The sequence below is a fragment of the Sphaerodactylus townsendi genome, linkage group LG03 (genome assembly GCF_021028975.2).
Source record: "Sphaerodactylus townsendi isolate TG3544 linkage group LG03, MPM_Stown_v2.3, whole genome shotgun sequence".
Lineage (NCBI taxonomy): Eukaryota > Metazoa > Chordata > Lepidosauria > Squamata > Sphaerodactylidae > Sphaerodactylus > Sphaerodactylus townsendi.
In genome coordinates, this window is record NC_059427.1 from 140,130,876 (window position 1) to 140,260,879 (window position 130,004).

A 130,004-nucleotide genomic window follows, 5' to 3' on the forward strand; every position below is an offset into this window, starting at 1 on the left:
TTGACTAGGCCTGCTGGAGCATTTTGCTCCTTCACAGAAAAAGTATAGGGTTCATCCACCCTCATGGCTGTATGTTGCGGGGCAGGATTGTTGATGTTACGTGAGCTGTCACCACCTCTGATCACACTCGGGAGTCCATGAAGCGGTTCCTGGAAAAGGATGGTTTTGGCCAATGCTAAAAGATAACTAATCTGATACGATCTTGAAATTATTTCAATACAGTGAATAGAATTGCCAGCATCCCCTAGAAACCTGATTACCAGTGCAAAACACAATCTAAAAAAAAAAAGCCGCAACTATTTTTTCACCTTTTTATTTAATAACAAAAATTGCTCAAAATGAGACCAGTCAGAGCTCTATAGGGGAAAAGGTGTATGGGGTGGAGAGAGAGAAACAGGCCTGGCTGTAGCATGGAAGGTACAAAACTATTAAAAAAAAACCTGTACAAATTCCTAAGTACATAAATAAAACGAGCAGGTAAAATTAGTTGTGAAGTCTGGTGAAGGTTCAAGAACTCTCACTGTATCTGTAGTCAATGGAAGCGCGGAAGGGAAGTGGCCTATTGGAGAGTTCTAGTTGTTTCAAAACAGGTTGGCGCTTGAGTCGGAAATGGAGCCGGAGGCAAGTTGTTGCTGCGTCCCCATTGCGTTGAACACTGAAAGGGCTGACAAAAGACCCGTGCACAAGACTCCATGGCAAGTGTGTCACTTGTTTTTTTAAAAGGTCAGATGACGTAAATTCCAACGTTGTTTAGAAAGGCTGCTATGGATTTTAAAGCATGTTAGGTGTAACCTGCTCTAGACAGAAACTAGCTTGAGATAGATGTTGCTTAGGTTGGGTGGGTATTGCTTTAAATGGCAGTCTGCTACAGGGCAAGGCATCATTGCAGCCTTCAAAATGACTCAGTGAAAGGGCTCATGGCTCCAGAGCAAAGGGGGCAGCCAAATGGTGATGGTGTCAAGTAGGCTGGACCACTCGTGTTGGTTTCAACCCACCTGTGGCCTCTCCTGCTAAGAATGGGGAAGACATGCAGGAAGAAAGAGTGTTGCCTTCAAGAGTGACCATTTTATGTATATTTTTTCCTGGCGTTTTAATATTCAAAATTCTGTCCTTTCACTATTTAATGGCCACTGAAATGCTAAGTCTTAACTGCATGGACCGTTTCACCTCCTCCATTAACAAAGTGACGCTGTTGGAAGACAAAATATCACCTCTGTCCCCTCTCCCAGATGACACAGCTCTCTGTGGGTGGCTTCCCTGGAACAACAAGAACCTGGCACTCAAAGCAGCAAAAGAAGAATGGAACCGGAGACTTGCATGCCCAGCTGAAATAGAACTGGGGTGTGATTAGATTGCCAGCAGGCCTATTCAAGACTGCCTGTGGCCCATATGGATGTTGCTGTATTACACACTGGTTGTTGAGCTGAAGAACAGGTGTTTGGCAGGAGCATCATTTCCCCTTGGATGTAAATGTCATTCCAAGGTGTCCTACTTTACAGTCGTCTGGGAGGGTGTGGCTTACAGGTTCCACTGATGGTTGATTTGGCTGCCTGTTTGCCTTTATCAGCCAGATCGAGGTGCTTGGGGAAGTTTGGACAGCACCATGATACTAAACATAATTTACAGACCTGTCTACTTGTAACCTATTCTTTTTTTTAAAAAAAAAAACAGATTATGACAACCTTGTTAGGCTGGTCTCTTCACCTTGAGGGCAAGAGACTTAAAATTTGGAATCATGACCTGGGCCACTTGGGGGCCACTGGCTCCCCTCCTGTTGGTGAGACTAGCCCTCCTGTGAATTCCAATAGTTGGCTAAAGTTAAAAGGGTGTGGAGTCTTAAAGCAATCATGGCTCCCTTTGCTGGGTCCTCGATGGTTCAAGCATTCCCAGGATGGGTCATGAAAAGCCACTGTCTTGCTTTGGCAAGTCTGTTTTTGGAAAGAGAAGGCCGAGGCGCAGTGGTCGGAAATGATAGTCAACGCCATCCCTAGACCTCTCTTCTAGATGGAAATCTTTCGTCCTATGTTCCAGTGTAAGCAATGCAGCCATAAAGGCTTTGAAGTGCAAGGGCTGAGCAAAAAAAGGAAGCAGTTTTATTATCCATTCTTGCTGTGGTTAGGGTTCCACATAGCGGCCATAAAACTATGCCTCCCCCCCCCCCCCACACACACACACCTTGGACAAACCATTTCCATTCCAATGAAATCAACTAACTTGACAATTCATTTTACAAAGAGAGGAGCACAAGGTGGTACATTAACAACCTTCCCAATAATTAGCAGCAACACAGGGATATTTTTTTTTGTCAAAACAAACATTCTCCTTCTTTCTCCCCGTTAAACAAAGCACAAGATCCCAGGAAAAAAAAAATTACTTCGGGTGGGGGTGGGAGGAGACGGTCCCTTGAAGAAGGTGCAGTTTGCCGGTTCGGGATATGCAAATGAACTGCAAGTACATGTGAGGTAGATGTGAAGCTATGGATGACGTAAAACTGGAAGTGGTGAGCGTAATGGTGAGGGGAAGTTCTGAACCGGGGTGTTTTTAAATAGCACCAACAAATTCCAAGGGGGACAGGTTTTGAAGCAAGCATGGGCGGCGGGGGGGGGGGGGGGGGGGAAGTTTCAGGTTAATATAGCTTGCTTTTTAAAAAAAGAAATACCCAGCACATCCAAGGGATGAGGGGATTTGAGGCTTTTCTGCTGTCTGCCCAGTCTTAGAGGCAATTGATTGCATCCTCCTCCAGCATGGGGGTGGGGATGGGGGATGGCTGGACAAAGCAAAGCATGATTCAGGAGATGCCAAGATGCGCGTGTTCTTTGCAGAGGGAGGCTAGGGCACAGAACAGGGGACCTCATGGGTATGAATTAGGACGAGGCTGGGGAGAAGCGGACGGGAAAAGGCCTTTTCTGGACTGGAAGTTTTAAAGTGCAGGGAGCAGTTCCCCCACTGGCAGAATGGGACAGGGGAAATCAAGGCACAAGATTAAAAATCTAGCAGCTCAAGAGATGCACTCCCACGCCCCAGTTCCTCGCAGTCAATCCCTGTGCTTCGGCATTCAGGCTTCCGGAGAATGGTTTCAAGCTTGCCGCCAGCTGCTCACCACTGGCATCCAGAGTGCAGTGAAGAGCTGCAAATCTGACCTCTCCGTCCTGCGTCAACCCAGCTAAAAAGCTCTGGGAAGCTGTTCTGGAACTAGGGCTCGGGTTAAGGGCCAAGAGTAATGATAAGGCCTAGTGCCTTCCTGCCAGCTCTTATGATGATGAACTGTTTAAAGCTAGTCCCTGCAGCCTCCCGAGAGTATCGATGAGGCTGGCGGGAACGTAGCGCTCGCTGAACGACTCTGCTTCCTTCCGGCCATGGGAGAATGGAATGAAAGTGGAATCATCTGATCAAACGCGTAGGGCCTTGGTGGATCCTGGGGAGAGGAAAGCTGGAAGTGCATTAGGGAAAAGGGGGGTGGGCACGAGAACAGGGCTAAGGACCACAAGGAAGCTTGCAGCGACGAAGTGTGTGGTCTACATCCATGCCCACTGCACACACTCTTGCTCATCTCCACAACATCACACACGCCGCAACGTCCACTCTCACACGCATTCTACTCCCCCGTCTGTCGTCACAACTGCATCTTCGCTTTCTGCCCCATTTCTGCTTCTGCCTTTTCCCCTTTCTCTTCCTGCCTCTGCCATTCTCCCACCTGTCCTTTTCCCCCTTCTGTCTTTTCCATCCTATTGATCCTTACTAGGCAACTGTAGGTAGTATCCTCGGTTTCTTTCCTGCTTAGAAAAATCATGATCCTTTTCTGTATCTTTGGCAAATGGAAAAGGGGGAGGGGGAAGCCACCTGGATGTAGAGGCCAGGGTTGAGACTGCCCAACTCCTTCCCCCTCACCCCAGTTACATCTCAATATCACCATTTGGACCTCCAAACACAAGCGCTTGATGGAACTACCAACTGGGCATGTGGGGGGGGGGACAGGTATTGTGTCTTCTGCAAATTGTGGTGGGGGTGCTTTTCCATGCATGTTCACGTACACAGGCTAGATGCTAAAACAGGTGACACAGTCTGCAGAGAAACAAATTGCAAAGAGACATTAAGCAGGAGCAGGATAACCCATAAGCTTGTTGCCTTGACCCAGGAAATGGGAGCGTTGGTCTGTTCCAGTGGAGTGTAATTCATGGGGTACCCTAAACAAGAATGGATGTGGGATTCAGCATCGGGGAGGTGTCAAGTGTGTCATCTGTCCTAGCTGAAATTTGTACACCCAAGGTGGTTCACTTACATGAAGACACAAGTGTTCAGCACACTTAGCATGTTCCGCAGCTTGTGTTTTCTATGTGAAATCCTGGGCAAATACCAGCGCCTTGTCTTTCAGGACAGCAAGTGAGAAAAAGATGCAGAAAGGAACACAAGTTTTCTCACGTTAATTTCAGACATGGAACTTGAAGCTCCACTTTAGGATAAATGGTATATTTAATAACTGCTGGATTCCAGCACTTGTTTCCTCACGGTAAGTAGGCAGATCAGGGAGGCAATTAAAAAAGAGACAGCAACTTCCTGACCCAAACACATAAAATGAGAAGAAAATCCAGTCACCAATCCAGAGTTTTTTTTAAATGTTCCTCTCTGACTGAGAAGGTGGTGCTAAAAATGTCAGCACTGATAATGTGTGTAGGAGGTAGATTTCACATTACCTGCCTCCGCCTCACCCTGCTAAGTAAGCTACCAGTCCCAGCTCTGCAGGCAGAAATAGTGTTGCAAAGGGTTATGACATGATCAAGAGACAAAAGCAAAATTGATTTATCAGCCAAAGACCTGAAGTTCTTTTGGCCCAATCACACTCCAGCTGTAAACCAATTAGTTGAACACAGCAACTGGAGGCTTCTGACAATTAATGCGTATCCAAGGGCACCAAATGATATATCTCACCAGTTCAGTGGGTCTGATGATGAGTACTGCAATGTAAATACAAAGCTGTGCCTATTCCATTGATTTAAATGGTTCAATCCATTTGTTTAAATTCCATTAGTTTAAGTGGTTCAATCTTATGCATGTTTATTTGGAAAGAAACCTCTCTGAACTTTATGGGACCCACCCCCATAGTTATAACCCACTCTTGCTGGATAGCTCCCTGGGCTTACAGGTTTGGGCTCTCTTTTCCAGTGCTACAAAGATTGATTCCAGGTGTTGCCTTGGCTGAATTACCCTAGAAAAACAGGAAAGGTTGACTCCATGCAGACATAATGTGTAACGGTGGTTAGTTTTCCTTAACCGGGATTAAGTAACATATGAGTGATCTGTGATGAAAGGCTGCTTGTAGAGCACAAAGTACAACCATGGTCTGAAACAAGTTTACACACCACAGTTTGCATTAACCATAATTAGGCACTGGACTAAGTGAGCCACAGTTAAAGTGATTCCCTGCCTCTCTTGTTTCCAAAATGACAAGCAGATCTTGTTGGCATTTGGTATATATGGTTTGCAGGGGTAACAAGCGTTGGAAATCTTAACCAAGATTAAGACAAGTCACATGGTTAGTGTTAAGCATGATTACGCATACGTTGTCTCTTGCCACAAAATGGGTCACATAAATAAGAGTCAGACTTTTAAAAAATCACTGGGCCAGATAAACATTTACCGTTCTTGAAGCATCAAATTTTGGGCACTGAGAGGTTGAATAAACACATTGGGAACCTGGGAACCAGTATTAAATATCTAGCATTTCCACTTCCATTAATTTAAGACCAGAAGCTTTTTCTAAAATGTGTGCAATTAAAATCATGAGTACTGACATAAACCAGACGACTTTCACCCTCAATTAACAATTCACATTTCCAGAAAACTGAGGTTTAAAAAGGGACTATGGTATATTAAATCTCTTTTGCAGCTGTATTCTAGCTCCATTTTCTGTCCTCCCTTCTCCCTGAATTTGGGTTCTATTAGCCATTTACATGCTACTAATTGCCTAGCATCCTAACAGGCTAGGTGATTTTGGACTCTGTGGCCATAAGGCGCAATCCCATTGAAAAGAAAAGGTTGGCAGAAACTGGCTCAGATGCTCTGGAGTAGCTCCCATTCATTTCAGTGGGGTGCAAGAAAACTACATGGCAAATTGTGCCTCCAGTTTCATGTTGCAAACAACTATATGGGAAGGCTCTGCCTCTGCAGAGCGGCTTCTCTGCATACGTGTCCACCTCTTTTAAAAGTAGCAATTTCCTGTTTGTGAAACACAGAGGAACTCTGGGAGTAGCTCTTGATGCAATGCAGGGAATTGTTGCCAGGTGACCCCCTCAAAAAACAACAACACCCACCCACCAGGAAGCATTTGCACTCCTCTCAAGTACTCTTTGGATTGTGGTCTGTATCTGGAAGATCCTTGGAGCTACCAGTCAACTCCTGTGCCAGCATGAATTTCATGCCTAAGGAACTATGCATCACAACTCCTTTTAAAAAAAAAGTTGCTGGCATTTTAGGGGTATAATACAATCATCAGAGGAAGAAATACAGCGTATGGGATGCGCAATGCTTCACTGAGTGAGAATTTCCCAGTTCCAACTGGAATGTAGCCATTCAGATAAATGACGACAAAGGAGTGTAGGTGGAGAGATCTGCTCTACTTCTGTCTGAGGAGCAATGGCCTCTTTGCTGAGCATTAAAATAGCCACAGAATCACCCAGGATCCGATTTTAAAGACCCGTCTGCCCATTTGCCACTCCCAAACGAACAGGTTTGGCACTACCAAAAAAGCTTCAACCCTTAGATTCACGATGGGTTCAAAACCACCTAAGCCCAAATGAAGGCACTCAAGTGTAGCTCAGGAACCTGTGGGGAAACAATCAAGCTGATACGATTCAAGAAGGAAGTGTAAAAGGTGGATCTTAGGCATGGATCCCAAAAGCTTATGCTAAAAGTTCTCCATCTTTGCTGGCCTCCGAGGAGTTAATGAAGGGGTCGTCTCTCAGGCACTACAGGGCTGGTCCCCCTTCTGCCACTGGCGACGACGGAGGGCGACTGCCACAGAGGGAGAACCAAGTCAAGGGAGCTCTGCGGGGGGGGGGGGGGGGGGATGGTTAACCTTAAGGTTCCAAAACCTCAAGCACTCTTCTTACGAGATAAGCCTGATCCTACTCGCAGTCAGGACAGTACTAGAAATCCTTTTTAAAAACAAAGAAAATGTCCTGAGAAATACACAAACCCAATTAAGCAGGGATCCCTCCTTTAGATACTATCCTATGACGTACACACACACGCGCGCATGCACACACTCACTCACTCACTCTTGCTCTCCCTGGCTCACATGACACCCGTATGGCCTCTGCAATTAGTCCTCCCTGATTGTCAGCTGCATAAGAGCTATTTTCTCAAAGGTGTTTGGGCAGGGAAAGGGGGAGGTACCAAGAAAGGGGGTGGGGGGAAGAGGAGAAGGCAAGGTTTGCCATGATCACAAAGCAACTTCTAAGAGTCAAGTGGAAGGGACAACTTCATGCCAGCCGGTTTGGGGAGATTTTATGATGGTAAAGAAGGTAAGAGACTTTTTAGCACCATTTAGGTTGGGGAAAGCAACTGGGGCGGGGTTGGGGAAAGGAGAAACAGGGAGGAAACATACAGAGGTGTCTAAAGCACTTGGTACCTTCAAGAGGCTCTCCAGAGAAACGCACTGTAGGAAGGGACAAATTATTGCACATGAGTCTCCTGCTATTGCGAATCTGAGGAGCCAGCAACCAAGGACTGCAGGGGAGCGGGGGGGAACGTGCATAGTAACTAGGATCTCTGTTTTGGGTGGGGGAAGCACAGCCATCCCCTGCAAGGTGCTAGATGCTCCCTGGTTTTTGTTTTGTTTTGTTTAAAGCAACCGGAACAGACCTCCCCCAGTCCCCACCAGTCAGAAGTTTCATCGCCGCCGCCCCCCCCCCCCCCCCCCCACAACTGGCTTGTCAAGAGAACGGGTGACAAGCATGCAGGAACCGAAGGGGGGCATACGGCAGCACAGTCCGGACCGCAGGCGGCAGAAGGCACTGTGTAGGTGTGTGTCCCAGGGGCGAAGCGCTGCAGCTGGCAACATGTCCATTCAATGTTCAGGAATCCAGAAGCGACGACACATCACTGGCAGCAGACTCCTCAGTTTATTGTTCCCCTGATCCAGGGCCGGGGGAGGGAAGATCCATGTGGAAGCAAAGAAGGGTCCGCGTAGAAGCTCAAATCAGAGTCCAAAGTATCCAGCAAGAACCGGTCCCATTGGACAGGGTGGAGGGCAGAAATCGAGGTCTGGAGCAAACTCTGTTTCTCTCTCTCTCTCTCTCTTGTTCAGCTGGGGCAGAGTTTATGCCAAAAATTTAAAAGGTTTCAGCTGACCAGATGCCACCAGCCGCAACCTTTTCCTCCATCCTGACAGGTTTCATTCAAAACCCCTCTTGCTGCCATTCAAAGTTCAACTTTTTTTTTGTAGATTTCCTTTTTTGTAGATTTTTTTTGTAGATTTCCTTTTTTGTTTTTTTGTAAATTTGTCTTTTTTAGAAAAAAAACTCACCCTCTTGAAATAATAAAATAAATCCTTTCAAAGCAAAATCCCTCCCCCCCTCCCATCCCATCAAAGAAGAAGAAAAAAAAGTCTGCATTGATTTTTATCCTACGGCTGCGAGGTGGGACTTTTCTCCGAGTGTTTTCTTATAAAACAACAAAAAAATATTCAAACACTTTTGCATATTTGTCCTTTTTTTTAAAAAAAACTTTTTAAATGACGAAAGGAAACAAAAACGAAACAGAAAAAGTTCAAAGGAGCAAACGTTTCCTCCAGGAGGCCAGGAGCAATCTTTCCAAAAGAGGGGAAATATATATATACATATATATATACATATATATTGTATACACACACACACACATATATATATAGGTATGCATATATATTTTTCTTCTCTGGGGACTTTGTAGCATCCAAAGCGCTTGACTTTGCTGTTAAGAAAATAAATGCGGAAACACACACGCACACACGCCCAAAAATGGTTTCCTCATATTAAAATAGTCCTCAGTCCGTCTGTACATTTAAAGGTGGGGTGTATTCTCTTCTCCATCCCCCACTCTCACCTCCTTTGGTTCCTTGGTGTCAGAAGTCTATTGTGGTTATTTTCTTGGTTTTTAGAGAAAAACAACAACCTTTTTCTTTGCAGGAAAAAACAAACAAAAAACAAAACAAAAAAATGGTTCGGTCTTCTAAACGCAGCACAAATTTTTTAAAAAGTTGTCTCTCGTGAAGTGATTGCTCAGGGCTGAGTCGCTCAATTGCGCTAGAAGGATGAAAAACGGAAGCAATTACCAGGGCAGGTGGTGGGGCCAGGTGGGGCCCAGAGGTTGTAAGAACGGGCACAAGCCGAAAAGGATCTCTCGCAGGTCGGAATCCTATCCCTCCTCCTTCTGCTGCACCCACTGAGACCATCCCTGCAGGTCTCCGGCCCCAGCCCTTCTTTAAAGGAACAGACAGGATGCCGTGTTACCCCACAAAGGAAAAGCAGACTGAAGCACAATCAAAACTCTTATCACATTTTTATTCCACTCTTCCTTCAAGGAGCTGGGGGGGGGGGGGGATACACATGGTTTTCTTCCCTATTTCATTCTCACAGGGACATATCTACTTAAGATGACACTCAGAGCAAGCAACTGCCCAGAATACCTCCCCAACTCCACGTCATATTCGGGTGTGTGTGTGTGCAAAGTTCAAGGCTGGCCTTGGTCCAGCTGCAGCTTTAAGCTACTTTAAACTACTTTAAACTTGGCCTGGCCGGGTCCAACTTTAAACTGCAGACTTCAGAAGTGGACTTTAGAGGATGAGCCAGTAATATAAAGCTGGACCTGGCCAAGGCACAGCCTGCAGTTCAAGGCTGGCCTGCAGGTGGCCGGGCCTAGCTTCAAACTGCGGACTCTGAAGCAGAGCCAGCAATTTAAAACTAGACCTGAACGAGCTCATCCTTGAACTGTGCGTCCCACCACTCCACATGGAGTTTGGGAATTGGGCCACAGTTGAACACTGGTCCCAGGCCCAGCCTTAAACTGTGTCCAACCCCATAAACTCCCTGTGGGAGTTTGACAGTTGGCAGTGGGGGAGAAGGGCCTCTGGGGGTGGAGGCTCTGGGCTGCCTGGCCGCCCTTCCCTCAAACAGTGCCTGGAGCATGAGCCCTGGATATACCTTGCATACTCACAACAATCCTGTGAGGTGGGTTAGTGTGTGAGTGGCTCAAGGTCATTTGTTGAGCATCGTGGCTTGGATGGGGACTGCAGCCTAGCTTGGCCCCAGTCCTAGCCCGGCCCTCTTTTTTTCTACTGCAGCATCCTGGCTCTCCTCTGGCTCCCCCTGCGTATCCACTGACTGCCTATCCCCACCCACTCTGGTGGCACCAAACTGTGTCATGGTTTGAAGGGATTGGGGGAAGCTGAATAATCCCCAAATATTTAGGGACAACTGACTGGGAAACAGGATCCACAGTTGACTGTTGTGGGTTTTCCAGGGTGTGTGGCTGTCATCTGGTAGTTTTTGCTCCTAACGTTTTTCCATGATCTATGGCTGGTATATTCAAAGGCATGTCATGGTGAGATGTGTTTCTCTCAAAACACTTTCTTTCTCTTGAAACATTTCTCTCTTGAAACACATCTTATCGTGACATGCCTCTGAAGATGCCAGCCATAGATTTGGCCAAAACTTAAGGAGCAAAAACTACCAGACCCTGGCCACATATCCTGGAAAATCCACAACAGTCTGTTGATTTTGGCCATGAAAACCTTCAACAATACATTGGATCACCAATGTTTTGGCCTCCTTCTAATGGGGCTGGGTACCTCACCTGGACAGCGAGGACTCCCACCTCTAAGAGTACAGCCAGAGGTGTATCGTGGGGAAATGGCACCCGGAGACCACTACTTCCCTGGGAGCTCCCCCTCGCGCCCCCCGTGCTTGGGGTATCAGGCATGGGCATGGCCCCGCCCCCGAGCGCCGCCCCCCCACCTCCATGCAGGTTGGCTTTCAAAAGCTGGCCTGCACAGAGGTCAGGGGGGCTTGGGAGACGAGGATAGCTGGTGCCACGGCCGCCCACTATTGAGTCCCACCCCCCTGCAGGCCGGCTCCTGGGGGTGGGGCTTGGTGGTGTGCGGTTGGGGAACACACCACATTTGGTCACATAGGGGGGCATCCGGCACCCCCACACACATGACCAAAAGGCGTGCGCCAGGGGACATGGGTGTCCCCATGTCCCTAGGACAATATGCCCCTGAGTACAGCACAATGTGATTCAAACCTAACTGCACCTGTGCTCGAAGCATTTCACTTACTAAAATATTTTATCCCATCCTTCCACCAAGAAGTGGAGGTTCACATGCATGGCGTCTATGTCTCTCTCATACCCCATTTTACCCTCACAGCAACCCTGTAAGGTAGGCTAGGCAGAGAAAGAGTGCCTGGCACAAGATCACCCAATGAGCAGAATGGGAATTTGACAACCTGACATTCTGACCACTATGTGTCTTTTGCATGCAAAGGAAATATTGGCAGTCTTAACCTCTAAAAACTAGATTTGCCAAACTCAGATCCGGTTGGGAGCCTGACTGATATTTCTTACAATGACAACTTCTGCAGGAAATGCTGGAGGAACAAGCAACGTGAAAACATGATACACAAATGTACATCTTTTAGATGCCTCCTGAGAGATACACCAGCATAATATCAATGGTTCCTGCATCTCAGATTCAGTTTCCCAAGCAGCTATCATGGTTCATATAGGAATATTCCCTTCCTCCATCTTCTGACAGAGGAAAAGTTCAAAATACATAATGATGTTAGATTTCTATTAAGTATTTCCCAGTATTGGCTGCTACTTTCTGCTTTCTGGTGGTCACACTCCACAGCCGCCACCACACTGCATTACTCCCCGACCCATACACACAGCCAGAGGTGTAGCTTCAAGGGGGGGGGGACGCACCGGGCATGCACCCCTGTGGGGGTGTGGCAAGGGCGTTCCGGGGGCATGGCTGGGGTGTTCCGGGACGGGACAGAGGACGCACTAGTGCACTGGGCGCTTTCCCCCCTTGCTACTCCTCTGCACACAGCCTTACCTGTCATTACTTGTTGTACTGATACGAGTAGGCAGCATGATCCGATGGGGACTCCACTGTCACATGGCTCTGCTGGCCACTGTTCTCCTGCAACAAAACATCCAGCAGGGGATCTGGGATTTCCTTCCCCAAAACTTTCAGTCTTGCTATGATGGGCAAGCTTGGGCTGCCAAAACCCTTCAGTTGAGTTTGAACCATGTTGCTGCTACGTGGGCCTTTCGAATACCTGCAAGGCATCTATTCCAGGGACAGGTGACCAGCAGCTCAGATGCTCACTCCAGCATCCAGGAATTCCCTAAGCCAGGGGCGTCCAACTCTGGTGCTTCAGACGTGCATGGACTACAATTCCCATCAGCCCCTGCCAGCATGGCCAATTGGCCATACTGGCAGGGGCTGATGGGAATTGTAGTCCATATCATCTGGAGTGCCATAGGTTTGCTACCATGGCCATATACTGTTTCCACAAGGGGATTTTCCCCAACATGGAATGCAGGAAAATCGTAATATTAAACAGGAACATTTACATGATATTACACTTATTCTGAGTGCAACTTGTGGGTTTCCTTGGGTTTCCCCCTTTAAACTGAATCAACAATAAGCCTACTTTGCATTGGTTCAAAGAAGGAAACTGTGGGGTGGCTGCAAGCGGACTGTACATCTGGACTCTGTACCTGTCACTTTCATGGCTTAGCTCTGCCTCCCCTTCAGCCCTTTAAAATACTTTCTCTACTAAGTCATATTGCAGGTCCCAGGACTTCAGCATCTGCACCTGGCTCAGGCATGACAGAGGAGCACCTGCCTACCTTCCCACCCATATTTGGCTTTAAGCACACAAACACACAAAAAAGCATACCCTGCTAAGGTCTCTGCATAAGCAGCAGGTTCATCTCAGCCAGTATACAACCCTGTGTAACGACGCATGGACGTGAGCGTGCTGGCGTATAGATCAATGCAATGCAAAGGAAAGGAAAGCAACTTCAAGAGGGCTGTCACCTTAAGCAGGAAGATGACGAAGCAGAGACATTTACCTCGACTGCAACGCTGGAGGAAGGCACAGGCGTGTACTGGGGGATGTAGGCTCCTTGCATAGCTGCTGCCGCTGGCATATACTAGAAGAGCAGAGCCGGAAGAAAAGTCAGAAGGATGGCAAGAAATATGGGGAGAAGCTCCTCGAAGGGCTAGTGCACAGGTGTCAAACTTGTGGCCCTCCAGATGTTATGGACTACAGTTCCCATCATCCCTTGCCAGCATGATGGGAACTGTAGTCCACAACATCTGGAGGGCCGCGAGTTTTACACCTGTGGGCTAGTGAGTGGAGAAGGAAGGTCCTTACCGCGCCAGCACTGCTGAGAGACAGATGGCCCAGCTGCTGGGCTAGGGGCCCCATCATGGAGGTGGGCTGGATGGAAATCGCATGGTCCATGGTTGGGGTTAGCACTGTTCCCTGCTTAGCAACAATAAAGTGGTGGCAGGAAGGGAGGGATGGAGAGAGAGAGAGAGAGAGAGAGAGAGAGAGAGAGAGAGAGATGTTAAAAAGAAAGCGGGGAGAAGGGATGCGACTATAAAATTCATTGGGATTAGGGCAATTCGTGGCAAAAAAAACCCCTAGGGATTAAATCAGCCCTTCCCCGAAATAGCAGGCTTTAGAGGGAGTGTTCAGAACAGAGGTGGGATCCAACCAGTTCTCACCACTTCTCTAGAAGTGGTTACTAATTTTTTCTGAGTGCCGAGAAGGGGTTGGAGGTGCATGTGTGCGGCAGTGCCACTGTTTGAATCCCACCACCATCGGAACCTGCTATTAAAATTTTTGGATCCCATCCCACCCCTGGTTCAGAACCATGTATTATTGAAGGCTTTCACAGCTGGAATCAACTGGCTTTTGGTCTGTGTGGCCATGGTCTGGTAGTTTTTGCTACCCATGTTACACCTGGATCTATGGCTGGTATCTTCAGGCAGAGCCGGAAGATATGTATTTCCCCAAGACATGTCACGGTGAGATTTTTTCTCTCTGTGGCACAGGCAATGACATGTCTCTGACAATGCCAGCCACAGGTCCAGTGTGGCTATTGGGAGCAAAATACTGGCTATGGCACTCCAGATGTTCATAGTTCTGAATTCCCATCGGGTTAGAATAGCATGGCCTATGGGAATTGTAGTCCTTAAACATCTGGAGCGCCATAGGTTGGCCACCCCTGTAACTAGACCAAGGCTACACAGCCTGAAAAACCACAACAGCCTGTTCAGAACAAGCCCCCCCTCCCCTTCCTTGCATGCCACCCCTCACACCCTCACATCCCCTCCCCTTCCCTTGCATGTCACCGCTCCCTCTCCCTCTGCTAGGGTGGGTGGGCCATGTCCAGATGCCAGGCCCCTCCCCCTCCCCTTCCTTGCATGCCACCCCTCACACCCTCACATCCCCTTCCCTTGCATGTCTTGGCTCCTCTCTCCTCTGCTGGGGTGGGAACGGACTGTATCCAGTCATAGGCCCTCCCCCCCTCCCCTTCCTTGCATGCCACCCCTCACACCCTCACATCCCCTCCCTTGCATGTCACCCCTCCCTCTCCCTCTGCTAGGGTGGGTGGGCCATGTCCAGATGCCAGGCCCCTCCCCCTCCCCTTCCTTGCATGCCACCCCTCACACCCTCACATCCCCTCCCCTTCCCTTGCATGTCACCCCTCCCTCTCCCTCTGCTAGGGTGGGTGGGCCATGTCCAGATGCTGGGCCCCTCCCCCTCCCCTTCCTTGCATGCCACCCCTCACTCACTCCCATCCCCTCCCTTACTCCCCTTCCCTTGCATGCCACCCCTCCCTCTCCCTCTGCTAGGGTGGGTGGGCCATGTCCAGATGCCAGGCCCCTCCCCCTCCCCTTCCTTGCATGCCACCCCTCACTCCCTGCCATCCCCTCCCTTACTCCCCTTCCCTTGGGCTTAGTCTGCAGTAAGGAAGAGGGAATGTAATGACTGGGATCAGGGTATCCAGAAAGTGCGCTAGGAATGTTTTCACAAGTAATGCTCAAGTCACTTTGTGATGTCACCTGCCCAAACTCAATCTATGAGCGCATTTGATTTTAAAACGTTGCTCTCTACTGCAGGGGTGTTGAACTCATTTATTACAAGGGCTGGATATGATATAAATGTGCCCAGGCTTGCCAGACCAGGTTGGAGAAAGGGGGAGGGGGTTGCTTCAACTGACTTGCGGACCTAATAAGCCCCTTCAAGGCGCTGGATCCAGTTCAAAGGCTGCATGTTTGACACCCCTACTCTGCTGATTTCTATTCTGCACTAATGCATGAAACATTCCAAACCTACAAGCCTTCCCCCCGCCCCCCGCCCCCGCCTGCAGCTTGAGAAAATGCCCTTAAGCAAGGTGGACGGAACTTGGGAGGAGCAGGTCTCTCACCGTGGGCTGCATGAGGTACGACTGATGGTGCATCCAAGATGGACTGTGAACCTGAAAACAGTACAGCAATAATAACGTTTAATATTTAGATAATGCAGTCCACACATCCTGATCCTTACAACAGCCCTGACAAATACATGATGCTGTCACAAACACACACACACACTCAGAGACGTATCTAGGAAAAATGTAGCCCGGTGCAAAATCTGATTTTTCCACCCCACCCCCACCCCCATATGGGCGACCGCCCTCCCCCACCATGACCAAACAACGCTTTTTTGCTCCAGGTCTTGAAGTCAGTGTATGGACTGGGGGGGGGGGAGGGAGGGAGAGAGGGAGGGAGGGAGAGAGAGAGAGAGAGAGAGAGAGAGAAAGAGAGAAAGAGAGAAAGAGAGAAAGAGAGAAAGAAAGAAAGAAAGAAAGAAAGAAAGAAAGAAAGAAAGAAAGAAAGAAAGAAAGAAAGAAAGAAAGAAAGAAAGAAAGAAAGAAAGAAAGAAAGAAAGAAAGAAAGAAAGAAAGAAAGAAAGAAAGAAAGAAAGAAAGAAAGAAAGAAAGAAAGAAAGAAAGAAAGAAAGAAAGAAAGAAAGAAAGAAAGAGGGGGCGATTTTCCATCCCTCACCTGACTAAATGACCACAGCCTGGGACATTTGACCCCATATGTCCCCCTGGGCGGTATGCCCCTGCACACATACCAATACAAGACAGGCCGAAGGCAAAAGACATCAGCTGGCCTGTTGGTTTGTGGGAAAGGTGAGTATCTAACCAGGGATTTACTGGCTTGCAGCTAACAACTGTGCTGAAGGCCAAATGAGACCCATTTGTTTAAGGGAAGGTTTTACGCGGCTTTTAACTTCTTTGATCGAACAGGACAAATGAGTGAAAGGAACCAAAAGCGCCCCTGTGCCTGCCTCTCATCTCCCCACAGTCTCTTCCTTGCAGAACTGGTACTGGAGCTCAGGTGAGAAGAAAAGCACACGAGGAGGCTGTGGAAAGGTTACCCAGTGATGCAGGAGGTTCAGCACACCCCACCTGCATGGAATCCTTTGATGCTAAAAATCAGATTCCCCAGCATCTGCTAGCCCGTACCAGGGTTCCATCATGTCTCAGATAGCCTTTAGTCACAGTTCTGCACCATCTCTTAGTACCCCTGACTCTACTTCAATTTTCAAAACAATGTAGCCAGATAATTTTACTAGGACAGTGGTGGTGAACCTTTGGCACTCCAGATGTTATGGATTACAATTCCCACCAGCCAATTGGCCATGCTGACAGGGGCTGACGGGAATTGTAGTCCATAACATCTGGAGTGCCAAAGGTTCGCCACCACGGTACTAGGACATTTGGTCCTTAATAAATACCCAGTTTGCTGGGGGTAAAGTGAAGACGACTGGGGAAGGCAGTGGCAAACCACCTGCCTAGTAAATGTGATATGACATCACCCCATGGGCCTGTAATGACCCAATGCTTGCGTTTTACCTTTACAGTCCAGGCAAACATCTATTGAGTCTTATATACGAAAGAAGAAGAAGATGATGATTTTGGATTTATATCCCACCTCTCTCTCCTGTAAGGAGACTCAAGGTGGCCTACAAGCTCCTTTCCCTTCCTCTCCCCACAACAGACACTTTGTGAAGTAGATAGGGCTGAGAGAGTTCCAAAGAACTGTGACTAGCCCAGGAGTGCGGAAACGCCATCTGGTTCACCAGATAAGCCTCTACCACTCAGGTGGAAAAGTGAGGAATCAAACCCGGTTCTCCAGATTAGAATCCACCTGCTCTTAACCACTGCACCACGCTGGCTCTCTATTTTTTTTAGAGTCATTGCTTAAGTTACAAAAAAGGAGAAGAGATTACACTACAAAAAACCATCCTGATTTAGGAACAATACCCAGCTAAAAGGAGGCGGATACACCTTTAATTTCTACTTCTTCCCAGCAGAGCTATCTCCCCGATTTCACCTCTCCTGACTACATATGGCATAATGTGCCTTCCCCACCATTGGAGTGTGTGCGGTGTGTGTGTGATAGATACCTGGTAGGAGGAAACAGGTGATGGAAGATAGGGGGAGAGTGCAGTCTGGGCAATCATCCTATTGGGAGCCAGGCTGTAGGGCGTTGTGTAGAACCTGCAATGGTAGATGGGGTGGGGGAAAGAGACAGAATTAATGCCAGCCACAGAGATTTGGATTTCCCATAATGTCTGCACGCAGAAATGATTCTTCTGGGTCTCTTTGATGATAAACAACAGGCTATCTACTAAAACAGATTAGTATGTGAAGGCACAGGTAAAAAAAGAGGACGTACCCATTTTGTAGTGCCGTTGTGGGGTCATAGGTCAAGGTCATCCCACCCTGCATGGAAACATCAAATCAAATAAGGCCTGGTTCATATACAGACTTCCATTCCCTGAATCACCAGCATTTCTTCCAGCTTTCCTAGCTAATGGAAAGGCTGGGCCCTCAAGCAGCTTGGCAGGAGAACTGGTGCAGCCAATCGAAGAGAAAGCCCCCAAAGTTCAAGGGCAGGCAACCTTCCTGGCTCAAACACCAAAGAAATCTGTGAAAATGTTGGTGTGCCTGCAGACAAAGGAGGAAAGTGTTTTAACCCTGACCTGCTGCAACTGGTGACCCACCAAACTAAAGTTCACCCACCAACCACGTATATAAGAGAGCCTGCTAGGCATGCGTGACAACCACCCTATTTTGCAAACCCAGACCAGCAGCAAAAGCAAGAGGTCCATACATCACCATACATGGATGATTAACTTATCCTGAATGCTGCTGCCCTCCTGCTCCTTAACATCCCTTCCCTTACCGTGTCACTTTCCCGTGGCCAAGCTCGTCCATTCTGCACATATTTGCCTTGATTCTGGCGCTTCTTCTGGCCACCATCGGCAAATTTGCAGAGCAATGGATCTGGGGGTGCTGCAGAGAGAGAGAGAGAGAGTAGAGTCAGCACTGAAACTTTCTGTTGTTCTAGATTCTAACATCTGATAGGGCAGATATAGAAAGAGAGAAATAGAAGTTGTTTTTCTCTCATTTCTTTGGGATCCCTTGCTCAATCTGGTACTGTGCTAAAAGTATGCTTGTAAACATTTTCTTTATAACAAATACTTTTAAACTTTGGATGCTGAGAGTGATTCTCTGTAGCGCACAGACTTCCACCATCTTGGACATGATACCTTAAAAAGGGGGCGTCAGGAGAGAAAGGCTAGCAGTTGACAAGCAGCTATTTCTCCAGGGGTACACTGGGCAATAAATCATCCCTGTGGTGCCCAGGAGTGGAACAGTGGAAGACACAGAGGCAAAGCTTCAGAGTTTAGAAGGGAAGTTGGGGGGGGGGGGGGGCTGACCATTGTAGGAATTGGCCACTGGGAGGGGCTAGAAACACCCCCCCCAGTGGCCAATTCCTACAATGGTCAGGTGGTGGCAGTGGTTACCCAAGAGAGAGACAGAAGCCCCCCCCCCCCCAAGAGGAGTTGGGAACACCTGGGAGACGGTAGGCATAGAATAGGGCCTGAAGGCAGAGCAGGCCCGTTCCATCTCAGTACCCACAGACAGTAATATTCAATGGTGGTTTTCATTTCAGTGCTGGAAGTTTGCGGCTTGGGCGCCGCTCTGTGATGAGCATTATCAGTGGTTATTGGGAAATGCTCAGATCCATATGCAAAGCAACAGATACAGGGAAGCTGCAGGGGGAGGGGAGGGGAGAGGAGCAGCACTGAGACCCTGCACCACAACTGGGTGAAACTAGATGACAGCATTGCACACAGCATTTCACAGTATTCCTGAAAAGCTAGCCAATGTATGCCATAGAATCATGGAGTTGAAAGAGACCCCAAGGGCCATCAAGTCCAACCCCCTGCAATGCAGGAACACATAATCAAAGCACTCCTGACAGATGGCTACCCAGCCTCTCTTTGAAAACCTCCAAAGAAGGAGACTCCACCACACTCCAAGGTAGTGCATTCCACTGTCGAACAGTCCTTACTGTCAGGAAGTTTTTCCTGATGTTTAGGTGGAATCTCTTTTCCTTCACCTTGAACCCATTACTCCTGGTCCTAGTCTCTGGAGCAGCAGAAAACAACCTTCCTCCCTTACCAACACGACATCCCTTCAAATAACTAAACATGGCTATCATGTCACCTCTTAACCTTCTCTTCACTAAACTATACATGCCCAATCCCCTAAGTCTCTCTTCGTAGGGCATGGAGTCCAGACTTTTTACTGTTTTGGTTGCCATCATCTGGACCCATTCCAGCTTGTCAATATCCTTCCTGAATTGCGGTGCCCAGAACTGTACGCAATATTCCAGGTGAGGTCATTTGTCTATGACCACGTATCCCCAAATGAGGTCCTCTGTCCAATATCCTCCAGCATCCTAGATGTTCATACATGAAGTGATACCAAATAGTAAAGCTTATCCTGGACTGGACTGATTCAAGCTGTACATATGTCTGTGTGGAGGATGGCATGTTAGAATGCTCCCCATAAAAGAAAGGAACATCTTTGCATATAAAAAGAGAACCATAGGGTGTCAGAGCTGAATAATAATGACTAAATGTTTTGGCGGTTGTGAGTTTTCCGGGCTTTGTAACCATGGTCTGATAGCTCTAGCTTCTAACATTTTGCCTGCTTCTATGATTGGCGTCTTCACAGGCATTTTATAGTAAGACAACTTTCTGAAGATGCCAACCATCGATGCAGGTGAATCATTGGGAGCAAAAAAACTACCAGAGCTCAGCCACACAACCTGGAAATTCTACCTACGTGAAAGCCTTCGACAAGACTCTTCACTCTTAAAATGGGGGCAGGTCTAGTATTTTTTACAACAAAGGGACCATGTGGGTGAGTGGAAATCAACCCACTCCTGCTTTCCTTCACTGAAGGCTCTTTTCTCCCAGTCTGACTCCAACACAGGAAATGAGGCTGGCTGAGGAAAAAAGTGCTTGAAGTGATGGAGCACATGGAGGTAAAGCAAGATGAGGGACTGGAAAAAAGAGGACAACTTCTTATTTCATATGTGAATGAGGCAGCCACATAAATAAAGAAACTGATACCTCCCTAGTCCTGTTTACTGTGGTCCTGGGTTGAAGCCTTCTCCATCATCTGCTCTTTCTCTTTACACAAAGGCCAACTGCTCAGAGGCCACTTATGGGACGGGGTGCTGGCAACTGAAGCAGCAAACTTCCTTGACCAACCTACAAGGAAGTTGCCGTGCACCTGCTGCTTCTGCTCTAGGTTTTCCCCACGGAAAGCAACAGCCCTTCACCACTTGTGGGAATCTCTGTTGGGGATGCTCAAATTGGTTCATATGATCATATTTGGTGGAAATGTAGAAAGATAAAGCAATTTTGGTCAGATATTTATGTTTTAATGAAAAAAAATTCTTAAGAGTTAATTTTAACTTTAGGAAAGAGTTATTCCTCTTGAACATAATGGAATTAGGCCCAAAGTTTAAATATAAAAAAAATTATTATTATATATGACTACAGCGGCGAGGGTTCTGACAGCCAAAAGATGGAAGAACGGGGATGCTCCGCCAATTGAGGAGTGGATGAATAAATTGCTGGAATTTGCCGCATTTAATCAATTTGTCTAATTTAATCAATAACAAATGTATTGAAGAGTGTATGGAAGATTGGTGACCATTGATAACTTATATGGAAAACAGATCAGAACGTACACAATTATTAGAATACTATAAATGTTAAAAATTGCTGCCTCCTCTTTATGAAGTTAGTTAAGGGACATTAAGGGAAAGAGTATTAAATTTTGGAATGTTTATGATTTAGGAATATTTGACTTTGTGAAAGCTTAGTTGGAAGTCCTGAAAAAAATTAAGGATTATATAATAATAATTTAATAAAAGTGTAAGGATATTATGTTGTATTAAGTCTACCTATGTTCAAGTGGCTTTTAATACTTTGTTAGAAATATTAACATTTTTGTCTTTTCTGTTTTTGTTTTGGCATGGATTGTTAGTTTTAATTGTCATTGTCTTAATAAAGATCTTTTTAAAATTAAAAAGAAAGGAAGAAAAGAGAGTGAACTTCAGGCAAGCGCCTAATGCCGTGGTGCGGCAGAGAGGAGTTACGCTCCGCTGTCCGTAATCGGCTAGAGAGTCTTTTTTTCAGGACCTTTCAGGAATATTCACATACACAACCTCCCATGTGCACTCTAAATGCCTAATTAGATGATATACTGTCTTCAGAACCACCCCACAGTCTGCCCCAGATCTTCTCCAGCAGAGATGGGCTAGGAATTCCTAGGAGAAAATTAGATTCTGATCAGAGGGACTTCTTATATGAGGACCACAGCACAGAGGAGAAGAGAGGCTTAAGCCTTCCACCCCGTGCCATTTTCCTGATCTGAAACAGCCCCGAGGAGCTGTTTACCATGTTGTGGAAACTCATGTGTACTGACAGGCTGTATGGAAGTTTCTCCTGTGGAGTAAACAGTGACTACCCAGGGCTGCTTCAGATTGGCAAAACAGTGTAGAGGGTAAAGTCCCCTCCCCTGCATGCTATTATCAAATCCAAACTGGCACCTACATCCCTGAATCTTTCAGCCAGGAACTCCTAGAACACATCTGTTTGACAGAATTCAGAGACAGATTCAGGAACAGATCCATTGTGTAGTTAAGTCCTAAGCCTAGATTTAAATGTGCAGCTGTCAGGGCAAAAGAAGTCACCTGTGGGACTTTGCACTCCCGCAGCAACTTGTTTAGCCATCCAAAGCAACCATGTGTGCTTAGGCAACATGCCAACACAATATCCACAAGGGCTACAGATCTCCAGTGCGCAAATTAAGCACAAATAGCTGCTTTGCACAGGTGGCAACCCAGTATAAAGGCACCGTAGCAACTGTTCAGTGTTGCATTTAAAACAGGGCCTGAAATGCTTCAATCCAGGAAAAGCTTTATTACTTGATTCTGATGCACGTAAACTTGCCCCTGAAGCCCACACTGTAGCTCACCAGTACTAGCAGAGATGACACAATCTAGTCCAGGGGTGTCCAACTCTGGCGCTTCAGGGGCTGATGGGAATTGTAGTTCATGAATATCTGAAGCACCAGAGTTGGACACCTCTGATCGAGTCTAACATGGATTTCTATTGTGGAGCTCCCTGTCGGACCACAGCCAGGCCGATACACACACTTCTTCACAGCTACAGAACTCCTCACCTGGAACCCCTGGAGGCGTCTTAATATATTTGCCATTGAAGTGGGTGATGATGGCTTCACATTTCTCTGTGGACTCCATCCTGAGTAGAAAAAATAACATGTAAAGGCAGGAGCAGGGGGGATGCTGAACCTTGCTTGTAAGCTACCCTAACTGACCATTACATTTGCCTTGTGTCCACACCAGGCTGTTGACGACAAACATACTGAGAGTTCCAGGCTCAGAGAGCCAGTGTAGTGTAGTGGTTAAGAGCAGTGGACTCTAATCTGGAGAACCTGGTTTGATTCCCTGCTCCTCCAAATGAGCAGCGGACTCTTATCTGGTGAACCAGGTTTGTTTTCACCCTCCTACATATGAAGCCTGCTAGGTGACCTTGAGCTAGTCACAGTTCTTTGAAACTCTCACCTACCAGGTATCTGTTGTGGGGAGGGGAAGGGAAGGAGATTGTGAGCCACTTTTAGACTCCTTAAGGGTAGAGGAAAAGCAGGATATAAAAGCCAACTCTTCATCTTCCTCAGAACTTAGTTCCAAGGACAGAATAGGCCTGAACTGAACAGGGACCACTGCATGCACTATTTTTCCAGCCTGAAGTCGCTTTGGGGACATTTTATTTGTCCTTCTGAGGAAACTTATACAAAACCAGTTATTATAAATAAGAAACAGGATGGACATAGAGGAGATGCGAAAAGAGTGTAAGTCTCCTGTGTTAGGCCCTTAGCCTCACCACCACATACACAAGTCACAACTGCCAAAACCTTTTACAACAGACAGTTCATGAGACCATGTTTCTGGAAATACAGTAGACTAGGCCGCGACCTTCTCCTGGCAAGGTTTCCGTGCCTGGAACAGCTGCACGAGAGGAAGAAATTCAACAGGGGAAACCTTTCCCTTGTATGGAGGTGCAGTGACAGAAAATGCTTTACCTGCTGAATTTCAGCTTGACATGTACACAAACCCTACGAAGAAAAAGGAGGAACTTAGGTGCAGCACAGCCAATACCCCTGAACTCCAAGTACCAGAGGATTTCTTCCAGCAGTTCTCAAGGGTTCATATATTAAAAGTGATCCTGTGAGCACATACATATGAAGAAGCTATACAGAAGATGTAGTAATGCACTGCTGACCCAGCAGCACCGTAGTAGAACGTTGGGACGCCAACGGACCTACGGCCTTCTGGTCGCACCCTCCTCATCCCCCTATGAGTCGCGGGTCATGAACTATCTGGCTCCAATCACGAGAGCAGGGACAATAGTCTTACCCAGGTGAGGATTAGGCTCAGGCAACTACGTCCTCTCCGCTGCGTAGCCAGGTGAGATCATGCATGCATGATGATCTCCCGACCTCCGTCTCCAGCTCTCCACGGAACTCCCCCGGTCCACCCTCCTACAGCTGATGATATCAATAAAGGTGCAGGGGAACCAGCGAGAGACTTCGCTAGGAACCTCCGTTCGCTGCTGGCGATCTCCACCAGATGTTATCTCGGCGTCTCGTCGTTCTTACGCTGACCGTGGAGTGCGACTACAAGCTGGTGCGACCGGGAATACTCGAACCTCCACCCTGCTCACAAATTAAGCCTGGGGAAGAGACATGATACCCGAAGTCGGCTGGATCGAGCATCCCGGGGACCACCGTTCCCGGTATCGCCAATCATCTGGTCGAAGCATCAGGCTGCAGCGTCCTAGGACACTCGTCCGACGGAACACCCGGTGAGTAGCAGGAGCTTGCAAAAGCAGGGCTTAGGCAAGCTGCGTTGGCAGACTGGCGTTAAGCTGAAATGCGGCGGGAGTCCCTGTAAAGAGAGAGGAGCTGCGCCGGTGGTTGAGGAGATTGAGCTCAGTGTCCGCAGGTACCCAGAGGACGTTGAATCTTAAGGACTGGGAAAACATGGGCGCCTCTTAGCACAGAGCCTGCATGCGCCCGATGTCGCTGCCTACTGGCGTGGGTGAAAATGTTTGTCACCATCAGCCTGCAGACCTATGGCTCCCTTGCTGTAAACGCCCTCCTTTCGATCTTTCACCTTCAATTTCAACGAATTTTCTCTATCCACTAAATTGAACGCCTGTCACTCCTTCTGCCCCTTGCTCCTTCACCCATTTCCAAACTCTCCCAGCGGCTCAGCCGCCCCTCTGCTGCTCCGCCTTCATTTCCAGAAGCCCTGCACCTCCATTCAGCTTGTGGCGGTTTCAAACAACGCGAGCCATTATGCGGTCCTGCAGAAGAAACCTGGCGGAAGGCGATACTGAAATTCTTGCATTGTGCCCGTCATTTCACAGATACCGAAGGAGGTGGGCGTCATTATTGCGGGTTAATGCGAGTACCGCCCTTTAAGCTATAACATCCTCACTGAGCTCCTATGGCGATGCGGTGAATCTGCGCCCTCGTGAAGGCATGCTGACAAATGTCAGGAATCACCTAATAGTTCCCGGACTGACTAGAAAACCGCGTTTATGCGACCCGCTGGTTGGTCGAGGAGGCGAGTTCGCCAACTGTCTGGCATCAGCAGAGGGAGCACGCCTCGGCCTACACAACCGCTCAACTACGGTTCGATGCTTTTGCCAACTAGCGATCAGATTGTCCTGCCTGAGGCCACTTATACGGTCGCCTCTGAGTCGCCTATAAGGCATTTGTCAAAGTCCCCAATGCGGCCAGCCAACCCAGAGTTTCTCCTCCATCCGGCAAAAACCCCAGGCCCTATGCGAGTTTTGTGAACGAGCTCAGGAAGCTCAGGGCGGGTAGTGGCGAAGGTGGCAGGCTCTCGTAAGCCTGCGAAGGCGCCTCCCGCAGTGCCTTGGGGAGCAATCAGACCTGAGCAAGACCTCCTGAACTGGCCGACGTAGCGGGCTTGCCAGGACGCCGGATCCTCCGCCCACCAAGCTAGCCTCGCCCGCAGCACTCTCCACCGGCGGAGGCAGCCTCCAGGATATTTCTGCTTTAACTCACGGCAGACCGGACACTTCCGAAGAGTGTAGAGCGGCCAGTGGGGGGCCCCTACAACCCGATGGAGAGGGTCCTCCCAGGAGGAAGGCCACCCACAAAACCGGTGCCACACGTTGCCGAAAGGCTTCCACTGGAAGCGACGCTGCCGTCAGAGAAACTCCCGCCAGGCGTCTCCCCAACCCAGGACCAGGAGGAGAATGCTAGAGCAGACCCAAGCACCGGGCCCTGCCAAGAACCACTGCCCCTCTGCGTGGCATCACCGGCTGCATGCACCCAGCCCATCTCCTTTAAGTTCCCCCACGGGTCATATGCGCTAACCCAGTATGGCCAGGCCCATCCCTGCGGGACTATTGGGCTGTGGTGCTGCCAAAAGGCCTCTGCCGCTGAACGGGACATTCATGTCGTCCCAGTGTCGACTCCACGCACCAGGACCCATCCATCTCCAAGTCTGGACAAACATCCCACGGGTTGCCTGCGGAGCCAGCTGCGCTCAGTTGATTCTCTTGCTTATCGCGCTGCCGCTGCGACCCAATAAGGCTACAAGCCCCAGCAGCCAACATAGGCGCAGCCTACACCACCACGTCGCAGCGGTGGAAGGCGCTATCCGGGAATCCCGCCCATACCTGGAGCTCGCCATAGAAGGATGTAGTTCAAGGGCCTGGTGGACACCCGGCGCTGATGTTACCGTCATCAGAGCAGCGAGTGGCCCGACCAGTGGCAGGCGGGGGGCTGCCCGCTATGGGGTGGGAGACAAACAGCGAGCGGAGCATCCGCCCGGCTCGGTCAACAGCCAGGGTACCGGCGGCAGCTCACAGTCCGCCCCATCGTTTTAGACATCCATGTCAATCTCTGGGAAGGTTATCATGAGTCAGGTTAAAGCGACTCTGGTCTTAGGATGGGTAAAGCGATCACCCAGATCATTGATCCCCAATCGTGCCTTCGGTACTTTCTAATTTCATTGAAAACTGTTTCCCTCTCCTCCTCTTCTCTTTCTGTTTTTTTTGACCCGGTAGAGGCGGGAGGGCCAATTGTGACTGGCCTCCCTGGATTAAAATCTGGGCCGATCCTGATACCGCCTTTTCATCAGGGTGGGCCCCGGATTCAGAAGGAGCTGCCGCCATTATGCCCCTAATGCCCAAACCCATTTTAGGTTATAGCTGCCAGCGCCTGGCAACTTTATCAGTGCACCCGTTGAAGGCGGGCGCTCGGCGAGCCGCCCTTGGGGGGCCGGTCACCGTGAGGCGGCAATTCCCAAGATAGTCGATCAAAAAATTTGCGCCATCGGCTTCCTCGTTCAGCCGCAGGAGTCGCGGTAAGTGCAGCTCCTTGCAAGAACCCCCCTTTTTTTCCAGCACGTGCGAGAATCTGCCTCTATCGCCTGATTGCTTCATTCCCGGATGCACCCATCCCAAAAGCGCTTCAAAGCCCCTTTGTCGCTGCTGATTAAGCATGCATACCCACAATCCCCCAGGACCAGCCTGTTCCCTCCCCTCCGGGCTCGGACCCACCGCCTCGTACGGCTCTGAGCCAATTCCACCAGGGTGTACCTCCTGCCCTCCTGTCAAACAGCAACTAAAGAAAGAGTAGAAGCATTTGGGAAGACCATTAAAAGCAACCTTCACAGGCTGCAAAACAAGCCAAGCCTTCTTATATTAAACCTAAACTCTTCCCCAACTCAAACAAACCGATCCCGATCTCCGCCATCGCTCTAGAACTGAGCCTGGCGGGACCATAACCTGGGAAGGGGGTGTGTTTCAGTCCCTCTTCCTACAGGTCCCTGTGGACTCGATTAACCATGACAGGCCAGCCGGAATTGAAGCCGGAGAAACCAACCCCATCCCGGAGATGGAACGTCTCTCTAAGGATCCATGCTTAGGTCTCAACAGGGGCAGCCATTAAGCCAGCAGAACCTGAATGACCTAGAGGGAGGCGTCAAGGCGACCTGTATTATAAGGACGCTGTAGAACCACCGAGACACCCGAGACACTCTAACGCTCTCTTAGCGATCATCACATAGCTTCGGCATTACACCATCCTTTGCCTGCTCTGCTGCCTCCTGCGATGGCGATCGGCCGCACTATTGAGCTTCGTTGGCGTCTGGGGCGGTTTGCTGCGCTGCCAGCGTCTCATCTTTCTGCTGGGCCCGGTACCTGAGATTAGGAGCCTGCTGGCTCTGCCTGTCACGTCTGCAAAGCGCGGGGCTTCCTGGCGGGTCTGGGCTAAGCCCTTCATGAATGCCTCATCCATCCAGATACTCTGCGGCTTGGGCTGGGGACCCGTCGTCCAGAGCCACTCCGGCTGGCTCTCTCCCCTTGTCACCAAGACTGTAAGCTAACCACCGAATCTAACACCTCGCCCGCATCACCCGGTGGATAAGCGAAGGAACAGGCCGGGCCCATTAGAGTGGAAACAGGCCAGTTGGAGACTGCACGCACGCGGAGGACATTTCCCCGATGTTGCGAGAACATCCCTGCTCCCCAGGGGGCTGGTTCTGGACCTCGCGAGGGAGAAGAACGTTTAATTACGTCCAGCGCCGACTCCCTGCGGAACTCTTTGTTGCCTCTCAATTAGTCAGCCTCACTGTCGTTCTACCCAGGCTCCCACCCGGGGAGCCCAGACGCCCGCCGCCCGCCAGCTCCGCCTTCGGCCCTCATAGCCGGACGGTGTTCGCCTTCTCGAAGCCGGAGTTAGGTCTCCTGCGCCCAGCTTCCTAGTGGGGAGTCCCGGACTAAGCTTCTTGCAATGCGCATAAGACTATTGGCGGCTGGCCTTATTGCGCTTCGCGAAGTCCATCAGCTCTGCCTCCACGCTCTGGATTACTTTTAGCCTCGAGGCAGCAGAGAGACTTTCGTCAGCGGGCCCTAGACAATCGTGCGCTGGCTGATTTGCTTGTTGTTATTACATCGCAAGGTTGTGAGAATGTACATAATATGTTGTTTTAATCTTTCTGATAATTCAATTGATTCCATATGAGAATGCAGTGAGCAGCAAGGAGTTCAGCCTCTAATCTGAAGTATGATGTTTTGCCCTTCCATTGGTGGTCAGCCCTCTGGAGCTTGGCTGCGGGGAGGGATGGTTGAGTGCTATTGTACGGCTCTGCATTGGTTTAATTGTGTGTGCCTCGTTAGCTTCGGATCTTGTTTACGTTCAATGTGTGTCTAATATTGCCTGTAGCGTGTGTGAAGCCCCTCGAAGATTTCCCTTACCCTTGAATAAGTTCTAATGTTACACAAGCAAGCTGGTCAGCTTGACCAGACGGTGAGGAGAAACAAAGCGTCCCTTTAAATGTAGCCCCTTAGCATTTCCGGTCCCCCTTTTTTCACAAAATGTAAAGGAGGAGATGTAGTAATGCACTGCTGACCCAACAGCACCGTGAAGTAGAAACGTTAGGGCGCCTTCAGCGGACCCTCACAGCCTTCTGAATTCGCTACCGCGCCCACTCCTCATCCCCTATGAGTCCACGGGTCATGAACTATCTGGCTCTCAATCACCGGTATAGGGACAATAGTCTTGCCCCCAGGTGAGGATTAGGCTCCAGGCAGCTTCGCTCCCTCTCCGCTTGCGTAGCCAGGTGAGATCATGCATCTTGATGATCTCCCGACCTCCGATCTCCAGCTCTTGAACTCCCCAGTCCTCCCTCCCTACGCCCCGATAGAATATCAATAAAGGTGCGGGAACCAACTGCAGCGAGACTTCGCTAGGAATTTCCGGACCTCCGGTCTCCCGCTGCTGGCGATCTCCACCAGATGTTATCTCCGCGTCTCGTCTCGTTCTTACGCTGACCACGTGGGTCGACTACAGAAATCAGTGGCCCACGTGACGTTTCCAGAGCCTAATCCATGAAGGGTTTTTCTTTTGCTGAGAAAACCCATGAAATGATGGCACTGATTCACACTGTGAGCCACGCTAAATCATACTGCTGGGGTGGACGATTGGCTGCAGGAATCCGCTGCTGAGTGTAACAGACTGGCTTGGAGCAGCAAACTCTGAAGGAGAAGCAAGGAGAACAGACACCATTCTCACCTGCAGATTCATCACTCCCAGTTTAGCAACCAAGAGCCAACCTTGTGTGACCTACGCAAAGCCTCAGGAATACGGCAACATATATAAACTGAAACATATCAATTATTCCCGCACCCAGCCAAACTGCTTCTGGATATGTGCCACAGAGATGGAGGACCAAGAATATTCCCCATCCATCGCTGCCTTCTCATATCCTGCCCAAGAATAAATTATTCCAGCGTGACAGATTGCACACGCCCCAGAATATCCACAAGTGTTCGGGGCATAACAGAGAATTTGTCTGACCAAGTTGCCACACACCCAAGAAGCCCTTGTGGCAAGAAATGTGCAGATGAAGGAATGTGACCCATCAAGGTGTGAAGTGCTGGTATCTGTATGGACAACTACCTTGGTGCAGTCCTGTGAGAGCGAAGGGAGTGTTACGGCCACAGGCAAACAATTCCACATCCATTACAAGAAGCATATGGACATACCGCATTAAGGCAAGTGTACCTGTACGGGCAACCACCTCCATACGACCTGGGCAAAAATCCATATCTCAGCAAGAATTAAAGCACAAAGAAGCAGGCCCAGGAATAAAGAAGTCCATCCCAAGATACGCACGTGCACGCAAACACACACTGACCTGGCAAAGCCAACTCCCCGGCTGGTGCCACTAGCATCACGTAGTATGCGTGTGGAGATGACCTGTCCAAATGGCTTCAGCATTGACTCCAATTCAGCCTCATCCATGCCCAGAGGCAAATTTGACAAGTACAGGTTGGTAGGATCCTGCTCCTGTTGCTATAGAAACAAGGAAGTCAGGCTATCGCTTAGCTAGATTCCTTTCCCATCCCCAAGAATGCATTCCTTCCGGACTGTCCTTTCTCTTTAATGTGGGAAACGCTGGCACAAAATCAATGTACAACTTTTGCTGAATAACATGTGGAGCTACTCTGGGACTTGACAGCTGGCAGTCAATCCAGAATAACAATACGAACGCAACATTGGGATACACTTGAAAGCCGGCTGCTGTCTTTGCTCTGCTTGTAGCCCAAAAAGCAAAACAGACACTCCAGAACTATGGGCTCATGGCAAGCGCTCACAGCAAATAGGATAAGCAGTGCCACGCCAACCCCAGATTCTGCGGTGTCAAAGTTGCCCGTTCAATGTTTCAGCAGCATTGCAGGATAAGCCCAACAGAAGCCAAAAACCTCTAAGCGCTGCAGGAAGGGAACCAAAACATACCTGCAAAATTGGTCTTGTGGAATGCCTTGCTTGAGTTGGATGTTACTGGGGGAGCATACTATGGTTACAATGCAGCGTTTTTAAGCTATAATATTAGCAGCTTGTCCATCTATTGGCGTACTATAGATGTCCCATCACCCCTTGCAGGACAAATTATGGGTACTGGGGTCTTACCTTGGCCATCTGGGCCTGCACCCCACTAGCCTTCAGTGCAGTCACGGCTTTCTGGGCTGCTGTGGGGCTGTCAAAATCCACAAAGCCATACCCTGTATAATTGAAAACACAACAAACTCTGAGGATCTTGTAATGTAGCTGTACATTACAGGATCTCTCAGTAATCCCCACAGTTCACTTTGACAGGTTCGAACCCTCTTCTGAGACCATCCTATGGAATAGAATTCCCCGCTCCTTTTCTCACCATCCTTCCAATGCCACTCCTTATGGCACAAAACCCCCCTAGCATACCACTCTAGTCAGCCTGAAATCTCTGGGGCCAATTTGAGGTAATATTAATGGGCTAGTTAGCAAACACTGGTAGCAGAGAAAGGGAGGGAGGGCCTGTCACATTCTCAGACCATTAGGGCTCTTCCCTCTTCCCTACTTTCCACCTCCATGCTGGGCTGAGCTAAGCGGATGCTCCTCCAACCCTCCCCCCTGAGCAATGTCTGGCATGACAGGAATGTAACTCCCCCTCACACACACACACACACACACACACACACACACACACGCACCACCAACACAGACAACCCATCCCCACAGGACCTCCCAGACTGAACCTGCCCTCCCTGGAAACTTGGCTCCAGTCTTCCATCCTGATCCTCTTCTCTCTTTCACCCCCATTTGGTTTTCAGAGTTAGAAGCCCCTAAGACTGACAGCAGAAGGCAAAATATATTTTCTGGAGTTTGGGACTGCCACCCCAAGAGTAAAGAATGAACGGAGTCATGCCAATCCTTAACTCTTCCCCTCATAAATCACAAGCAGAACTGAAGCACTCTGATGCTAGCCCCCTAAGTTTACGCAACATTGTCCTCATGCAGCCAAATACAAAATCCACGTTGCTGCACTCACCTTTGCATTTGTTGGTTGTTTTGTCCAGAATGGCCTTGGTGGAGACAATTTTGCCATACCTGTGAATGTGGGAAAGACACAAAAGGAAGGTTCAAGGACTCAACAAAGTTCCCATAGTAACAAACTTCTTGAAATATACCAAAATGCTTCTTGCTCCAGAAATATGTAAGCCAATATGCTTGGAGAGTTTTGGAAACACAATTCCTTAGCTAAGCTTCTGAAATATGAGGTGCTAGGTTTAAAACATGGTTGGAATTCTTTCTTTCTTTCCCAGAAATCAGAAGAAATTCCACTGTCTTCACCCATTAGCGGTTTTGTTTTGGTGCAGCTGCTGAAAGCCCACGTGCTCCACGCAGTAGAAAAAAGTTGCGTTCTTATTCCAGTTTCAGCCCCATTATGCACCAGGGGTCTGCTGTGTGGCAGGGACGAATGTCCGTCACAGCAAGATTTCTTGAACGGATGTATTTCCCCAAACCCTGCTTTCCAGTTCCATTCTCCCTGTTTCAAGTGACACCATTTTGCCAGAAGGCACAGCTTTGCCAGTGCTCATTTGCCAGTGTACACAGTTTTGCCCCGGACATCTTCCCTCCGCCCACCACCAGGCCCTCCAACTCCCTCACACTCTCATGCACACCTCTCCCTTTCCCCCTTTTCAGATGTGCTATTCCTTCAATTTTTTATTTATTATATTGATATATCAATATAAACAGAGAATCACTGCAAAATCGCTGTCTTTTATTACATTTGAAAAACTCCAAATAGCGAATCAGCCATTTCCCTTCCACACTTACTTCCACAGCCATTGCAGTTAACAATAGGCTGTGGGGAGGGGATGTCTGTAGGATAAATTAGGAATGGTGAGCTAACTATTTAATAACAAGCTTCTCTCTCCTGGTTCAGGGAATTGCTCTGCCTCTTTCTTTTGGGAGCATTATTTTTGGAAAGGGAGTACAATAGTGATATAACTGCAATCTCAGGAATATTAATATAACTGCAATTTAAAGGGATTTAACAAAGCCCTCTATCTTGCAATTACCAGGTGTGATGAGATCTGTGCCTTTAAGAGGGAGTTACTGGGCAGAGTTAACAAAACAAGGAAAAGTAGGCCCGTTGAGACTTCAGCAAGTATGCTGCAGAGAAGGCAGCGAATGCCTCCTCAAGTGTGAACAGAGAAACACGAGGAGACCACACTACAGCACCACTGCACAGGTAAGAGCCCTGAGGTAAGCATTCCATGCATAATGGCCCTCAGAGTGGAATCCTAATTATAGGCCATTTCCCACTTCACCTGACAAAAGAAATTTGATGCTAATTTACCTCACAATGAACAACCAAGATATCTGAAAGGGAGCCATATGTAAATATGGGTGCTATGACAGCATCCTAGTGCATGGCTACTAGGTCCCTCCGCTTCAAATATCAGCGGTGTTCACTTTGAGATATGTGTGGTTGACGTGGCAAAACTGTTGAGACGGCCCTCTGAGAACAGTTTCCAGGCTAAACCCTTGACTTCAACTGCCAGAGAACTGTCCCATCTAGCACAGTAGTGGGTCATCCAAGAGACATAAGATTAATGGGTAGGTCACAAGGTTGCCAAAAGTGAGTTTCAGTGATGACACAACACAAACCTGTCCAGCAAATGTACAATAGGCAGGAATAAGGCCTGAGAGGGAATCTCAGGCACGACACAACAGTCACAGCCTTACTGTTTGGTTTGCAATATACTTGTGGACTCTGTAGATCTGTGATCATACAGTGGAAGAGTCAAATACAGGATCCCGTGCAGAATTTTTAAAATCTGCTGTTCATGTATTAGTTTATTCTAACTCCTCCAATAAAAAAGAAGGAAAGGGATAAGTTCCTAGCCCTCAGGGTTGCGTAGATAAGTTTGAAAATAACCATGCAGTCCTCAGAGAAACCTTCAAAGCAAGATTTCCCACCACACAGGGGCTGGGTATCTGTGTTCTGTTTAAGTCCTTGCTCCCCTCTTGTGCAGCATAATAAAAAAGAGGCCAATTTATATAACCAGGATTTTAGATTTTTCTTGGTGCAGGAGTTCATTCCTCCTCCCCTCAAAAGCACAGAGCAGTCTGGCATATCACGTTCTAAAGTTTAGCCTGTTTCCCAAAATTTTAATGACCACAATAAAGAAAATGTATATATTTGAACGTACTTTAAATAGGTACCAACCACCCGGGCATTCTTAAAAGTAGTCCTGCCTCAGAAACTGCTGCATGGCCAATTTGTTGCATGCTTACGCAGAAGAAAATTACACTGAGGTTCACTGAGACTTATTCCCTAGTAAGTGTACACAGTATCATAACCTTCAATAGCTTCAGTGTATTATAAAAACCCCAGTACAAATGCATGAAAAAATGGTTTGCCCTTTAAAAACAGCCCACTCCCCCCCCTCGCCAAAAACTTCAGAGGTCATCCAGCTGCCCTCCAATCCCACCCCCAAAGCTTCCTGCTCCCACAAAGCAGGATTTCCTGCCCAGGGAAAGACAAGCCCAGGAAATCCGATCGGCGCCAGGAACAGCCAAGTTGTGGCGCCTCCCAGCCAGGACACAGGGGAGTCCAGCTGCAAGGTTTCAGAAAGAGGTCGATCCTATTGAATGCAACGGTTGTGGCAGGAGGGTCTCCAGCCTGAGGGAACAGTGAGGGAAAGGAGACTGCAGCTTTCCACATGTGGGAACCAAGAGATACGGTGCACACAAATAATGACTAAGAGTGACCAAATTAGGAACGTCACCCATAACCCCCAGCACACAGCCACTGCTGATATTCACTGTTAGACCCATTCCCTTCCCTTCCCTGCCTCCTCCCTCTGCTCTCACAGCCGTTTCCAAAACCCCTTTCCCTCCCTCATGCTCAGCCTGACAGATTTCTGGTTTGGAAGTAGGCGTGTTTGTTAAGTGTGGCTTTAGGGCTGGATCCAGCATTCCAGGCTGGGGTGAGCTGAGGTAAATGGAGAAACAGCCCCCTACCCAGCAGCCCCCCCCCCCCCCCCGGTCTCCTAGCTTCAAGCACCAGCCTGGCTCGGTCTCCTCTGGACCAGGACTGCTGAAGTGTAGAAGGGCACACCATGGCAGGAAACATAAAAAGACAGTCTTCCCTGTGTAAATATCTAGCTACAGCCAGTGTATATGTACACTGTATTTAACCACAGAATTCCCCCTCCTCCCTCAAATTTCCTTTAAGTACAGATATCTGCACATCACCTCACCAGGCTGCTCATGATATCAGAATGATGCCAATGGATAGTTGTTGCCAGTGACGGCTGGAATATTATAGTAATATGTAGGACATCCTTGTCAGTCACAAGAGCCCTTATGTGAGTCAGCAGAATATTGCAGTGTAGAAAGAGCACTGGAACGATGGGATCCCATAGCAAGAACTATGCAGTTTGCTGCAGTTATGAATGGATGATTGGAGGTTAGAAGAACACCCATCTCTTAGAGGTGCGTTAATGAGACATGAACTCTCATAAGGATCCAAGAAGTTATGTCGTGCCCATGGTAGTGGGTTCTAGCTCTCAGTTGCTTTTTCACTCAGATGTTCCCCTTAACAATATTGAAGATCAGAGGCCTGTAAAACTGGAGTGCAGTTTTGAAGTCAAACTAGTGTCGCCAGCTCCCAACCTTCATTAGAAAGATGTGAAAAGTTGGGAGGAGGATGCGATCAGTGATGTAGGTATAGCTTTTATATGGGGTGGGTTCAGGGAGCGGGGCTCAGGGGGCAGGGCTCAGGGGGCGGGGTGGGGCCATGCTTCTCCAAGCCCCTGCACCCCACTCTGGCTGGGCGCCCAGCCAGCAGCCATCCCGGCCTCAGGAGAGCTGCTTTTGTAAGCACTGAGGCCGGGAGTAGGGCTTGGAGAGGCGTGGTCCCCCTGAGCCCCGCCCCCTCACCCTCAGTGCTTATAAAAGCAGCTCTCCGAGGCCAGGATGGCTGCTGGCTAGGAGCCCACCCGAAGGGGGGGCAGGGGCAGAAGAGACTGCCATCCCTGGCTAGGGGCGGCGCCCAGCTGGTGGGGGGGGGGCAGAGCCCCGTCTCCAGACGAGGCGGAGCCCCACCCACAGGCGAAGGGGCGCTTCAGACATGTAATGAGGGGTTAAACCCGTAAACACTGCTTACCTACGTCCTTGGGTGCAATGCTGCCAACAACCCCAAGGTCTCAGGCCAGCCCCCTTTTCTTCTAATGAATGTGCTCATGTTTCAATTTAGGGGATGTTAGTGATTCAGCCCACCGGCTGCTCACTGACTGTGTGTGTTCAATAGGCCTCGGTTTGTATTCACCTAGTGGCAGATAATGGAGCACTAATTTTCTCCTTGCTCCTCACCCCCAAGTTCCTTCCATCTTTGGAAAGGTTATTCCTGCTTGAGACCTGCATGGATGAACAGCTATGTGGGTTGGAGGGCTGAAATGAGGGGGAAATGGACAAAATAGCCCCTTCCTCATTGCAGTCCCCCAAGCCCCACAGCTGTTCGTCCACTTAGCACCTGTGACCCCCAAGAAAAAAGATTTCCAGGTGTCTAAAGAAACTGGCATAGAGGAGTGGGATGTGAGAAAACCAACACCCTGCTTGTAGATCACTGAAAATAATTAGCATACTTTGGGAAGCTTGAACATTGTCACTGAGAATCCTTGCCTCAAAAGAAACGGTCAAAACGTGGGCTATCGCCACTCAGATGGAGTACAAGCAGCAGTGGCGTAGCGCCAAGGAGGTTGGGAGGCGTGACACACAAGGGCACGCTGGGGCAGGGGCGTTCTGGGCATTTTGGGGAGTGGTGGGGGCACGGGGCGCACGCTTGCCCCAGACGCAGTTTCCCCTCGCTCTGGCCCTAACAAGCAGGCAATACATTATCTCCTTGGTCCTTGAATCTTTTAGCTCTTACCACACTGTGATACTTTCCACATCTATACATCCTGGTAACTTACGGTTGGCACAGCTTGACAAGGTCCTGGTCAGTGGTACCCGGGTGCAGACCCCGGATGTACAGGTTTGTTTTGCTCAGCTGATCCCCGCCGCCACCTCCGCCACCCGGCCCGCTGCTGCTGCTGCTGCTGTTGTTGTTGCTGCCACTAGGACTCGGGGGTGCCATCTGCTGAGCCACTGAGACATAAGGCTGCTGGCGGAGAGAGAGAGAGAAAGAGAGAAGGCCCTATATGAGCTACTGTAACTTAGGAATGTGGGAGGGATGAATGCATTGGGGGAAGGAGTCAAAGGAACTTAGGGTTGGATAAGACTGCTGGTAAAATGAAACTTCTAAGCACATGGTGGTAGCAAAGTGAGATTTGCGGGACCCTGGGCCACACCCACCCAGCTTTTGTCCCCAGTTCTTCCACAGCATACGTGTTTGATCTGCTGTCACCAGCACTTCCACACAGACTGCAATAGGATTTTTGGAGCATCCATGCAACTTTGCCCTCCACCTGCATTCTCCATCTACATTTTTACCTCCTTTGCTCTATGCTTCAAGAACGTTTCTGGATACATCAGAGTCAAAGCAGGTTAGCTCACGTGTGGAGAGGAAGGTGCAGATTTCCAGACTTCCCCGCCGACATTCAGTGTTCATCTCCTCATCCTCACCATTTCTGCTTTGCTACCAGAGGGATTCCTCCACCCCCACAGCTTTAAAAAAAGTCACAAATAGCCTGCTATAGTTTTAAAAATAATCACGGGGCGAGGGGATGGATTAGCTGTTTCAAGAGGATGGGAAGAACAAACCAGGAAATCGCTCTGGGTGGCTACTCCAGTGTTGTTGCTGCTGCCTCTGTATTCCCCAAGTCCGAAGTGAGTCCGAAGTAGGGAATTACCCAAAATGCAGCTGCCATATGCACCTGCAGAATGCTTTTGTGGGGGATGTAGGGGGAATGCAAGATTCCTTCACTCTTTCTGGCACAAGCGTTCTGGGGCAACACGTCCTCTTTTAACGTACCTAATATACCATTGCTACTTATGAGAATGTATACTCATTCTTTTTCAACAACAGGCAAGGTCAGAAAAGTCTGATTCAAGTTATTTCAAACAATTTCAAGTTCTTTCTCCCCCTTAGAGTTAGTATTCCCTTATACCACCCTTCTGACCATATGTCCTGAGCCCATATAGGGAATGGCAGCCTGTAAGTTGAATGAATGAATGAATAAATAAGCAAACATAAATAAATGAATAAATTGTCTTCTGCCCCTGAATGAGGAGAAGTAAGGGGAAGTCCTCATCCAGGATGGTCAGACGTTTCACCTTCCAGATGGATCTTAACCCCTGAATCCAATAAAAGCTCCACAAGATGGCCACCATCAGAGATGGAATCCACAGGAAGGAAAACACCCTCATCGCCATTGGTTATGACACCTTTGATGTCATAATCATACCAGTCGTCAGACAAATCTGATTAGAACATACTCATCTCTGCATTTTTTTCAGAAAATTCTTTTCTCCTTCCAGTAAACATGTGATCACTGCTCACATGATGTGCAAGATCCAGCCACCATCCTCCCAAGAACTATTTATTTCTCCACACCTAAACAGCAGTGGGACAACGATTATCCTAGCTAAAATGTGTACTGTTGCTTGCTGTGTAGTATATTTGTGCCTCAGTATTACATGCCTATAGCAACACAGACGCCAGGAGACTCAAGTAAGCCATCCTCTCTTGCCTGCATAATTTTTTCCAAAAAGTCTGTGCTCTCCTACCATATCACTGCCATGCAGAGAATTCATATAGTCCCCCTTTTAAAAAAGCTGTCATGCTGTTAACACAAGAAAATTCAACAATCAGTCCTTCTTGCCAGGAAACCCTGGGAAGGGAAGTTCTAAGACCTTTGGATCTCTTTTTAAAAAATTCTTAGCCCTGAATAACGATTACCAGGATTCTTTGGCGAAAGTTATGATAATAGAAGGCAATTAAATAGACTGTTGTACCCATACAAGAAAACCAGTTCGTTTTGTTTAAATAATATGAAAAAGCCCTTGAAGACTTAAAGGGGGAAAGTGAACAAAGAAACGCCATATTCATATTTAAATGAACTCAGGGTGGTGGGTGGGGAGACCGGCCTCGTCATGTGCCTTTCACAGCTGCTTGGTCAGCAGAAATTAAGAGGTGACTTTACATCAGCGTTTCCCTCTCATCAGACAGCTCAGGGACAGGAACAGAGGCCAGTATAAACACTAGCAACCTTATTCATATCCCTCAATCCTTATCGCTCCGTGGTACCGTATTCATGTACAGGAAAAAGTCATATTTTCAGGTAAATAGTAAGCATTTTTATCTCTATCTTTCCAAGACTATTTGCTGCCTTGCCCACCCTCTTGTCAAGATTTCTGGAACATCTCAGAACACTGCCCCATTCCTCCGATGATTTCTGAGGTCTTGTGATTGCGAGGGGAAGGGGGAGGGAGTCTCAAACACAGGCCTGTTGAGCATTTCAAAGTTCTCTCTCTGCTCCAGGGCATGTGTGGGACTACTGGCAGCATATGCGTTTGGCTCTGCATGGGGACACTCCATTCCCAGCATTCATTTGTAAAGTACAGCTGAAGTCACTGAGTCTGCCCTGCTCAGTGGGACAATTCTGGGTGGGGTATTCCTATTGCAAAACTGCTTTGCTATTTGGCAGGCCTTGGCTCAAAGCTCAAGAGGCCTACGGCTGAATAGCGAGGGGCTTCAAAGGGCATACAGAGGACTGACAACAGAGGCATGCTTCTGGGGAAATCCAGAGGCAGTCCTGTTTATACTCTGCGCGCTCTGCTTTTCAAGCCTCTGTAATAACTGCCATCATGTCCTGCTTCCTCAGGCAGGAATCAACTAGTACAGATCAGAGCTTCCACATTGTTCACTTTTTCTACTTTTTAAAAATTCACTTTTTAAAAAACGCTGCTGTTGCCAGGGTACATTTGCACCCAACTTTTCAAGCAATGGCAGCTTACTGCAGGAATAAAGTAAGTAGTAAAATGTTTTGTTTCTGTATTTTCTTCACAAGCTTCCACTTAAATGGCTGGAAAAGTTCACTTAAAAAAAAAACCCCACTATTGTTATCACTAGGGTACAAATTGCCCCAAACTTGTCAAGCAATGGCAGCTTACTCCAGAAATAACGTAAGCAGTAAAATACTTCACTTCTGTCTTTTCAGGCTGTTTATTTATTTATAATTATAAATAATGTTTTCCTACTGATTCTAAATTGAGCACAGGCTCCATTTTAGACACCAGTGTATGATGTGTGTGTGTGGAGGAGGACACTGCAAACTGCCTTAAATCCATTTTCCCTATAATGTAATTCAATATATTTCTTACACAGACATATACCGTTGGTTGTTATTGCTATAACAAAGCATATTGATCTGCAACTAAACAGACCCTTATATAACCTACGATCACAAACTTTTGGACATATACAGTAGCCCTTTTTTTCTTTTTTCTTTTTTACAAAAGGTGGACAATTGTGAAATTTTGGAACTGTTTGTCCATATACAGAGATATTAACTATGATCACTTGCTCAATGACTAAATGCCTGACTCAGTTCCAAGACAGCAGCTGGTAGTTAAGGGATGGGACCATGATTTTTCCACAAGACAGAAAAAAAAGATACAATCAAGACTCAGGCATGAATCCATATTCTGTCACTGAAGCATGCCAGCTAACCTTGGGCTTGCTGAGTGACCATGGTTTACACCATTCTCCTAGCCTCCGTTTCATCTTCACAACAACTCTGTGAGATAAGTTAGGTTGAGAACATGTGACTGGCCCAGAGTCACCCTTTGAGGTTATGTTTTAAACATACAAGAGAATATTTCAGAAACTGCAAACCCTGCTTATGTATTAGGATACACTAGAGCAGCGGTTGCCAACTGCAAACCTTAACACGGTAGTTCTGAGTAATGAGAAATATCTTGAGCTACCTTCCCATCCCCATTCTATTCTGTCATAGAAACAGAAAATGAACTAGCAAGAGTACCAGAAATGAAGCTCTCAGATAAAGAATAGCCTATGAAATAAAAGCTTTTTAAAAAATAAAAGCAAAACTTAGAACAGATATTTTCGTGATCTTTCTCTGGGCCAAAGGAATACATCAACTACTCTGCCGCAGCTGGTGAGGTACCACTTGTCTAGATACTGTTCTCATCATTTCAGCTACAGCTCTTTGCCTATTCCCCTCCACCCTCAGTTCTGCTACTGTAGTGTACACAAGCACAATAGGGTTATGCCCTCTGCTTCTGGAAGAAGGCAAATGGCCTGAATAGACCTGACAGACAGCAGTAAAGTAATATGAAATGGGAAACTTCCGACTGCCCCCTACAGGTCCTGTGCTTTTGGGTAGTTCAACTATGCTAGTCTAAACTTGTGGTCTCACTCACACAGGCCTCTTCCGCATGCACAACTTACCACAGATTTCCCCAGTGGTCAAACCTTGTGTCTCAAAAATATTTTCTGTTAAATCATTTCATGCACCTTCTGTTTCCTCTGTTGTTTTGGGGAAGGGGGGGGTTATTCAGTCTCTTCAGTTGCATTTATTCCACATGCTACTGCTGAAAACCTTATTCCTGATAGAGGCAGGATGTCATCCATGATGCAGAAGAACAACCCTGCTCCTTTTTTTTCTTTTGCACAGGTGCTCTAGTGTTACTGCACAGTTACATTTTGAAGCAGCAATTCAAAATTGTCTCAGCCTTCATTTCTACTATTGGGATCTACCAACCCAAAATGGAATCCAAAACAATTCCTGGATCAGGCATCATTATGTGAAGGAACAGAAACACATAGTCTACCTTCCCACACAAAAAGCCATATTTTCCAGCCAAATTTGATTTGCAGTAATGGACTATCGTTACTGCATCAGTCTCTGATTGCATGCAGCAATTGCTCCTAGGACTCTTTTCAATCGCCCCAGCATCTAAGTATTCTATCACTGATGCAATCACCCCTCCACTTCAAAATCGCTTTCTGCCTGAATGTTACATCACTAGTTCAATATGAAATTGACAAAGCTGATCCAATTTCTATCTCTGATTGAATGCCAGTTTGATATGACATAGAGAAAAATTAAATCTTTTTGAAAACAGAGGAGGAAGCAGAGGAGAAAATGGCTGAAGGGGAGATTGGGCAACTACACAGAACATGGATAGGAGCCAGGTGCTTGGTGGAGTGGCCAGAGGGCTTTGAAAATTTTTCAACATGATTATAAGATCAAGGGAAGCAGGCTCAGAAACAGATCGGGGAAAAAAGCATCACGGTTAAAGTGCTCAGGAAAACAATGGAGGAAAAATAAAGGGAAAACAATTCCAGAACACACCAGAGGAAAAAACCCTGCAGAATTTTTTTTAAGCATTTGGTGGCAAGATACATTGTAAAAACTCACATGGAAAACACCACAGGCTCCCGGGGATTTTGAGGTCTTCCAGAATTATGTGAAACAGACTCGTGAAAAAGTAAAGCATGGCCTCAAATGTAATGCAGGAAAAATATGCCTCAGTTAATATTAAGTTGGGTCTATCCCTGCCACAGCTAAGTTTCCATTTTATTTTTTCTTGGGGGTACTATATTAAAAGGGAAAACCTCTGGGAACAGCTCTCGGGCCAGACTGGTCTACTTGAAATCCAACCACTGTCAACTGTCCCACTAAACATGTTCTATGTGAAGTGCCACATATATGTTCTACATGAAGTTCCCCATATACCTAGGCACATTTGGGAATGGCTTTTTTATTTATTTAACCTTGCTTTTCTGTATGAAAGTGTCACAACAAAGGTGAAAAGATTAAGTGCAAGGGAGGGGGTGAACAATCTTCTTGCTATAGTCAGCCCTACAAAAGAAAGGATGTGACCCCTCTCTTCTCAGGCACTTATACAAAGAGGAGACAATGGAAGAAGAACCAGTAGCTTATATGTGAGACAATCCAACATGGAGAACCTATCTGAAATAACGGAAGGACACCCACTCATTGAAAAGGAAGAAGAAGAGGAGGAGGAGGAGGAGGAGGAGGAGGAGGAGGAAGAAGGAGTAGTTTGGATTTAAACCCCACCTTTCTCTCCTATAAGGAGACTCAAGCTTACAAGCTCCTTTCCCTTCCTCTCCCCATAACAGACACCTTGTGAGGTAGATGGGGCTGAGAGAGTTCCGAAGAACTGTGACTAGCCCAAGGTCACCCAGCAGGAATGTAGGAGTGCGGAAACACATCTGGTTCACCAAATAAACCTCTGCCACTCAGATGGAGGAGTGGGGAATCAAACACAGTTCTCCAGGTTAGAATCCACCTGCTCTTAACCACTGTACCACACTGGCTGTGAGTCCTTTAAATTACACCTGTCTTATCTTTTGCACTTTTAAAACTGGTTAAAACTTGTTCATGTTCCCGCTTGGTTAGTTCCATGCTTTCCACCCTAACCTGGTAACAGCTTCACCTTCCTGGGAAAGAGTCTAATTTTATTACCACTTCCAACTGTCCTTCCCAGGATTCAAAACTCATTATTGGCAAAGACAGACAAATATATCTTGAGCAATGAGTCTGCTGTGTATCCAAACTCATTCCTTTTTGGAAAGATGTCCAAGCTAAATTGGGACCAACACTACACTGAAGCTGAAAAACCCATGAAGCAAATGGATCCAGAGAGATTTCTCTTAATAACACTCACATAATTTCATTTTCTGCACTTGAAATCCTGCCTTCTTCACTGCTGCAAAATACTATGGCTCTCCCTATATATAAATTAAGTCATAGCCTTTAGGCTTCCCAAGACGGAGAATTCACTGTGATTGTTCTTGATCTATGGCTTGCTGCTGGAAACTGTCTGATGAAGAGTTCTGCTCACTGAACCTCACTGTCCTTTAATCTCCAAAAACTGGCTCCTTGTTCCAACTGTTAGAATTTCGTTAGAAGCAAAAAGGATCCTATTCTTATCGAAGTGGGCATTCCTCGTCAGGAATGGTGGAAAATGATTGCTAAATCTCCAACGAGCCCAAGCAAGTCAGAAAACAGAGATGTTATTCAACAGGCCTGCCAGCACTTCCGAATCATTAACAGCGATCTACTCTTCCTGTGTATTATTTGCTCCCAATTGTGCCTACTAGAATCCTGGTCAATTTAAGTTTACACACTGCTGCTAGCTGCTGCACCTGAGAGCAACTTTGAATTTGGCTTGGTGGGTCACAAGCTGTGAAACCATGACCTGAACGTCCTGTCAGTCCAATCTCATGCTTTTAGGCTAGTTGTTTATATGACGGCACTAAAACTCTAGATTTCATGGAAAGGAGACTCCTTTAACACAGTGATTCTATACACTCTACATCAAGGGTGTCCAACTCCGGCACTTCAGATGTTCATGGACTACATGACAGCAGGGGCTGATGAGAATTGTAGTCCATGAATATCTGAAGCGCCAGAGTTGGACACCCCTGCTCTACATCAAGGGCCTTAGCAGGGTGTAACTTTGCTTATGCCCCTGTAAAAGGTTGAAGTTTGATATTCAATTCACTTAGGCCCTTTCCACACGGGTGATATACAGCGGCCCAGGGACGGCAAAAATGCCGTCCCTGGGCGGCTGTTTGCACAGGAGCAGCAGTGCCATCCTGGCCGCCTGAAAGCGGCGTGAAGCCACCGCTTTTAACCTTGTAAAACAAGCGAGGTTTTTGCAAAGGAGCGTCTTCCCAGCGGCGTGGTGCGAGCCGCACCGCTGGGAAGATGCTGCTTCCCCCGTTGCCTCCACTCACCGTCATGCCCAGCGTCGCCCTGGACATGACAGTGAGTGGAGGGGGTTGACCGAGAGCTGCCTCTCCGGCTGGGGGGGGGAGTGGGGGCCGCACGCACACTAGCATGCGGTCCCAGAGCCTCCATTGGCATAAATTAAGCCGGTGGAGGCTTGTTTCCGCCCGTGTGCGGAAAGGTTACAGTAGCGAATTTTCCAAGTTATAACAGCTTCTTATTCAAGTGGGGGGAGCTGTTGCCCTCACCCGTGACGCATGAGAACAATAAACTGCCCCTCCAGTTGTACCTCCAAAGCTACATGATTGGTTAAAAAAATACATGAAATTAACACAGCCGTTACTTTCCATTCTGAAGGGTAGATTTGGAACTTGTTAGATTTCAGAATTCACATCTGTCAGCTTTTGTGGGGGCAAGTTTGGAGATCAAGGCAATGCCTTTCAAAAATTCAATCTTAAGGCTCTCACAGTTTTAATGTTAGAGTTATAATTCCTACTTTAAAGACAAGTGTCACAGTGAAACTCCATCAGAAAGGTAGTAACTGTTGTGATAAGCTTCTATCCCCATCATTTAAGAGTGGATGTTCTTGTTCAATTAAATTGCTTTATACAGTTGCCATCTTGCAGGAATCAGGGCACCTAATCCAAATTTCCCAGTGGACAAGGAGACAATGCGCTTATGGCTTTCCCTATCTAGGTCCCCTATTCAATCTTGTCATTCACTCAACCCACATACATGCTGTGAGCTGTACAGCCGCTATAAGAGGGGGATAGACAACAGGACTAAGAAGAGAACAGGCAGAACGCATGACAGCCGCCCATCAAGAGACGGCAAGGCCTATACCTGGTACCTGGCTTGTCGGACAGCAACCCCTACCTTTGTGAGTCCCCCAGAATTATCCTCCAGTGCTGTTTGCCGGCTTGGACCCAACATCTGTTTAGAAGGCTTACGAGATATGCAGGAATGCAACCAAGTTATTTTCTAAACAACGAGATTGCTAGATGTTTTCTAACTAGAGGGAAATAAAGATGTTTCTGCAGAAAAGAGTCCACAGTAAGAACGTTTTTTAAAAAGGTACATAAAGTTGTGAATCAAATAGGTTGACTTTATAGAGTTAGGGCATCCTCACAAGCGCGGTGTCCAAAAAGTGACACTGTTTCCTGGGCCAATGAGGCACTCCTACTTTGTTACTGGTATCAGCCACTGTAGACATTTTATGGGCAACTTTATTGTTGTTGTGTGTTGTGCTGCAAGTTTGAAATCATAAAATCTTCACTTTTTAAAAAGGTAGGACAACAGAAGGGGAGGAAGGCTCATCTTCCTTGGGACAAAATACTGAACCAGAACAGTGGGGAAATGCAATATCTTTTCAGCAGAAGCACTTTCTCAGTTTCTTGCAACAACAGGAGTAACTAGCGCCATTCATCATGTGATTATGTATGGAGAGGGGGAGAGACTGAGGATGGGAGCTTGGAAAAGCCTTGAGAAGTGCATACAAATTTGCTTAATTCACATATTTCTGTCAGCCAGGGTTTCATTATGCAGTGTAATTTGGAGGCATTTTGGCAGGGCTCAGAGGAAGAGGAAGCATACGGGCAGCTTGGAGAAACGTGCTGGGGCTTTAAGAGGCACTGGAACTGAAAAAGGGGAGGCAGACAGTGCGGCAGAGGGTGTTAGCAAGAGGGCGAGGAAGTGATTCACAAGCTGCTGTTGCTGCTTTCAGCTCAGGCTTAGCCACAAAGACCTGAACCTCTGGAGGTTCAACCGGAGGCAACCCGCGGTCCTAATGCCTGCCTAGTTCCAGTGTGTTCCCCCACCACACGCCCCACTCCAAACATACACACAGCAGCTGGTATCAGCTGTTGATTTCTGATGAGTGTGATCTAGCAACCACAGGCACCCGCTGCCCAAACGGCAGAGACTTTGCAGAACTGCCAAAATACAGGGCAGCTAATGGAAATCTGCAAAACGTTGAGAACGAACAGTGAGACCGAAACTCCACTAGAAAGGCACGTTTAGCCAGAAGTTGATTCATTAGGATACAAGGACCGGTCTTCCGCTGAGTCACACCCACAGGCCACTAAGCCTGTACTGTCAGCCCTTCCTGAAGGCAGGTCTCACTCTCCAGGATTTTGGACAGAAGTCTTATTTAGCCTTATACAAAGAAATATTTTAAGCTAGCACACCACTAGCTGTTTCAATGTAGCCTGAAAGCTCATGCGGCATATTGTATTTGTAAAATCAGGCATAAAGAAACAGCGAGACGCCACTCAGCACCAGCAAAATATACCACACTGCAGCTAACTTATAACCTCGCCGTACAGCTCACTTAGCAGGCAGTACGTTGGTTCACAGCTTAACTAAAACAACCTAAGGATTTACAAAACTGTCCTGAACTGGATATTCCAGGGATCAAACCAAGGCCTCGATAACAGGCTCCATCCTTGAACTGTAGCCCCTCCTCAAGGTGATCTATATGACACCAGCGCTGCATGAATTAGTGCATAATCATAGGGCAGAGGCTTTCCAGCACAAAGAAGATAGCACAGGTACGCCAGAATTGCTACCTCTTGCATATGTTTTCCGGAAATGTGTTGGGAGGTTACGAAGCAATGACTTTCTCTCTCCACACACTGAACGCTCCTTTAGATGTCCTTTACTCACAAGACGTTTTAGGTTTAATCATACTTGAGAGTGCAGCAAAGCCCAGCATAAGAAAAATGCATACAATGTGTCCGTGAGAGCTTGGGGTTATGCTGGAAATGAATATAAGCCACTGCATAGTACCAAGTCAAGTTCAGCGCTGCCTCCCACTCAATGCCTCTCCAAAGTTGCAAGCAGAGGTCTTCTCCTAGTAGGGCTTTCTGACCAAGTAGGGATATTTTTACATTGATGCTGGGAAAAGACTGCCAGGCTGGATTAGAAATTCAGCCCAAGCCTGCCCTACTCTCAGTTACAGTGTCCAGGACGACACTCTTCAAAAGGGTCAATTTAGAGTAACCCCTTCATTCCCCATCATTTACTCTTAATTTTGGATAGTCAGTGGTTTAGGGACAGCCAGAGCATGAGTCGGCTGCTCTCTGGAAATCTTGCTAAGTATTAACTATAATTCTTGTTAAGAGGGGGGGAAAGTTGGAGCCAATTTCACATGTGTCACTTTAAGCACTCCTTCCATCTGTAAGTGAGCTATGTATGATAAACAAAAGTGCAGTTTGTAGCAGGTTTTAAAAACTGATTGACAGCAATGCAGCTGCAAAGAATTGCAATCGCATTTCAACCTCCTTACAATATTTATGTCACCAATAAACCCAGCAGTGCAATCCGTGGGGGGGCTGAGACTGTTTCAGGAGGCCGTGTGACCCCTGCGCCAGAATAAATGACTCTTCCGCCAGCTTAAGAGGTATTTACGCTTGTGCAGGGGCACTTATGCTGATGTGGGGAGCCATGCAGCAGCACGAAGCCTGGGCACCTGCGCCACTGTGACACTGGCACTCCTCTTGACACAGGAGCCCGTGCCAGCACTGAAGGGGGTGTTCCTGGAAGCGGGGCCAGCTTTAGTCAGCTTCCTGAGCCCTTTCAGCCCAGAAATGCTCCCATTTGCCAGTGCAGACATACATCAGCAAAATCAATGGCACAGCCCATAGCCCATAGGCAGCGGTGGATTGAGCAGGTTCAGACCACTTATGCAGAACAGGTTGTTAAAATGGTGCTTGTAAACAACCAGTTGTTAAATTATTTGAATTCCACCACTGTGCATAGGCCACTTTCATGCTTTGGGCTTGCTGTCTGTGGCACAGCAAATCTCTTCGGAAGGCGGCACAGCCGCACCACCCCCAGCTGCGGCACAACTACTCCCCCCCGCCAAGATTGCACTGCCCATGTTCTATCTGAAGTGCCTTTTTAGCCCTCTGTGTGCCCTTTCCCCATACAACTATGTACCTTTGGAAATGGGTTTTTTAAAATTTAACCTAACATTCCAGAATCCCCTCCAAAAAGCTGCCCTCAGCCGCCCCACAAAGGTTACGAACAATATGTGCCATACAATGCAATCCTAAATAAGGTTACACCTTTTGGCGAACTCTGACTTCAATGGATTTAGAAGGGTGTAACTCTGCTTAGAACAGCACTGATATCTTGATATTCTTGTCCTTTTCCTTCCTGCTTCCTTCCATGTCCCCAAGCCTGGAGCACTGGAAGGTTTTTGTTTCTTGAAAAGACTGTGTCCACATACCAGCGCTAATGTTTTACAAAATCCTGACAAAGTGAAGTAGAGATGAAATTGCTTTGCTCCATGCATCCCTAGCATGGTTTAGTAGTGCAATAATGTACTGTTCTATCTAGTACGTTTTTATCATGCCATTTCGTCAAGGAGCTTAGGAAGGCCTACAGAGTTCCCCCCATTTTGTCCTTACTGTGATGTGGGTGATCAGCCCAAGGACACTCACAGAGTTTCACTGTTAGAAGAGCAGTGCAGGCCACCGCCTGGGATCAGCAAGCAGAGTGCCTTCTCCCACACTGGCTGGAAGGGAGTTGTGGTGACAGCTAAACTGGGAAAAGCATAAATTGTGACGGTGTACAATGTACAACGGTGTACAATCACAAGATCCTTACGCAATAATTAAAACATTTTAAAATGCACATATTATTTGGGCCTTGGACTTTGATACAGGAAACTTGGGGACAAGTCCTACCTCAGCCATGGACTCATGATGGGATTTTGAGTAAGTCACCTTTATCAGCCTAAGTTTTCCCTTTTCTAAAATGAAAACAGCAATAAGAGGGGTTTAATTCCCCAAGTGTTACAAAAACAAGGACAGTGAAGGAAGCACAGTCAGGCTGCTCTCACACATGGCTAGATATTGTGATCCTGTGGTGCCACGGCCATAATTTGCAGGTAGATCCCCTTGTTCACACAGAAAAATCCATTTGCAATTGGTTGCTACTACCAATGATGTGTGGGTGCAGCAACAGTAGTAAGGGAGTCAGCCACAGAATGTCCATGGCTCAGTGGCAGAGGGTGTGCTTTGAATGCAGGTGGCCTCAGGTTCAAACCCTGGCATCTCCAGTTGAAAGGATAAAATGGAGGAGAATGTAGTAGGCTGCTTTGAGTTCCCACTGAGGAGAAAGATGGGCATAATTACATAAATAATCATGTATGCCAAAAAGATATATTAAAAATCCTTCAAATATTTGCCCTCAAAGAGCATCACTTGGTCCTCATTCTTAACTGAAACTGTTTACCTCACCGTTAAATCACTCACAAGCTTTTACCCAGCTATGTCTGCAGTATGGCACATGTTCTAAGGCCATGGTGGCGAACCTATGGCACTCCAGATGTTCATGGACTACAATTCCCATCAGCCCCTGCCAGCATGGGAGTCCATGAACATCTGGAGTGCCATAGGTTTGCCACCACAGTTAAGGCGTGGGTTGTTTTCCAACAGCATCTAACTCCCTCACCTGGAAGAGAACATTAAATAAATAAACAAAACTAGTCACTGCAAGTTTGCATGTGATCAATTAGTTTGCTTATATGGAAATGTAAAATTACCTATCACTTAGCAATGAGTGGATCTTTTTTTTTTGCACTCAGATGCAAAGCAAAATGCCCAATCACAGTGGTTCAATATCTAAGCCATTCATATTTATCTGTACAGGGTACTTGGTAACTATTGTTAATCTAAGCAACTGTCCTTTGAAGACAAAATTACAGTTCTCAGAATTCCTGAGGAAGAAGATATGATAGCTAAACTTTTCTCAATCAAGATCTAACAAGAAAGGCAAACTTTTTTGATGGGGCTGGGGGGGATCAAGTTACAGCTGACCTATGGCAACCTCATAGGGTTTCAAGAGACCTTCATGGACTACAATTTCCATCAGCCCCTGCCAGCATGGGAGTCCATGAACATCTGGAGTGCCATAGGTTCGCCAGGTGGTTTGCTGTTGCCTGGCTCCACGTCATCACCCTGATATTCTTTAAAGGTCTCCCATCCGAATACCAGGATCGGAAACACAAACATACCATCTAAATTTTTAAAAAGTATAATCATGTAATTTCATCCTCTCCTTCTCCCCCAGTTGCCTCCTCAGTTTAAATCCAGGTATGATAAAAAATTGGTCACAATTTCACTAATATGGAAAAGCTTGTGGTTTTTTTTTTCAGATTTGAAACAATTTATACACATTGCATATAAAATTCAAAACAGAATACATAAATGTTCAAATTTATGTGCTCAGGATCAGCACTTCATATTCTGTATAACTATGAAGCACTTATTTTCAGGGTTGCCAGGTCCCTGCCCTCCCCGCAACCAGGGTGGGTATGGACTTATCTGCTGCAGAGGGAGGCTAACGCCAATGTGATGCTGCCACTCCGGAAGTGATGTCATCACATTGGTGATGGCGAGGGAGGTACTCTAGTTTTCTGGCAAAAACTCTATGGTAGAGCTTGGGAGGCACTCTAGTTTTCTGGCAAAAACTCTATGGTAGAGTTTTGCTCAAATACCAGAGTGTCTCCCTTGACGTTGCTGATGTTATGACATTACTTCCAGAAGTGATTTCATTGGGCTGTGGAGCTAGGGCCTAGGCATCATTTTTAGCCTGGTAAGACCCCTGCCAGCCAGCTGGACTACTCTGTGGAGAGAAGGTCCAAATTGGGGGATTTGTCAGTTGGGGTCTGGCAACCCTACCTAGTGCAAAATGGCAACAACCTCTGGCCTCTGGAGTGTTCTTTGGAGATCAGAAGTACAAGACTTGAAATCAGCCACCACTCGGGCCACGTGACCTCAATGGTCCTATTTAACTAAGAATCTGCCAGTCAAACTTTTAGTTATGCCAACTTAAAAAAATTAGCATGTATCCACAGCTCTCACAGCAGGAGGAAAGTTGCCTCGCTAAATCACTCCCTAAAATGACACTACGATGACTCACACCCAGACGGACGACCTACAATTTCGCACAAGTCTCTGACTGTTTCTGGGAGAGAGAGAGAAAGCTGTGAGCAAGCTGTCCTCTTTAGAGATTCTGGCCTGCAGAAGAAACAGCTAGTGACATCACAGGTTCTCGCAAGATGCCTCTGTGGTGATGCCATCAGGGTGTGGTGTGGTTGATACCGTGACATTCTTGGATTCTGGTTTCTCATTTCAATCATTCTTGCCACTGGAGACAACAGATCTCATTCAAAGGCTATTGCTGCAACGCGGGAACTATAGACCAGAAGTGATAGTGTTCTTCGACTGAAGCCAAGACTGAACATTTCTAAAACGCACACATTTAAAGAGTTTTGCTCTTTAAGCTATGTATGTTCCTGATAGCCCAATCCCAGAAAAACCCAAAAAACAAAAACAGGTTTGTTTGTACCTAATGTTTCAAACATATGAACACAAAAAAAGGTATTATTGGATCAGACCAGTGTTCTAGTCCAGAATCCTGTCTCACCTGATGGCTAAACAGCTACTCTGGGCAAGCAGAAGGCATAGGAGCCAAGACCTTCCCCGGGTTCATAGTTCACAGTTCATTTGGGTTTAACAGCCCAGAGGCCATACACCCATTTTAAAAAAACTTTGACAACAAACTGCAAAAAAGAAAGCTGCTGCCTCTACTACAGTTTTGATTCAGACCATTAAGAAGCAACTGTAATTTCACAGCATCAGGAAAAGTGGCAAATTTATCTATTTAGTAAAAACCTTTTTTTCCCCCCGTTTCATATATTTAGAGCAGTCAAAAAACTGGTGATCTGGCTATGACTTCTGCCACCCCATTGATTGTCAAGGTTGATTTGGCTGATCCGGCTGACTAGGCAGGTGTCCCCTATCTTCCTCTCTGCTCCATGAGCATCCCTCCCAAAGCTGCATGCTCGGTGGACGGTGGAAGAGGATGACCATCCCAAGTAGAACTGTACCAGTGGCATACTACAACAAAACCCCTGAACTCCCCCGCAACTACCCCTGAATCAACAAACCTTTCCTCCACTCACTTGAGCGAGTGGCACTGCACTGAGGCTGGCAACACACTGGGGGCAGGGACAAGATCAGGGAGGGCATGTTGCTTCCTTGGCCTTGTCTCCGCCCCTAGTGTTCTGCCATCCTCAGCTCAGCGTCACTTGGACGGAGGGAAGTAAAGGGAACTGTTCCTTTAAAATTAACCTTACTGTCCTCCGTGTGAGCAGTGTCACACTGAGGATGCAAGACACTGGGGATGCAGACAAGGTCAGGGAAAGAGCGTGCCCTCCCTCGCCTTGTCCCCGCCCCCAGCGTGTTGCCAGCCTCAGTGCAGCACCACTTGGACGGAGGAAAGGTTTGCTTTTGTTTTGTTTTCCAGGAGGCAAAGCAGGGGGTGGGGAGAGTTCAATCAGGGGGTGCAGCAGGAGTACAGTCAGGGGCTGGGCACACGGGGGAGAGAGGAAGGGGCCCCAAAATGCACCCCCAAGTGACCCAGGTGAATGGTGCCTGAGTCGTATGCCCACTCTTCCTCCCCCAGATATGCCACTGAAGTGTACTGTTCTTCGGTCAAGGATATACGATAGCTGCACTCCCCTGCTAGAACCTCCAAACAAGCCCCCCTGTTGTTGCCTCCTGGCATTGGTATTCAGGGGTTTACTGCCACTGAACGTGGAGGTTTCCTTTTGTCACGAAGGCTGGTAACCAATTGACCTATCTTTTATCAAACTTTCTAATCCACTTTTAAACCCATCTATTCCGGTGGCCATCACTGCATCCTCTAGCAGTGAAATCTACATTTGAATCACTCGTGTTTTTTTAAAAAAAGTATTTCCTTTTGTCTGTCCTGAATTTACTGCTCATCAGCTTCGTTGGATGACCTTGGATTTTGGATTTGGGTTCCCTCTGATCACTATCTCTACCCTGTGCAGAATGTTATAAACCTCTATCATGTCCGCCCTTAGTCATCTCTTTTCTAAATTGGAAAGTCCCAGACTCCTCAGCCTTTCTTCATACGGAAGGCGCTCCAACTCCCTGCCTCCTTCTGTTGTTTTTCCAGCTCTGCAGTGTCCTTTCTGAGGTACAGTGACCAGAACTACACATAATATTCTAAATGAGGCTGCGCTATAGATCCATACAGGGGCATTGAAATGTTGCCTGTTTTATTTTTGAATCCCTTTCCCAATAACCCCCTGCATAGAATTTGCCTTTTTCACTACGACGACACACTGGGTTAGCACTTCCATTGAGCTACCTACTGCAACCCCAAGGCGTCTTTCAGTCTCAGAAAGTTCAGACCCTACTAGCACATACTTGAAGCGGGGGAGGGGGTTCCAGCATGCATCAGGCTTGTAAAAAAGAAGAAGAAAACATAGGTATATTTGGTGTTGAATCCAATACCTCTGAAATGGGAATTCAGAATTTTCTGCAGCAGATTATGAGAGACAACTTCCATATCCTTCTGTCCTCCTTCACCAGCTCCATTTCTGGATACCTGGTTAGCTAACCCATACCTCATTAATATTCATGTACTCCAGATTACAAACATACTGCTATTCCTGTTGCTTTAACCTGTTTGCTTTAACCTGTTGCTTTAACCTTACTATTGATTGTTTCCTGATTGCTTACTAGACCTATATGACAATCATTAAGTGCTGTACCTTATGATTCTTGACAAATGTATTTTCTTTTATGTACACTGAGAGCATATGCACCGGAGACAAATTCCTTGTGTGTCCAATCACACTTGGCCAATAAAGATTCTATTCTATTCTATTCTCTTGCTTAAGAACGGCTTTGCAGGCTCAGTCCCATCTAATCCAACATACATTTTCCAACCCTGGTCAGCCAAAACACTTCTGAGAAGCAAACATCTAGGCCACAGTAAATATACCTACCTTTTTTTCTTATCCCCAGCACCTACAAGTTAGAGGTATACCACTGCTGGACTTGGAGACTCCATTTCGTGACCTATTTGGGTTATAGTCATCAAAGCTTGTGTTTCAGACTAACAGCCATAATTATTTCCCATAATAAAGAATGAAATATGGGGTGAGTAGAGAAGTACTCCCCTTTGTCCTGAACCTACTATCAATCAGTTTTCCTCTGCACTATTTTTAATTTAGTTAATGAAACTGCTAACCAGTCTCATGAGTGTTACCTGTGCACCATGGACATATGATAGCAAAGTTTCTCAAATCACTTTCTAGGGACCCTCTGTCTAAAAGAGCAGCACCTCCTTTTCCACAGGATCAAGGGGTATAATTCTACAGGCCCCGAAACAAGGTGCTTCCAGCCATTCTACCTGCAGGTGTGTGGACAGGAAGGAAAAATGGCACTGGAAAAGGGGCCCACCCCCACAAACAAGAGAAAGTGCAATGTTCCAGTGGAAGGGCACTGCTGACATTGGAGGGCATGTATAGCATTGGCAAATGAACAAGTGAATGAGTGGATATGAGGACAGATCTTGGTTTGTTGAAGGCCCTGGTTGGAGACTGTCTTTGGGCAAGAAAAGGTTTGCCTCCCATTGACTGTGAGAAGAGCATCATTTTCCAGCATGGGTCGCTGGTTGTTAATGATGTGTTCAGCCAGTTTGAGCTGAGTGCCATATTTTAATGTTCTAAGCTTGTTGTAACCTGCCCAGAGCCCTACGGGGATTGGGTGGGATATAAATCCAATGAAGGAAGGAAGGAAGGAAGGAAGGAAGGAAGGAAGGAAGGAAGGAAGGAAGGAAGGAAGGAAGGAAGGAAGGAAGGAAGGAAGGAAGGAAGGAAGGAAGGAAGGAAGGAAGGAAGGAAGGAAGGAAGGAAGGAAGGAAGGAAGGAAGGAAGGAAGGAAGGAAGGAAGGAAGGAAGGAAGGAAGGAAGGAGACAGCCAGACCCACAGCTCTGCCAGACTCACAGCTCTATTCATACAGGCTTGGCTAGAGCTGCCTTCCCATTGCCCATAAACATTTGGGGAATGGGGACACACAGGCCTGAGATCCTTAAAATGCTGCCCCAGATATTCTCAAATATGTGTAGAAATATACAAGTCCCAGATACCAGTAATCCCATGCATACTGCTCCTGAGACCCAACGATACTGATCAGGGATTTGTGGGATTTACATTCAGACAGGATATATCTGAGTGCATATCCCTAGAATTAGCTGGGATGGCAGGAAAACCTGTGTCAGGTTATGCCACTGATTTCTGTGTAAGGGTAGCTGTGAAACTCTGATGGGAAGGACAGGCTCGATAATGCTCAATCAAATTATTTTAGTCTATTGCAGCCACAACAGTCTAAGAAGGTTATCAAGTGTAGGGCAAGAATAACTGATCACGCTCTGCTCACCATCAAAGTTGCACTCAGAAAAAAACAAACTGTCCTTTGTTCAAGATTTGGTTTCTGGAGGGAGTTCCAAAGTTTTGTGGCCATGACAAAGAAGACCCTGTCTTGTGTTGCCACCCATCTAGTCTCAGATGACAGAGGAACAGAAGCCGGGTTTCCAAGGATGACTGATATGGCCCCCATGACCCACTCCAGTCAACATTCTTGTCACAGCATTCTGTACCAACTGTTGCTTCTGGTCTGTCTTCAAGGACAGTCCCTCCCAACGCATACTGCAGTAATCTAATCTCCATGCAGTAATTGAATCTCCATGTTGCCACGGCACACACCAGAGTGGAAACATCTCTTCAAAAAAAGCTGCAGTTGGCCCACCCAGCTGGCTGAAGCTGATAAAAGCTGACCATCACTGCTGCTTTCATCCAAAAGGATGCTGCTTTCATCCAAAAGTGTCCAGGAGCACCCCAAGCCAAGAACCTGCTCCTTTAAGAAAAGTGCATCTCTAAAACAGGGGATAACCCATTTCCCAGGTCAGACCTCCCCCCGCCCCCCGGCAGCATTTCCTTTTGTCATGATTAAATCTCAGCCTGTTAGCTCTCATCCATTCCAAATTTACTTTTTAAAAAATTGGATGATCTGGACTGAGACATCACAACCATGGTTGCCCACAGACATGAAAAAAAAACCCTGTCCCTTTAAGAGAGGTTTAATTTGAGGAAATGGGCATCAGAATCTTTTTATGATACAGACAACAATACCTGATAAATATACCATTAAATTTTTATTTCAGAGACAGGGCATATTTTCTTAGTCAATCATTAGCCCTAAGCACCAATAATAGAGGTTTGATCAAACCACAGTTTATAAACCAGGGTTTATTGAGACATCTGAATGCAGCCTAGATAGCATAATGACAGAGTTTCAGGAGGATTGGGCAGGATAATTCCTGCCTGCACTAGCACACTGAAAGTAACATTAGCTTTAAAGGGGGCTTGGACAGATTTATGGAGGAGAAGTTGATTTATGGCTACCAATCTTGATCCTCTTTGATCTGAGATTGCAAATGCCTTAGCAGACTAGGTGCTCAGGAGCAGAAGCAGCAGAAGGCCATTGCTTTCATGTCCTGCATGTGAGCTCCCAAAGGCACCTGGTGGGCCACTGCGAGTAGCAGAGTGCGAGTAGCAGAATCTTTTTATGATACAGACAACAATACCTGATAAATATACCATTAAATTTTTATTTCAGAGACAGGGCATATTTTCTTAGTCAATCATTAGCCCTAAGCACCAATAATAGAGGTTTGATCAAACCACAGTTTATAAACCAGGGTTTATTGAGACATCTGAATGCAGCCTAGATAGCATAATGACAGAGTTTCAAGAGGATTGGGCAGGATAATTCCTGCCTGCACTAGCACACTGAAAGTAACATTAGCTTTAAAGGGGGCTTGGACAGATTTATGGAGGAGAAGTTGATTTATGGCTACCAATCTTGATCCTCTTTGATCTGAGATTGCAAATGCCTTAGCAGACCAGGTGCTCGGGAGCAGCAGCAGCAGAAGGCCATTGCTTTCATGTCCTGCATGTGAGCTCCCAAAGGCACCTGGTGGGCCACTGCGAGTAGCAGAGTGCTGGACTAGATGGACTCTGGTCTGATCCAGCAGGCTCTTTCTTATGTTCTTATACATATTCTTTGGCTTCTAACCTGGCATCTCTAAGGCTAGCAAAGAGTAACGTGGGCCCTCACTGAAAGTGAAGGGATTCTTTTGAGAAGCAGAGAAAAGCCAGCAGTCTTTCCTTCAAACACGGGAATGTGTTTCAACTCCAGCTGAAAAATCTATCACTGTTACCTCTGAAGGCAGTCTTTAGGCATATGGTGTGAAGGACATTGGCAGAGCCTTGCTCAAGAGGGCTTCCCCAGTGAGGAAAAACAAACTAGGAAATGAGATATGTTCTCCTCCCTTCCATTCCTACTATCAACTTCCTCTTTGTTGTTTCTCCACCAAGGACCTTGCCAGGCTGGGAAAACAAGGGTAGGTGAGCATGCTTTTGTGCATACATGTGCAGAGAGGCATGATTGGTTATCCTAGGTGTACAATCTCATACATAATTTGGGTGTGATGATAACCTTTGTAACAGCTTTGTAACGTGGGACAGTATTATCATATTGAATATGGAGACTTGAGACAGGAAGGAGAGACTCTTATGGAACCCTGCTATACAGGTCTACTCAGAAGTCCCAATGGGTTGAAAACAGCGTTCTTTGCGCTACAGCCTATATCCTTGATTTAAGGCCAACTAATGAATCACTACCTTGCAAGAAGTACTAGACCAACTCACAGAGGAAGGCTGCATCAGTGGTTATTAGCCAAATTTGCCTAAATTTGTCTCCATGTTCAGGGATGGTGTATCTCTGTACCCGTATGGAGAAGTATAATGGCTTGCCAACAGCCTGAAGGCAAAAAAATGTCCCCATCTCTTCAATAGGGCCTGAATTTACCTCCATGCCATGAAAAGGGGTAGGTAGGATATAAGATAGACAGACAAGATACCACTGGGGGGAGTTTTGAGCCCTAAACACCTGCTTATGGGCACCCTGAGGCTCCTAATTTGCCACTGTGGGAAACAGGAAGTTTGACTAGATGGACCTTTGATCTGATCCAGCACAAACTCTTCCCATATATCATTCCAGGGTTGAGGTTTCAAATTAAGGACTTCCTGATTCATAGCACAATTTCATTACTGCTCCAAAGTATAGAATCTCACAGCAATTTTTCCCTGTATTATTTTCTCTGACTTTTAAAAAACAGAAACAACAATGATTTTAGAAAGGAAGGCTTAGAAAGGAAGGCTTACAAAGGAAAGGTTGCAGGAAGGGCACAACATTTCTTTTACAAACATGGAACTTTCTTATCAAGGCTCTAATCCAGTTCTTGTGGGACACAGTTTATGCCACATGCTGCATTTATGTCTGTATCAATCAATCAATCATTTATTTACAGTCAATGACCAGTACAACAGAACAAAACTACATCAATTGCACAGTACCATTACCATAGACTATATGTGTACTTATGTCTGTATTTTTATAACATTCTCTGCTTTGGATACATCTGTGTTACAGAAAAAATGTATACCTGCCAACACAGGACATTCCTAAATTGTAAGATATTAGTTCCTCTCTTCGATTTAGAAGTCCACACTCCCCCTAATAATGCTGGAAGTACAATTAGTTTAGAAGTTCTCCTGCGCAAATTCCACCCTAATAATGCTGGAAGTACAATTAGTTTAGAAGTTTTCCTGCGCAAATTCCACCAAAATGTACATTATCAACCTAAGAGCATTATTTTTGCATTGTGCAGATTCTATTCGTTTCAATAGGGCCTGCGGAGATCCTCCCAGTAAACTGCACCCCAAAGTCAGTATTTATATTGTGTTCACTACTTGTGTTCATTCAAACTAGACCACAGACTGCATTGAAAACAAATACACAGAAACAGAGTCAGTGCCAAATTTTTTGAGGGGGGGGGGGTGGCTAAGCAAAATGACGTCCCGTGAGACTCTCCTAGCAGGTGCACATACACACAAATGTACACCTTTCCAACCTGGAGAAGAGGATGAAATGAGATGGGCAGCTCCTTCAAGACCTGTTGACACATGGTGATGGTGCTTAAGCAAGACAGGCAAAGCATGCCAGGTGGGCTGCTTCTCCCCTGGTCTACCTCCTTGCTGAAACCGGAAGAGGGACCTGTGGAGTGATCTCCCATTTCCAGCTGAGGGGAAGCAGCCCAGTGGGAGTTCCTTCAAGCTTCCTCCCCCAGCCGACCCTCAAAGAGTGGTTCAGTCTCAGTGATGGGCCCCAAAGCCCCAGCCCTTGCTCAAGCATGTCAATCAGATGGAAATTGACATACTCCAATTGGTATGTTGAAGTGTCCCTATATTTCTGTTCTACTCAGCTTCTAAGCTCTCGTAATCTGTACATTTATATTGCTTAAGATGCGAACATCAATCTTAACAAACCTTCAGCCTGAAACTCCCTTTTACTTTTCAATAATATATTATTCCTAACTGTGAATGTATCTATCTATCCAGGCTTCTCTTCTTACTTTCATCCTCCCTCGCTGTCCAAAAACTGGCTATGGTATGGTACAGAAGGTGCGAACCAATCCGTAACAAGAGGTAAATCTTGCACAAAAGGTCTTAGCTGCATCACGCATGAACGTGGATTTCCAAAACTGCTCAGAAGTTGCTTAAAAAATTTTGAGCACTGCTCATAGACTCCAGTTTCCCATTCACAAGCCGGGTGCCTGGCCCCTTTCAGAGGGGCTTCCCAGTGGCATGGGGAGGCCTGCAAAGGGAACAGGCCTCCCCACCACCCAGCAGCCCCTATGGAGCTTTTCAGACTTAAGCCACCCTTTCCGGTGTCTTTAAGTCTGAAATGTTTGCCACCGGTATACAGCGGTGAACAACCAGGAGGGAGACGACTACAGTCAGCGCCTCCCGCAGTCATGCCTTCCAACTGCCCCTGCTGTGCTTGCAACAGCGGCGCAGGGACACTGCCGCAGCACCCGGTGCCACATCCCGGTGCCCAGGGGTGGCAGCAGCAGCCCAACACCAATGGGATTGCCCCTCCACCGAGCTAAGTACCCCAGGGAGGTTGAATCCGCTGGCATGGCCATCCCACCACTCTCAACAGTGGATTCATCCCTCCTGCCCCCCTCCTGGATGGCGCTGTAAGTTTCTAACCTTTGTCTCCCATTCCTTTGCCCAACTTGAGCTTCACAGCAGAGCGGGCCAGTGAAAGGCTGGATCCTGTAGATTTGTTCAGCTGACAAGAGCTCCTTCCTCCAGGTCAAGTTGCCTTCCCCTGTTGCAAGAGGACCTGAAGAGGTGCTGCTGTTAGTGGCACAAAGGCACAGGAGCCAAGCCCAAATCTCTCAGGCTGCAGCACTCTTTTGACAGCCAGAGGAACAAGCATCTTGTGGCATCTGAAAGACTGATGCATTTTTAAGTGAATTGATACACATTTATTTGTGGTTCTTGCTTAATTACAGCTTCAAACCCAACATTTCACAGTCAGGAAAATTAAATTCTACATGTCCTTGCCCCATGCGCAATAAATTATGTAAACGACACACACTATGCAAATGGTTAATTAGTTGAATCTAATAACCAAGTCTGATTTGACTGGTTAGATTGCAGGCACAAACCCTGCCCAGAATTAGCAAGTACTTTCTAGAAATGATGTGATACAGGGAGCTGGACTTGATGAGGGGCTGGTTGGCACTGAAGAAGATGATGATTTTGGATTTCTATCCCACCTTTCTCTCCTGTAAGGAGACTTAAGGTGACTTACAAGCTCCTTTCCCTTCCTCTCCCCACAACAGACACCTGGTGAGGTAGGTGGGGCTGAGAGAGCTCCAAAGAACTGTGACTAGCTCAAGGTCACCCAGCAGGAATGTAGGAGTGCGGAAACACATCTGGTTCACAGGCCATAGGTAAGCCAAAGGAGAAAGGAATGGCTGATAATAGAGAGGGAGGGAGGAAACTGTGGAGAATGAACAGGATTATGCCATGGAAAAGCTTTATTTGAACTCTTTTCTTTTATTCTCACAACTTTCCTATGAATGTTCGTATATCTCAAAAACCAGCATGTCACCACAGTTCCAGATGACTCTCAATGCCTTTCTCTGCCAGCAAGACCTTTCCCTCTTTCAAAGATACTTAGGCAAGTTCAACAAGAACACTAAGGGGGCATCAGCATTTATACAATTCTAGGCTAATAACAAAAATACAGGGGGGGGGGAGGCAGCATGGTTTATAGCCCTGTTTTATCAGATCTTGGAAGCTAAGCAAGGTCAGTACTTGGAAGGGGGATCTCTGCAGAGGAAGGCAATGGCAAACCACCTCTGCTTCTCACTGGCCTTGAAAGCCCCTGCTGGGGTCGTTATAAATTGGCTGCGACTTGAGGCACTTTACATACACATGCTAATAATGTTGGATAATCAATAATCTGTTTGAATATTGCAAACATCTGTTCACGGGTGACACCACAATCACATGAAGGTTGAAATGAAAACTAAAAATATATCTTCCTGACATTTAACACTGTACATTACAAACCATATGAAAATCATTCACAATAATAATATAAAAGAAGCTTAAAGCTACTTAAAATGGCCTATGCAAAAATATGCTGTCAGCAGACAGTCATTACAACTATGATACATCTATGAGATCTAGAACCACTTTTTTTCCAAAGAGAAAACGAAGGCTCTCTAGCATCTCTTGAATACACACACTCTTCACATCACGATCACAGCGAAGCAGTAAAACAGCATTCCTTCTGTGATAGTCTTGCAGCCTTCTTCTCCTTCTCTTTCCATTATTAGGTTTTTCGCTCAAAGGGGGCTGGGAGATCCCCAGTGGGAAATGTCTGTAGAAACATATCTTACTTTGTCTGTGATCTAAAGGCCACACACACGTGCATCCAAATTTTTTCTACAGAAACTAGGCTCTTAGAGCCCCAGAAGTGTTGTTTAAATTCCCCTGAGTTAAAGGAGAGATTGGAAGTTTGGCACAACATCAGTTTCAAAGGCATCCGCTGCTCGTGCATGCATGGTATGATTTTCCCTTTACGCTACTCCCGAGCTAGTTTACTTTTTGGGAAATCAAGAAAGCTGAAACTGCAATTTGGAGTCTGATAGTAACAGCTCCCAAACATAAATGCACACATATTCCCCTTCTGCATAAGCACAAGGTCCATCTAGTCCCATATTCTGTTATTTAAGAGCCTAGCCGGGTATCTTAGGAAGCTTGCAAATAGCATGTGAATGCAACAGACTGTCAATGCTGAATGTCCTGAGTATTTAAAGGTACACCGCCTTGGAACTCGCGAATTCTCTACTTAGTTATTCTCTTTTATCTATTATCCCCATATGTCCCATTTCGGCCTGGTGGTCTCCAGCCCTGCAATGATGCGGCTGGCCTCTATCCGGACCAGGGCTTTTTCGGCCCTGCCCCCCACCTGGTGGAACACTCTTCCTCCAGCTGTTAGGGCCCTGTGGGACCTTGGTGAGTTTCGCAGGGCCTGTAAAACTGAGCTGTTCCACCGGGCCTTTGAGGAGGCTAGCCATGGATTGTCCGCCCCCACCTGATACCCCATGTACCATCCAGACATACCATCTGCAGCAATCTGCTGGCCCCCTCCCAAGGGAGTATGGAGTAGGAGTTTGAGGCTCAGACGCCACTTTTAAAAATGGACTTTTGTGAGTTATGATGTTGCTACTGTTTTAATGGATTTTAACGCACCTTTGATTTTTATTACTACATTATGCTGTATTGTTTGTTGTTGGTTTTATTGTACACCGCCCTGAGTCTGTCGGGGATAGGGCAGTCTATTAAACTAATAATAATAATAATAATAATAATAATAATAATAATAATAATAGTAGTAGTAGTAGTAGTAGTAGTAGTAGTAGTAGTAGTAGTAGTAGTATTATAAAACAGTTATACACAGCAAACAAGATCCAGCATATTGATCTTGTTTGCTGTGTATAACTGTTTTATAATAATAATAATAGTAGTAGTAGTAGTAGTAGTAGTAATTATTATAATTATAATTATAATAATTATAATAATTATAATTCCTGTTTCTTTGACTCATGTCTATTAGACTGTAAGCCAGTCTTTTGGGGATCTATCTACTCTTGATACAGGGCCTACTAGCACTTTAAGCAAATTAAAGTACTAATATAATGTCTAACGTCCATTGATAGATTTGCCCTTTTAAAAAAAACTCCTAAGAAACAGCAGCTCTACTAACTGTGGTCTGCATTAAGTTACATTATCTTGAGGCGGCTGGTGGATGGACTCTGCCACAGGGAAAAGACTGGACAAGGAATCCTTTTGGTCCGCTTCCAACTATTTGATTTTATGAAATTCATATTCAACTTTGTTCCAGCATCCGTCGTGCTAAGCATACCCGTATCACAAGGAAGCCAAGATCTGGTTTTAAGCGCAATATTCTTTATACTCTTTATCTTCAATAAAAAATGGGCTGTAAAAATGCTTTAGAAATCTGTTGATCAGATTTCCATATGGCAGTCTATAACTGCTTCTAAGCCAGTGCATAAGTTATCTCCTGCCTGCAAGTGGGATAGCTTCTACTCTGGTTCCTGACACACACGCTTAGCTTTAAATGTTCATCATGTGTTACGTCAAGTGCAAAAGTATTTGCAGAATCAGAGAACTAACATATATAATTTCAGTTTATAGATGCATTTTAAAGTGAAAACAAGACAAATATTTCACAGACAACATGTTATTTATTCCAGCACAAGGCTAAATCCAGAACTCAATATAACAGCTGGACCTCAACTAGGGCTAATGGAATATATGTGGTACAGGAGCAGGGGGCTGAACCAGGTTCAAATCCTCACTCATCATAAAACTCACTGCATGACCTTAGGCTAGTTACCCAGTCTCAGGCTAACCTACCTCACTGAATTGCTGTGAGGATAACATGGAGAAGGGACAAATGATATAGGCTGCCCTAAGATCCTGGGAAGAAAAATGATATAAACATATACTATACGAATGGAAAATAATAGCACAAACTACTGAGTATCAGAAATACATAAACAGATTACGCATTTTCAATTCAGCTTAGGATATAAATATTCTAAATAAATAGTGTTGAGGACCAAGACCCCATGTTTACCAGCTAGCCTTCTGCAAAGTCCTGTTGCCAAATATGCTCCTCATTTGTACAATTCTTTTGCTGCTCGGGTTGGAGATTACAGAGCCAAATGGTACCTCCAAGGGCAGTAGATTCTGAGCATCACTAGATGGTAGTAATTATCAGATAGTGAATAGTGCATGGTTTTGATTATTTTGCAGCGGTTAACTGGTAAATTTTCGCATTCGGGATGACTCTTAGATTTTAATGCAAGTATTTACAAACTCTACAGGTGTAAACACATGAAGCTCACAAGCCACACCATGTAGTTCTCAGTATTGTCTGCTCTGACGGGCAGCTGCTATCCGGGTCCTGGGGAGAGTGAGGCCCCTTCCACACATCCACTTTCAATGCACTTTGAAGCTGGATTTTACTGTGCAGAACAGCAAAATCCACTTGCAAACAATTGTGAAAGTGGATTGAATGTGCATTATTCTGCATGTGTGGAAGGGGCCAAAGATTTTCCACTCAAGATTCTTTTAACTGGAGATGCCAGAGGTTGAACCTGGGACCTTCTCTGAATGCACGGCAAATGCTCTACCACTGAGCCACAGCCTCTTCCCACTAAAAAAAAGCAAACAATGTTTTAAAATATTCTCCCCAAAAAGAAAGCAACTGCTATTATTATTTTTTTGGAAGGCACTCCTCTATAAATGAGGTGGTGGTGCTTCTTCTAAGATGCCTCTCCGAAGGCAGGGTCTGCTATAACACAGGCATACATCACCCAAAACAAAAAAAGTATATATATTTTCTTTAGTACTGTGGTCTTTTTCTCATATAAAAATTTAACTGATTCATCAATCAGTTGGCTAGAACACATGACTAATCAACTGAGATGTAACTGGGTGACAGCTCTAAATTCTTTCAGATTTTATTCTGCCAAGAGCTCAAAGCAGGCTACAACAAAACCATGCCCCTTAAATCATACCAACAAAAATTTAAACCTTTTGGGCTCAGAGCCTATACAAGCACAAAATGCTTTTAGATCTCGAATTAAAAAGTCTCAACAGAGATGTAAAATTCCTGTTCTCTTCAAACCCACCCACTGTTCTTCGGACAGGAGGGGAGCTGTACATTTAGATTTTCTGCTCTGGACTTCAAAAAAGTATTCAGCAGCCCCAGCCATTATCCCCATGCCCACATGACCTCCCAGGACACTGACTTAATGAAGACAAGGAATAAACCCCATGGGCATCAACTTGAACCCAGTGGCAGAGTGGTATGAAACAAATGAATGACATTCATCTAAGGCATATGAGCACTGCCATTTAATCAATGGGGGATGTAGACTGAATTAAACAGAAACACAAAAAGCATAATTTCAAACTGTTTTCTGTCCTGAGAGCTAGAAACTTTCTTTTTAAAAATGTAATGAAAGTGAGTGTTTCTGGGAAGCCAGATTTCATGCATACCCATGCATGCAAGATATATGTGAACAACTCTGGGAAATTCTGCCCTGAATTGGTTAGCTGGGAAATTCTGAGACAAAGTGTCTTTGTTTTTCAATGCAGTTTTGAAATCTGACACCAATTACATACAAACTTATTGGCCACTTGTCTAGTTTGCACACAGATCTTTGATCTGATCTTCACAACTTGCATGATGTACCAGGCGAAAGACTATAATATTCAGATGACACCCAGCTCTGTATTTCATTATTCAAGGCTCCAAATGCATCCATCTTGGTTCTGAATCAGTGCTGTGAGGCTGTGGTCAGGTGGCCAGCCACCAGGAACATATGTTGCCCATTTGGAAAAAGCTACATTGGCTGCCAGTCTATTTCCCAGTTCAAGGGGCTGGTTATGACCTTTAAAGTCCTTCATGATCTGGGACCCATATATTTGAAGGACTGAAGCTACAGCTACAGTAATCAGGCAGCGGTCTGTTGGTTATCCCACCAGTTGGCTATTCAGCTCTGTGGAACAGTCTCCCTGAAGAGGTGAGGGGCCCCTCTGTAGATGTCCAGGAGGCACTGCAAAGACTCCCTGTTTGCCAGGCTTTTGAGGGGGATTAAATGGCAGGCATCTTCTTGGGGGGAAAGGGGATGTGGGGCTTGATATTTTATTTTTGGTTTTAGCTGGGGATGTTTTTACTATTTCTGCAAGCTGTGCTGAACCAACAGGAAAGGTGGGATATAAACGTTTTAATAATATATATTTGAATGGAAGAATCAGTGAGGAGAATAGCAGTTTGTGAGAATGCTGTAGAATCAACCAGGAGTGTGAATAAATATGGCTGGAGGCAATCAACAGTTTACAAGAACAGAAAACATTTTCAGAGAGATATCGCTTCCAAGGGTGTGCGCATTACATCCTGGCCATCACATCCACTTTGTAAAAATCTTCTGGGCACACTGTTCAGTGAACTGGCAGGTAGCTAAATCATTCCCCCAAACTGTTAAGTCTGTCAAGAGTCAACAGCAGCAGAGTAGGAGAAAAGTCATATCTGGAGATGTAGGAGAAAAGCAGCAGAGTAGGAGAAAAGTCATATCTGGGTCACCACCTACAGTAGGCAGAAATATACAGCAGCACCTTGGTATGGTCAGCTCAGCCAAATATAAACAGAAGTGACGTAATATAAGCCAGAAGTGACATAAGGCTGCCAGAATCGAGAAAAGTCCATTCATAGCCCCCCAAAGCAGGCAAAGGCCCAGTGCTAGCCCTCAAGGCTACAAAATCTGCCCACCTCTGGAACACACACCCCTGTTTCTTTTGTCCCACTGTCACCTTTGGAAATAACCTGCAAAATATGCTTACAGAAGACAAAAATGGCATGAGTGTATCCACCATGTTACTCTTCTTCAAATCTGCCTGCAACTTTCTGGAGGGGAGAAGATTATAGCCAGCCTGACTAAAGTCTGGCCACGAAATCTGGATCCAAGCATGCATAGTTGTGCTCCAGTTACCATATCAGCAATATGTTCCCAGTCATGTTTTTTTGTAGAGTAAGCTTATATTTAGCCTGTGCAAGAATATTAAAAGCTTTAAATTTTCTTGGGCAAAAACAAAAAAATGGGCATGGTCATGCATGCTCTGGTTATGCAAGCACTGGACACTAAAACTGGCTCAGAACACGGATGCAAGGCTCCTCACCAGATCTACAGCGGGGGAACACGTAACACCATGTTAGGCAGGCTGCACTGGTTACCAGTGGAATTCTGGATCTGGTTCAAGGTGTTAGTCTTGACTTTTAAGGCCTTTCACAGTCTGAGACACTCAATTATCCGGAACCGCATCTCCCTGTACTGCCCATGGAGGAAGTTGTGGTCCTCTGACAGAAACCTTCTGGTGGTCCCTGGCCCCAAGTACATTAGGATGGCCTCAACTAGAGCCCTGCCTGGCGGAATTATCTGTCAGCTGATACCAGGGCCCTGAGGGACATTAAACAGTTCTGCAGGACCTGCAAGACAGAGATATCCTGCTAGAATATTTCATCAGCTGGCCTCTCAATTCACAATCATATTTATTATTTATGTTTTATTATTGATTGTGATGCTAACGCCTTTCGTTTTGATGTTATTATGATAATCTGAAATTTGCCCTGTCGCCATCTTACGGCTATGGTTTTAACTATAGTATTTTATTGGTTGTGGTGGGTTTTCCAGGCTGTCTGGCCGTGGTCCAGAAAACCCACCACAACCAGTTGAATCTGGCTGGGAAAGCCTTCGACAAGACATTGGCGCTTTCCGAACGGGCGACATACAGCGGCCCAGGGATGGCAAAAACGCCGTCCCTGGGCGGCTGTTCGCACAGGAGGTGCTGCTGCATTGCAGCAGCAGCGTCCTGGCCACCCGAAAGTGGCGTGAAGCTGCCGCTTTTAACCTCGCAAAACAAGCGAGGTTTTTGCAAAGGAGCGTCTTCCCAGCGGCATGGTGCAAACCACACTACTGGGAAGACACAGCTTCTCCCGTAGCCTCCACTCACCGTCATGTCCCGCTTTGCCCTGGAGGGCTGCAGGGACCTGCCTACGCAGCCCTCCGACCTCCAGGAGTTGGAGGGCAGCGTGGGCGGGTCCATGCAGCCTTCCAGGGTGACACTGGACATGACGGTGAGTGGAGGGGGCTGACTGAGAGGCGGCTCCATGTGGAGCCGCCTCTCCGGCTGGGGGGGAGTGGGGGCTGCTCACACGCTAACATGCGAATGGTCACAGAGCCTCCATTGGCATAAATTAAGCCGGTGGAGGCTTGTTTCCGCCCATGTGTGGAAAGGGCCATAGTATTTTATATTTGTACTGCTATGTTTTAAACTCTGTAAGCCACCCAGAGCCTGACCTGTTAGGCAGCAGGGGATACAAATTTAATATTATAATAATATCTAGTCTAGATTACTGCTATGAGCTCTACATGGGGCTGTCCTTAATAAGAGTCTGAAAACTTCAGCTGGTGCAGAATGAAGCAGCTAGCTAGTTGACTGGAGTGGGTCATAGGGACAATATCACTCCAGTTTTGGCTCATCCACACTAGCTCCCAATCTGTTTCTGGCCCAATTCAAGGTGCTGGTGTTCACCTTAAAAATCCTATGTGGCTTGGGACCAAAATACCTGAAGGGCTGTCTGCTCCTTATGAACCTACCTGACCATTATCTTTGGAGGACCTGCTCCAAGTTCTCCTGTCTTCTGAGGTTAGGAAGGAGATGGCCTTCAGGAGATGGCCTTCTTGATAGTGGCACCAAAACTCTAGAACAGGGGTAGGGAACCTTTAACACTCAAAGAGCCATTTGGAACCGTTTTCCATGGGAAAAGAAAACACTTGGAGCCGCAAATAATTTTTGACATTTAAAATAAAGATAACACTGTATATATTAGGTTTTTTTACCTTTTACTCCGCTCATTCTGAGAAGCGCGTGGATGCGTCCGCCCTGCTGCCTGCAGGGCGGGCAAGGATGGGGCCAGTGGCTCGGCCTTGCCGGCTGCCGGGAAAGCACCTGTCCCGCTCCAACGGGGCAGGCGAGAGGGGAAGCCCGTAGCGCGGCCCAGTCGGCCACGGGCAGTTGGTGCACCCGCCCTGCTGCCTGCAGGGCGGGCAAGGATGGGGCCAGCAGCTCGGCTTGTTGAGCCGCAGTGCAAGGGCAGAAGAGCCGCATGCGGCTCTCGAGCCGCAGGTTCCCTACCCCTGCTCTAGAACTTCCCCTGTCCCCTCCCCAATCTTGGATAGATTTCTCTATCCAATTACCTTCTGCCAGAGAGTGTAAACTTTTTTGTTTTGTTTAGCATTTCCTCAGTGATCTGTTGCTTCCGGCCCAATTTTTTTAACTGGTGCTTTTGTTTTGTATGTGTCTTAGCCCTGGTTTTAACAGTTTTACTAGACAGGGTTTGGGGGGCTTTAGAACATTATTTTGTTGTATATATCTTAGTTTGTTAGTTGGATTGGCGGCCCTTGTGAGGGCCAAAAGGTAAGACATAAATTATGTAATAGAAAAGATCCTGGAAACAAGACTTAAGTACAAGGATGTGTCACTGGCAACCTAGATCATGGTGGTTCATGCTATACTATTCCCCATTACTATGCATGTAAGAAAGTTGGACAATAAAGCTAACAGGAAGAAAGTCGATTAATTTGAAATGTGGCATTGGAGAAGTTTTACAGATACTATGGACAACCAAAAAGGCACATAAGTAGATTCTAGATCAAATCAAGCCTGAACTTTCCCTAGAAGCTAAAATGACTGAACTGAGGCTATCATACTTTGGTCACATTATGAATAGACAAAACTCACTGGAAAAGACAATAACACCAGAAAAAGTTGAAGATGTCAGGAAAAGAGGAAAGCTCAACATGAGATTAACTGACACAATAAAGAAAGTTACAGCTTTCAGATTGGAAGACCTGAGCAAGACTGTTAATGATAAGATATCTTGGAGGTCATTAATCCATAGGGTCCACAATAAGTTGGAAGTGACTTGACAACGCATACCACACACACACAACAGTCATCTAGTAGGAGAATAGTAAGAGAAGGACCCACCACAAAAGCCTAAAGGTGGAATCAGCAATTATGGAGAATACAGAGGCTCCGCCCCCTGAACTCTAGAATAACTTCCAGACAGTCCCTGCCTGTTTCTCTCTTTGTGTCTCCCTGTCTAATGACTATGGCCTGAAATTCATTTTTTAAAAACAAAAATGAAAGATGAGATTCTTTAGTGGCGCACATCGGCCATCTAATGCCAGATTCTACATATGGAGAATCAATAAACAGCACTACCCCCACTTTCTCAGCTGAAGAACAGACGGCAAGGTATTTGCACCTCATGCCTACTGGTGGTGAGGGTCAAGACAGACATACCTGTGAACAAGAGCAGGTGCATGGGGGGGTGCACAGTGAGCTCTGGCCCCCCATATATAGTCCATGGATCATAACTCTATTGCCACTTCCTATTTCCCCTCCCCCATATTTCAGGCAGGATGTCAATTTCGTTTCTTTTCTTCCTTCAACTGTTTGTCATGTTTACCTGATTGACATTTCTTCACCCCCTCTATATGCAATTTTACATTTTAAAAAACCCTTCAAAACACATTCAGGGATGGGAGGAAACTGGTTTTCTGAATGACACAAGGCCTGGCCAGTAAGGGCTGCATACAACCCAGTTCTGAAAAGGTGTGTGTCCGGGGGAGGGGGGCACTAGCCAATCAGTGTTGTGCAAATCTGTCCTGTGCCAAAAACCAGAAGAACAGGTTCTCCCTGAATGTGATCTGGATTTCAGAAGGCTGTACATGTGTCTGAACTGAAGTGAGCATGCTTCCATAGCAAGCTCAGCACTGAAGCTATGTGTCAGTTTTCACCCTGAGTGTGTGGCAGAAGTGATCTCAACACCCTTTCTGCCCTGAAAACGAACACATGTGCTCTGGGGAGAAAACTGCTCTGCAAATTTCCAATAGCAGTTTGAACAGGAAAGGTAAGCTGAAGAAGGCACCAATTGGTTAGTACTCATGATGAGGACAATGATAGTTTGACGCATTTCACGTAGATTATACTGCTGAAAGTCTTATAATAATCCAGTAAGGTAGATCAGTATTATCATCTCCATGTTACAGCTCGGACTGACCCAGAGAAAGAGGAGCACATCTAAGGCCACCTAGCAAATTCATGGCAAAGACAAGACTCAAGAGAGTACCTGAGTTCACTTTCTTAGAACACTATACCATGACAGCACCCCTCAAACCACTTTAAGTCCCTGGGAGCACTTTTTGTAATTGTTTTTATAGTGCAAATTTAACAAGAAATACCTGCCCTGGGAGGAGCATACTTGTTGTGTTTCTGCATGAGTCAGTATTTTCAGTCTGCCTCCTCTTAGCTAAATAAGTCTTCTGTGATTGACTCTTCTGTACTGCGAGTCCATTAGGTGGCTGTTGGCAAACCACTGTTCTCTCAGCCTCAACCCCCAGCCCATTTGCAACATGGGATCACATGCTTGTAAACAGCCACTTCCTTGTTCACTTGTGGTGAATTAAGCATTCCCTCCAGGTGAATAGGCAGAGAAACACGAACAGGATGCGAACAACTTGTGTGCCACAAACTAATTCCATTGGGTAGGTAAGCTCCAAATCTTGGCGGGCTTATTTGCAAGGCTAGTAATAACACAGGGTTGTGAGGATGACAGAAATGATGTATGTGAAGCACTCTGAACACTCCAAAGCACAGCATGAAGTAATCAGGTTTAAAAAATGGTGTGCCATCCCAGACATTCAAGGCAGCTCAAAATAACATGAAAACTAGAAACACAGCATATAGAGTGCTAATTATGCTTGCTACTGGTCTGCATTTTATGTATATATATTTATATACCTCTATCTATCTGTCTGTCTGTCTGTCTGTCTGTCTGTCTGTCTGTCTGTCTGTCTGTCTGTCTGTCTGTCTGTCTGTCTGTCTGTCTGTCTGTCTGTCTGTCTGTCTGTCTGTCTAGGGTAGCCCAATTCAGATGCGGGGGAGGGGAGCGAATAGCCACAGTGAGCAGTAGAGGGCCACACTGATGAATTTGCCCCCTCCACACGTGTAACAGGCACCCTTGCAAGTGGAGGGGACAGAGGAGCTGGCAGTTGGTTGCCTTGCAGCAGCGAAATCTGGAAATCAGGGCCACCACAAAGCAACACTGGCATCTGCTCAGACACCAGCAAGGGGGGGGGGGGAGATTCCCAATGGTGGAGCCGATGTTAGTTGGCTTTTACCAGTATGCCAGTTTAGGGATGCCTGCCCCCAGACCTTCAGACTGACATTGCACAAAAGTGCATCGTAAGTCATTATCGCAACGGATGATTCAGGCGGTGGGAGGGATATCGTTTCCCTCCCTTCTGTGTCACTCAAGGCCCTTCTGGAGGCAGCATGCTGCCACCTTTGCAGCACTTTCCCCTCAAACTGAATTGTGCTGTTAGTGAGGTACAAATAGCAGAGTTTCCATCACAGAGTATTTTTTACTCAGTAAAGAAGCCTATGGAAACCCGTGGAGCAGAGCAGTAAGCTGCAGTACTACAGTCAAAGTTCTGCTCACGACCCAAGTTTGATCCCAAGAGAAGTCAGTTTCAGGTAGCTAACTCAAGGTTGACCCAGCCCTCTATCCTTCCGAGGTCAGGAAAATGAGTACCCAGCTTGTTGGCAGCACAGTGAAGATGACTAGAGAAGGCAACGGCAAACGACCCTGGAAACATAGTCTGCCTATTAAGCGTTGTGATGTGACGTCACTCCATGGGTCAGTAATTTACCTCTACCTTTTAAAAGAAAAGTAACTGCAGAGAGTCAGCAAATCGTGATGCACAAAATTCCCTTTATTTTTGGATGCATGTGGTACCCCGCCTGTATCTGCCGTGGTTCCAGAGAAATGTTGATCTGTATAGCCTCAGAAGAACTTAAAGCAACCAGGATTCCAACAAACTAGTCCACAATTTACAGGATGGAGATAATGGGTTCAAGCCAGAGATCTTGCACCAGAACTGTTTTAGTTTCACTGGTTGGATCTTCATTTTCAAAACTCAACATATCAAAATACATGGGTTTTCCCAAAAAATACATGTAGGATGTTTCAAACTGAAACTAAAATCCTTCAGTTTAGGTGGTTTGTACAATGTACCACATACCCATCAAATGACTCTTCCTTACCCAATCACGCACTATCATTATTATCCAAATTCAGCTACACATACTTCCCAGATGGTAGTGACCATACAAATGATTGACACACATACAATAAGATTGTGCACACATACAATAAGTGAGTACCTACTCCTCAAAGTACACACATGTGTGCATATGCACTGAGAAACACACTCCCTCCCTAAAGTACATTTTGTCCCGGCTCACTGTTGGCAATGCTTATGTCAAACTTTTATCAGCAAACCGGTACAAGATACACAAAATAAAATGCCAGTCCAAAAGAAATCCCTATTGGAAAGCTATACAAATCTAATAATGATTTTTAAAAAGTAAAACGCACACAGAGATCTTGTACATAGAAGCCAGCATGTCTACAATATGCCCAGTTGGATGAATAGGGAGGTAGAGGTAAAAATATGTTCACGTGTAAAACAAGTAAAGCAGTAATTTTGTGTAGACCCAATAAATTATATTAATTGTCTGCATTGTTGGCAATTTGTCCTTTTAGGACATGCTGATGTCTGTACACATAAAACTCTGCCCTGATCCTACCACCAATGCAAAAGCCCAGCCTTCATCTGCCTGTTTCTACACATTCCCGTCAGTCATTGGTCACAATAAGCAAATGTCATCCTAGTTCAAAGAGAAGTTGGCAGAAAGGAGCAGGGAGATTAAGATGGCTAGAGATCCTTCAAGGGCTGCACTTGTCCATAATATGGAGAAACACGATTAATTACCCAAATTTGGCCTTTGCTCTCCCACCTGGGGTTTTTGTCCAGCTTCATTACCATAGTGAACACGATTTGCACATTCATTGTTCACCCTCCAGATCTCAGCTGAGCGGAGGCACAGGAAAGTCAAACAGAGCCCCCCCCCCTTACCTGACAACACAGGAATATGAGCAGACAACATACATACACAAAAGGAATAAGAAACATTTAAGATTCCATAAGTCTGGCCTCACAATTCCTCAGTCTCCTTCTTTATGCCATTTCTCATCTATAAGCAGAAATTCAGCCACAACACCACACCATGCTTCTTGCCAGAGGAAAAGCTAATGCATGCCCCATCTTAAAAATCAAAGAAAGAATACGGGAGGCCACCGTGTATTTTCCAAACCTGGCAAGGCCCTGGAGGCTCCAACTGACAGCCCTGATGAGGAAGGAGGAATAGGCAGAATCCCCTTTTTCCTGTGGCTCCTTTGATGCCAGCTAAATGCCCCATAGTCTCTCCAGCATGTTCAGCATTCCTGTCTCACCCCAGATGTGGGGAGCAGAAAGGGCAGTGGAGGAGCGGGAGGAGGAATCCTTTATGGCACATGCTGCCTTTGAACACGTGGATGTCACAGAAACCACATCCTGGAACCCCACCTGTGGGGGAGGGGGAGGTCAGAAGTCTGGGTCCCCTTGAAAGTCAGGAGAGGGTTAAAAAGCAAGGCCTGGGTCTGATCCTGGTTCGAGCCCCACGCCTGGCATATGAGCCGCCTCCGGCTTCCGTCAAAGACCACCCAGCCTCCTGGTGGATGCTTACCCTTTCTCCCCTTTGCTCACCAATACCCATAACCGGCGGGAGGGGGGCGATGGGGTGTATGCAGGGATGAACCCCACAGAACATGAACGCCTGAGAAGACTCACGAAGTGTCGTGATTTACTTTCCTGTTGTTCTAGTCCATCCAGCTTATTTCAGGGCCCCCGTTTGCTCCAGACCCAAACTCGCCCTTGGGAACCCTCTGGCCTTGGCCCGGGGGTTGGTGGTGCGGGAAAGGATGGGGGTCACCAAGGGAACAGAGGCCAAGATCAGTGAGGGCTTGTTTCCCTCTTGGGAAGCCTAGTTCCTAGCCCCACAGCCTCCCCAAATAATGGGCAGGAGCCTTCCCCCCCCCCCCCTGCACGGCTGGGATATTTAGGGGAGGGGGAGCCAGGCCACCCTTTCCCCCCTTCCCTTCTGCTTCTCCTCCTTCTCTGAGCCAAGGACGTTTCCAAGATCTTGGGAATAGGAAGCGGGAGGGGGGAGGTGGGGGGGGGGAGCCTGAGCTGGCTTCCTTACCTTCTTGTTGCTTTTGTTGTAGCCAAAAGTGGCGATCCCTGCACGAGGAGGCACAGAAAGGAGCATTTTCGCTTTAATGTTGGAGAGCTTGGGAAGGGAGGGGGGAGAGGGGGGGAGAGAGAGAAACACACACAGAAAAGAGAGAGAGAGAGAGAGAGAGAGAGAGAGGGAGGGAGGGAGACAGGGCTTCTAGCTTACGTCACCAAGGCAAGCCAGCCTGGAATCCAGGGCTAGGCTGTTTGGTTTCCGCCAGGTCCTAGCGCCTTCCTTGGGCAACCCGTGCAGACCCCTCAAAGAGCAGGGAAACAGAAGTCGCAGAAAAGTAAAACAGATGATACCTGACCCAGCAACCTTGGCAGAAATCCCACCATTGCACTGAAGTTGGGACGGCAGGAAAAGGGGCAGTTTTGCAGGAATGAATGATCACGTTCCAGAGGCGCTCAGCAGCCCTGCGTGGCATCATCTCATCCCTGGGGCAGTTGTCACAGGATCCAACAGAACTGCCTGTACTGCCCAGCAGGGTACTATCATGTGCCCCATTCAGATCACTGCTAAAACCTATCTTCCAATCGCTGCACAAAAATATTTTCAACCTCCTGAGGTGGTTGGTCTTAAAAGGTATAGAGTCATTCACTGTGGCCCAGGGTAGCTCAGTCTCATCAGATCTTGTAATTAGCATTTGGCTGGGGGACCACCAAGGATTACTACACAGAGGCAGGCAATGGCAAGCCACCTCTGAACGTCTCTTGCCTTGAAAACCCCAAGGGGTCACCAAAAGTCTGTTGTGGCTTCATGGCACTTGATACTATCACCTTAGACACTCCCAGGATAGGACAGAAGCAGGAATTAATGCCTGGGTGGTTCTGGGTTGCATTTAGCTCAGAGCCCTCTTGTGGTTTAGTATTTTCCTGGAGACAAGCAGATACCTGTATATCGCTCTCACAGTACAAAGAGAGTAGAATCTTATAGTCTTAAATTCTAAACTCCTAATCTGGCTTTCAGACTGTAAAACTGTTTCCCAAGAACCTGAAAGCAAATTCATACTTTTTTTCTGAATTAAAAACTGGAGGCACATTTTGGATTTATACCAATAAAAGATTTGCCCTGTTTCGGATTTATACTAAATAAAGATTAGCTTGTATAAAAACGACCTACCCTGAAAGGAGTCATCCTTTGTGTGTCTGCATGATTTACTATTCTGAACACACTTTCTCACAACTTTGGGTTCGCTTCCTACTGATCAAGAAGCTGCTCTGAACAAAGACTCATGCAGACACACAACAGACACACAAATCCTCTGAGCATGGGTCATTCTGCTGCATCTTTACCCGTGAAATGATTAAATGCTTCAGGGCAGAGATGCAGTAGAACTATCTATTCCCAGCAGAGGCTGATTGAAGAGAGACAAAACCAGAGTTGTGAACTCATGCTGAGTGCAAGAGGCACCACCTCTGTTGGTGTGTGACTTTGGGCACATATTATTTAATGAAACGTATTTCTCACAGCACACTGACGGTTGTTTCACAGCACACTATTTTGCCTTGTCACTTAGTTTGGGAATTTCTCTCTTAGAAAAAAAAAAAAGCATTGATCCATGTAGCTTTTGGATGCAGGGAATTTTATTTATTTGTTTGGTTATTACTCACTAAGAGTATTTATAACCTACATTTCCACCATTAACATAACACCAAAAGTGGTTTACAAAACAATGGCTGATTCCACATAGCAAATGTATAACAGGTTGCAGTCGTGAACCCGTTTTCCTGTTTTCCTGTTCACATGCATGCTACGTAGGCAGTGATTGGAGCCCATGGATGCAATCTGGGTTGCTTTTGTGCCTTTGCTTAGAGATGCTTCTCTTTTTAAAATAATTTCCTGCATACAAAGGACTAAGGAATATATTAGAAGAGAAGAAAAATTTGGATTTATATCCCGCTTTTCTCAACAGTGAGGCATTTCCAAGCATCTTACAAATCCCTTTCCGTTTTCTCCCCACAACAGACACCTTGTGAGATAAATAAGGCTGACAGAATTCTGAGAGAACTGTGACTAGCCCAAGGTGACCCAGCAGGCTGCATGTGGAGGAGTGGAGAAACAAATCTAGTTCACCAGATTAGATTCCACCACTCATGTGGAGGTGTGGGGAATCAAACCTGGTTCTCCAGATTAGAGACCACTGCTCTTAACCACTGCACCAAGATGGCTCTAAGTATTACAGAGTGATGCTGGGACTCAGGGAATGATCAGTCACCCCGGTGTCATCTACTTCAGAGGCGTAGCTAGGGAAAATGGAGCCTGGTGCAAAATCTGAGTTTTGGGGGGGCCATGGGCGGCCACTGTGATGCTGGAATCCACCCCCAAGCAGCATCACTTTCAATGGTGTTTAAACTAGGGAGCCCAGATTCTCCTTTCAAATCCACCTTAAAGGGACAATCTGGGGTCCCCAGTTAAAACAACATTGAAAGTGATGCTGTTTTTGGGTGGATTCTCCCCCACCCTGAAATAGCATCACTTTCAATGTTTAAACTGGGGAACCTCAGATTCTCCCTTTAAATCCATGCCGAAGGGGGTGGATTTAAAAGGAGAAGCTGGGGAAATTTGGGGGGTGCCTGCTGTCAGGGGTGCAATTGTTAAGCTAGCAGCACCAAAATTTCAGGGTATCTTTAGGAGACTCTCCTGATTTGGTGAAGTTTGGTTCAGGGGGTTCAAAGTTATGGACCCTCAAAGGTGTAGCCTCCATCGATTAGCTCCCATTGGAAACAATGGGGGATGGGAGCACCCCCTTTGGGAGCCCATAACTTTGGGCGCCCTGAACCAAACCTCACCTAACTTGGGTGGTATCATCAGGAGAGTCTCCGAAAAAATCCCTGAAATTTTGGTGCTGCTAGCCTAAAAACTGCACCCCCTGCAGCCAAAAACTGAAAAAAACACTAAAAATACAAAAAAAACCCCTAACAAACCTGAATTTTAGCTTATCCTACATGAAACAACCAGTGTATTGTCAAAGGCAGAATGCAGGAAACGTAACACCAGGTGCTGAAAGATCTATATATGTATATACATGAAAGATCATGTCTGTCTGGGTACAATTCAAAGTGCTGGTTCTTACCTTTAAGGCCCTAAACAGCTTGGGCCTAAAAGGACCTTTGCCTCCTCCCATACTGTTCAGGTAAGCTCTTCTTCAAAGTTGCTGTTCTCTGTGTCCCTACCCTCAGAGGTAAGATGGTGGTGTCCAGAGACAGAGTTTTTTCTGTGGCAGCACCTTGCCTGGAAGATGCATTTCCACTGAGGCTCAACCAGCACCTACCCGCTCTTCTCAGAACTAGGCCAAACCCCACATTTCTACCCAAGCTTTTCACAAAGGTGCTCTCTCTTAACACCAGTTCTTTAGTCTGCTTTTAGTCTGGGAATTTATGAGACTCAATTTAACCTGCTCAATGGTTTCGTGCTGTTTTATGCTCTGGCTGGATTTTTTTAACTTTTTATAGTATTTTACATTTTTATGAGCAAGTTATCTGGAGAGGTGATATTGGTCTTTTCTAAATATACAAGCAAATATCAACATCTGTTACAATGTAGGTTGCAACAGAGGACCTATTTGGTGTCCATAAGCATTAAGGTTTCCAAAAATAACATACATTAAGAGATGGGCAGCACAATCCACAGGGCTCTGGCAGTCAGTGTTGGCGTAACTGCTGCACTGTCGCACTGCCTCCTGAGGGCTTTCAGGTGGCGTTGGGAGGCAGCAGTAAAGCAAAATCCCCCAATCACCTGGAAAGACCTCCATAGCCGGAAACAGGGCGACGCCACCCTTTTAAGTAGCATAACTCCAAGGCACATGCAGCGGAATTCCCAGCCCAGGTGGCAGCTCCACCTGTGGGAATGCCGCAGCCTGCCCTCCCCTGACACCGGCATGCACTTGGATGCCAGTGTAGCTCCACAGTGGCACCTACTTCCAGGTTTCGCCACCAAGGAGCAGTGGGGTGCCCAGATGCCAGTGTTTTTGCTCTCTCTACCAGCATAGGTACCCCCATATGCTGGTAGAGGGGACCAATATGCTGGCACAGCCCTCTACTGCTCCCTGGCACTGTTTTGGCCCCCACTCCTGGACAGGGCCCGGGCTGTCAAATTGTACTCTTGGATAATATCTAAAGACTTTATGTTTTTATGGTGATTAGTACCTCCCCATTAATATGCTCTTTTATTGAGAAAGAAGTATCTAAACAATGAATAGGAAATCCACTATTTGGACTGGCCTTTTAAAAATCAGGACCATTGCCTTGATTGAAATCCATCCATCCTGAGTAGAGGTTTTCCACTGCTCTGCTACTTGAGGTCTTGTTAAACTAGAACACAAACTACTAAATATAGGACTTCCTGCATTCAAAGCATTCTCTATCATGGAACTATAGCCCATCCCTAATTATTTTAAAGGTGCAGGCACTTGCCTCTGGCATATGGGATGTTGGGAAGTTGATTTGCTGCCAGTCTTGGGGTTGCCAGTACCAAGCTGCTCATTTTCTGTGAAAATGTACAGAAAATGTACATGAAATGAAGTGAAAATGTACAGAAAATGCACAGAACCCAACAGCTAGCATACATTTTGGAGAATCTCAGTATTTGATTAAAAATATACTCCTTGCTCTCCTGGTCGAAGCTGTAACTCTGAAAGCATGCAAACCGAATCTGCAAAAGATTTCAGAGTTTAGGGTGACATTTTATGTCAAGCACAGATTATCTGCCATGGCTGTTTCTTCTCTTGCTGCCCTATTCATGTTCCTTTTCTTCAGCTTCTTAGTTATCCACCCAAAAAAATCCCATTTCCATGACAGGTCAGATCCAATCACTTTTTCCCCTATCCCAAAAAGGCAATCTTGGGACCTACATTGACAAAAGCCATATGGGATGGGGGTTGTAGTAAGGAGAACTGGGCAAGACTGAGCAAAAAAAATCTGTCTAGATTGAACCCCTTGTTCATAACATATGCAAACAAGTTGCATTAGCAAAATGAACACTTTTTGATTTACTGTATGGTGCAGAATCTGACTTCTTATACTGATGAAATCCCAGACTTGCCATATTCTTAGACAGATAATTTCACATTCCCTTTCAAAAGCAAGTAACACTCATGTCTGACTAGTATCAATACATCTACTAGCCCAGAAGATGCCAACAGAATTTATACATAGAAACTCCAGAAGAATATAGCTCAGTGTTCTGTTTCATAGAGTACCAACAAGTAGCCCTGGAGGGTCAATAAAAACAGGGCACTGTAGCCTCCTAGAACAGTGTTTTGCTGAATGGAGGTTCCTTTTAGTCACCATGTACTGATGGACTTCTCCTCTATGAAATGGTCTAACTTCTTTTTAAAGACATTTACATTTGTGGCCATCACTACCTTGCAGTGAATTCTATAGCTTAATTACTCAATGAGTAAAGAGGTATTTCTTTCTGTTGGCCCCAAACCTATTTCCCAAGTTCTAGTGTTACAGGAGAGGGAGTAAAATATCTCTATCCACTTTCTCCACCCCATGGAGCCAGCATGGTGTAGTGGTTAAGAGCAGTGGACTCTAATTGGGAGAATTGGGTTTGATTTCCCACTCCTCCGCATGAGGACTCTTATCAGGTAACTGGATTTCTCCCCCTCCGACACATGAAGCCTGCTGGGTGACTTTAGGCTAGTCACAGTTATTTGGAACTCTCTCAGTCCCAAGGTGTCTGTTGTGGGGAGAGGAAGGGAAGGAATTTGTAAGCCAAATGGAGACTCTTTTCAGGAGAGAAAGGTGCGATATAAATCCAAACTCCTCTTCTTCTTCTTTCATGTTTCCCCCTAGTCACCTTTTGCAAGACCAAAAAGTCTAGACTCTAGACTTTCCAACCTTTCCTCAAAGGAAAGATTCTCTAACTGTTTAATCGTCTTGGCTGTCCTCTTCTTTACTTCTTCCAGCACAGCAATATCCTTTTTGAGATACGGCACCCAGAACTGCGCACCATTTTCTAAATGAGGCCACACAGTAAGTCTATACAGGGACATTACAATATTGCCCTAATCATTCCTTGCATGGAGTTTGCCTTTTTCCGTTGCTGCTGCACAATAGATCAACAATGTCTTCAAGATTTCTACTGTAACATCAAGTTCTCCTTCAGCCTCAGCCACAGCTAGTTTAGGCAGATTCTGCATGGGCCAAAAAGAGTGGTGTAAAAATGATGTAAAATGGTTTAAAATGGTGTAAAAGCGTTTATACCGTTTTCACACTGTTGTCACACCGCTGTTTTTGGCCCATGCAGAATCCGCCTTAGATTCAAATAGCTGTATTTTAAATTAGGATTTTTTTAACCAATATGCATCACCTTACACTTATCCATGTTGAATTTAATTTGATATTTTGTTATCCACTTGCCCAGTTTAGAGATATCCTCCTGTAGCTCTTTACAACCTGGCTTGATATTCACTGTCCGAAAAAATTGGTATCATCTGTAAACTCAGTTACTACACTGCTCACCACAATTCCTATAAGCAAATTAAATAGCACTGGTCCCAATGCCGATTGCTGTGGGACTCCACTTCTCATTTCTCACCATTCAAAGAACTATTCATTTATTCCTACACTATGCTTCTTACCATTCAACCAATTTTTGTTTGGGGAATTAATCTGTCTGTCTGTCTGTCCATAGAAATCATTATTTAGTACACCTCCAACAATCCTCAGCAGATACAAATTGCAGAAGAAAACTGTTAGCAGGTAGGAAAAAATTTTAAAGGATCACTGGTCTGCCATTGCTGATCTTTTTACTGAAAACCCTGACAAACATCTGAGGAACCTCAGGATATCTGTCCAGAGAACCTTCTCCTGCATGTGATCATTGCCAGTTCATAAGAGAGATGAGCCCCTGAATTCATAAGAGAGATGAGCTCCCTGTTATTATAGCATTCCAATTGAGTTAACTGGATCATGATAAATAAGAAAGGAAATAAGTTCCCTACAAACTAGGGGTCTATGAGGAACTGAAGGAAGGAAGAATACTTTCGAAATTCCACACATTCACCTCAAATCTTCTTTTCCAGGATTCCATAAGCTCTCAGGGGCAAAGTAGACATGATGGGACACCACAGCCATTTTATAGCCTATGGGAGATGGTGGTGGACATGAGGAAATGGTCCAGCCTAGTTTGACCTTCAGAGACCCCTTTCCACACATGCAGAATAATGCCCTTTCAATCCACTTTCTATGCACTCTGCAGCTGGATTTTACTGTGCAGAACAGCAAAATCCACTTGCAAATAATCCAAAAGTGGATTCAAAGTGCATTATTCTGCATGTGCTGAAGGGGCAGGTTATCTTCCTTCCCTTTCCTCTCTAACTTATTCTCACCTGCTCTCAAAACACCATCTCTCTTGCGGTATACTTGTTATTATTGACACTGGTTTTTCCCCTTTTTAGCTGATGTATGAAAGTTTCCTGCATACTTGGAGAACAGGTTTTAGTGGGGGCCTACAACAGACTAGTAGGGAGAACAATTTGCCCCCACCCGAATCCCTCCTCAGTATTCTATGAGTTCAGATGTCTGAGCAAACTGATTGGTACCCTGCCCCCCCCCCCCCCGCTTTTTTTAATATTCCCTCAACTTATTTTCAGGTACTCCTACAACATTCCATTTTTCCAAGAGCATATTTAGTCCCCGTGAAGCCAGGTTTTTTAGGTATTTTAGCTTTGGGTTGATTTACAAAATCATATTATCTGCACATAAAGGGAGTCCTCTCAGTAGGAAGATGTTTACCTTGTCAGCAGGTGGCCCAGTTTTTAAGTTTTCATCATCCACTCAGTGGCTGAGCAGCTTAATATTAGATAGTGATGATAACACCAGCATTTTCCTAGTAAACCAAACCACAGCAGAAGATTACAGGCTAATCTTGCCCCTCTGTTCTTTTTCCATGTATACATTTGCCTCATGATGGTTAGGAGCAACATTCCACCACCACCCTCTTCACCAGAGTCAAAAATACGGTTGCCGATTTTGTGACTTGCAACTGCCCTAAGCTGTGAAAATCTTCACGTTATATATAGTCGGTGTGAATGTGTGTGTGTGAGATTGTGTATGTCAAGTCACAGCTGATTTATGGCAATCCCGTTGGGTTTCCCTTTAGTCATCTTTTTCAAAAGGCAGGACACTTTTGGAGGTGGCTTGCCATTGCCTGCCTCCATGTCACAACTATGGTAGTCCTTGGAGGTTGCCCATTCAAATATTAACCAAGGGTCCAGGTCAGGTCACACAGCATACTAACATCTGCATATTAAGCTTCTTTTACAGACAAAGTCAGGCCTGATAGTTTCTGATCACCAGACAATTTTCTTGCGATGGGGGAATCCATACTTCTATCTTTATAAGCCGAATTAATAAAATAAATAATACCCAATGCTTTTTTGTTTGTTTTTTAAAGGTGGCAATGCTCATATATAAATGGACAAAGACTTGGGACAAATTTGACAATGCGTGGGCTCAAGCTCATTTTAAAAAGCCTATTCCATGTTGGTAATGGCAGTAAAGAAACCATATTTCTCTACCACCACTGAATCCACAAAGTGTAGACCTGAAGAACTCTTCCAGGTGGTCAAGAACCTTTTGGGAGGAAATGAACTGCTCTATAGTCTGCTGCAACAATTTTGGTAAGCATTTTGCAGATAAAATTTCTTACATGCATTCCAACTTCAACTCTACATTAGCAGCAACAAGATTGGCTGGTCTGAGGATGCTGATTTGTCCAGTTTCTTGGGATACCTTTGAGCTGGGCCTGTGTGAGGAAGTGGACAGGTTTCCTGCTCATCAGAGAATGATCCTCTGAAGATGCCAGCCACAGATGTAGATGAAACATCAGGAGGAAATATTACTGGAATACGGCCAATACAACCTGGAAAACCTCCAACATCCTAATCGTGGTATTCTTCTAGATAGCCTACTGGGTCAGGGACTAGAAAGTGGTGCTTCCAGGACTACCTTGAGGATAGATTTCAAATTGTGTTTGGGGTGGGGATTGCAGCTCAGTCACTTTGCCATTGGCCTATGAGGTTTCGGATGGTTCCTTCTTGCCCCCCATGCTTTTCAGCACCTATCTGTAGATCTGGCTAAGCTGCCACCAATATGCAGATAACACTCAACTCTATTTTGTGTTACTAGCAGATTCCAGTAGGCTGTTTAAACTACTGCCTTGAGTCTTCCTGAAAAAGGTGGGGTATAAATGTAAACAAACAAACAAACAAACCAGGTTCCTTAAGGTAATTTTGGAATGGACATGGGTTAACAAGCTGAAACTTAATTCTGACAAAACAGAGGTGCTATTGGTGGATGGAAGATCTTGCCTAGGAAATGGGTTACTCTGGATGGGGTTGTATTTCCCATAAAGATGAAGGTTTGCAGCTTGGGTATGTTCCTGAACCCAGACTTCCTGTTGGATAAACATGTGGCAGTGGTTGCTAGAGAAGCCTTTTACAAGGTTTTCCTGGACAGAGAAGATTCTGCCACTCTGGTACATGCCCTGGTAGCATCTAGGTTAGATTACTGCAATAAGCTCTATGTGGGGCTGACCTTGAAGACTGCCTAAAAGCTGCAGTTGGTACAAAATGTTGTGGCCATAGTGTTGACTGGAATGAAGAAGAAGAAGACTTTATTTACAGTCAATGACCAAATATGACTGGAATGGGTAAAGAGGGACCATATAACTCCAGTCTTGTTCCATCTACAGAGGCTTCTAATTTGTTTCTGGACTCAACTCATTGTGCTGGCATTGACCTTTAAAGCACTGTACAGCCTAGGACCAAAATACCTTAAGGACCAGTTCTCCCATACAAACTACCTGTTCACTCTGGTCATCTTCGGAGACCTGGCTTCAGTTGCTCCCACCATCCAAGATGAGAGGGGTGGTGATCTGAGACAAGGCTTTCTTAGAGTGGCACTGAAACTTTGGAATGCCCTCCCCCAGGATATGACTGTAGTGTCTCCCATCAACAAATGAAAAAAAATTGGGCATACTCCCAAAAATCATTAATAGTCCCTTGTCCCTGATTCTGTGTGTTTGTGTTTTTTTATTTAATTATCTTTAATATTTTTAAATGTTCAAATGTTTTGACATTTTTGTGTGCCACCCTGGGAGCCCTGATTGGGTAGAAAAACAGCATACAAATGTTTTAAATAAGTATATAAGGCTGTGCTGGTTCACACCACTTCCCCAGTCAGGACTTGCAAGAGAACATGAGCCTGACCAGTTAAGCAATTTGGTGCCAGTGACCACAATATTTAAAATAGCTCATCTTACCCTTCAATGGTGCTTGGGCTTGAGAGCCAATCTTTTCTAATACCAATTCTCCTTGAGGTGTCTCAAGCTTCCCTTCAAAGCCCACACCTGCCTGGTTACCTCACCTGAGCTGTGGAGGCTTATCTGGGGAATTCAGATTAACCTGTACACTCCCACACACGCCAGCTGGGTGACCTTGGGCTAGTCACAGTTCTTCGGAGCTCTCTCAGCCCCACCTACCTCACAGGGTGTTTGTTGTGAGGGGGGAAGGGCAAGGAGATTGTAAGCCCCTTTGAGTCTTCTTACAGGAGGGAAAGGGGGGATATAAATCCAACTCTTCTTCTTCTTCTTCTTCTTCTTCTTCTTCTTCTTCTTCTTCTTCTTCTTCTTCTTCTTCTTCTTCTTCTTCTTCTTCTTCTTCTTCTTCTTCATCACAGCTGTTGCTTCCCCTCCCCCAACAGAAAAGAAAGAGCCTGTCCACCAGACCAAAATTCAACTGATTTTTTTCCCTTCATTGAAGGCACAGAGAGGCAAACTTAACTTCCACCCAGCACCTCACTGGAGGAAATTCCTGCTTGTTCCCTGGCCTTCACAGAGCAGCAGGGTGTCCATCCTTTCTTTACCCTATGCTGTTTCAAGCAGCAGGAACTCATTAATCACAAAGATTAGGAAAGTGAATGTCTCTTCCATCTTCTGCTGGAGCAGCAAAAATTCAGAGCAGTGAGTGTATCAGGTTCAGACCTTGAGAAGATTCTAGCAATGTTAAGGGGAAGGGGGGTTCACTAGACAATGTTTCTGCCACCAAAGTGTCAAAGTGATTAAGGCAGTCTACAAATGACAGCATTTCCCCTTCCATATAATTTGTAAAGATGCTGGATCAACTCAGCATTTTGCCCTGATAACCTAGTAGTTCTGTGCAGCTATCTAAGAACACCAACTATGCCTGAACTGCATACATCTTTGGAACTCCCTCCCAACAGAAATTCACCTGGCACCAAATCTTTTTTTTCTCCCAGATTTTGGGATGAATTATCTCAGCCCTGCCCACCACCACTTTTAATGTACTGGTTTTTACTGCCCCCTGCCTTGATGTGATTTCATCTGTGTGTACGTTTTTGCTGTCAAGTCATAGCCGACTTACAGAGACCCTGTAGGGCAGTGGTGGCGAACCTTTGGCACTCCAGATGTTATGGACTACAATTCCCATCAGCCCCTGCTAGCATGGCCAATTGGCCATGCTGGCAGGGGCTGATGGGAATTGTAGTCCATAACATCTGGAGTGCCAAAGGTTCGCCACCACGGCTGTAGGGTTTTCAAGCCAAGAGATAGTCAGAGCTGGTTTTCCATCCATTGCCTGCCTCTTCATGGGCTGAGAGAATTCTGAGAGAACTGTGACTGGGCCAACGTCACGCTGCAGGAGGAGTAGGGAGTCAACCCTGGCTCTCCAGATTAGAGTCTGACACTCCTAACCACTACACCACTCCGGCTCTATTTTCATCTACATTGGTCCAAACTTTTATGGCCATTTGAAAGTTTAGTGCTGTTGTTTCATGGTCTTCGTATATTATATTTTTTAATTTGCTGGTGAGCCATTTCAATAGTTTTACTCATGCATCAACACATTTTTATCTCTCTCTTTATTGTTTTATTGGAAGGCACTCCAAGAATATTTTGTCAAGAGGTCGGGATATAAGTATTTTAAATAAACAGTTCACTCCCTATCAAAGTACTCTTCCAGTACCAGAAATACAGGGCTAGTGTAGTCAAACAACCAGGAAGGAAGGAAGGAAGGAAGGAAGGAAGGAAGGAAGGAAGGAAGGAAGGAAGGAAGGAAGGAAGAGGCCATATATACCCATCCTTCTAATTATTCTTAAATATACACCTTAGGTCACAGGTGTCAAACTCGCAGCCCTCCAGATGTTATGGACTACAGTTCCCATCACCCCCTGCCAGCATGATGCTGGCAGGAGGTGATGGGGACTGTAGTCCATAACATCTGGAGGGCCACGAGTTTGACACCTGTGCCTTAGGTAGATAGATGTTTGCTTTTGAACCTGGCATCCACCCAATTCACCAAGCTTCATCCATCCACCAGAATGGTTTTTATTTCAAGAAACAGCAATCTTCACTGTAGGGCCAGCTAGCAGGGAATAGACATTTGCCTTTCTGTGGCGGATGGGTGACTGAGCGAGTGTGACTTTATCAGGAGCGTTGCTGACATGGGGACAGAGGCCTAAAAATAGCACAAAGACTCTGAAAGCATAGAAATCATTATAAACTTATAGAAAGGTTAAGATTAAAATATTCCACTATCAATTCACTGCCAGTGGAGAAAATTAATTTGCCTCCCCCCTCATCCCACCTGTTCTTTTTTGGGATGAAAGCACTCAGGTTTGCTTAGTCTAGAGGATGCAATTTGCAAATAGAAGGTTGTGTTCCAAAAGGGGCTTACCAGTAAAAGGCTCATCCTTCAAGGTGAGATGCAAAAATGGGCTTAGCTTATCGATTTATGAGAAGCTCCTTAGTCAATGCTAGAGGTCCTTCCCAGCCCCACTTATTTAGAAAGGCTCAGGAAAACAGAAAGGAATGTGTGGTTACTTCACACAAAGTAATCAGAAATTAGCTTATGTATATGTATAGGTATACTGTATTTATGTATATGTATACTGGCATGTTCAGAGTCTTATGCTTTAGGTATGTTGACATGTTCAGAGTCTTGAAAACACATTTTTTCTTCCTTTCATATTTTATCAGACAATAGAAAAACAACAGAAGGAGGAGGAGGAGGAGGAGGAGGAGTTGGATTTATACCCCCCCCCCCTTTCCCTCCTGCAAGGAGACTCAAAGGGGCTTACAATCTCCTTTGCCTTCCCTCCCTCACAACAAACACCCTGTGAGGTAGGTGGGGCTGAGAGAGCTCAGAAGAACTGTGACTAGTCCAAGATCACCCAGCTGGCGTGTGTGGGAGTGTACAGGTTAATCTGAATTCCCCAGATAAGCCTCCACAGCTCAGGTGGCAGAGCGGGGAATCAAACCCAGTTCCTCCAGATTAGAGTACACCTGCTCTTAACCACTATGCCACTGCTGCTCCTCAAAAACAGAGAGTGTTTAATTTTTTTTAGCTAACTTAAACTTTTAGCCAACTTAAACACGGCTCCCTGCTGTTCCTTCTGGTAGGATCCCAAAGTGGCCCACAAGTATCATATTTAAATGAAACAAAATTTTAAACAAAATACAATTAAGAAAATGAAAACCACATCCTGGGCAGGTTCTGCATTTAACATACAGCTCACTCAGGTCATTTCCCCACTTCAGAATTAAAGTGGAGGCAGACCGGGCGCGTAAGAACCGGGTGTTCTTGAGAGCGGGTTAATGTTCCTCACTCCAGTTTGTCCATTAGGGGAACTCACCTTTCTGCTACTGTTTTTTAGAAGCAGCACTCCCCACGGCTCCGCTGTCTGTAGCTGTCTGTAGTGATCGGCAGGGCAGGTCTCTGCTACGATTAGTTGGAGTCCCGTTTTGGAGGCTGAACCTTTCTTTATTTTTTTAATTTTTCCTTCCTGGAATCAACGTTGAAACGTTCCCATATGCACATGTCATCACAAAGCTGCCCAATGTGATTTCCCTGCTTTTGGTGCTGGCTTTGATTGGCCAACACATTGCGGCGTGAAAATTTGCTGAACTTCCTGGTTGTTCATTTGTGGCTTCATGATAACGCTGGGGACAGAAACTGTGGGGATTCATTGTGCTGTGTTTTGAATGAACCTAAACAACAGTGGGACCAATGCATCAGAATCTCACTGCTTTCAGCCCAAACAGAAAAATGGCCTACGTCCCTGGCGGGACTAGAACTCATGAGCTTTCACATTGTGGCACAAGTAGACAGAACACTGCATTAGCTAGGTAAGCCATAGCAACTCTAGTGGAAGATATGGGTAAATACTAGGTTTTCATTGCTATGTAACCTTTCATTGCTATGTAAACGGCCCTATGTTGCAACATAGGGTCAAATACACGACGATCTCTTCTCCCAGAAATAAAAAAAAAGGCTGTGCACATTGCGCACAGCCCACTGCTTCCTTATTGGGCAAAAGACTACACGTCACTAACAGGGGCGGGAAACTCAAACCCCGAATTCACCTCCCGGACTTCCCCTAAAGGTGCTCTTCCATCCAGGATCTTAAATGATGCGCGCTGAGGGGGTAGGAGAGCGGCAGAATCGGGGTGGCTGCATTGTTGTAGTGGAGAGTGCAGCCGGACCCCGGGTTATTTGCCGCCAGTAACCCGCAACAAATGGTGAGTGGGGAAACGACCTCAGTGATCAGGAAATAGGAGCCAAGTGTACTTTGGCTCCTGCCAAAAGGCTCATCCTCATGGCCACCCCTTAGCTTTACACCTGCAAGGAGAAAAGAGGCACAAACACAGCTGAGATGCTGTGTAGCTGGCACAGTGTTCCCCTTTGCTCTCACCTTGCATTATTCACCTTAATTGTGAATGTATAGTACAGTTCCATCTAGCCTAAGAAAGTCCTTTGTTTTGTACCAAAAGTTGATATGAAGTGCTTAGGATACAGCTAGGAGATTTCCTATCAGTATGCCACCCTGGGATTTCCCTCTACCATACAGAAAGACATAACATACCATTTCCCCAAAGGCCAAGCACAATATTAGGATCCAAAATTTCAGCAATATCTCCATCTCAAGAAGATTACAAACTATAGGCTTTTTCCTAAAACATCTCCTCCCTCCCCAATTTGGGGATCCCAACTCTAGAGTTGGGAAATTCCTGGAGATCTGGGGGTGGACCTTGGGGAGTGTGAAGTTTAGAGAAGGACATCAGTGGGGTATAATGCCATAGAGTCCACCTCCCAAACTGTCCGTTTTCTCCATGGCTGATTTGTGTGGTCTGGAGATCAGGTGTAATTCTAAGAAACCTCTAGGTCCCTCATTCCACTTTCTCCTTTTTTGTAGCAAACACCCAGACTGGTTCCAAGGCGACACTGACAGGTCTTGCTAGACAGAGTGCTCCACCAGGTTGGGGCCACGGCAGAGGTGTACAGAGGGCTTATGCCCCCCCCTCAGCAGTGGAGCTCAGGGGCATGGCCCACCCCCTGGAGCCCAACTACTGATCTACAGAGTACCCAGAAAGAAAGCACTCACAGACCTATAGAAACATGTTTTTAAGAGATCAGAAATAGGGCAATGGCACAGCCACAGCCATGCTCCCATGAGATCACATCCTTTGTAGAAAATTCTATATCTAAAACTACTGGATCAGGAAACATAGTACCCCTTCGATGAAAACCTGGTTCTTTAGCAGGCTTAGCTCTCAACAATCTTTTCAAGTTATGGTGAGTATATTTCAAATTAATAATTTGCATATTTAGCAAAGGTTCATGGGTATGCGGTTTAGCAGGCCTAGTCCTGCCTTTCAACTATTTTTTCAAACATATTTCAACCACATACCCATGAGCCTTTACTGAATATGGAATTTATGAGCTTTTGCTATTTAGCAAAGGCGTATGGGTATGTGGTTAATATGCTCACCATAACTTGAAAAGATAGTTGAGAGGTAGGACTAGTCCTGCTAACAGAGAAGGTTATCTCTGCATGGATTTACTTTGAGCAAGTTGGAGAAGAGGGGCACCATGTTTCTTGACCCATTAGGTGGGGGGTGTAGCTGTTCAGTGGGTGTGGCCCCATGGCCCTGCCATTGCCTCACCCCTGGTCTCTTAAAAGTATGATGCTGGAGGTCTGTAAATTCTTTCTTCCAGGCTTTCGATAGACCAGTAGCTGGACTCCAGGGACCCAGGTGGGATGGGCACATGCCTGTTAGTTACATGTGACTGAAAGGCCTATCCCCATGTCCCTAGGTCTATATGCCTCTGGGCCAGGGCTGAAAAAACCCTGGCCCTCATTGAGGCTAGCCAGATGTCTTTGGGGGCAAAGACCACCAGCAGATTTTCTCTTGCTGAACATAGCAATCTTTGGGTGACATACCAGACCGCTTAGGGTCTATCTCTCTGACATCTCATAGCATAATTGACCAGGGTGGGGAGCCTGATAGTGAGATCACGCTGGAAAGCTTTCTAGCTTTAGGACGAAGAAGGATGTCAGTTTATTAAGTGGCTGTAGTCTTTATACAATTACTTGGTTGTAAATCCCATTAAAATCTACTGGATTGTTTCCCAAACAAATGAATGGGACAATCACCTAAGCAAATATGGTTAGCGTAAGGTTAGTTGTGTTTATTGTGTGGGACAAGACAACTCATTTTTTCCAAGTGTAGAAATCTGGTATTTTCAAATGCAACAACTGCTGGAGACCAAAAATGCAACGGAACAGGGAGATAAACCCTTCCAGACAGTAGTGCCTAACTAACTCTATCTTAAGCAGCAATATAGAAATAAAAACTCCAAACCTGTAAAAAAAGATAAATGAGATGAAATAATCCTGCAGGACTGTTCTTCCAAATAGTGCTTAAGTTGTAATTTTTTTAAGACTGTCAAGGTACTGTGAGCCGTGTTACCTGATCTGCAAGCAATGCTCCCTAAATCTGGATTTATGAGCTGCAATTGTTGAGTGCTGGTTGAGAGCATTCAGAGAGCATTCCTGGTTACCTCACATGATCCAGAACTGCGTCCTGGCATTGAAAACAAAGTTCCTGGGCCGACAGAGCCCTCGTGAACTCTTGCTGCGAGGCAGTTATCTGCTTTCTTGACTTAAGAATGTCAAGAGGAACTTTTTACCCTGAAATGAAACTGCCTCCATGAGTGAAAAGGGTGGGCTCTAGCTCCGGAGGAACAGCTAGGTTGGAGAGGCCTTTTGCTGGCGTAACAGCCTCTGGGTTTTCCAGCTGGCAGGGCCTGCTGTAACTGCAGATGTGCTGGAAGCCAGCCCAACTATCCAGAAGGGAGGGGGTAAAATGGTTGGGAAATATGTGGCCAGTTAGTGTTGGCTGATTGACAGTTTCTGTCCAGGAATGGAGGTGGAGATAGGAGGATTCTGTTTTGCAGCGACCCCCAATGGCTGATTTCACGGAGTTTAGTCCTTGACTATTTGAGGGCTGGCCCTCTGAAGCCTTGTTCAAAGAGAGTGACACGAAAGTATCTGAATCCAATCCGTCACTATTTGATTTAATCCCCTTGCACAGCTTTTAAAACTTGAGTTAATGCAGTCCAGGAGCAGCTCTTTCCAAAAGCTGAAAGCATATAACTGAAACTGAATTTATTTCAGGGTGAAACAAGAAAGACATTTAAAGGAAGCTGTGGGGGAGTGTTGATGAGAGCAAGTTAATATAATATTGTTTTGTAAGAATACGCTGCAGCTTTGTTGTTGCTTGCTTCATTCTGTTGTGATTGCTTCATTCTGCTTCCTACATTCTGTTGTGATCTTGCTGCTGAATTCATTCATGTGCCCAGTGCAGTGTAGCGGTTAAGGTGTTGGACGTGATCTGGGAGAATGAATAAATAAGGTGCTGTCAGCTCACAATCAATGCATGGGAAGGGTTCAAGGCAAGAAAAGGCCCTGGTTTGAACCTCCACGCTGCCTTAGAAATTTGCTGGATGACTTTGGGCCAGTCACATATTCTCAGCCTAACCTACCTTCACAATGTTGTTGTGAGAATAAAATGGAGCAGAGGAGAATCTAGTAATCTGGTTTGGGTCTCCATCAGGGCTGGGGCTAGGGGGAACTACGCCTGGGGCACACGTGCACCCTGCGCCCCTGCCACACCCCTGCCACATCCCCGCTGTGCCCCTGTACCCACGCACGCCTGGTGCATCGCGTGCACCCCCGCCCCCTTGGGGCTACACCACTGGTCTCCATTGTAGGTTAAGGAGGGGTATATATGAAATATATAAATATACTTTACATTTTGAATAAAGTGGTATTTCTTGTATTTTCTAAGAAATATCATTAATCCCCTTGGATATGTTAATGGAAAGGCAGAATTAAGAAAAATCTTTTAAGTCAATAAATTGCATTGAAAAGTCAGCTCAGGACTACATAGTCCTGCCAGGGATGGACTATCCAGATAAATTTAAAACCAGGAATGCAAGAAAAGCAACTGGCACTAAAAGGCACAATGGTTTTGTTTGTTTATTCAGTTTTACCCCTTTCCTGACAAGTCAGACTCAAGGCGGCTTTCAATAAAATTCATAACAATTAAGATGTATCAATAACATTAAAACCTCAATTAATACAACAATTTAATGCAACAGGGGACCAGTCAGAAGAGAAAGGACAGGCCAATTAAAATTCTGATATGAAAAGGAGAACACAATCTCAGTCCTGCAGGCCCTAAATAATTGCATCAGGTCCCACAGGGCCCAGGTATCACTTGAAAGAGGGTTCTACTAGGCTGGGGCCAGAGTAAAAGCCAAAGTGGTATCGTGATTAAGAACAGGTGGACTCTAATCTGGAGAACTGGGTTTGATTCCCTGCTCCTCCATCTAAGCAATGCTCTTATCTGGTAAACTGGATTTCTTTCCCTGCTCTTACACACAAAGCCTGCTGGGTGACCTTGAGCTAGTCACAGTTCTTGCAGAACTCTCTCAGCCCCACATGGTGTCTGTTGTGGGGAGACGAGAGGAAAGGAAAGGAGTTTGAAAGCCCTTTTGAGTCTCTTTACAGGAGAGAAAGGAGTGGTATAAATCTAAACTTCTTCAGAGCCAAGAAGGCTCTGGTCAAGGACAGGCAGATGCTTTTTTGGGCCAGGGACCACCAGCAAATTGATGAGCAAGTTTAATGAGCAAATTAATAGCATTCATAGCATTAATTTGCTTGATGAGCAAATTTAATCATTTAATCTTTTAAAAATTAATCCCCAATATTGACGTTGAAATCTGTTATCATTGGTCGATTGTGCAGAGGCCGATTGTGGCGCGCTGGCAACTGAACCCAACGTGGCAAACTTCCTTGTAATAATGTACAAGGAAGTTGCCGCACACAGGGAGTGGAAGTGGCGTATGGCAAAATCCTTGTACCGACATACAAGGAGGTTGGTGTGCACCTACTGTTCTTGCTCTCAGCTTTCCTCGTGAAAAGCAAGAACACTTCACGCGCGTGCCGATGCCGCAGTGGGACAGAGCGGAGGTAAGCTTCTTGGTCCATAATTGTCCATAGAGTAGTATTCAGATTGGGGTGGGAGGACAGAAAAAAGTGAACTTTGTTCAAGGAACAACCATGGACCAACGAAAATCAGCCTGATTTGCCCTTCTGCCTTGTTCTGTGCAAATTAGCAACTTAAAGCTTTGATAGGATGGAAATAAACACTCTCATTTGCTAGCAACTGGACATTATAATTATTTTGAAAAGTCTTCTTTTTTTTTTCTTTTTTCTTCTTTTATTTTTTTCCTTGCTTTTAGCCTTAGGAATGGGCGCCTGTTTGAACTGTTTTAAACTGTTTGAATTGTTTGGATTGTTTAAATTGTATGTAACTGCTGCTGGAGTTTTAATGTTTAAGTTATGTTGTTTGAGTTGCTGTTGACAACAGCCATGTTGTTGAGCCGCCTCGAGCCCTCCAGGGAAGAGGCGGCCTAGAAATCTAAAATCTAAATAAATAAATAAATAAATAAATAAATAAATAAATATAAAATCATGCTGCAGGCAAAAGCACAGTTAACAGGAAACGGTTGAAAAGTTGGTAGCCATAACTGGGTCAACATTTTATTTTCCACTTTACATTTTTTCCAAGAATTGAACAGAGTTCAAGAGCTCTGGCCATACTTCTCTCAGGCGGGGGGCAGGAAATCATGACCCATAAACTGCCCCTATTCTGGCAGGGAAGTCAGATTTAGGCTTAATGGGAACAGGCTGAAAGCCAAGACCATTGAGTTCTTCCATTCTTTTTGTTAATGTAGATTTCACTTTATGGTTTTGCCAGCATCTTGGAATATTGATACTTCAATGCTGTATCAGTTGGAGAAGGACTCCTATTCTCAGATCAAGTTCTGGGGAAAGATTTCCGTCTCAACCTCTGCAAAAGACAAACTCTGTTATTAGCCATCAAAAACTTATTTTAAAAAATTTAGCGACTTCCATATCACTTTTTTCAAATAAAAGTGAAGAGAGGTATAGCATTTAATGAGAGTTTACAAGTGTTTCACTCATAGCATAAAGTCCACTACTACAGACTGCACAACAGACATGCATAAAAAGTCAAATGCAGCTTCAGGTTGGCTCTCTGTTTTATTATTATTATTATTATTATTATTATTATTATTATTATTATTATTATTATTATTATTATTATTACTATTATTACTACTACTACTATTACTACTACTACTACTGTTTTCTAAAATGGCAGGTTCGCATTTACTTGATTATATATTCAATTATCATCATGTTAAAACACACAATTTTTCAAAAATTGTTGCAAAATATCACCAGGGATTGGGAGGGGAAGAAGGTATGCTGCTGATACATAGGTACTAGCCAGTTGGCATTTCCCCACAATTACCTTATCCATATTCAAACTGAGCCAAGCTACAAACTTGAACAACTAATTTTTTAGAGTTTACTTCAGAAAGAAAAAAGGTACATTTATATGGAATGAGCTGACTTTCCAAATTCAGGTCAAAGCTCTAATAACAGTAATCTATCTTTACCCTTAAAAGTGTCTAACGTAATATACAACTGGATATGATCTCACTGTGAGGTAAGATAAGGTGGCTACCTTGGGTGATAGATTATAGATGCCATTCAGAAGCAGCAGGGTAGGAGACAGACAGATGTGAGCCATGGACTCAGTCCAGGAAGAAATGAGCCTCTGTATTAACTAATGTCTGTGGAGGCCCCCACAAAAATATCTTGAGAATGGCTATATTTAAAGTAAACGACACCACCCCAATTTCTGCCCCATCTCTCTTCTCCCTGAAGTTATTTCCTAATGCTGCTCTACTCAGTAATACTTCTATTTTGTCTTACACTTTTGCATACTATTAAAAATAATTATATTGAAAAGTCAGTCCCCAAATTCTATCACACTTTTCAGATATACCTTCATACCCTGTTTCCCCGAATATAAGACATCCCCTGAAAATAAGACGTAGTAGAGGTTTTGCTGAAGTGCGAAATATAAGGCATCCCCCGAAAGTAAGACATAGCAAAGTTTTTGTTTGGAAGCATGCCCGACGAACAGAACACAGTAAAATAAGACATCCCCTGAAAATAAGACATAGCGCTTCTTTGGGAGCAAAAATTAATATAAGACACTGTCTTATTTTCGGGGAAACACGGTACTTTAATGGAACCAAAAAAATCTTACTCAAGATGAGGTTATGCTGATGGGCTTCAATGGCTGAGATCACAAATAGAAGAAAGCAGGTTTATTCCCAACAACTGTGCCATTTTTGCTTATCCTTCTTTGCCTTCATAAAAATAAGTGGCTGCTATTTATTCAAAAGGAGAAACGAAAAGGACAACGTTCCAGTGAGATGGGGTATATGGGAGCAAGCTGCCCACCAAGCCAATCTTCACTAACAGGCACACCACAGGAATAGCAATTTCCTACCAACCCTAACTGAAGGCAGATCTGGGTCAGAAGGGGCTATGAAGAAGGAACACAGCTCCTAGGTTGGGAGGGAACAGTGTTATTCGTCTCCTTTCTCAGGCCCTGGAGCTGAAAGCCATATTTGTCTTCTGGAAAGATGGCAACAGAACAAGTTTCTGTAGAAGAGGTCTGTCACTGCCTTGGTTCCAGCCCTGCATACTCCCTGTCAAATTTCACAGGCCTTTTGGTGATGTTTGTTGAATGAATTATATAAAAAACTCTATATCTGATTATGTCCAGCAGATGGAGCCAGCATATCACACCTCTGTCAGCAAAAGACCCTCTTTCCTCTCTAGAGCGTGTAGTGAAGCTGACTTGCTGAGATTAGGAAATATGAAATGCTGAGTGCTCATATTAAAATGCCTTGGGAAATGCCTCTCCCTTTTGTAGCTTTGTAATTGGGAGAAGCTGTCAAGCCTGATGTAAGAGCCACCTCTTATTTCCCTTAAGGAAAAGTCTGTGTTGCAGACAGTACCTGAGAATTTTAGCAGCAATACTAAAATGCCTTGCTACATATGAAATACAAAAAGCCTTGCTACATATGAAATAGTTTGCATTGCATTCCCTGCGCTTTTCTCAGTTCCCTACAGGCACACACCATATAAGTTCATACAAAGCAGTGAAAAACGAGAACCAAGTTATTCCAGTACCTTTCCATTCATCAGGGTAAAGAATGGAAGCTAGAAGTAGGGTTGGTATGGGCAGTTCTCAAAATCCAAAGTTCTGGTAGGACGAGGGGCTTTTCTGCATGCTCTACGTATTCCTGATTTTCTTTGCAGTTGAGCTACAAGCACTAAAATTGGTTTCTGCACAATTCTTCTGCATGTCTTCTTCTTCATGTTACTGCCAGGAAAATAGCCAAAATATACCTGACTACACTGGCTCCAGGTCAGGACACAGAGACCAGTGTGACTCAGAAGCCCCTAAGACCAGAAGATGTGATTTTCTTGATGTTCTTAAATAAGTTTTGTACCCTGATCTGTTCTGCAAAACATGTATTATGCTTTCTTGTATTGAGTCTAGTGTATCCTGTTTAAGTCTAGCCTTGTTTGAGTTAAGTAAAGTATCATTTTAGGTAAACTGTATTAGAGAAACGTAGTATTTTAGAATGGTTAATATTAGAGGCACAAGGAAGTTGGCTCTGGAATTTAGTTTGGGCCAACACCCAGCTGACTCCTCAGCAGAGACAAAGACCCCTTTGGTTTTGCAAATTGAATCTGATGACAGCACCCAGATGTCCCAGACATTGGAGAACGTGTCGGGACCACCATTGGACAGTTTGAACTTTCTTTTTTATTGCGTGGACCTGAGGCGCCGTGGAGCCCTTGTGGGATATGAAACTCAAGGAAACAGCCCGTCTGATAACAAAGATAACTGGGTGTGGTAGCAGGCCCACCCAGTTCTATGAATGGACCTTCTCCGCTCTCCATTTCAGCACTAGCGTAAAGTCCCGCGGGAAGACGCCTGACAGTGAGATTTCATGGTCCCATTCACAAAGTTGTAATTGTATCTTTCTTTTGTATTGATGTTTCTTTATTGGTGTAAGGTAAGGGACCTGCCCCCTTACCTGCCCCTTTGATGTGTGTGTATAAAAGTTCTTGTGCTTGGCTACAAAAGCGCGATTCCCCTGCCTGAGCTTTAGCAACCACTTCTGAATAAAATACTTTGCTTTTGAAGAACACCGGCTTCCTGCGCCTCACTACGTTGCTTGAGCTGAAATCACTTAATGCTACCCGAGCAGCAGCGGTAACATTCATGTCTTCCCACCCTCTGTATTTTCACAGTTGTGAAGTCAGTTTATTTTCTTCTGCATGTGCCTTAAATAATCAGGATTTTCAAAGAAAGATGCTGTTATCTGCAGCCAGAGGTGGCATCTCAACACCACATTTTTCTTCTTTTGTGCATGCCTATATTGATAGATTGTCTGCATTTTCAAAAAGATTAAAAATGAACAAACAGGGATGAAGTCAAAGAGCAGTGGGGTCCATTGTCACATCATGGGAGGCTGCTGGAGGTGGGGAAGGGTCAGCTTCTTGAGTGGGTGGCTGCAACTGGCTATTGAGAGTCAACAGTCCCCTCCATGCCTAGCTGTCTGCACAGGCAGACCTAAAAGGGTTAACAGCTCCACACCTCATCTGTTTATGAACCATAGGTGAAGTGCTATGTCCCTTTCAAACAATGCTGCTTTTTTCTGCAACCAGAAGTGGCTACCCCTAACCCCCCCCCAACACCAGGGCTTCTGCATCCCCCCCCCCCCACAAAAAATGGCACTAAAATATAATTATACCATTGTAATGGCAGCAAGCAGGCTTTCTGCATTCTCTGATTTCACCTTTTAAAACTAAGCCTCTAGTTCTTTCCTTCACAGAGATTAATGGAAAGTGCACAGCTCCACCAGGGAGGGAGTTAGAGACGTACTTTTAAAAATGAAAGCTGGGAATGTTGAGAACCTGCTTAAACTAAATTGTGTGCAAGTATGTGTGCTTATGTCGATACAAGGTTTATATTTTTAAAAATCAAAAACGGGAAACCACTTGTCATCAGGGCAGGAAGGAGGAGAGGGAGCAGGGATGTAGGTATAGATTTTTATGGGGGGGTTCAGGGGCTGGGACCACCAAAGCCCTGCCCCCGGCCCCAGTGCTTATAAAAGCAGTCTCCGAGCCTGGGGACAGCAGACTCCCCTGTCCTGCCCTCCCCCACCAGCTGGGCTCCCAGCTGGCAGCCGGCAGCCCCTTCTGCCCTCCCCTCTGGGCAGAGGTATAGGTAGGGAAAATGGAGCCCAGTGCAAAATCTGTGTTGCCATATTTCCAGAAGACAAACATTTGGGCTTGGATCCTATGAATGAATTCTCTGTGTGCCAAGTCTCTGAGCCTGTCTCCTTTCAGCAACTTTAATGCTTCTACAAAGTTTTCTACCTGTCACGAAGTCATGAACCCTGAAGCAACACAGTACTCTACCACTGCTGTATAACCAAGCTGATGCTCCTGCAGATTTTAGAGGCCAAATCTTGTATCTAGTCACAGAAGTTTGGATTCTATGGACAAGCTTTATATGCACGAGGCAGTCCCTGCCATAGAGCGTGCGTCCTCTTCTGCTAAAATTTCCATGTGCGCAAGTGCTTTCTGAGAACCACTGAGCTTGTGCACTTGGAAGTATTTGTGGTAGAAGGAGTGTGCATCACAGCAGAGACTTGGCACACAGAGAATTCATTCATAGGATCCAAGCCCAAATGTTATTTTTGCCCAAATTATGGGAACTTTCAGGAAAACCACTGCATAGTTAAAACATTCAAAACAAAAGACTGTTTAAAAGAACAAACATCCTAAAATAACACAAGTTTAAATAAATGCACTTTTATTGATTGTTTTAGCTGGACCCACACACACAGAGAGAAGAGGAGGCTATTCTCCAGAGAATGTGTCAACTAGATTCCTTGTTAGAGAAGCGTGAGCAGAGCAACTGTGGCAAAGTAACATAGCTGCCTTCTGCTCTCTTAGGAAGAGCTAACGAAGGGCTATTTCTTGATTACACAGGAATTATTTTTAACATCACATAAAAAACTCACAGAGGTTTAAAAGAGTCAGCAGATGTAAATGGGTTTGACACCTATTCTGTTAGTACTGAGGCACTAAATACAGATCTCTGGGTAAAAGGGGGGATTAGATATAGGCTCTTGCTAGAACAACAGTGGACAGAGATGGGATCCTTAGGGCTGTGTTAATAAAGCAATTCTGACAAAACTGATAATGTGCACCACGGAGAATGGCAGTAGTGATCTGTCATCTGCCTAAATAAAGGCTTGGCTGTCCTCCCACTGGGCCAGCAGGGGGCAATGGTGGCTGTACATTATGTACAAGAAGATTTATTATGTACAAGAAGATTATCGTATAGGAAATGTCCTTGCTTCAGGCATACCCACGAGCAGGTGTCTTGCTCAGTTGCTGTTCACAACCAACGAGGGGGCACTCAACAGAAGGTCTGGTGCCTGGGATACAGGCATCAAAGGATGTGGCTCATAATGCTGTTCATAATGCCTGTCTTGAAACAAACAGATTCTTTCAAACAATCACGGGCCAGCCTTCATCCAAGCACATTTTCCTGTGTACATAAACCCCTGAGAGTTAAATCAAATCAAATGTGTCCTGATTCTGTAGACAGCAAATTTCATGGACCAAAGGAGATAGGAGAGCAGAGGCAGAAAGCTGACATGTGGTCCTGTCACTGAGCATTTAAGTGAAATCTCATTTCACTTCAAAACTGGGAAAGATTGCAACTTGTGATCCAAAGGACTTTTCTTTGTGTAACACTCAGCAGTGTGGGCAGTGAAAATCAACAGTTGGAAATACAGCAAGATATTGAGAAGAAGTTCCCTTTTCCCTGCTCTGAATAGTCTGATCTTCCAAGAGAAGAATTCCATTTGAACAAATGTCACAGGGCTTCAGAGGTTTTTCAGTTCCCAATAAGCTTCTCAGGTACCTCAAGGCCTGAATGCGTTAGCAACTCGCCATCCCAGAGGGCAAAAGCAGGTACCACAGGGCCCTGGAACTCAGCAGGCATGCTATGGATGAGTTTAAGTGTGCTTACATTAACCAAGCTGAGGTTTTTGTTGTCATAGTCCAACAGCAAACCCACTCTCTCTGGGTGGCCAATGTTACTGATGGGTGTGGTCTCATTGGCAAACATGGCACTCCACTTCCGGTGAGCAAAGGCAAAGACCCAAGAGCGATCATCCACTCCAATGCAGCCTTCCCGGGGGATATCCAGATCAGCCACTCCAATGCGAAACTGCTGTGACCGTTTGACGGTCACTTCCCAGTAATGACGTCCACTGGACACAGTGGTATCACCCAGTACAACAGCCCAATCCCGGAAGCGTTCGAGGTTCTGAGGAACTTTGGTGGGGTCAATCCCAACCATGCGGTAAACAACACCGGTATTCTTTTTTAATAGATCCAAACTGCTGTGGGCTGTTCTTTCATCTAGTTTAAAATTGATCTCTGCAAGAAGAAGAAAAAAAACGTAATTGCAGTATAGCAGAGATCGCAGACACTTATCATATGTGCTTTACTCGATGATCTAAATTGCCTAAATTGTATTTAAACATTGACTTTTATACTAAGAGGTAACGGCAATGCTAATTTCTAGGCAGTTGCAGCTGTGAGGATGTAATTCACTAGCTGCAATAACCTACCTATAACAGGAAAAGATGTTGCATGTGACATAAATGCTACAGACAGGTGAGGCTCAGGCACTCACTTTGAAGGACAGAGAATAGGGCTGTCGTTTGATTAAAGAAACAGCATCAATATTTTACATATAAACAACAGTTCTGAAAGAAAAAGAGTACTTGATTTTTAGGTTACACATCCACATGTCACAGCAGTAGTTATCTTAAAAGATGCATTTTTAAGTTAATGAAAAAGAAGCCCTTTTCTAAGATGGTATCAGCCATCTCTGGGTTTTGCAAACTATTTTTAATCACTTTTCAGAAAAATCTATTGCCCAACTAGTTGGGGAATGCTTCTTTAGTTTTTAATTGACCTAACTAACCTAAAACTAAGTTAGTCGGGGGAGTTTCTGAAGTTTCTCCTTTTCCTAAGCAGTTATGCAGCTTTATATGGGTAGATGCAAAAATATCATCAGCAAATGAAAAAGGTGGACTACAACAAATGTAAATATTTTTAAAAACTGTCCATGCTATATTGTAAGCAAGGAGGGAGCATAAATTATTTTGCTCACATATTGTTAAACATACTACCAAAATGTTATAGTAAATTTACATTGTTGCAGAAGATACTGGAGTGTGAAAGTATAGATCAGATTATTAAGAAGCTACATCTGACTACAGCATATTCTGCCTATTGTCTAAAGGGGGGGGGGGGGAATAAAGAAGGCACTGAACTAATGATTGACAATTCCATAGAGGAAGATATAGGAGCAGGGGTTGACCTGATAAAACCTCTTCTTTATGAATACAGAATTCTGATTGTGGTGGGTTTTCCGGGCTGTGTGGCCATGGTCTGGTAGATCTTGTTCGTAACATTTCACCTGCATCTGTGGCTGGCATTTTCAGAGGTGTATACCAGAGAAAAGTCTGTTTCACACTGAAGTCTGTTACACCTCTGAAGATGCCAGCCACAGATGCAGGCGAAACATTAGGAACAAGATCTACCAGACCCCGGCCACACAGTCCGGAAAACCCACCACAAGCAGATGAATCCGGCCGTGAAAGCCTTTGACAATACACAGAATTCTGAGTTTAGCTTCAAGGGTGGGTGTGTGGGTGTATGTGTGGAGGGAAGGACCATAAAAAATTGAAATAAATTATAAGCACCAGAAATTACTGCAGTTAGACTTTAATGTATTAGCTTTGTGCGAGCTAAAGATTATATTTTAGAAACCGAGCTCGAAAGTACCCCAAGGGTCTTGTAGTCCAACTCATTGCACAATGCAGGAAATTCACAGCTACCTTCCTTCCCCACATCCCCACAGCCCCCCCCCCCCCCCCCCGTTCTATGCCCAGAGAAAGACAAAAAACCTCCAGGACCTCTGGGCCAATCTGGCTTAGAGGAAAATTCCTTCCTGACCCCAAAGTGGCAATTGGCATTATTCTGGACATATAAGAAAAGGTCACAAGATTCGAACACTGGCTCTTCCCCTCCTGCCCTCCCTCTAACAATCTGTTTAAATTCATAGTAGGTCATAGAATCAGCATTAATCAGATGGCCACCTAGCCTTGGCTTAAAAAGAAAGACAGCCCACCATCTCCTGAGGAAGTTATCAGACATTTCTTTCTAATGTTCAGATGAAAACTCTTTTGATTTAATTTTGACCTGTTGGTTCAGGTCCGACCTTCTGAGGCAACAAAAAACAACTCTGCTGCATTCTGTATATGACAGCCCTTCAATCTCCTTTCAATAGTCTTCTCTCCAGGCAAAGTATACCCAGCTCCTTCAACCTTTTCCCACCCGATTCAAACTCCTCACCATCTTTTTTCACCCTCCTCTGGACATGTTCAAGCTCATCAACATCCTTCTTAAACTATGCTCCCCTATGCCTAAGAAACACAATGCTCCAAATGATGTCTAACCAGAACAGACCAAAGCTATTCTCTCACACCGTGTGATTCTGATACTATATTTCTGTTGCTGCAGCCCAAAATCAAATTTGTCTTTTTCGCTACTGCATCACACTGCTGATTTATGTTCAGTGAACAATCTACTAAACCCCTACATCCTTTTCATATGTGCTACCAAGGTAAGTCTTCCCCATTCTATAATTATGCATTTGATTTTTCCAATCTAATGGCAGAATTTTACATTTATTGTATTAAAATTCATTTTAATAGTTTTAGGCCAATTTTCCAGCCTTTCAAGGTCATCCTGAACCTTGACTCTGTCTACTACTGTATTTTCTACTCCCCCTCCCCCCAGTTGATAACATCTGCAAATTTGATTAGCATCCCTTCTATTCCTTCTTCCAAATCATTTATAAAGATGTTTCATAGTAAACCCAGTGAAGACCAGGTTAGTCTTTCCAAGCTTACTTCAAAACATGCTACAATATTATGCTAAGAGCAGCTGCACCTGCTACATTTCTGCCTGTCAGAGTTACTGGTGACGCAGCTGCCTTGCCAAGACCATTACCCTTTTCATTATTAAACGAATAAAACTGAGATTTGCTAAACAAATTAAAACAACAACAGCAAAGAAAGCAGGCAAACAACAAATCAAACATTTGCTAATTTTATAATCAGAATCATTAACAAAACAAAATTAAATGTTAGGGTATTGGTAGAAATTCAACAGGTGTTGCTACTCATCCCAGTAGGGAGTACTTAAATTTTGCCTAATCTCAATTGGCCGTTCCCTCGTTAAAGGAAGAAAAACTTGACAAAACAAAGGTTACAGGGGACACTTCCAAGGGATAGCCAGGAAAAACAGAGAAACTCAAAATCAAGCGGATATATATCAGTTATATGTTTATGCCATGGCAGCCTTTGGGTGTCAGATGCTCCCCTTTACTAAGTTCCAATGCCTCCTACCTCTCCGGGGCTCTACGCCCAAGAAATACTTTCCTCTGTTGAACAAGCCCCAACCTCGCTGCCTCAAAGGTCTCAGCATGGGCGCCGCCATTTTGGGACTTGCGCAGCCTTATGACGTACTACGCCTCACGAAGAGCCGCCTAAGAAGCGCTACGGCCACCATCTTGGAAAAGGGCGCGCCATGCTTTTGGGCGGGCTGGTTTCCACCCTCATGAAGCCAAACAAGTTTTTCCGCCAGCAAATTCGGCTGAAGGAGCCGCCATCTTATTACGGGACGCGCTATTTTTAGCAAGTCCTTCCTCTCTCCCACCGAAGCCATTTTAGAGGCAAGCTGGGTAGAAACGGCAAAGGGAAGGGGTCAGGACGTGGCTGGCGGCAGGGCTCTGAAGCGGCTGGTGGTTGGTTAAATCTGTGAAAATAATCCGATTATAATTGCAAGTGAAGACAAGGCGGGAAGGGAGCGCATTTCTATCTTCCATATATCTGCCTGACAAGAGACTGCAGTTCTAAAATCCTGGCAATAAGCCCCGTTGAATTCAGTGAGATCCCCCCCCCCCCCCCGAATATGCTTGTTTGGGATTGCTTCCTAAATCATCTGTTGGGATTTGTGTTGTGTTGGGAAAAGCTTTGTTTTACATCGCGCAGGATATTTGAAAGGTGGTGAGCACAGTCCAAATACATAGAGTTGCCAACCTCCAGATGGTGGCTGGAGAGCTTCTAGTGCAATTGTTTTCCAAGGTGACCAAGATCAGTTTCGCTGCAGAAAATGGGCGCTTCGGAGGGTGGACTCTATGGCACCCAGCTGAGGTTTCTTTCTACCCCAAACGGTGCCCTTGCTAGACTCCATTCTCCAGGTATTCCCCAGCCCAGAGGTGGCAACCCTACAAATACATAAGAGTCTTCTGGCACCTTAAAGTCTGGCGCGACACTAGTATTTGCAGACTAGAGTTCACTTTACATGCGTTGCAGCCAGGCTCCTCAGTGAAGAAATCAGATAAAATAGGCCTTAGTCCACTTTTGTAGGTATTTAAGACACCACAAGACTCCTGTACATGTTTGCTGCAATAGACTTAACACTGCTGGCAATCTGGAATAATAACCTAATCCCATGATTTATTCACATTATGCCTCACAGTATGCTGGCTACAATGTTTAGTTTGCATGTGCTGACTTTAGTCTGTTTTGCATGTCTTGAAAGAGGCCATTGAGCCAGCTGATAGGTATTTGTGTAGAAAATTGTGCTTTTCCTGAAACCAGCGCACAAAGTAAAAAGTGAAAAACTCATGTAAGTATAAAAATTGTACGTAATAGCCATTGAAAAGATTCAGACCTAAGCACAGAAACATAAAACATTAGCATTCCAAAAACCCTTTTATTTCCTCTAAAAACTGTAAAAACAAAAACTGTGAAAAACAATTAAAAGATCATAATGTGTACAATGAGGATCAAATAGTAAAGCTTTTCATGAGCTGTACATTTTAGAAATGCAGGATGCTGCTGCAAGCTTTTAATAGTTCTGTGTTTTGCCACATAAAGAAGCTCCTGAATGTTGGATGTCTTTCCTGACACAGTTCTTCTGTATGCCCATTGTATGCCACAGTTTCCTTCATGGGAGTATTCAAATATGCAACATCGTCACCACTTGCTCCCCAAAGTGGGGCAGTCCAGGAAAAAAGCTTTACCAATTGATTTGCTGCATATAGGAACAGACCCTATAACTGGTATCCTGGGTGTGCAGAACTTGGATTGTAGTAGCATTTGAACATTCTGAAAATCACCGTTGTGGTCAAGTGCAAAATACAGGACACACAGATTTCTGTGACCCTGTGAATGGTTACGCAAGTATACTAGCCTACAGCAGCATAAAGTCAGCACAGACTGACTAAACCACAGATAACTTCAGAAATGGGCCCAGGAGTTTATATCTGTTGGTGAATGATGGAAGAGGAAGCTTTGGGAGCTCTGACCATGACACTGAAGCATAAAATAATTAGTACAGTTACTCCATCTTCCTTTGGTTAAAAAACCTCTCAAGTAGGGGTAATTATTCTGGGTTGACAAGAATAGGGAAGTGAGCATTCTCTCTGTCACTGTTAGCTAGCTGTGCAAATGTTAAAAGAGTGGTTTTAAAAACTTCCAAGTCGTGTGCAGCCAGATGTCAGTTGGCAGCACTGACCCATACATGAAGTAGAATTATTGGTAGAACAACACACTTATTTTTGTATGCTTGCAGAAACATTCTTCCTTATTTTCCAGTTGCTGAAGTCATTGCTGCCAGTTTACAGCTTGCACCTGAATGGTGGTACTTCATTGTTCAATTACTGGAAAATTTAGTAGTACAGTATGTTGCCATTTCCCCAGAACTGTTTGAAAAAGACAGTTCTCCCTCTTCAATCCCCAGTGGGAGCTCAAAATACCTTACGGCATTCTGCCCTTCTGCATTTAATCCTGTCAACACTGTGTAAGGGATCTTAAGCTGAGAATGTGACTGGGCTCAAGGCTCCCCCTCAAGCTTCTATGGCAGAGGTCGATTCCCCACTTACCATCTGCTGCGCACTACTCTTGCAAAGTAGCGCGGGGTCCAGCAGCACTCCCCACTACAGGGGCGGTGACAACGCAGCCGCATCGACTCTGCCACTCTCGCGCCCCCTCAGCACATGTCATTTTTGGCACTCCTCAAAACCGCCTTTTGATGACCCCGCGCAGAGCGTGGGGCAGTGGGGAAGCCCGGGGAACACAACCCCCATGCCAGAAATGAGCGCGCTGAGAGTAGTGGGGAATCGACCAGAGTGAAGACCTGCATCTGGGTCTCCAATTCCTCGCTCAACACTCTTAACCACTTTATATTGCCGGCTCTCATACAGTGATTACACTATCTCCATATTAATATACTATAATTTTATCATTATTTTATCATTATTAATTTATAATTACATATTATTTTATAATTACTTCAGTTCTGATCAGGAGTAGTTGGATAGAGTGTAGCTTTTCTATGTAGCACTATCTGTATTCCTTTATTCAGATCAAGGCATATGAGATAATAGATGCATAATCTGGACAAAGCAGAGAAGAGCAATAGTGAAACCATGCAGAAATTAGGTAATTTACTGGTGAATGAATGTGGGGATAAAATACCATTATTTGAAAGAAGGACTGGACTGTCCATGTGGAACACTTTCCCACTGTAAGTTTTAGGGAGCAGGTTCCTGAAGCCCAGTCTTTGGCTCCCATAATTTAGATTAGCCCGCCCACCTACCTCACAAGGTGTCTATTGTGGGGAGAGGAAGGGAAAGGAGCTTGTAGGCCACCTTGAGTCTTCTTACAGGAGAGAAAGGGGGGATATAAATCCAAACTACTACTACTACTACTATTCTTCTCGCCAAGGGTGCCAAAGTGCTGACAAATATTTGTTGTAACCACTTCAGTTTGCTCATACAGATTGTAAATGGTTTGTTACATTATCCTAGTTTCAGGTTTAGAAATACTCATGGTCCAAAAATAACAAGTGGCACATACCCATGACTCATATATTCATTTCACTCTGTTTATCCAGGTTATTGTATATTCCCAAAGCAGGACCATCATAGGCAGGGTAGATGACCCAATCTTGTATCTCGGAAGCTAAGCAGGGTAAATCCTGGTCAGTGTGTGGAAGGGAGATCCCCAAGGAATACAGAGGTTTTGACATGGAGGCAGGCAATAGCAAATCACCTCTGAACGTCGCTTGCCTTGAAAAAACTATGGGGTTGCTATAAGTCAGCTGCAATTTGACAGCAACAAAAGACAAGGTGATGGCATCCCTGTGACAAAGGATTACGAAGCGCACAAGGAAACAAGACATCCTTATTCAGACATGGTGTATCTTGCGCTGTGGTACTCCAGATGACTATATTGTTGTTGTGCTGGACCTATCTCAGGGTTGCCACCAGCGTCAGAACTCCTGAGGCAATTCCTTCCATCTGTCCGGCTAATTCTGATAACGTGTCATTTCAGAAGCAGGTGTGTGAGATGTAGATGGTGGAGATGGCACTGCTAATGACCGCTTGAATGACAAATGAGGCCCAGGTCAGCACACAGCACTGCAGTCTATCATGGCTCTTGAGACCAGTCCAGCATATTGAGAAGTCTGCATGCCATGAACAGGATGCCCCTGTATCAGAACACTCTTATCTGGCCTGAGACTCTTCCATTCTAAAAGTACCTATTTTGGGACTAAGTTCTGGTCTACACAAACAGCAAAATGAGTTGTTTGAGTCCTGAGATGGGGGGATAGACTGTATCACTTGAGCCCACCGGTGGAAGGGCAATTCTGCATACTCTCCCTTATGAAACAGATAGCTCCCTGTGGACAAATACCAGCACAGGAGGTAAAACGTTAACGTTAAACTACAGGAGATAAAATAGAATGGCCTCAAAATGTTAGCAATGGCCAGCCAGGAGATCTTGCCTCCTCTTTTTTGTTGCAGCTTGAAAATGGCCTTACTTTCCCAATCTTTTACTCCACAGGACGCTAATGAAACATGACAGGGCATATGACTGGTGCAGGGTATGGGGTGGTGGCTTTTGTTGCCACCTTTTCATTGACAGGATTGTTCTGGCTCTTTGCGGCAAGTCAGCAAGTGCTCGCCAAAGAAAGGAGAGATGAATAGAGAGATAGGGAGCATTTGCCAGCTAGAGGTCAAAATGAGGCCTTGCTTTTGCTGAGCCAAGCGCTGACACGGCAGAAACCAGGAGAGGGGCTCTACTGAATTGTCAACACATAGCATGTAGTGCATGGAACCTGTAAAGATCCTGGGCTTTTTAAAGGTTAACCACTCAGACAACTGCTTGTTTTTCCATCAATAAAGCATCTTTTTTCTGGTGTTAGGGGGAGACAGAGCAGTGATTTTCAACATTTGGATAGCTGACTTCCTATGAATTAAAATTGGGCATGTGCTTTACTCTTACATCTCAACAGGTTTATTTTGAGAGTGTGTGAGAGTCAGAATTGCCTAAGCTTTACAGGAGCCTGTACTTGTATTTTGAGCATGCCTCTGGATTAGGCTAAGGCAAGCCCAGAACAGTGATTCGTGCAGAGATCCTATGGGCCGTAACAGCTCTGCAGTGGAAGCGATTGAAAAATTCCCTTTCAAAAAAGCAAAGCAGCAGCAGAATGTGATGAGAGAATATAATCTATCGTATGAGATAGAGTATCTGGACAAATAAGTCCTCTAAGAATTTTTTAAACCCATTTGGAACCAGATAGGGTTGGTTCCAAGCCTTAATTTTCATAGTACAAAATAATTAATTGTGAGTTCTCACCAACAAACCAGGCAGAAAATGTTCAGACAGTTACTACCTTTTACTGAAAAGAAATAAGTCTTTTTATTAGACAAGATGTTACAAAGATGAAATTTATCCCTATAGCAACTACAAAAACAAGTTCCAATGAAATCAAGTCTCGTAGCATTTCTCAACCACACTTCAATAAGTAAAATTTCTTGTCTCTCAATGGGGATCTGAGGTGGCTTACATCATTCTACTGTCCTCCATTTTATTTCCACAACAGTCTTGTGAGGTAGGTTAGGCTGACCTACCCAAAGTGACCCAGCAAGCTTCTATGGCACAAGTGAGGATTGAACTCTGCGTTTCCCAGATCCTAGTCTGGCACGTTAACCACTACACCATGCTGGCTGCTCAAGCAATTGTATGCTAAATTTTTATAACTTAAACATATGATCATCATCTAAATGATGAGATAATCAAATATGTGCTCATTATCTTTTTCAAGCAAGATTGCAAGGCCAAACTTAACTCATACTTAAAAGGCAATCAAGATAATATTTCTTCAACTGTCAAAGATTTTAAAAACCTTAGGCAATCTGATCAATAAATGCACTGATATAAGTTCACAATTGCATGAAAACATGCAAGATCAGCAAAGAAACCTGGTTTAATCAAAATCCTCCCACAAGAATAATCTGCCTGCTATGAGACTGACAGGGAAAACACTCTCTTGCTGATATAAAAGTCACCATTCTTTGACAAAAGATCTTCAGCAGGAGGCTTCAGTGGCCATTTCCCCACTGAGAAATTAAAAATGGATACAACCAGGTTTCAAAAGAAACAGGACCTTTTCATTGTGGTTTCTCCCTCCCCACTGCAGCGTGTGTCTAGTGAAGACCTCAATGTCTGTCACGGATTCAAGCAATGTTAACACTCCCCATGAACACATGATCTGCTTGACGGGTCTGTTCTTCCTCTGGCTGTTATGTTGTGTTGGGCTACATCACTACATCACTATGTAAATGCGTAGGCAGAATTTCCCTGCCTTCTGATTGGCTATTGTGCTGGAGCAGGAATACTACTACGCCCGATTGAAAATTCATGTTCTTCTTCTTCTCGTTTTTACGTTCAAACAGAGCCACGCATAAACAATTGCATTCAAAATCAGCTATACCATGAAGCCTCCTTAGTTTCACGTTTTTCCTTTCGTGGAGCCACCAGCGCTGCACTCAAAAAGGCTACAGCACTCTGCACACAGCCCACTGCTGCTCTGATTGGCAATGGAAGCGTTCCGATAGGGCGGGAAGAATAAGTTCACAACTGTCTCCTTGTTTCTCCCCACCAACCTGCTTCAAAGCGTGGATTGGGGAAAAAAAAGGTGCAAAATCTTCGCCTGTTGTGGTGGTTCCAAAAAACTGGGATATGGCAGAGAGTGAGTGCCGCAACCCGTACCGAATCCGTGTTCGGCTCTTAAGCGGTGGGGAGTTCTTGCTGAAATCGTGTTTTTTTTCACGTGATTATCACGCGATAGATTAACCGTGGGGAATTGACCAGTGTGAAACTGCTGAATTTGAATTCATCAAGTAATTTGGTGGCATCTCCCAAGGTCTGTTGTTTTTCCATGCAAAGAAGGGGGGAAATAAACAAACAACACTAGAAAAAACACTCAACATCCAGCAACTGCATAGAATATATAGGAGGAAAGCATACATGAAATTGAGACAAAAAGTATAACAACAGTGGTGGCAAGTCTACACATTCATTTCTAGAAAAGGTTTCTAAATATCTAAAAAAATAAGTCCATACACAATTGTTGTCTATAAGCCATGCATTTATATATTTTATGAAGGTCTAAGGTCCTCAATCCATTGATTTACTGGAGACGGACATTTATCTCTCCTATGTTGTAATACAAGTCTTTTAGCTGTAGTGCGGGCATGGAGAGTCCATTTTCGTCAGTCATCGGTTAGCCTCCAAGAGATTGGCAGATGATTTAAAAGTACGTAAGTATCCTCAAAAATCAATGAGCATTCTAATACAAAAGGGATATATGAGTAATAACTTCTTCTTTAAAAAACTGAATGACTGGACATGCCCAAAGTGTACTTTTAAGGGATGTGTCCTGTGAGTTACAGTGTCAACTGTTAGACATTTAATCCTTTGCTAAAGAGTTGCTGTGATGTCCAGTAGATCCTAAGCATAATTATTTTGCTGAATAAATTGCAATTTAAGAACCACAGTGAGAGCAGGTATAAACTTTAAGGCAATATCCCATTGCTTTGGTAAGGTAGGGTACTCTACCTCATTTTGCCAGACATGCCTGAGTCCTGGAACATTTATTTATTTAATTCTGTTTTCAGTTTTGTTCTTTGAAAAAAAGAGAACAGCACTCAAAAAATGCCATCTAACAGCTGCAGTCTGATGTATAGTTGCCAACCTCCAGGTGTTGGCTGGTGATCTCCTGGGATTATAACTCAGTGGTTCTCAACCTTCCTAATGCTGCAACCCTTTAATACAGTTCCTCAAGTTGTGGTGACCTCCAACCCTTACATTTATCCATTTTACAGATGGAGAACACTGATGCAGAGAGTCTTAGGCGACCCCTGTGAAAGGATCGTTCGACCCCCAAAGGGGCCACGACCCACAGGTTGAGAACCGCTGTTATAACTGATCTCCAGGATGGCCACCACCTTCTTTCAACAAAAAGAAGCTCCATGAAGTGGCTGCGGACTAATTCAACACTGAGGTTCTCTCTTTCTGTGAGACAAGATACAGATCTGACAACCCCAGTCTGAAGTGATAAATCCCACATTAAACAACATTTTTAATTACCCTGTTTCCCCGAAAATAAGATGTACCCCAAAAATAACCCCTAGCATGATTTTTTGAGATTTTTGGAGGATGCTTGAAATATAAGCCCTACTCCAAAAATAAGCCCTAGTTACAGATTCCCTGGCGCAGCTGATCTGGTCACATAAACGGTGTGGGGGGGGGGTCATGGAAAAAAATAAGACATCCCCTGAAAATAAGGCCTAATGCGACTTTTGGAGCAAAAATTAACATAAGACCCTGTCTTATTTTCAGGGAAACACGGTATATACTCTGGTGGCTTTGACTCTTTGAGAGCAACCCTGAAGGGGTCTACTCAGAAGTAAGTCCCATGTTCTTCATTGGGGCTTACTCCTAGGAATGTGCCTTTAGGATTGCAGTGTTAGAGTGAGCAAGAGAACCTAGTTGCCTGTGTAAATGCATTTAAATGTATTCAATTGCCTAGCACTGAAGGTGATTTTAAAAATAACTTTCCGAAAAAACAACTAATCAAACAAAACCCCAACTCGGCAGCAGTACTAGCACAGGCACCCCATCCTTTGATCACACAGAAATGATCGCAGCTGGCAGCAAGGGTAGCTGTGACGACGCCTTTCAGATTTGCTCCTGGATTAGGTACAAAGGAACCTGTTACCATGACGTCCTGGCTGTCAGTATATGTCAGAGAGTCTTTCCATATATACACTTCCTTGTTTTTACAGGGTTTTTTAAAGAAAAAACTTTAGATTTTTGTTTCTGTTGACTCTGAACTGTTGATTGTAGAGTCTGTTGACTGAACCCATTAGGGATTATTTCATGGGCAACTCTGAACTGACATAGCTACGTGAATTGATTATTCCAGTTATAAATAATAAACTATTAGGTGCCTCTTTGGATGGCCCATGAACTCCAGTGCCCACCCAATTCGACTTCTGGCCATTTGACTGTTTTATAGTGCTCATTCTCCTGGGCTGTAAGTCTACTTCATCTTGAGGATACTAATTGAAGTTGAGGGAGGAAGAGGGGAAGCAGAAAGTGTGGGGAAAGAAGAGGATTTGGTGAGCCACTAGAGGACGGCAGCAAAGCATCTTCCCCTCATTCGGATCAGAAGGAGACTTATGGGCCAGACACCATGGGCATCAGGGAGGTAAGGGCATCCTTTTATAAAATATTGGAAGTAGATGGAACATTTGAATGATTAAGTTTTCAATCCTCCCATCCTTGTGTGTTTGCCGTCCCTTTCTCTGTTCCTGCGATGTAATTGTACCTCTCTATTCTGCATTGGTTAGACCTCACCTGGAATATTGTGTACGGTTCTGGGCACCGCAATTCAAGAAGGATATTGACAAGCTGGAACGTGTCCAGAGGAGGGCAACCCAAAATGGTAAAAGGTCTGGAATCCATGCCCTACAAGGAGAGACTTAGGGAGCTGGGTATGTTTAGTTTGGTGAAGAGAAGGTTAAGAGCCATGTTAGCCATGTTTAGATATTTGAAGGGATGTCATGTTGGTGAGGGAGCAAGCTTGTTTTCTGCTGCTCCAGAGACTACGACCAGGAGTAATGGGTTCAAGGTAAAGAGATTCCACCTAAACATCAGAAAAAACTTCCTAACAGTAAGGGCAGTTTGACAGTGGAATGCACTACCTCGGAGTGTGGTGGAGTCTCCTTCTTTGGAGGTTTTTAAAGAGAAGCTCGATGGCCATCAGTCAGGAGTGCTTTGCTTGTGTGTTCCTGCATTGCAGGGGGTTGAACTTGATGGCCCTTGGGGTCTCTCCCAACTCTATGATTCTATGACTATCATTTTGACCATCTATTCATGTACCTGTATATTGACTACATAATTTTCTACAAACCTTATGATCCATCTTTTCTGCCTTTATCATTAGGCCCTCTCCTCCTGTCCATTTTTTTCCTGTTTGATTTTGAAGTACTTCTGAATTTCAGTTCAGCTGATCTACCTGTGTTGAAAGAAAGAAAGATTTATTAGTTCTGTATGTAGCGAAGCAGGATGTGGAATGGTATAGTATAGTCTGATCTCACCAGACCTTGGAAACTAAGCAGGGTCTTTACCTGGGTAGGAGACCACCAAGGAACACTTTGCAGAGGAAGATGATGGTAATCCCCTATGCTGAATGACTTGCGGTGAAAACAATAGGGGCTGCCATAATTCAGCTGAGACTTGACAGCACTTTACACACACTTGTGAAGCAGTTGCAATTATTTGGCACCTGTGGCCACTGGCCATATCATGTTCAAAATCAGGACAGATGCCATTTTAGGATGCTGCTGTACCTGATCTCTCTTATTTCCTACAGGGGTAGAATAGGCATTAAAAATGGCCCTGGAAAAGCCCCGCCCCCAGGAGGGAGGGCGAAAGAGCCTGCCAGCTGCTTGCCTCATTTGCCACATGGGGCAGTTTCTTCAGCTTTATCATGTGGAATGTGGTGAGACCAGGCCACGTATATCCCTTGCCATGCCAGGGTCAACCCTGCTTGAGGCCTTGCTTATAAACTGCTGCCGGGGCAGGGGTGGAGGCAGGGGTAGCACTCCAGGCCACTGGCCCATCTGGACTTTTCCCAGTTGCCTTAATGCCGTTTCTTCTGCTGTTAAGTTGATAAGGTGTTGAACGTGGCCATGAGCTCCCTGGGTTTAATCTTGTGCTCAGCAGTGGGACTATTGGGATATTTATGGCAAGGCACTGTCTCCCAATCTTAGCCCCTTTTAACAATCCTTACAAACTCTACTTCAGCAGAGCATTCTTGAGGAGATGATTAAACACACAGCAAGACAGGATTGTAATTACAGTAAATTAGAAAAATACCCTAATATTTTGAGCCTTGAGACTGACTGCCACTACATGTGCATTCCCTGCTGTTGCCCCCACCTTGTGAAAGAGGGCTGCCAAGTCCTCCCCTCCCCCACCCCACTGGCCACTGGAGGGGGATGGTTGGGTAGGATTGTCAGATCCAGGTTGGGAAGCTCTTGGAGATTTGAGGATGGCCCCTGGGGAGGCCAGGGACCTCAGTGGGATACAACACCATACAGTTCACCCTCGGAAGCATCCATTTCTTCCAGGGGAATTGCTCTCTGTAGTCCAAAAATGAGTTGTAATTCTGGGAGATTCCCAGGTCCCACCTGGAGGCTGGCTTCCCTGTTGTGGATCAGAAAGTTTGCAAGGAAGGGCACGGAACTGGCTCGGCTGCCTGCCTTTCCTGGCAAGGACCCAACCCTGAGGGCGCAGTGTCTTTAGGCCCTACATCAGAATCATCAGTGCCTCGGGGTCGACTCATGACACCATCTCTGGCACTGGGTCAAAGAGATGTCCCAGTTCCTTGGTTGGCAATGAACTGGAAAAATCCTCATGGCTATTGACTAGGATTTTTGTTTTTTACCTTTAGAACTGTCAAATGAGAGAGTTATAAAAGACATGCAGAGAACTTGTGAGGGGCATTTCATTTCACCCTCCCCACTGTTTCCTCTTTCCCTTCCCTGAAAGCTCCCTATAGCTGGCTGTCCTTTCTCTGCTTCCTTTTGTCCTTTCCACCCATCAGCCAACCGACCTTTATCTGCCTCCTGATGTAATTTTTTTTTAGATTTAATAGTTTTCTGAAAACCTGGAGCTTTTCTTGGGTTTGTAAGTCGATGTGACTTGTCTGTTCATGGCCTTAATCTCTGGATTTAAGTATCCACTGCTGGACCCTCATTGAGATATATTGATAATGATAAAGGTTATCCAGTAGTTTATATTTAACAAGAGGATGTGTTAGAATGCTAAGGTGATATTTCCTGGTAATGTGTCTCTCTGTTGTGTGCCCTTTGTTTGTGTGTGGTATGCCCACATCCAGTGATCCTTCATATTCCCTCCACTCTAGGAACTGCAGAGCCGTCAGTTCTGGTGCTGCTTGTTGGCTGAAACAGCTGGCACCTTCATTTTTGTTTCAGTAGTGCTGGGGGCTTCTTCCCCTGCTGGTCCTAAACAAGTACTCCCTTCCCCACTCCAACCAGCCCTTGCTGCAGGGCTGGTTGCCATCAGCTTGGCACATTGCTTTGGTGAGATCAGTGGGGCCCAGGTCAACCCAGCACTCACTGTGGCTTTCCTGTGTACTCGCAAACTGGATGCTCTTCATGCTGCAAGCTATATCCTGGTCCAGTGCCTAGGTGCCATCCTAGCATCTGGTATCTTCTTCCTCATGTTACCTGCCTCAGCCATTGGGCAACTGGTTACCAAGGTGAGTAAGCTGCACCCTTTTTTCTCTATCCAGGGACACGCACTCTGCATGCTCTAGCCGGCACTGCTTTCTTATTTTTTAGTTATTTAGTTAGTTACTTAGTTAGTTTAGTTCAGGGGTAGGGAACCTGCGGCTCTCCAGATGTTCAGGAACTACAATTCCCATCAGCCCCTACCAGCATGGCCAATTGGCCATGCTGACAGAGGCTGATGGGAATTGTAGTTCCTGAACATCTGGAGAGCCGCAGGTTCCCTACCCCTGGATTTAGTTTAGTTATTTAGTTTAGTTACTGCTTATTTTTAGTTTTTGATTTTTAACTGACCCTTTCTTGACCAAGTTGGACTCAGGGCAGTTTACAATATAATTAAAGTGCATATTTACAGTTAAAATTTTTCTGCTAAAACTTTGCAAACTCCAGTGGCTCCAAAACATCTCGCAGAGGGGGAAGGAGGGGGAGGCCAGTTTGATGAAACTGTTGCTGCCCTCAACTATAGTCCTCAACAATAGGCACTAATCCTATTTTATGATGCTGTATTGGGCCACTGAGTGTCTGGAATTATAGTAGATCTTGAATAGGGACCACAGGGATGGCAGGCTGTGGTTCAGGCACCCAATTTTGGCTAAAGGAGGGAACTGCAAGAAAGCTAATCATGCCAGCTAAGAGAATTGGCTGAATCCAAAAAGCTAATGGTCTCAGTAATGCTCCCTGACCTCTACAAATACTTCCAAGTCATCTTGTCTTGCTGCTGTAAGCAGCAAACTCTGGACCACCTTAGTCAGTGACTTTGTCTCTCCCTGTTCTCAGCTGACCAAGAGCTGGGTTTATCACTCTGCTGCCCTTTTCCCAGCAATCCATGGGCATCACCTTCAGCCTCTTCCCATTGGCTGCTCCTAGTGTGTCTTTCTTTTTACGGGCTCACTGGTTCCACTGCTGCCTACAAAACATTGTGTGGGCTTAAAATATCTCTTGGAACAAGGAAGCTGTTTGGATTGCACAAAAAATTATTTTTATACCAATATAGACATGAACTCAATGTTTGCAGAACAGTGCTCTGTCTTCTTTTTTTAACCTGTGCATGTAAGGCAAGTGTGTACTGTTATAAAGATAACAGTGCCTTAATAAATCCAGAAAGTTGACCTGATGTGGTGTTTACCTTGAATGATCAGAAACAACATGACACAATATCACTTTTGGTAACATGGTTTGTAATATTGATCCCTTCCCTCCAATTTTGTAGCATTGTTATGGAGCCTGGAATTTCTTTTTCCAAAATAGCCATTGATCCAACTTACTTCCTTTTTCTCTTTCAAGAGAATGATTTCTCTTTGTAGTTTTCTGGTGGTGCTCTCTGTGCCCTTTTTGTAAATTCAGCCTTTGCAGGACTTTTTAATGATACATACCACAGGGTGGTGCTCCAGCAGAAGAACAAAAAAGTTAGGGGAAACATTACCTGCCTCTGAGCATCCACAGAATGCAGTTCTGCAACTGTGCAGAATCTTTCTTTCTTTCTTTCTTTCTTTCTTTCTTTCTTTCTTTCTTTCTTTCTTTCTTTCTTTCAAAACAGAATTGGTTTAAAATATTCAAATTCTTAAAGAGGAAAAAATGGATTGTTGGATCTCAGAAAGAACTACCAATCTGTGACAATTTGTTGTTAGTATTTGGGTTCTTTAAAATATCACATGAAGTACATCATAAGAACATAAGAACATCAAATTAGAATTCCCACTTTGTATCCAACATATTAAACCCTGCATCCTTTCAAATGCCCAAAAGACAGCAATGTCAAAAACAGACACCCATAATTTGTTTCTAATGGTAGTTTGAACACAAAATACTATCACAGACATATTTATTTATTAATTCGTTTAATTGATATCACGCCTCAAACAAGCATCTCAAGGCGGCTTACAAAGGTAAAAAAAGACATAAAAACCACAGTAAAAACATCACAAATAAAATATAACAATTAAAACAGCAATAAAAATCACAGTAAAATAACCCCAACCCCCTCTCCCACCCTCACCCTCACCCTTTTGTTCAAAGTCAGTATATTAGTAATTATTTTATTATGCTGTTGATATGACAAGAAAATTACCCTTCAGTGACTTGGGATGCTCCTTGCTGGGTGGGAAACTGCAGCAACTCATGCAAGTCCTCCTCTTCTCTCTCACCTGTCTTTGGCACCTTTCTATTTTAGGTGAGCAGTGAAGGGAATGCTGGACAGGCCTTGGGAATGGAGGCTTTATCCACATTCCAGCTGGCTCTCACCATCTTTGCTGTGGAAGACCATCGGCGGCGTGAGTTGGGGGAGCCTGGCATCTTGGCAATTGGATTCTCTGTGTAGGCAAAGCAGGAGCCTCCTAAAAGCCAAGCTTGGTAAGGAGATCCCTAGCAAATGAACAGAAGTTACACTCCTTTAAGGAGTGCTTCTCTGGGAATACTCTAAGTCAATTGAAAAGAGAATTCTAAACCTTTATAATAATTCTGTTTCTTATCAGCCTCTATTTTTTTACTAAGCGATAATGATGATTCCAGATTCCAGAATGAAATTCCAGGTGGGTAGAATTGATGTCTTGAGCTATGTACTTTATTTATTTTTTTATTTTTTTTAAAAAAAATTATTTGATATATGCCCCATCCCCAGAGGGCTCTGGGCGGTGTACAACACAAAACGGTATACATAAAATCATTAAAACATAATGATCATAAATGTCATTTAAAAACAGCGAATATTTCCTAACCTAGGCATCCCACGAAAGCCAGTGCTTTACATTTTCAGTAGATATGCAGAGATATATGACAATTTCTTTGAAGGGGCTCTGGCTTTGCAGGGCAGCATTTCAACCAGTCCATGATAATTTGCTGATTTTGGGGTGGTGGTGGTTATTTTTTTCCCTATTGTATTTTGTTGTCATTGCTGTAAGCCACATTGGATTCTTTCAAGGGGATAGTTGGATAGCAATATTTAAATTAATAAAATAAATATAACAATCTTCTGAGCATATACATATATAAATGACACTGTCTTGATAACATTGAGGGTATATCAAACTTTGTGTGCTAAACAGAGCAATATCCTAGTTCACACAGCAGCAGAAAATAATATTCATTTTTAAAATAAATTCTTCCTTGCAAAGCACGGAGTTGCACATTAGTATGATGTTTAATACTGTTATACAAAAGACTGGTGAATGAAAAATACATCAAAATTCACACACATTTGTTAAAATATATGCATATCTGAATAATGTATTCAAGTCACATAACGTGTTTATGCTTACAAAACCTATATCTAACACACTGAATGCTAATTGAGTCTTCGGCAGGCTAAATTCTGATAGTAGGGAAGAATATGCTGGTTGTAACTATAAACGGCAAGTAACTCATGAAATAATTCATTGAAGAATGGAAATGGAATATCGTCACTGACTAAGTCAATGTGATATCTCTCCAGGGCATGTTCTCTGGGGGCAGCATGAATCCAGCCCGATCACTAGGACCAGCTGTAGTCACAGGGATCTGGGAACATCACTGGGTGAGTGGACGTTGGAACCCCGGCTGAGAGACAAATGGCACCATGTCCTTCTGGGCCCCTGTGCTCAGTTTGGCCTTCTCTCCCTATATGCATTGATTTAGAAGCCAGGATCAAGCCTGCTTGGAAGCTGCAGGCACTGTGAAAGTGGGATGTTGAGTGTACCATGAATGGACCCTCCAGTGTAGATTTCCAGCCTCCAGGTGCAGCCTAGAGAACTTCTTGAATTATGTCTGATCTCCGGATTATATGGGTCAGTTCCTCTGAGAAAATGGATGCTTTGGAGGGTAGACTCTCTGGCATTATATCCTGAGATTACAACCCTCTCCAAACCCACTCTGCCCAGGCTCCACCTCAAATATCCAGGAATTTCTTTCAAAATCACAGCTGGGAGTGCCTATTTCCATTGAAGGCCCAGTCTGAAATGGCCTCACTGAACTTCTGTTTGTGTCATCAGGGCAAAAATGGAGATACTAATTTGGGTACTCACAAGTTTGTTACTTCTTTATTTGTGTACATTACTTATAATCCACCTTTCTCACAGACTCAAAGCAGATTACGCAGAGTGAGTCAATACAATCAACAAAATGGGATGATCAGTAAACAGAGCAATAGGATGGTAGAACTAACCAGAAATCTAAAAACAGAACTAAAGTAAAACCTAAGTATTCACCTGACACATTAAATGATGCAAAAAGTACATAGTTGGATCCTATTTACTGCTAGCTATACATGGTAGTATAAACCACACCTCTTTATAATTTGTCCAAGTAATTTTGTGTATCATTGCGAGCAGTGGAATCCTATTGCCTGTGTAGAAAAGCCTTCTTGAATTTTTGCATAGTTTGCAGAAGCCCAGGAGAGTGGGAGACTTCCTAACAGCAAGCTGCTCCATAAGATGAGGGCCACAAACAGAGAAGCACATTTATAGGCAGTTAATAGATTTTGCCCATCTGCAGGTTGGTGCCTGTACAGCTCAGATGCACAGCTGTTGTAGTGAAATACAGAGGGAGATATTGTCTTGAAGCTATAAAGCTATTGGGGGGGGGGGCTTTGTATGTGATAGCCAGCACCTTAAATTGAACCTGGTTACTGATGGCAGCCAGAGGCTTATCTAGGGAAAGCGTTGTGTTGCCGATCCTTTTTCTGCAGCCCTCTTCTGAGGCAGAAAAGAAACTCCACTCTTTGGATATCACAGTAGAGGAATTGAGATATGTAGTCTGGAGATCAATTGCAACTCCAGTAGATCGTCAAACTCCACCTGGAAGTTGGCAAGCCTGTGTGTGTAGGGTCCCTACCCTATCAATGCCATCTTGTGGAAACCAAACCTGTGTATGGTTGACAGATCTGGTTTGGGAAATACCTGGAGATTTTGGGAATGAAACCTGGGGGAGGGGAGGGACCTCAGCAGGGTATAATGCCATAAAGTGCACTTTCCAAAGTAGCCATTTTCTTCAGGGGAAATATTCTCTGTTGTCTGGAGACCAGTTGTAATAGGAGGAGATCTCCAGCCACTACCTAGAGGTTGTCAACTAACCCTCCAGATACATTGACTGGGCCTCAGTCTACATATTGTGTCCTAGCTCATCCAGTTGCCATATTGATTCAGTTTCTCCTGAACTGAATCTATCCCCTGCTTTCCTTCTGCCTCACACCCCTCCTGAGCCATGCTGTATTGTATTGATTCAGAATCCATTTGATGCAGTCTCACTCATTTCCTCTTTTCTTTTGTTTAGGTGTATTGGCTTGGTCCCATGCTGGGTGCAGTCCTTGCTGGAATGTCCTATGAATTCTTCTTTGCTAGCAGCGCTTCACGGGAAAAGCTAGTTGCCTGCCTGACCTGCCATGACATTGAGATTGTGGAGGCAGCCAGCGTGTCTCGTTCTTCTCTCTCAGTTTCTGCTCACCCCAAACCACCTTGCAAGGGGGAATGCGGCACTGAATAGCAGATCGCATCATCCCATCTTCTTAACCTCGCTCTGTCCATAGTTCCTTGCCCCTCACCCAGTTGTTTTCTTCCTGGTATATGGCCAGCTGGGCCATGATATTGTGATGGAACTAGAATCAGACTTCCTAAAGTCCACACAGCCCAATAATTATGGCGCTGAATGCTTTCAGGAGTCGTGCCTTTTGTCCCTGGGTTGGAAAACTAAGTGGGAGGGGGAATGCTGCCAGCCTAAAGTTAGGAGAGGTTGGAAGCCAGGAGACATGGTTTCTCTCTGTCCATAGGTAGGATCCATTGAACTAAAGGAACTGAGAACAAGGTTTCCTGGTTTCTACTGTAAGCTCAAGGATAGGATTTGCAAGTAGCATGATAGAATGGGGCATTGGGCCTCTTGGGTTCCAGTCTGATTTACTGCATGGCCCTTAGCAAGCTCCTTCCCCAAGCCTGTGTGTGTCTCATTTGTCCCCTTAGCGAAACACTAAATGGAGAACCTCTCCAAAAGACAAGCTGGGTCCTTTGTTCCGCTTGCCACACGGGTGGAATTCAACAACAGGCTTGGCCAGCCCCCTCTAAAACCTGATGCACAATGCAGTAGGGAGAGTGCAATTGAGCAAGTGACGTGGGTGTTGATTCTCCTCCCCGTGCCTCGAACAACCTGGGCCTGGTGAAGTGCTGAACCCAGCAAGTCCCATTGTTCCTAAGCATACTTTCAGGTCTTTTGGTGCAGTTTTTCCTCCTCTAGGATCTGCCCAAATCAACAGACTAAATGCCCTGTTAAATCCCCTAGAGCCAGAGAGAATTAAAGCTGGTTTAACCAGCTCTGACTAAACCTCCACTCCAAAATGCTGTGGTGACAAATATTCATGGAGGCCTCCTTCTAAGTAGGGAGGGGCCTGTTTTCCCCCCTCACCCCTTCTGTTGTGTTGTTAACCCCTCAGACTCCAGCTCCAGGCACAAGGGGATGGTGTCCTAATTGTCTTCCTTCCCTAACCCAAACCTGTATTCTTCTGCATGGCTCCTATTTACAGTGTGTTCCCAATTTAAAATTCCCCTCGACATTGCTCAGGATTGAAGGCAAGCACAGAGAGTAAAAAATCATTTGTTTTGTATACAAAGGGATGTTAATGGTATTCAATGTGCGGAGTTAAAATACAAAGGATGGGGATAAAGAAGTCAAGAGATTATATTTCTACTAATTTATTTTAGTTTGCTTTCAGAATACACCAGTTCACATATTGTATTCGCAGTTTTCTGTACCAAAACCGAAAAGGAGACTCATGGTCCCTGTAAAACTAACATATTGTGATAGACAATTTTTAAGGTTTCAGGAGATCCCTTTTTAAAATTCTTTCTCAATCTTGAATTATTTAGAGTTTTAAAAATATGGAGTAGTGGAGTGGCAGAAAGAGAGTCAGGTAAGTGGTGAGCAGTTGTGGGAGTTTGGTTGAGTTTGGAAAGTTAATTACATTGACTATTTATACATGCACGCCTTACCCCGTGGCTGTTTGCCTCTCAGTGGGGTTTTCCCACATTTTTTTGTTTGCACAGGGATTTGCCTCCTGCAAAATGTTTGTAGATGATTCGATTTTGCTTACCTGGCACTGCCCAAAATCTCCACATATTTTCTAACCCAGAACTGGCAACTCTTAGGGCTGCCCGGCCTCCCGCTATTGTGGGAGATCTTCCACTGGGAGTTATTTTTACCTGCTGGGTGGAAGGTGAAGTAAGAAATATCAGCAGCATTGTTTCATCACTTCCAAAGAAAGCATATGGTAGCTCTAGGAATGATTGGAAACTCTATGGTTTTACTGTAGAGCTTCCAATGATTCTTAAAGCTACGTGGAAGTGATATAGAGATATTGCCAATGTCACATGCCCAGGGGTGGGAGTGTCAGGGGAATCACAGCTACTTTACAAGTGCTCTGCACCCCAAGCTTGGGTAAAGGCTTGCTCCTCTGCCATGCCCTCCTAGAACACCCCCGCCATGCCCTCTCTATTAACTCAGTGTAGCCCAGGGCCTTGTGCCCCCCCAGTCCTGTGGGTGCTACGCCACTGCACATACCTCCATGTCAGAGAATATGAAATCCAGATTTCCAAGTTCTAGCTGCTATTTTTTTAAAAGATGTCAAGATCACAGGTCATTCCATACAAATGGATTCCAAGGACACAAATAATGCTAGGCTGGATAACAAATTTATTTATTTATTTCTCTATTTCTCTATCTATCTATTTCTCTATTTCTCTATTTCTTTCTCTCTCTCTCTCTCTCTCTCTATCTATCTATCCTTCGCCGTTTCCCGAGGGGCTCAGGGCAGTAACAACAGCATAAAATCACGATAAAACCACATACATGTATTAAAACAATTAAATATTTACTAAAAACTTAGCAAGTGATGGTGACAACTAAGCCTGAACATATCCCCCACCCCCACGGGAGGCAAAAAAAAAGATGTTAACCCAGCTGGCCATGGGAAAAGCCCGGCGGAATAGCTCCATTTTATAGGGCCTACAGAAACTACTCAAGTCCCATAGGGCTCTGATCTTATTTGGGAGCATATTCCACCAGATTGGGCCAGGACGAAAAGGCCCTGGCTCTTGTCGAGGCCAGTCAAATAGTTTTCGGGATAGCTTTTGGGCAATTTTATGGACACTTTCCTGAATAACATAGTATTTACTTCTGAATAGATCTGCTTAGGCTTGCCCCTTCCATCAGAGATGATACAAAGCATTTTTGCTTGTTAGGGTTGCTAACCTTCAGGTGTTAGCTGGAGGTCTCACACAGCTGATCTCCAGATAATAGAGATTAGGTCTCCTGGAAAAAATGGCTGCTTTGGATGGTGGACTCTGTGGAAGTATATTCAATTGAAGTCCCTTCCTCTCCATAAACACTGCCGTCCTCAGGTTCCACTCCCAAAATCTCCAGGTGCTTTTTAAATTCTATGTCCAAGACATAAAATACGAATGGCTTTTTTTCTATTATAGGAACATTTTCACAGTGGCACATATCAGCAACATCTTTCACTAGGCTTTAAAGCCTATCACATGCTTTTTCCCCCCAGTTGCTCAGCCTTGGGGCCAAACTATACATGATTTTGGGGATCTGTGACAGAATCGCTGACATGTATTTTAGGCACCAAAAACAGCCATAGGAGGCAATATGAATTGGGATCATTGTATGGGGGGACAGGGACTTTAACCCTACCCTATTTCTGTGCCACTCCCCCCCAACAAAATTGCTCTCCATGGGATGTTTTAGGGAAAAAAACTGGTACCTACATTGTTTCCATCTTTCCTTTCTCCTTCCAGGTGTTTAGAGCAGAGGTAGTTCGTTGAATTCCTTGGTGGTTTCCCATTTCAGCTCTAGCCAGGCCTAACTTTTCTGAACTTCTGAGATTGGGCTATCCTGGGTCATCCAGTCCATCCTAGCAAGAGCATTTTGACTACTGTGGAAACAGCGACTTGGGCATGCTGCTTAGTACAGCACTGCCTGATCCATATCCGAACCTCCCATGACTCGCTTTTCTTCACCAAAAGATTATGCTCTGGTAGATCTTATCATAATTCCCCAGTGTAGTTTGGCCCTTCAGCTCATCGATATGAAAGGGCTGACTCACAACTGTTTTCTACATGCTGAAATCCACAAAGCCTGGCTTTTTCCTAAGGGATTCATACATGTGGAACCAGCCTTGTCAATGATCCTGATCTCAAAACACCAACAGCATTGACCCATTTTTGGAAGATTACTCAGGATGTGGAAAATCAGACCAGATATTAAATTTCAACAACATGTACAAATTCACAGGAGGAAAACGTTCCAGTTACAACCATAAGGAATCATTAGTTGTTGAATGAGTTTAGCATTATTCAGGCACATCTCTTTACCTGTATCACTTTCAATTTGTTATTTATGTGTTTTGTTATATAGAAAATTGTGTGTGTTAAGTTCAGTCAAGTCACCAATTCCAATAAAGATGATATTTTGAGAACACATAAAAAGGTAAAAGGTTTTTTTTTGGTTAAGCAACACACAGTACAATGTGGGGAAGCACTCAGAAAGTCAACAGTTGCCATGTTGACAACATATCTTGGAGATATGTTGCTGTAGTAGAGCTTTGTTGCAACAGTGTGGGCTCCCACTGGAGTGTATCCGGCACAACTCTTCACTGATGGGAAAGGAGGTGGGCCCAAGAGCATGGCGGGAGTTGGTCAGCTACCTAAGCAGCCCCAGTCTGTGGGGAAAAGCCCCAGAACTGGCTTAAAGTCATACTATCAAACACTGCTGATCGCACCAATATGCACTCTTGCAACAGAAGAGGCAAAACACCCCCTGTGGTCCCATCAACAAGCTCTGGTGAAATGCAGGATACCAACTATGGCCATAGTGACTCACCCCCCTCCACAGTGGCGGCCAAACCCCCTACCCTGAAACCAATCACAGCCCCCAGCACTACATAAACCTTAGCCAAGGTTCCCTATAGCTCACTAACAAGATGTGCAGCATGGGCCTCAGACTCTAAAGTCTCTGATTTGTGTACTTCGAGTGTGTAATATTTCGCTCTGGTGCCAAGCAATGCAAGGGGGGGGGGGGGTTAGCAGATATACATCCAAGAGGGCCAGCAAACCTTGCCAAGTAACTAACATATTTCAGAACCCTTACAGGGACCCCATCTCCAGAGATGCACAAGCAAACAGCAACCACACACTGACAGGTGAGCAGGAGGGGATTTAGCTGGCTTACCTGGAGATTCTGCCTTCACCTCCCTCTTCCTATGAACATATGCCATCTTGAACATGTGCCATCTTGATAATGTAGGCCCCTACAACCGTTTGGAGGTTGTATGAGGACAACCAGCAGGAAATGGAGAGAGGAAGGTACTTATTAGGAGTCATGATCATTTCCCCTGTGTGATGATGTCATTTCCAGAAAGACCTGGAAGTGACATCATCATTCAATGATAGTCTGTGGAAACCTTAGAGGTGTGACGCAAATTCTAGAGAAGGGATGTCAAACTCATATCTTACAAGAGCTGGATATGATGTAAATTTTACTTGGTGGAGCTGGGCCCTTGACAGGGGGTGTCTGCCTTGGCCGGTGAGCCCCCAGTAGGCTCACTAGCCTAGATCAGCAGTGAAGAGGGGAGGATCGCCTCAGCGGGTTGGCTACCTCAGCTTGTGAACCCACAGTGGGCTCGCCAGCCCAGAGTGGCACTGAGTTGGGGTGGGAGGAGTCGCCAGGTCAGATTGGGAGCAGAGGTGGTCAGCACTGGGGGAGAGTGTCTGTGCAGCTGGCAAATCCACAGCAGGCTGGCCAGGCCAGATTGGGAGGAGGGGGTGAGTGGGTGCCTGGATTGGCAAAGTCACAGTGGCCTTCCCAGGCTTGATTGGGAATGAGTGAGTGAGTGCAGGCTCGCCAGGCCAGATCAGTAGCATGGGGTACCTGGACCGTTTTGTTATGCCTAGGTTGTATCTGAAAGCAATGTAGTGATGTCAGCTATAGCGAGAGACCTTGCAAGTCTACTGGCGGCTGCCCCACTGAGCATAGTAGTACTGCTGGCCAAGCAACCCTGGCACCTATTCATTTGCAGAATCAGTTGCCTTAGCAGCAGCAGCGTCAGCAGAAGTAGATTCAGTTGACGTGTATGTCTCAACAGCAGATGGGTAAGTGTTATTTTGATGGCAATGTGGCATGTGTCCCGTGAGATGGGGTAGTGGTGGTGAAATCCTAACAAGAGGGAGCCCTTCTCCATGAGGGGTGGGGAAGGTAACACAGATCCTACTGGGACCAATTGGCATGGTTGTAGTGGGGATGGCCACTGTGCTGTTTATTATCATTGCATACATATTTGTTTGGCATCACATACCCTGCTGGTGCTATGTACAAATTTGCCATGTGCAAAGCTCTTGGTCTCACACTCCTCCACCGCACTGCTAGCGGCTAAGAAGCCATGCAGTTTGGCAGTGGGGGCTTGCAGGGGGCACGAAGGTGTGGCACAGAGAGATCAAAGAGGGATGTCTCAATCAATGTAATGAATATCAGCCTGGCCATCCTGTTCCTCTTTGAGTATATGGGAGCAAAATGTCAACTTTGACCTTTTTGCCTGCCTCTGGCCTCTTTCCATATGGTGATGAAAGCTAGGCGTGCTCTCCTAATGCCTTTCAGCTAAGTGATGCCTTTCTTTGTAATGTTCTATGCTTGGTTCCATATGACTGTTGCTGGTGGCATTGGAGCCCCAGTGGTGTGCCTCCTTTGCATCTATCTTCTTGGCCCAGTGGATGAGATGCTAATCAGAAGGATGTCCTTGCATGCCATTGCCTGATTGGTAGGTGTTGCTGGAGTTGCTATGGTCTGTGGTATGCTTGCTATGTGGCCTGCACCTTACAGAGGAGACTGTATTGTTTTCCCCCTTCTTAGTGTTATTATGTTGTCATCTGGCTGCCACAGCAGCCTTCAGGACAGCCAAATGCTTAGGAAATCACCTGAAATAACTTGCATAATGACACTCTCCACAAGATAAAGTCATCTCCTTATAGACTAAGAGCACATAGTGAGCAGCAGTGGCATAGTGGTTAAGAGCAGGTGCACT

At 45.3% G+C, this 130,004-nt stretch overlaps 3 protein-coding genes across 5 annotated transcripts; 1 reads left to right on the forward strand and 2 right to left on the reverse strand.

Annotated features, from left to right (window-relative positions):
• Positions 1-297: 297 nt before the first annotated feature.
• Positions 298-75,924, reverse strand: RBMS2 (RNA binding motif single stranded interacting protein 2). 3 transcript variants are annotated; one of them, XM_048488155.1, is made up of 14 exons: positions 75,752-75,924; positions 36,867-37,054; positions 31,928-31,986; positions 31,030-31,121; positions 30,254-30,411; positions 22,672-22,751; positions 18,302-18,411; positions 17,792-17,838; positions 17,520-17,613; positions 15,490-15,540; positions 13,425-13,535; positions 13,120-13,200; positions 12,092-12,178; positions 298-9,278 (listed from the first exon to the last, which is right to left on the reverse strand). In XM_048488155.1, the coding sequence occupies exons 1-13, from the start codon at positions 75,815-75,817 to the stop codon at positions 12,098-12,100; spliced, it is 1,218 nt and encodes a 405-aa protein (XP_048344112.1). In that variant the 5' UTR covers positions 75,818-75,924; the 3' UTR covers positions 298-9,278; positions 12,092-12,097. The 3 variants fall into 3 exon arrangements, with proteins under 3 accessions (XP_048344112.1, XP_048344111.1, XP_048344109.1); XM_048488154.1 differs by having other exon boundaries at positions 36,867-37,057; XM_048488152.1 differs by lacking the exon at positions 75,752-75,924 and adding an exon at positions 75,236-75,334.
• A 25,007-nt stretch (positions 75,925-100,931) lies between these two features.
• On the reverse strand, positions 100,932-105,735 carry SPRYD4 (SPRY domain containing 4). Its single transcript, XM_048492194.1, has 2 exons — positions 105,639-105,735; positions 100,932-102,591 (listed from the first exon to the last, which is right to left on the reverse strand). The coding sequence occupies exons 1-2, from the start codon at positions 105,727-105,729 to the stop codon at positions 102,044-102,046; spliced, it is 639 nt and encodes a 212-aa protein (XP_048348151.1). The 5' UTR covers positions 105,730-105,735; the 3' UTR covers positions 100,932-102,043.
• An 11,835-nt stretch (positions 105,736-117,570) lies between these two features.
• Positions 117,571-123,529, forward strand: LOC125427874 (aquaporin-4-like; the record flags this gene model as incomplete). Its single annotated transcript, XM_048487436.1, is given in 4 exon segments — positions 117,571-117,942; positions 120,141-120,281; positions 121,398-121,478; positions 123,212-123,529. Coding segments are annotated over 4 exon segments (804 nt in total), but the record flags the coding sequence as incomplete, so codon positions are not given.
• Between the last annotated feature and the right edge of the window lie 6,475 nt (positions 123,530-130,004).

Excerpts from the sequence above, each read along its gene's own strand:
- RBMS2 (XM_048488152.1), bottom strand. The coding sequence starts at position 75,319 with ATGTTCTGTGGGGTTCATCCCTGCATACACCCCATCGCCCCCCTCCCG. Across the intron at positions 22,752-30,253 it reads CGGGGAGTTGGCTTTGCCAG|GATGGAGTCCACAGAGAAAT; the intron begins GTCAGTGTGTGT and ends TTTTCTACTCAG. Across the intron at positions 13,201-13,424 it reads CTCTCAGCAGTGCTGGCGCG|TATATGCCAGCGGCAGCAGC; the intron begins GTAAGGACCTTC and ends CTGCTCTTCTAG.
- SPRYD4 (XM_048492194.1), bottom strand. The coding sequence starts at position 105,729 with ATGGCGGCGCCCATGCTGAGACCTTTGAGGCAGCGAGGTTGGGGCTTG. Across the intron at positions 102,592-105,638 it reads GGGCGTAGAGCCCCGGAGAG|AGATCAATTTTAAACTAGAT; the intron begins GTAGGAGGCATT and ends TTCTTCTTGCAG.